The 121896-nt window shown below is 40.9% G+C and overlaps 4 protein-coding genes across 18 annotated transcripts in view; 3 read left to right on the top strand and 1 right to left on the bottom strand.

Moving 5' to 3' along the window:
- Window positions 1–525: 525 nt before the first annotated feature.
- ZFYVE1 (zinc finger FYVE-type containing 1) lies at window positions 526–28124 on the bottom strand. 2 transcript variants are annotated; one of them, XM_055715273.1, is made up of 12 exons: window positions 28007–28124; window positions 26095–26964; window positions 12062–12566; window positions 9933–10147; window positions 7758–7864; window positions 6692–6800; window positions 6012–6109; window positions 5789–5906; window positions 5255–5425; window positions 4324–4504; window positions 3701–3814; window positions 526–2631 (listed from the first exon to the last, which is right to left on the bottom strand). In XM_055715273.1, exons 2-12 carry the CDS (start codon window positions 26587–26589, stop codon window positions 2399–2401), a joined length of 2346 nt encoding a protein of 781 aa, XP_055571248.1. In that variant the 5' UTR covers window positions 26590–26964; window positions 28007–28124; the 3' UTR covers window positions 526–2398. The 2 variants fall into 2 exon arrangements, with proteins under 2 accessions (XP_055571248.1, XP_055571247.1); XM_055715272.1 differs by lacking the exon at window positions 28007–28124 and adding an exon at window positions 27588–27968.
- A 5936-nt stretch (window positions 28125–34060) lies between these two features.
- RBM25 (RNA binding motif protein 25) lies at window positions 34061–68386 on the top strand. Of its 3 annotated transcripts, none has more exons than XM_055717374.1 (19): window positions 34061–34247; window positions 41385–41505; window positions 45262–45311; window positions 46737–46907; window positions 47216–47273; window positions 48434–48594; window positions 51110–51292; window positions 53563–53616; window positions 53870–53953; window positions 57541–57821; window positions 58743–58959; window positions 59268–59357; window positions 60986–61059; window positions 61779–61929; window positions 62281–62605; window positions 63607–63881; window positions 64332–64430; window positions 65696–65743; window positions 66823–68386. In XM_055717374.1, exons 2-19 carry the CDS (start codon window positions 41400–41402, stop codon window positions 66913–66915), a joined length of 2520 nt encoding a protein of 839 aa, XP_055573349.1. In that variant the 5' UTR covers window positions 34061–34247; window positions 41385–41399; the 3' UTR covers window positions 66916–68386. The 3 variants fall into 3 exon arrangements, with proteins under 3 accessions (XP_055573349.1, XP_055573350.1, XP_005441177.2); XM_005441120.4 differs by lacking the exon at window positions 34061–34247 and adding an exon at window positions 34679–34697; XM_055717375.1 differs by lacking the exon at window positions 53563–53616.
- A 3055-nt stretch (window positions 68387–71441) lies between these two features.
- PSEN1 (presenilin 1) lies at window positions 71442–97862 on the top strand. Of its 9 annotated transcripts, none has more exons than XM_055717377.1 (12): window positions 71442–71582; window positions 74325–74468; window positions 76323–76361; window positions 79230–79486; window positions 80808–80949; window positions 84659–84726; window positions 86136–86356; window positions 88664–88762; window positions 90036–90122; window positions 91041–91214; window positions 93278–93396; window positions 93690–97862. In XM_055717377.1, exons 2-12 carry the CDS (start codon window positions 74385–74387, stop codon window positions 93843–93845), a joined length of 1446 nt encoding a protein of 481 aa, XP_055573352.1. In that variant the 5' UTR covers window positions 71442–71582; window positions 74325–74384; the 3' UTR covers window positions 93846–97862. The 9 variants fall into 9 exon arrangements, with proteins under 9 accessions (XP_055573352.1, XP_055573354.1, XP_055573353.1 ...); XM_055717378.1 differs by lacking the exon at window positions 71442–71582 and adding an exon at window positions 71619–71643; XM_014281477.3 differs by lacking the exon at window positions 71442–71582 and adding an exon at window positions 71880–72148.
- A 15019-nt stretch (window positions 97863–112881) lies between these two features.
- Window positions 112882–121896, top strand: part of PAPLN (papilin, proteoglycan like sulfated glycoprotein) — a 57041-nt gene continuing 48026 nt past the window's right edge. The window contains exons 1-2 of one of the 4 annotated variants that reach the window (XM_055715085.1): window positions 112882–113081; window positions 114324–114435. The gene's annotated coding sequence lies outside the window, so the exon portion shown is untranslated. Of the gene's footprint in view, window positions 113082–114303; window positions 114436–117449; window positions 117560–121896 lie in introns of those variants that run through there. The other 3 variants (XM_055715086.1, XM_027808086.2, XM_027808085.2) reach the window with 3 other exon arrangements.

Genomic DNA, 121896 nt, shown 5'->3' with positions numbered 1-121896 from the left:
CATAATTTAGAGCCATTTTGTTTACTGAATCCTAATGTGTAAATACCAAATAGTGTTGGATGCTGCTAAAATATGCATCTGCCCCCTTTAAATAGCGAATCTATTTAATAACCATATTCTGTACTCTGCATACTCAGAGCATCAAATACTATCAGAAAAAAATAAAAGCTCTTGTGTACAGAAAACAGCAGTGAACTTAAACCTTACAGGTTCTTCTTTTTTTTTTTTTTTTTTTTCCATTTTGGAAAACAGTGAACCCAAATAATCCTCTCAATGTTGTCCAGAAAGAGTAACACCAAGCCTGCTGCAGTGTAAGCACCACGTAAGATTTTGCTTTGTTGAGAAACAGCATAAAACATTCAGTTCTAGGATAACCAATCAAGAACGCACCCTGCATATTGACAAGTTGCTGTGTTACGAAGATTGCATATATACTAAAAATGCTTAGACAATATTTTCTCCTTGACTGAGTAGTAATTCTGGATGGGACAAGGGGAGAGGGGGTGGAAAAAAAAGTCAGACAAGTTGTTGAAACAGATACCAAAGATTTTATACAAGGAATGTCATGGCTGCTTTCTCTTTGTGCATTAACATGGTAGTAAAGCTACATGCATAAACAGCACACAGGGCACAGCCTACAAACCAAGAACACGGTGCTCACCCATTAAAAAAATAAAAATACTTTGAAGCACAGAATTATGCTGGATGTGCAGAATGCCTTTTAAGAGAGGATTTCTACCTAACTCATGCCTTCCCTTGGGCAACTGTCAGTTTATGGCAGACTTTGCTTACAAAAAACATTAGACAGTCCCAGTAAACTCAGCCAGTACCAAAGGTATCCCGGAACATCTTCTAAGTCTACTTCCATGTGTAGGCTGGATGTAGTTGTGAAAAGGCCATCACTTTGTATGTTCTTTCAGAGACAAAGTGAGAACCACTTGTTACAAGGAAAAAAGTCAGTACACTTGTTCAGAAGATAAAGTCTTTTATAGCAGTTAATTTAATAATACAGTCCTAAAACAGGGTGTTGGGCACTCATCTACACAAGAGCACATTTAATAAGCTGGGGAAAAAATACCACAGTTCCAGGACATTGCATCAGACTCCAGCCACTCCAAGAGGAGACAGTTCTCATGTGGTGGAAGAATTCTTGTCTATGTAAGCCAAGAAGGGAGAATTTTAGGCAGTTTAATCCACAATGGTCTCTTACTTCTTATAACTGGAACCACAAATCCACAGTACAAGACAGTATTAGTTAGGTTAAGTGCTGCTTTTGAGAATAAAATAGTGAATTCATTGCAGTCCTTCAATAAAAGGATGAAGTCCAGTGAGTGCCAGTTGCTAGGAGCAAAGAAGAAAGGTTCCCATTTTCCCGGTGGATTTGTAAATTTGTATTATTAAAAAAAAGGGAAGTCAAATCTGTGCTGTTTCTATGCAACCGCATCTGAGAACACAGAGGCTCCAGGATCACTCAAACAGTGGGGGAGAAGAAAAGCCATCACACCCCAAACTTCATATTTCAGAATTGCCTATGTCACTTGTCCTCTTGTTCTGCTCTGGACAAAACTTTTAACTGAAACAAGCTAGCAGAGAAACTTGAAGAAAACCTGAGTACATGAGAACATTGTCAGGAAGAGCAACACCCTCCTACCTTTTGATATGATACTGAAGTTGAAATGGCAAAATCAGAATGCTCTGCCTTGTGCCGTATGATTTGCTTTACCTTTCAGAGCTCTACTGGTCTCTACCAGGGGGTCTGCTTCAACTTGGTACCTCTTGCACTGCAAGACCACTGCTCATATCACAGTTCATACAAACTTGCTGATGAATCTGGGTTTAATCTTCCACGGCTAGAAGTATGGCACCTCCAGGTGTAGGGCTGGTTGAATTACCAGGTATAATTCATAAATCAACACTGGAGATTTCCTGGCAGCACAGAGTCCAAACCCTCCTCACAGGACATCGTGATCAGCAAGACGTTCCAAAAGAAGAATCAGAAGGCCCTAAGTCTGATCCAATATACTAAGGAACACCACCATCCATCATGTGAACTAGGAATACTCAAAGCTTCATTAGCCAACTGTATATTCTTAATATACTAAATTATACATAGTTGATATATTTGTTTTTCTTTATTTGGAATAAAATACACTGGATTTTGGTTTGCTCATTTACAAGGGAGCTTTCTCTCTTCCCCATTTAATTTGAAATTAAAACCTAGAGGCTGAACGTAAGCTCATTCCCAGTGTTCCAAGATGGATATAACATGAGAGGAGGCCAGACACTGGAAACATGCACTCTGGCTGCAACAGGTTAAGAGGTGAAAGGGAGACCAGATATTTTCATTTGTAACCCTGAGAACATAAGGAATTGCAAAGATCTGGAGAAAAGCCTGGGGTTAAAGGTCACCAGGCTTTTTATTGCAGTTAAAGCAAACTCGGACTGGGTGATCCCATCCACGAGAGGGAACCGCTCTGCGGTCATGTGAGCATTCGTCACAGAACCCCTGGCCACAGGCCCGACAGTGGTGTTTGGAGAGTTTGATACTGAATTCCTTCCGGCAGTTGTGGCAGTGCAGGATTTCGTGGTCTGGTACCCAGTATGCAGGTCGGGCAGCATCTTTTACCAGACCTACGGAGGAAGCGAGGTGGGGGGAGGAGAAAGAGGGAGAAGAATATAATCTGTGAACATGAGCACATCAGGAATGTACTCCAGTGGAAGCACTCACACACCGCAAGTTATATCACTGCCATTAAGGGGAAGAAGACCTACTGACAGAATACTTCAGTGCAATGGGTAGCCATTTAGGCCATTCTGCCATTCTCCCATGCTCTGCTTCTCTTCAAAGGGATAGACTGTCTCTCCTTAAATGGTGGCATCTTCTCTTAAGCAGACTCTTCTAGAGGTTGAGACAGTTGCCTTTCCCTACGTTGTTTCAGCCACGGCCAAAAAAACAGAATCACCAAACCAAACTTTCAGATATGCATATACTGTCTGCACTGAGAAAAGGGATTTATTCTGCCTTTCATTGAGTCGGACAAGGGTGATGCCAGCACAAGCTGCAGGCAAAGCAGTGGAACGATGATCGCTGCAATGAGTAGGAAGTCAGGTCCATCAACAGAAGATTCAAATACAAAGTATTTGCTGACATACCTGAACTGCCACCCAGCACATGAAAGAGCAGCAAATGTTCACTGTACTAAGCTCACCATTAAAAATCACGTTACTGATTACTTTCCTACCATTACCGACCTGGACAACTTCAGATTCTCAGCCCTCCCTTGCAGAAGTACCGAGTACCAGTAATATCCATGAACACATTTAAAAGGCACTCAGCATCTCTGGAAGAAAACCAAACCTGATAAAATGCTTCCTAATTGGCCAGTCTTTAGGGAACCCCAGGTGGCAGGTCACCGCAGTGATGCATCAGGGGAGCACAAATTACTCACAGCTCGGTGCACACAGATTTGCACAACAGGGAGAAAAGAGGAGGTGTGAACTGCAGAAACAATGTGCTGAAAACCAAGAGGAAACATCAAGCAAGAGAGGTGCAGGGGGCTGCAGAACTCTCAACCAACAGTGGTAACATAGTGGAGGGGTCAGCCTGTCACAGACTCTTGAAGTTTAATCAGAAGTTTTGCTCTGTGAAAACAAAAATGCCTCTAGACAAAAAAATCCATCAGAAGAGATCAGAGCTTACCTAAGGGAATGTCCATGGCTGTCACCACTGCTCCAAGAGTGTTCTGCACAGCTTCCCCCACCTTCCTGGCAATAAGTGTCCCCCCTTCCTCGTCTGAAGGCAGCTCAGCCACATCTGCATGACACAAGAGTAAAGGCCTCAACACCTAGGTCCAGCACGATTTCTGCCAAGTTTCACTTAATTTACACCAGCAAAAACCAGCAGCAAACCCAAAGAGCAGCTCGCAGCCTCTCCTCAGCCTTTATCTTCCACATCCCCAACCTTGGATTACAGAGTTCTCGCTTTCATTTCAGCAATAATGGACAAAATACACACTCTGCTGAAAGAGCAGCATCCCTGCTCTGATGCTAGCTCCACACCATCAGTAGATGCCAAAAAAACAAAGTAAAAATCCAATTAGAAAATAATTTTGTCAGGGGGTCAGGTATCTGGTAGCTTGTTGCAAGGGTCATCTTCCTGCCAAAAGGCATTGAGCTCGTGAGCTTCCCTACTAAAAACTCTGTACCAAAGCCCACTTTGAACACTGTCTACACCCAATGGGAATGGTTGTGACCCAGAAGCCAGGGACAAAGGCTTCAGACTATTGCCCAGAGATAATTCTGTCACAATCAACTCAAAATTACCTAACTGGATGCCCCTGTTTTCATAGCAGTTGTCACACACACGCACTGGTGCTGGTCCCCAGCCTCGCTCAGGCACTGGACGAGTCTTAGAAGAACAGCCATCACAGAAGCCCTCTCCACAGGCCCGGCAGTGATGTTTAGTGTCGTTATCTTTAAAAGGCGTGTTGCACTTATTACAACTCTAATCAGAGCAACATAGAAAGAAAAACTGTTAGCTTGATCTTCCTTAATAGAAAAATAAAAAGCAGAATCCCAGGATGGCAAGACTCAGACTAAAACTGTGAAAAATATAGTTACACTTAAGACTTGGGTGCTATCAGTCGTATAACTTCACCCTAGGGAAGCAATTCAGACAGGTAGACGTACAGCAGTTAAGCCAATAGATTGCTATGATCCCTTCATTCGCGATCACAACTAATTACAGACACATCACGCAGGGCTGAATGATGGATATTTGATCTTTGTGGGGGGTAAGAATTCAGAAGGCAGTTTTCATTAAAGAAGTATCTGTTCCCTGCAAGACGCAGGGAATCCTTTCCTAGTTAAATTGCAGGGGCCAGCTTGTTGCATCTGGCACGAAATCAGTTTAATCTGCACCTATAAAAATAGTACTATCAACTGCAGTAGCGAGTTGATGTCGATTCCTTGCTTTGAAGAGCAAGTTCATGCACACTAGGATTTTCCACAATACTGCTGGGAGAGGAGCTCACAAAAAGTAGGGAGCAACAGTCTCTTTAGCAGGGCTGGGCAGAGACTCTGGCTTAGTCAAGAATGGGAAGAGCTGAAAGCATTTCAGTTCTTAAAATTGTAGAAGGGCTTGCTTGCTGCAATAAAACAAGACGCATCTGGAATCTGCAAAATACTGTATTACTTAAAGGGTAAGGATGGTTTTAGCTACACAAAGTGTTTCTCTACAGCAGCTGCTATTTACCAGGATCTGAGAGTTGGGTCTCCAGTAAGCTGGGGCAATCTGGTCTGTCAACCAGGAGGTCACAGCTTTTGTGGGTCCCAGGCTAAGTTCAGATACTGATTGTGCCATGAAATTCATCCCATCCAACAAACGCTGGGCTGCATTGTTGTTGTCTTTCAGAAATCCATCAGTCTGGAATTAAATGGATATTCATTTGAGAATAAAAACAGGAAAACTTTTTTTTTTAGATGCAGATGTCTGTCACTCACTGCTTCTGTTAACTGGAGGGCAAGCAGGAGCAAAAAATTCACCAGTCCTACTTTGAAACACAGGGGTAGGTTTTCACAGTGTAAACACGTTCATAAACTGTAACTTAGCCATTTCAAGACAGCCAAAAGATGACTGAAGGCCCCTGCAAAGGTTCTTTTAAACAGCAGAGACATGAACCAGCTGTAATGAAAGCAAATCCATTTTCTCCATCAGTGTCCAGAAGAATCAACATAGACACGTGCATGGCTGCACACATACACAAAGACTATTCAGCAACCAGCTTACCCCTGGCCAGACATGCTCAATTTCTGTCCTCACTACAGTGTTCACAGGATCTTGGTTGCCAAACCAGTACTGTCGGCTGCGGTACACCACCCCGCAGTTGGGACACTCGATCACATACCTGCAAAAGAGGAAGACAGGTTACCTCAGTGAGATACTGGAAGTCCAGCACACCAGGCAACGTGGAGGCAACAGACAGCAGAAAGATCTTAGCTGCAGTACTCACCCCGACCAGGCATACTTGGCAAGGCCCAGCCAAGGGGAGTCAGTGGAAGCAGAGGTTTTTGGCACCACGCTGACCTCCATCCCTCGTTCATAACAGGCCTATAACACAAAGGCTCAATTAAAGCTGCGTTCTTCGGAATCCCGGACTCCAGGTCTCACAGCTGTTTGGCCACATAAAGCATATAACTTGGCACACAGTTGTCTCCACAGCAAAGGAGAGCGCTCATCAGAACCGATTTAAAAACAAAACAAAACCCGCTATCAATAACGACATCAGGGAAGCATTTCTACAACAATAAAAACCATTATGGTAGCTGAAAACTTTCCTGTTTCCTGCATGCACCCTTCAGAAAAATTGGCTAATACCAAGCAATGGGCCTAAGCAAATAAGAAGAGTAACCACATCAGGTATGTAGAAGGTCAACATCAGCCAGGCTGAAAGCAGCTGGGTTCACAATTTAGCTATCAAATGACACACAGCACACAGAGCTGATGACCTCTCCAAGCAAAACTGGGGATCAATTTTTCTTGTTAAAGCCACAAGCACCTCTCCCATTTGAAAAACTTGAAGAAAACAGGCACATGCCTGTTTTCCTCATTCCATCATGAAATGTTTCCTCATTTCCTGGGCCATCCTTTCCTTCTCCATCCTTCAGACCTTATCCTTGCGTCACTACTCACCTTGCAAGTGTAGACTCTGTTATCATACTGGTGAGAATATCTGCATCGGCTTTTTGATTCATGAGGGACTCCTTCCTTTGCATGGTTCATGCTTTTCTTGCAGCCACACCTGAGTATGCAAAAGCAAACCATGAACTGATGCTGTTAGATATGGGACAGATGTCACCAAAAGTTAATTCATGTTACTATCTTGCATTTGCATAGACGTTTTAACCCCAAAGCATTTTCACAACCGTACATACAGCAATTACATCCTTTATCATTGAAAGGCAGGCTCTTTGGAAAGAGGCATAGCCACTACTTCACAGTACAAAGCAGTGCCACACAACAATTTAGTGCAGGAAACGATCACTGTAGCCAATTTAAATGTCACAGAGAATTTTAGGAAGGACTAACCAAGTTTGGAAATTGACCAGGACAGAGCTAACACTGCAGCCCTTGCAAGGAGCTGCTAGAAATTCTCTAATGAGTGCAGGAACATAGCACCGTATCACATTTGAAAGAAAATGTTTCCAGAAGCACAATCAGCCATAACATCATGCTGCTATAGCGCCTCACAGACCCAGAGCACTGACTGCCATCTGCTGCTCTTTAAGGCTCAATCTTTGGGCTCTTCACAGAGAGCCAAGCTCTAATCAGACCTGGGGCTCCACTTAGATCTAGTCACCGAACGCAGCCCAGGTCCATGATGCATGCTTTAGGATTGTTTATACTGTTTAGGTAATAAAAATGGCAGGAAAAATCATCATAGGAAATGTCAGGGGATTTCTTCAGACACTCCTTTCTTCCCACCCTGTGTGCACTGGGGAGAAGATATGGGCAGAACAGGTTTATAGCCATACACAAAAATAGAGTAGGCAAAGACCATGCATCCAGCTGGGATGCAGCAATAACAGCTGTGCAATTCATATAAGAGTTCAATTTCTAGCTAATTTTGCCTGGAAGTACTAGCTGATGACAGGTCATGTCAGGTGTCAAGATGTCACAGAAACTTTCTGTTCTCGGGCTGCAGACCAGGGCAGCACTATCTTCTAGAAGGATGAGGGTGCATTTCTCATCTACTTACCCACAGCTGAGGCACACAGAGGAGCATGTGAAATATTCATCTGGAAAGAAAGAGCTGTGAGCCATCTGGTCATCGGGGATCTCCCCACTGAACCGGTCACTTAGAGCCTGTCAAATAGAAAAGAATGAACTGGTAAGGGACTGAGAGCAATGCAGACATTTTAAGAAAGCTTTTGTAAGCAAAAGCATGGGTTCCCTACTGGAGGGAGAGGCAAGAGAGTACACAGCTAACAAATAATTTCTTACTGATGTGGAAATCAAGACGACAATTAGAAACCAAGAAAGACAACAATATTGCACTTATATGGAAGTGACCTGAATGCTTGTAAGATCCTTATTCTTCTCTTCTCTTCCTGCTCCTACTTTGAATTTTATAGTAGAAATGTGTGGTAGAAGATCACATCTACCTCTATGCATACAACCCATGCCCACAATAGCAGGGTTCTTGCTAAGAGGGCTTTGCATTCTGGAAACCTCCAGAAGGAAACTCGGAGAGTAAATTCTCACAATGAGTACATGAGGACACATTCTTGGCCCCTCAGCTCAGAAAGTGCTGCCCTGAGTTTTCCTCTGGTCTCTTGAATAATTGTTCTTCTCTGGTGAAACTGAGACAAAGGGATTTGTTTCCTTTCCTGGGAGCATCTGTTCGCAGATTAAGCCAGTCCTTAGCCCTGACACACTTCACCTTTTTCAGTTCTTTTGGGTGTTATGGTAAAAAAAAAAAAAAAAAGTTAGCACTGGTTAAGGGTTTTCTGGATTGAGATCTCTGAAAATATAAGGTCTAACTGTAACTATTCCTACAGCTGAGGTTACCATAGAGGCTGCCTGCTCTTCTTTTCCTCCCTCTCCCCTCCTCCCAGGGAGTAGGGGGGGAGCATCTCTGCTGTCTAACAAGGGTTGCCCACACAAAAACACAGACACGTGTGTATCTCTCACCACAGTTTCTCTCAAATAAAATCTCTACACAGACATCGGATTTCAGAGAATTTAAAGGAAATTAGCTTTAGGATCTCTTTTCAAGCTTGACTGATACAGGCCAACAGATTCAGAAGTTAAAGGAGGTGGACATAGGTCTCTAGCAAGCCTTGCGTCCTCAAGGCAGTGAAGCAAAAAAAGTTAATTTCTAGTCAGTAGTGATCTGAACACAGCCTCTACTCTACTGGACACGTATTTAAGTATACTAGCAGCTATATCTGAAACTGAATTACTTTATTATTGCAACAAAGTCCTAGAAATCAAACTGGAACTAACCACTCCAGCTGTTTTTGCCTTGCTGCCTGTCTGCTCCCTAATGCAAGGAACTGTGTACATGCCACCCCAATACTTCCCTCTGTGTTTCAGCTACCCCAAATACAGAGCAGATGGAATTATCTGCTCCAACAGCTGCAACTAACATCAGAAAAAACTGCTAACACTACCTTCTTCTGTAGATATGCCCCAGCTCTGCCCACCCCTTCCCAATGACAGCTGTGCTCTTCAGGCCAATGAAAATATCATGCTTCTCAGGTAGTGGTAGCAATGTGCAGAAACCCATAGGACAGACTGCAAATTTGAAGACCCAAAAATCTCTCTGACATCCTAGTGAGTGACCTTTCTAAGAAAATCACCAGCTGCTTTCTCTGTTTTCTTTTTGTCAGCCTTCTGATCTGACGCTGTACCTGTGAAATGATTATTCATTTGGCTTGATCCCACCTTGTTCCCTACCTACCAACACATCTCCTTCCTCCTTTTTGCCTCATAGCCCTTGAGTTACACTACACTCAATGCTAGGTTTTGCCAACCATTAACTCCCTCCAAGCCTTCTGCATTCCCTCCCCATGTGCTGAGGCCATCCTTGGGAATTTCACCAATAACTCCTTCTGGGCCTCCTATCTGTCATCAGTTATTTGTTTCTTTCCCAGTCGGTTTCTTCCTGGCCCAATTTTTTTTGATTTTGCTCTTCAACTTCTCTTGACCTTTCAAGGTCTTTGCCAAAAGTTTTAAAGTTAAAAAAAACCCCAAACTACCCAGCCTATCCGGCTGTTACACAAAAGTCATCATCTTCATGGAAGATCTGCTTTACCTCCAGACATCGGCAACATCACTAGCTCCCATGCTCTACCTTTATTAGCTGCCACTGACAGTTACTAGCAACAGCGATACAAATAAAGATCGTGATGAACTCTTCTCCACTTACTTTTAGTGCTTTGTAGATAACCCCAGGCTGTCGAGGTGACCGAGTGGTGTTGTTCTCCAGCTGCTGCTCCACAGCTCGCCTAAGTCCAGAGAAATCTGTTGGAGGATTGTATGTCCTTGTTCCCTTGTAGTGGATTGAGCTGAAAGCCTCAGGAAAACAGCTTAGCTTCCGAAACCGATCCTGAATGAGCTTCTCAGGAACCTCAGAAGGATGATCTATATATGACAGCATCAGCAAGTATATAAACAACTGACCGTTTAAAATAATATTTAAATTGCACAGTGCTTTCAGCACAGTGCTAGTGTTTTCCTAATTACACCCAAATACATTTGGAATGCAGTTATAATTATATTTTACAAGAAGGAAAAGAAACAAACTATTTCCAAAAGCAGTGTCTGCTTTTGATACACAGCTTTAGATCCTAAAATCAAGTTCCACAGGTAAAACCAGAAACATGTAGGTTTGGAAACACAGATATCCAGAAGCAGCAGCAATTTATGACATAATATAAGGAAAATCCACATCAGCACACTTGTTAGATCTTCACACCAGACCACAACTTGGTATAGCTAGTCGTAGCACCCTGGTAAGCGGAGGACATGAACTTTACATGGGCTGCTTATTCTCCACGCCAATCCTACAGCAAGGAAGGCCAAGCCTCTATCAACCCTTTGTACCTGGCAAAGCACTTCAGAACTTTAGCCATTATCAGGTCAGACTGCAGAGCTGACCACATTCTTCTGCCTGCTTCCACGTACCAGTTGTACACTTCAGAATAAGGCAGGCCCCTTCTTCCCTGCCCTAAAGCTATATAAACACACTTATCTCAACTATCCATTGAGACGGATGGTTACAGCTTGCTGCAAATCCATATGTGAAGAGGTTTCTTTCCTATTCCTACCATGATCAGAAGTTATCATAAAAATATAATTCTACTACACTGACTTTGCACGCAGGTGCAGCTATCATTATGGGTCACTAAATCTGACCTGCTGAAACAGCAATTCAACAACTATATGAAACTTTGCATGGCTAGTCAGCAAACTGCTATGTAAGAAAAGGAACTGCCTTGGCAGGTAAGTTTAAAGCAATTAAGAAGTCACTTTAATAAGAGCCAGAAAGAACGCCAAGTTCTTCTACTAGCTCAAGAACTTACTGGTTAGAAAAGCCAAAATGAGAACGTGGGCCAGCAGAAAGCTGCTGTGGTATTACACAGCCGAAGACTCCTACATGTTCACAGACAGCAGGACTGAGCCTCAGCCGGTGCAGGCCAATTCATTAGGGCTCTTGCTCGTCAAAGTATCAGAAAGGGACAGCATAAAGAAAGGTTTCATTGTGCCATTTGAAGCATGGAAAAAGTGGGGCCAGGAGAAAAAATTTAGATCCCTATACAGTCAAAACCAAAACATGCCGTGACTTCAATAGAACAATGCATTTCACTCAGACACACCAATAAAATAAACAATTTAAATATGCATAATCCAGTATGGCATGAGCCAAGTTAAAAGTACTGGTGAAGAACACTGAAAGTGATGGGAATAATACTGAGCCAGGCCTGCTGCTTTGGCCATATCAGATACTTGCACAGATAAAGGTGGCATCAAACCATCTTCTCTGTGCCACCATAACCTCAGCCCCAACCTCACACCAGCCTCAGAACGACATTAGTCCAAAGAATTTTAAAAAGTAGAGTGAAGTTCACCAGTTTCATTATTCTTCCTCATCCCAGTTTCTACATAGAGATTTGTTAGGTTTTTTGCAACATGATACGCCATATCCCTGCCAAAACCCCAGGGTGTCTCAGTTTTCACCTTCGTCTGCCATATCACACATACTCATGATCTTGTATGATGACCCCTCCTATGGCTGGCAGAACTCCCATCATGACTAGTCAGTGCTGATGTCCAGCTGGCTAAGAGGATTATTCTTAGCTGATATGGGGTAGTCAGATTGCTATCAGGGAATGGTCTGCTATTTCCATAGCCTGGGTCCCAGACTGGAACAAGCCAGACTAAAATGCAAACCGCATCTTTTACATGGTAATAAAGAACACCGAATATTCAATGCAACCTGGCAACTTATAGATAGCACTTAGCACATCGTAATTCAGTTTCTCACTGCCTACTCACCAGAGCCCAGCAGCTTGGTGTACACAGTCTCATGAAAGATGATGACACCTGGACCCAAAGTTGACAGAGGAACATCTAGGCCACAGCGGGCTGTGGTAGCTTTTAGCTCCTTAGTGAAATGTTTTAAATAAGCCTCCGAGGCATCACCAAGGAATTTGAAGAGATCATTGTGGAGCCTGTCAGCACGAGTACGGTAGATGACAAGGTCAGAGATGGCCAGGACCTTCAGCAGCAGCCGTGTTCTCTGGCTCAGGTTCACAGTAGCCCCCAGGAGGCCCTCTGTATCAATTACCACCACTTTGCGGACAGGGTCATAGGCTGCCCAGACTCCAACTGTGCAAGACTCTTGGGCTGGAGACGTCTTGAAGACTTCCCGGCCATAGAAGAAAGTGTGGTTAAGGGTGTGAGACTTGCCATCCCCCGTGTTCCCAAAGATGGACACTACCTTTAGATGCTGGTCAGGACTGCAGTCCAGTTTCTTAATAAAGTCTTCTTCATTCCTTACCTTCAAAAAAAAAAAAAAAATTATAACTATGCAATTGGAATAGACAACACTGGAAACACAGCTGGTTCCAGGATTCATAAGATTAATGAGAATGTTTACTTCCTATTCAGATTCTATCATAAGTTTCTGAAGCACCAAGAAATCCAAAGAAAAATATTAGAAAGCAGTTCTGTAACACACACGCATCAGTGGGATTCAGGCTGCTCCATCATGTAGCTGTTTTGAAACTGATGCCTCACGGTGATTATCTGTCTAGTGAAACCTCTTGTACCTCACCTCATTCCCTAAGGCAGTCCTTTCAGGGCAGGGCGCACAACCCTACTTCCCCGTCTGCCAGAACAACTGCTTGGAGCACGGCAAATGCTCTCAGTAGCACTAGTCTCCTGGCAAGCATCCAAATTCAGGCACAAAACAAGGGAGTGCTTTTGTCACCTTAACTTGCCTCATCCACAGAGGCTGAGCACCTGTCTAGGGAGAACACACTCCTCCATGCAGCTGTGCTGCATCTGTGCACAGCCAGGGCTCTCCAGCTGATAGATCCTTCCGCTAAAAGGAGGGGCAGAGAAAAAGAAAGCAAAGTTGTGCGCTGGAGTCAGCTGGTTGAAGCAGGTCAAACTGGCTTTTACAAAAGTCCCACAACTACCTCAATGATCTGTTTCATAATTTTATGCATTGTGCTTTCATTAAAAAACAAACACACACCACCACACACAAACACAAACCCAAGAAAGTATAGACAGCCTTCAGCAGGTAACTTCTCTTTGGCTTCACATGGATTAAGTGACACAAATCATGCTATTTAGGTTAGAGAATAGGGCATTTTCTGTTCAGGTACTAGAGCAACAGGGAACACATAAACAAGCAATGAAGCAGGTTAGGGGCTCTGTACAAGAGCCTGCCTTGGGTTTGTTGCAGAACACAGCCTTGGCTTTCAAAAGCTTCATGCTTTCGGCTATGGTTGTTTATCACTTGCTTTTTCTTCTTCCAACAGGTTTTATCCATGTGTTACGTGACTGGGAAGAATATGACAGAGGCACTTTTTGAGAAGGGTTAAATTCACCTCCTCCATCACAATTCCCTCCAGGAATTCCCATCCACTGAAAGGATCAGGGCTTCCATCCCTTCTCACTGGCCTCTCAACTTCTGGAAGCTCCTTGGCTATTCCTGGCCCCCCTCCCCCAAGTACATTTGGAAGGTCTCACGATATGCAATCCACAGAAGCCATGAGGTAACAAATGGTTTCTTTCAACAAGTTTATTCTTAGATCAGCAAATTAGTTTAAGACTCAGTCAGCCCCATTTTCTCTGGTCAAATCTATCAGCAGCATCTAGACTTCGAAGGAAAATAAAAAACCGCCAGCGTGCCAAAAAATAAAAAATAACCAGTGTGCCAGACTGTGGTTGGGAACAGCATTCAAAAGAGAAACTGTGGACTGTAAGGCTGCAGTAGCTTCTCCCGGACTCAAAACATTCAGGGCAACCTGACAGTATGGAAGAAAACAGGAAACAAATCAAAATGCTCTAACAGAAACTTTTCTGGTGTCTGTGGGAGACCATCAAGATACACTCCAGTTACAGGTGCAGGAGAAAGGGTCTGCTTTTTTGGTAACTGTGATTATTAGCTTGTCATCAGGAAGATAATTTTAGACAACAGATGCAGTTTCTCTTAATGTCTCTGGAGATGTCTCTGTGGATAAAAGGAAGTTCTTGGTTCATGGGATAGCTCCTATAAACATTCACAGATTTGATAATAATGTTATCTGTATGTAAGCAAAAAGAAATACGAAAATCTTGTTTAATTTAACCCCCACCTCCCAAACTTATTACCATAAGGGTGGCAGACCCTCTTTTTGCTGGAGTCAGTGGTTATGTACTCCCTGGATGTCTCAAAGAAATAGCAGTCTTCAAACAGCTGCTTAAGGATTGGCAGGACAACTAATAACTATGGTCTTTTAGACAGCACTGGTTGTTATTCCAGTATCAGTTTGGGAGAGTTTGTGGAAGGGGCTGAGTTAGTAATGTCAGAAGGCACAAAAGACAAGGACCACAGCAGTCAACTCACACAAACTCTACTGCAGCTGAAATTGTCCCAAGCTGAGCTAATGCAGATGTCCACACCAGCAGCCTTCTTTCACACTCAATGTACGTTAACTTATTGCGGGAAGAAGAGCTGGATTGCTGAGCCAGGCAGAAGAAAAGTTGGTTCCACATCAATAATCCAGGTCACTCCAGCAGAAAAGTTAGACTGAATATCAAATCAGGCACCCAAAGCACTGAGCTGTTACCCCCTTTGAAGGCTCTAGGCTCTTTCAGGCCTCCTTGCAGGACAGAACTCAGGAGTGATTTGGACAAGCAAGTCACCCAGGAGCACAAGAATGCACCAAAGTCTAGCTAGTCCAATGTTGAGTCTCACAGGTCTCAGCAATGGGTGAGAAGACATGAAACAACTAAATGTTTCCTGGCATGCTTTACCAGCTCTCAGTAGTCAGATGTCAAAGGACTTCCCAAGCACTGGTTGCATCTAAAGACTCATGTTCGGTAGAGAAGTAGTAGACATAGCCTCTAGGAGGTTGTCTAACCCCTTTGTGAACCTAGTCATAGTTTTGGATCCTACAACATCTTGTTACAATAAATTCCATGGGGGGGTAGGGGGTGGAAGAAACAAAACCAAAACCCAAACCAATACAACCAAAAAAAAAAATCCCTTCTTTTTGTTGAATACGCTCATATGTCATTGGATGTTCCTTGCTTTTGTGTGCTTGTCTTCTTTAACCACTGTTGAGCACAGGGATGATACTCTCAAAAAAACATCCACAACAATCCCTGTATCAGTAGTCGAATTTTCCTCCCTTGAGGAAGTTCTTTAAAGACATTCAAAGTCAGAGTGGGTGTAATAAGTGTCAAAGTACTAATACTCCTGGGGCTCAAGTCCCACTTCTCAGTTTTGCTTCTCATCTCTAAAGAAATTTGCATGGTACCACCTTCTGCTGCATGTGCAAAGGACTCATGTTTCCATAGCTGTGTCCATTCCCACGTTTCCAGAGTTCCACATCTGACATGAACAGTAGAGAGTAAACATGAAACCTTCCTTAAATTGCACAGCTGTGTCAATCAAGAATGCAAACTTTGTATGTCTAACCTAAGGACAAGAGGCATCTCTCCAGCCCCTTCTCTATTTTGCCATTTCCAGCATCAGAGACTCATTTACACTTTTGTTACAGCTCTTAAAAGAATATTGTCTTCTAGAAAGCACAGTTTTTACTCCATCATGGGTCAGAATCCCAATTAGCCTTCTTTTACAGTGTTAACTACATTTCTGTTAGCAACTGTCATCCAGCCCCCCATGCAGTCATTCCATCCAAGTTAAGCTGAACTGCAGGTGAAGGTCTTCAGCAGGAAAACCAGAAGACTGTACAGCTAAAGTCCTTTTTAAAAAAAGACATAAAAACTCATACCACAGTGCCATGGAACACACTTAGATCTGAAGACTCGTTGCCATCCATACTTGGAAATCTGTTATACCTACCGTAACAAGTTTCCTAGATCCAAGCCATAACAAAAGTCGAACTGTGTAGGAAGAGACAAGAAACAGGTTCTGCTAAAATCACATTCCTGCCTATGAATTTCTTGGAAACAATGTAACTGGAACAACAACATGTTAAAAGCTTAAGAACAAGCCCCATAAAATAGAACAGTTTCCAATGACCTGTACTCATACAACTTTAAATCTGCCTCCGGGAAAAACAAACATATTAAGAGAATCCAACATTTTTACCGGAATTTTCTCCTTTTAAAACTCTTTATGAAGCCTTTAAGTCTTGCTAATATTCATGGAAGCAGTGCACAAAGCCCGAGCTGTGCCACGATGACACAATAGCTCAAAACAAAAATCAAGAGTGCTTAGCATAGTATTTACCACAGCGCCTTCATTTGCTAGTCTTACACCGTCATTTTGACTTACATTGGTACTTGCTTTTGTTGTTGCATTTTGAAATCTTACTCTTTGCTTGACCTGATTTTAACGGAATATTTTCAATAACCAAAATAATTTTCTGCAATCAAGAAAGATACCATCATATAAATCATTAAATTTCTGTGTCATTAGACTTATCTAACAACCAGCACACGACAATATCTTCCAATACACAATCACTAAACAATTAGGAGGATATAAATTTAACACACTTTTCAATGAATGGAAGAATAAGCTACAAGATTTGTAGAAGCACATCCAAATATATACCAGCATAAAATTGCAACCATCTGAAACAAATCAGTCTTCAAGCAGAAGCGGTCAAAACAACCAAGTGGAAAAAAAAACCCCAAACAACAACTATTTCCCTTAAAGTATAATTTAACACTGGCTATACAAGCAATTCTGCTCACAGTTCAGAAAACATTTTAAAAAAATAACGTTTCCAAGAATTCAAACTAACACCTGAAAACAGGATGCGAAATGGCAAAGCAAGCTAAAACAAGATCTGCAACCTTTTAAGGAGACAATTTTAGGTAATTGATCTTAAGGACAGAGTATCATGTCAATCATTAAACCTGGAAACAGAACAGATCTGTCAGATCTGCCCACCTCAACACAGACTACTTTACGACACAGCTTCTAGATTTTGGCCGTTGTGTTTTACTCTAAAAAAACTGAGTTCCTATCCAGAGGTAGGTGCATACAGAAGTCTTATGGGTGCATGCCTAAAGCCCTAGGTTCTACCATTAGGTCATTGCATCAGAATTTCAGTGCACATTGAAAACAAGAGAGAAACCTTTAAAGCAGATTTCTTCAACTACAGCCTGTAAGACTAATCTGAGAAAAATAACCTGCACTACAGTACAGTGCTGCCACCAAAATTCACATCTTTGCAGAGCTCCCTCACAATGACTCCTGGAAAGGTAGTGCATGAATGCAAAGAAGTGCAGCTGGCTTACCCCAGCAACTCAAGTGCAACAGCTATTATACAAGCAGCTGGAAAGTCCCTGCTTTTGCCCCAGGAGAAACTTTTGTTGATATTCCCAAAAGTTTCTTGCTACCAAGTGAGAAAAAGGATTGGGTAGTTCCCTGTGAGGAAAAGAAACTCTCTGCTATGAAACCCATGACATCAGTAGAGCTGTGAGACGGGCTCTAGACTATCATAATTCAAATGTTGTTTCCACTAAGATCATAGACTAATTCAGGCTGAAAGAGACCTCAAGAGGTCATTACTCCCTCCTGGCTTTCAAAGGCCTCCAAACAAGAGAGATATTGATCATAAGCAGGTGCTCATGAAGAATCAAGGCTGACTTAAGTCCAAGCAGCTCTAGTTTCCTACCCTAGTTTGTCTCCTATACCTTTTCTTCTGCATGACTTCCCACAGAAAACATTATTTACGCCATTACTTGAGTGTTCCACATACAACTTAAAATCCATAATCCAATTACATAGCCATATTTGGTAGAAAAATAAGTGCCTCTGAAACTTAAATTTCCTAAAAGCCTGATGAAAATAAACAGCAAAGAAAAGAAAGATGCTAATAACTTTTCTGAGGAAAAAGTTTGTCTCTTGTCCACTCCACACAGCCAAGATACACTAGTAAGCTGAGCAGTCATGCCCATACTTGCTAGCCAGTAAGCATGCTGGCTGGCACGTGACAGCACACACGCTGCTTCTTCCCCAAAAGAGAGAAGATGTGGATAAGCACTGGATAATGGGAAGCAGACATCTCAGAAATTACTTTATTAATTCTACTGCTCGAAGAGTTACTTTTTATGTAACATTTTATGTTACATAAACATTTATTTATGTAAACATTTTATGGTAGCTTGGGAAAGCTTTCCCAAAAGGGCTGCCTCAATGGGTTAGTTTACAAAATTGCATATGTCATACCAGCAGTTACAATCTGTTGTTCAGGAGTAAGTTATTAATCATTGACCCAGCAAACACTTAAATATATTTATCATTATTATGCTCAGTAATAACTTCGACTCCAGCCAAGCTGGCAGCAGACATCAGCATTCTCAGGATCGGAATCCTAGAGAGGCTCAAGCCCAAATTGAGTGAGCTGACACTGGATGCAGGGACAGCAAAATAAAGGAGGAGACAGGCACACCCTGAAGATTTAAGGTTAGATTCCAACACTCCTCAGCTTTAGCTAGTTTTGACCTTATTCCCCATGCTGGGTGCAGGTCTGGCTCAAACAAATGGTTTCATTTGGATTAGGGGTGTTTTCTAACCTCAAGTTTTTTGTACCTGCTATTTGCCTTCACTGCAGTACCACCTACAGGTTCTGTTAAGATTTCTCATCCATGAAAACAATATCCCTGAACTGAAAAACTTTTTCAGACCAAAGTTAACCTGTTCCTCCCCACAGCTCTAGCAAAGGAATTAAAGGACAATATTTTTTATGGGTTTGTACAGCACTTAACAAGATTGAGTCTTAACAGGACCTACAGGTCCCTGCAACGAAGGGTGGAGGCTGCCCATGTCTGGGGCCCATGTCAATCTATTACAGGACTCTTTCCTGAAAGAGGCGAAGAGGTAAGAGTTAAATCCTGCTTAACAACCCTACCCAAAGAGAGAGAGCCTATTTCAAAGGTTTTAAGACAGTGGTAGAAAAAAAACTTAAGGGGATGGAAGGTAATCCAATTTGATTGGACTCCTCCCTAACGCAAGAAGCAATATTGCCTAAAATATTGCTATTACCAGGTCAGTCACCCTTGTAGATGGAGCAGAGTTACATGAAACTGCTGAAAGCAGAAGACTAGACAGCTCACTAACCTGTTTGCTAGCAGAAAAACTAGTTTTGCAACAACTCAAAACTAATAAAGACTTCAAGGTAAATGCAACTGCTGCAGAAGTAATGCTAATTTAAGAGTGTCATCTAACTCTTAAAAAAGAACAGTAAGCAATAAAGCAGAAATAATTATTCTGTATCCTAAGTACTTTTCAAGTTCCCCACAGATGTTAATTTGGCCACACAGCTACCAATTACCACCCCAACATCACAGCTGTAGCAGCAGAGGTCACATTCAAGTGAAGAGAGTTGCCCAGAAGACAGCAAGTCAGCGAGCAAGTTCCTGCTGTACCTATTGGTCTTCCTCAGCACTTGGGGTAAACAGATCACCTGCGTGGACACTACTCCGTAACACTGTCTTTGTTAAGAGTCTTTTAAAAACCTTACTTGTATCACTGTTCCACTCTTCCTAGAAAACAGTTACTTTGGTTATTTTCCCAATTGCAGGGTGTTTTGACAGGTAGGCCAAAGGACTGTGAAACTTCTGGCTTTATGCAATCATACAGCAAGGCATTAACAACCCAGGTAAAAAAGTAAAGGGTAAACTGCAGCAACACCTGCCTCCCAGTGACCCCTGCAGAAGGGACAAAGTGGAGAAGATGGACAGGGCAGAGGGCTGCAGGAGAGCAAGCTGCCAGATGCACCCCACACAAAGCACTCACAGCCTACTCCTGCTGGCAGCACCCAGAAGCCCAAAAGGATTCACTGGATACAAGCAAAGAGAGGTACAGCAGAGGAAGCGCTAGAACACCCTCTTTCTCCCAACAACCCTACTGAGGCTCAGGAACTCCTCGAATGAAACAGTGAGTAATTCCAGAGTGGCTTGCCACCCAGCTTCTTTCACCTGTGACATGCTCTCCCTTGCTTCCACACCTGCACTCATTTCAGCATACGGACAAAAGAGAATGGAAGCAAGCAAGAGATTTTACTTTAATTACAGCCCAAGAGAACCATATCATGAACAAGGTACAAAAGCAGTGCCAGGGAAAAGCAATATTTAAAAGTGGCTGTGTTCAAATTAGCTAGGAGTCAACCTGACACTGGTAAAGGTGCTGTGCCTTTGTTGAATGGATGGCTCCTCTCCCATCTTCTAAAAATACTCTTCAAAATACTGGTATATGTCCAGTGGAAGAAAGAACACTACTAACCAGCAATAGCTAAGCAGTTTTTCTACTACTTTATTCCACGGACTGAAAAACAGTGTGCACTTCAGTGCAGGAGAGAGAACTGCAAAACTGATAACAGACTGCGATGGGAGGAATAATGAAAAACACCAAAGTAATAAGGGGAAAATTCCTAGACTGTAGGACAGCAAACTCCCAAAAATACTTTGGCAAGAAAACCTCTCTGAAGCACAAAGAGAACTCGTTAGTAGTACAGCAACAATGAAGGACAGAAGTTACATATCCTGATCAGACAGATCACACTGACCTAAAAAGCTTGGATTTCTTCTTCCTCCTTTACATCCATAGCACATACACCAGCTGTGACTCTTCACTTTACAGGATATGGACTAAAATTCTCAGAAACTTATAGCTGACTGTGCTACCCTAAAGCACACACACACACACACAAAAATCCCCCAACAGCAGATCAAGCAAGAGTGTCATAAGAACTAGTACTATTTGCTAGACAAAAGCTTTTCTACTAGGAGGCAAGCCATAAGACTTGGCGATTGTGATCTTCTCTTAGAAGACATACATTAGCTTTCATTGACTGACAAAGAACACGAGTAGGAAGAAGCATGCCTAGTAACTCTCCATTCTCTCATCCCTACACTTTTTGCCAGGCTTAAATCCATAGATAATAAGGAAAAAATCACAGTATTTTCATCAGGCTTACAGTGAGAGTGAGAAGAGGAAAGCAGCTACATCCCTAAGGAGTTATCAGTCTGTACGTGTCACTTTTCACAAGGTGGGACAGAGGAGGACACGTGGACTGTTAGAGGCTGGTTATTTAATGATTGTCTAAAATGGTCTGTATTTAAATAAGAGCTACAGGTCACACGGCATCATCTGAACAGACTGCAAAGAATTATATAGATCCTGCTCAGTATTGCTGAGGGGAAGAACTTAATCCTTTAGGTGTCTAACCCTGTTGGCAGGAATAAAAAGAATTCAAAGAATGGTGCTGTATTTAGGAAATGGATCTCTATTGGCAAAACAAAAAAAGTTTATAAACTTCTAACTGCTGCTTATAAACTGCTAACTGAAGAAAGGGAGCTCACAGTCAGTATCTCAGGGGAGACCCAGAAATGAATGTATGCTCCTTCCTCCCCCACAAAATTATACTGCTGGGGATATTTTTTGTGACTAGCTAAAGGAAGAAGTTTTTTTTTCTTCCTGTCTCCTTAGTAAGACAAGCTACAAAGTCAGTACCTTTTATTTTTCTTTGAAACCCAGAGATTGGGTAAATTCTTGTGACAGAGCTAATTTCAGGTCAAAGATCAGTGAACTCTTTAAGGCATGCTAGTAACAATCAAGCACATCCCCTATCTTCTGGGGTCAATGAAAGACTTTTTCTTCTTCTATAAGGTGTATGTGCTGAGTCCTTAATTATGGCTTTGGACAAAGTGTTATCACAGAAGCCACTAGTGACACTACAACCAAGTTCTGATCCTGTGGTAAGAAGTCTCAACATTTGTTCTCCAAATTGTTGTTATGTATTGCTAAGCATTTCTTCTCCCCTACCTCAGAAGTAGTCGTAAGTAGAGTTCGCTGTACAACTGATAGATAACTCCCTGCTTTATGCTAAAAAGCTCTATTGCAAAGGTGTTGTAAAAAGACAAAAACGGGATACTGTTCCAGAAACTGCATAAATGTAAGTACAAAAGACAGATACAGACCAGTAGAAAAGTTCAAGAGACAGTGAAACAGTAGCAGGACTTGAAACAACTATCCTAAGCCAAGTTGTGTTTTTATTGTTGTACATTTCTGTGGTTTTCGTAATAGATCCATGAATACAGGGGAGTTTTAAAACAGATCAATTAATTTTCTAAGTTCTTAAGGGAAGTGCCTCCTGTGAGCAAGGGGCAGCACTAGTGACAGCACAATACCTGCTTGAAAATTCAGCAAGCTAGAGGCAAGAAAGAAAATCTGACATCTTGACAGAGAAGAACAGGAGATTCAGCTGGGGGATTCGCACACAAAAAAGAAGGCGGCATGCAGTTTGAATTTAACACAGCAAAAAGGAGATGTGGAAGATTTAACGAGAGCAGCGTCAAGACCAAAGCAATTGCCTGAGGAAGTAATCCCCACACTATCATTGAGTAGAGATGAGCAAGGAAGACAGACTATGTCAGAGCCAATTAACAAACAGATGCTGCAGTTATCAAGAACAATTTGATTGAAGTCTCTGCTTTAGATATGTAATAGATAAGGCCAAAAGTTTAATACTGTATAAAGAGAAACTGCATAATGCTGCATAAAACTACCACATAAAATACTACATAAAACTGAGAAAAAGGACCTAGAAGGACCTAGAATGGGATCTAAATGGCAGATGATGCCAGTTCACAGAACATGGACAAGATTTATTTTCTGACAGAAGAAATCAATAAGGTCTTATGAGGGGCGATAAGTCCTTGGAAAAAGGAAAGGCAATTTTGTGGTGTAGGTCAAGAAGGCTGGGGACTAACACACAAGTTGCAAAGCATTACGCTGTGTGGTGAGACAGCTGGGGTTGGACTCCACGAGTACCAATCTCTTTCTCTGGTTCTTCTGCAGACTTGTGGTACAAACTTGGATTTAACCCTTAACAGCATTTTCTTAACATGAGATAATCAATCTGTTTCTGAGGTGCTCAGATATAGCACTGTTATGATCAACGTCACAGAGAAGCTTGCATTTCACAGATCTGAACTTCAGCTACTATCAGTTCTCTACAAACAAATGCTTCACAGGTGGTTGTTTAAAATGGGACCTTTCCTAACTAAGTGGGTTTGAAACAAGCACAAGAAGTCCACAGCTTTCTGAGCTTATGGTTATGTCTGCAAAGTGCAAAAAGCTTTGAGCAGGCCAGTACATCTGTGCAACATGGCACAAAAACAGTTACGCAGATCTCGGAATTATCGTAGCCGTATCACTGCAGTGCTGAGCCCAAGCTAAGATTCTCTACTTCTCAGCTAAACTAATTTCCTCAAGCACAGCTCCTTATGGATTAATCTATATTGCTTCTGGATCTTGAACTAGCTCAGTTATCGTTCACATGCCATAAATGTCCTTCAGTTTCAGAGCTACCACCTCCAAGAACCCAACAGGAACAATGAGATGAAACATAACCACTTGAGCTTAACAACTCCAACTTCCAAAGGAAACCAAAAAAGAAATCTCTTTGTGTTCCCATGTCATTGAACCACTTTCCAGTCAGAGGTTTGTAAATACATATACATCAGCGAGTTCCTTGATCCATCATGTTTGATCAGCAGCATAACTAGTTCTTCCTAATTTTGTAGGACTAGCATTTCAACATTTCTATGGCAGAATCTACCACTGATAGCAAATCAGCAGTTTCCTCTCTTATTTCCTAACTAATGCAACAATCTTCAAGTTCCAAAGGTCAAAAACCAGATGGTTAAAGATAGCTGGACACCATAATTCTGATTAATCCTTCTCCTGTCTGCTGAAGCTTAAGAAATCACACACCATCAAACCCTGAATCTCCACATTTCAAGTTATTACTATTTTGGCATTTTGGTTGGTTTAAATAAAGAACATTCTTAGGATTTCTCCCCAGGTAATCAGCAATAATCTTGCTAATGGCAAGCACAAAAACCTGAGGATCACTTTCCTACAGCTAAACTGGCTGTTCAGTATTATCAAGAGCAAAAGATGCTACAGAAGATGTCTTCAGAGCTAGCTAGTCATCTTGCAGCCCTCTCTAAATAAAGGTCCTCATGCTCACTAGCAGACACATCACTATAATAGCAAGCACTCTAAGTTCCAGCTGCCAGAAAATATTTTAATTGAAAACTTCTCAAACTGCTTTGACACTGGCTGCGAGATGTCATGTGAGTATTCAGCTATGAGGAAGAGGTCACTCCAGGTGAAAGAGCTCTGATTTAACATCTTGATAGTGAAGCAAGATCATCTTTGGAGAGCTTTTCCAACCCTGTTCTGATCAAACGGCTATGATGTGATAAAGGACCATTGCTGTCCCAATAAGGAAGTTGGCTTTACTGCCTATGACATTTAAATCTCAATGCACTTGCTTGCAACAGGCAGCCAGAAGTCCATCTCAATAAGGCTTAGAGATGCATGGGTATAAAGATAATTTAAACCAGTACAACTACACACAGCCACAGCTTGTGAGCAGCCTTCCAGGACATCCCTGTTCCAAGACATTTCAGAGCTTGCTCTAGTGGCTACATGAAGATCATTGAAAAGTCTGCATCTTAAAGTAGCAGTTGCATCTGCCACGCATTACAAGGAAATGTGTGTGTGCTTAGGGAAGACACACAAATTCCAGACTGCTACTACACCTGAAACTCACTCACTCACTTTACAGTCACTGGTGTCCTGCATTGTGTGTTTTCTGTATCAGTGCATCTTAAGGCCTGTTATATCCTTTCCTCCCTTGCCCCTTCAAAAGCCATGAGAATTTGTCGATCAGTACACCCGAACTGACCAAAATGCAACCCAAGTATCTTGCATCTATTCTATATTACAGTATAATTACAGCATGCATCTATATAGACACACACACTCTTCTATTGTATGGAATAGATACAAGATACTTCAGTCACGTTTCCTTGCAATGCGTGGCAGACATTGACTGTTACTGTGATGGGTACAAATAGCTAATTGACCAACAACCAGAATATCATCACAATTCTTTTTACCACTGGTAGTATGGATATGTCAAATCAGAGCAACCAGATACTGAGTCTTCAGGTGACCTCACATTTTCTTTCAGTGTTCCCTAAATGAGGTTAAACATGAAAGATGCAAATTGGAAACCAGAAGATGAAGCTGAATTTTTTGTTGTGTAACTAACCTGCTCTGTGACTTTTACACGTTGCTTTTTTCACATTTGTAAAGTATTTTTACATTTGTAAAGTATTTTTACATTGTAAAGTGCCAACACCAAATGTAAGGGCCAACAGAAGAGTTCATTAATGGCATAAATTGAGTGCCAGACTCTCCAAAATGTCTCCTGAGGAGCTGTTCCTGGTCAACTAGTATTTCTATCATTATTACCAGCAGGCATACCCCAAATTGATGGCCGATTTCCTCCTTTTTCAGCAAAAGGCTAACAAGAAATAACATTTGTGACAAGCAATACAGCTTAACCACGGTGTCTGTAGGACTCGGATGACACGCTTTGGATGCTTATTTCTACTTTATCCCATTCCTAAAAATCAGATGGATTTCCTGATGCTACAGGAGAGTAGCAGGGAGCTGTAGTCTTGCATTGCATTAGACTTGGTGCAGTGCCCACTCCTAGTCATACAGTAGGAGATTGGCTGCCAACATTCCCATTTGCAGGATACCTACTGCAATACTCTCAGTTCAATTTTGTTCAGGAATGATCAGCATCCTGCACAGACAGCTCTTATCTTAGTTGTGTGTGTCTCAGTACAGCGTCAATTCTTTCACCAGCTTCGCTTTCCAAGCCTCTAACTGGCTATCCTCATTTTGTTACGGTTGCTGCCAAGTTACACTTCAAGTATTAATCATGCATCACAGCAGCCTGCTAGACTAAGATAGAAACTGAAGGATCTCACCCATGCAAACAAACCACAGCACTGCTTACCTGAATCTCCTCAGTTTCATCCACCAAGAGGAAACTCACAACTTTCTCTGTCATCTTCCTTCTCCTGGTCTCCTCATCCATTCCCTCCTCTTCCTGCTCCTGGACTTTGCCAGCATGGTACACGGTGACAGGGTGCTTCCTTCTGTTCCCCCCAGCATGCGTTCTCTTCTGACACTCCACGCAGAGGTTGATTTTGCACACCTGGCACCTCACTGCTGCTATCTGCCTTGAGCCCGTCATACTGGCGTGCATTATGTTCCCATTGGCACCTTTGCAGGAGTCACAGTATGGGACATGACCGGGTCTTATACGGGTCCGTTCGTGGTTCCGTAACCTTTCTGGCTGATGCAGCTCTTCTTCACAACGCTGGCACTGTAGGCTCCGGCACTCATCACACTCAAAGATTGCTTCATCTGTCCCACTGCAAACATAGCTTTCCTGGCACAGGAGCGTCGTGTTCTGTCCTTTCTCTGCAGTTTGTGTGTGGGCGCTCATTTTCAGACTCCTTTAAAGCAGTGTTTTTCCCTCCTGTTTCTGCTTTGAACAATGAGGTGTATAGAAGGCAGTTGCAAATTTAGTATTTCCACAGGGGAAAGGGACACAACAGGAATGCTGTCTGTACTTAATTTTAAATAATCAGTAGATGTTTCTGTAAGCGTCATACACTGACGTGCCTCCCAGGAAGAGTCTTGGTGACTGCAGCTGAAGTTTTCTTTCTCCAAAATAAACTTAAACGATGTGACTGGTTTCACAGACTGTTATACCCAAATGCTGCCAGACATTCTGTCTCTGCTCAACTGCGTAACATGTTTTCAATGAGGAGAAAAAACCCCAGTGTTGGGTACTTCGGCAGGCAGGGCAAGTGTTCCCCTGAAGGAGAGAGCGGAGGGAGACAGCTGGTGAAGAGGGGCAAAACGAGCTGCAGGGACTCGAAGCGCACACACACGTACACACACACTGTCAATACTAGAAAATTCTCCGCTTTCGCTCCCCAGCTAGGCTCCTCCTTCAGAGTTCACAGCATTTATTTGCTGGGAATTTCCTGATGCGCTTCTCCCGATAAACAGAAATCCGCTCGCTTCTTGTGCGCTCCTCCCCGGAACGCCGGACACCGACGGCTGCCACGGCCGGGCTGGCGGATTCCCCCCTCCCCGCCCCGGGCTGCCAGCGCGGGCCCCCGAGGCCGGCGCCCGCTGAGGGCCGGCTGCGCACCGAGCCGCCTTTGTCTCGACCTGCTGCCGCCCGGCGGCGCGGGGCCCCAACCCGGCCTGCCCGCACCGGCCCGCGGCCGCCCCCCGCCCAGAGCCGGTCACACCGCGGGCCGGCCCCGGCACCCCAGCCGGTTCCACCGCCCCGGCAGCGCTGCCCCGCGGCGCCCGGCACTTGTGGCGCGGCCGCTCCCGGGCGGGGCGGGGCGGGGGCCCCCCGCGAGCCGGCCGTAGTTACGTAAGGCCGGTGCCGGCCGGCGCCGCGCCCCCGCGCCCCGCACCTACCTGGGGCTGCGCCCAGCGCGGCGCCGTCCTGCTGCGAGCAGCGGGCCGGGAGGAAGGGGGAAGCCCCGGCTTCCTCCCGCCGAGCGGCGGCGACGGGGCCGGGAACAAAGGCGGTGCGGCACCGGGCGTCGCGAGCCGGGCTATTGTTTACAAGCCGGCGGCTACCGTTCTTCCCCTTCCTCCCGCCGGCACCCGGTGACTAAGGAGTCGGGTCCCGGCCGCGGCTTCCTCCGCCTCCCCCCACCCCCGCGCCCACCCTGCGCCCGGCGGAGTGTCCCGGTTCCCCTCCCCCAGCGGCCGGCACCCCGACCATACAGGCGAGGAGCCCGGCAGGGCAGGACCCGCGCCCCCTCCGCCCGCTCCCTTCGTTGTCAGCCGGGATCAGCTGATCGCGGGGAACTTCAGGGTTATTTTCTCACGGCGGAGACGGGAAGGCGGCGGGCGGGGCGGCGCTGCACGCCGGGAGATGTAGTCCTGGGGCCCGGCCTCACGGGGCGCCGCCGGCGGGCTGCACCGCGCCGCGGGGCCTGCCGGGAGGGGTGGTGGCCGGGGTGGCCCGGGGCGGTGGGGCCGGACCGGGACGTGTGGCCCCTGGGGCGCGGCGGGGCTGCGGCCGTGGCGGCTCCGGGGACGTTACGGGGCGCAGCGGGGGAAGCGCTGCCCCGGCGGCCGCGCCCTGAGGCGGCGCTCCCGGCCCCGGAGGTGGCGCGGCGGCCCTGGCTCGCTGTTCCCCTTCGCTGTACGTTCGCCCCCTGCCCCGCGGCGGGCGGGCTCTGGGTGGCGCGGGCAGCCGCTGCCGGGCGGCCCTGGGGACGGGCGAGGCTGCGGGCTGCCCTGCGCCGGGGGTGTCTCTGGTCCCCAGCAGGTGTTTGAGGGGTGAAGTTCGCAGGGAAGCTCCCGCCTGCCGCCCGCTGGGAGCGGCCGGGCCTCCGGGCCTGGCAAGGGATGGCGACGCACGCCTGGGAGAGCGCCCGGCTCGCTTCTGCCACACGCGCCTCCAAAGGCAGCCTCCGCAGGGAGTGCCACCCGGTGCTGTAGTTATTGCCCTTTTTCTTTTTCATGGCAGCAGCTGCAGCAAATGGGTGAGCTGCCGCCATTTGTTTAGCTGAAAGAGATTGCAGGTCTGAAGTAGAGGCACATGCCTGCCAAAAAATGGCGGGAAGGGGCGGTGGGCGCAGGCAGAGGTAGTCTGAGAAGCCCCGCGGTGAGGATGTAACCTCGACCGGCAATGGCTCCGGTGAGCTTTTGACTCATGGCACTGGCTGGAAAGGGCAGGGTGTGACAAGAGAAGATGTCACTTTTCGTTGACTGTACATATATATGAAAGTATGTAATTTAGGTAATATCCAAAAATATTTTTGTTGTAGCGTAGCTAGTTGTACTGGCTCTGGCTGAGCCCCACAGCAGCCCTCCCAGTGCTGTGCTTGTACTGGCAGCCAGAAGGGTGCTGCTAACACACCAGTGTTTGGCTGCTGCTGAGCAGCGCTCGCACAGCACCGAGGCTGGCTCTCCAACATCCCCCCATCACCAGCAGGCTGGGGGTGGGCAGGGTCTTGGGAGGGGACAGAGCCAGGACAGCTGACCCAAACTGACCCAAGGGATATTCCATACCATACGACGTCTGCTCAGATACAAAAGCCAAGAGAAAGGAGGAGGAAGGGGCGGGGGGCATTTGTTATTTATGACATTTGTCTTCTGGTGCACCCGCTACACACACTAAAGCCCTGCTTCCTGGGTAGTGGGTGAACATCACCTGCTGATGGGAAGTGGGGAATAACATTTTTTGTTTTCCTTTGCTTCCACACACATGACCTTTGCTATTGCTTTGTTAAACTGCCTTTATCTTGACCCACAAGGATTTTTTCCATCTTATTCCCCACTGCTTCCTCTCTTCTGCTGAGGAGGGGAGTGATAGAGTGGCTTGGTGGGCACCTGGCATCCGGACAAGGTCAACCCACCACACCAGTGCACAAGCAATTTCTCATCTAAAGTAACCAGAGGGTTTGGCTGGATGCTTGATCGAATGCTAACGGTTACCTCACTGAAGGAAGGAGATGCACTGTTTCACTTCAGTGGACTTCTACATGTTGATTACCATAGACAGGCAGCTATAAGGTGCCCTGTTCTTTGGTCTGTTTGTACACAAAAAATTTCAAAAGGGAGCCAAATTACGTAACTGGATATGCATGTAGACAGCAGTGATTGCAAGTTTACTTTTTGTAAGGTGAAGTATCATCATTTCACAAAACTGATTCAGCAGGTCTAGTTACCATGAAAATTGAGGCACCAGTGAAGTTCCTAACAATAGCAGTGGCCAAGGCCCTGTCAGAATTCAAGTGTATTGCTGAAGTACTTCTATTCTACTAGATTCTACTATATATACTTGTGTAACTAGGCATGTACATGGTTTATCTATTTCTCTTCTACACAATTCATTGGTGATGAGTAACTGAAGGCTGGCACAGTAACTCTTCCGTGTTCTCTTTCATACTGTTACGATAATGTATTTTCACTCAGTATTTTGCAGAAAAGATTAATCAAAAAGATTAACTTAAATGGAATGATATCTATAGGAATAAACTTTTGCTGAATCAAGTTTTTTGAGAGTGAAGAAATTGTGGATAGTGTATATATGTAATACATATGAGGTAGAAACTTTTAAATCTCACAGTGCTAATCATGGGGAGCCAAGGAATCAAATCAATGAGTTTGGCATCTAAGGGATCCTCCTCTAAGTGGCAGTATTTAGACTGGTAATGTGATAGAGGGAGGGAGTAAAGGGTATGAGGAAGAAAAGACAAAATGTAATTAATCATTTTATAGTGTTGAAAAAAGTAGACTTGAAGGCTACTTTTATTTAAAATACTACAAAAAGTACAAAGTTGTGCTAGTTATTACTTTCTGCATAAAGCCTAAAATTTCACCGCCCACTGCTTCCTACTTCTCTCTCTTGGAAAAAGTGCAGCAATATTCCTTCTGGAATAGGAAGTGTAGATTTAATTTCTCTTTTAAATGCCCTGCCTATAACTGTAACTTTGGTTTTGTTAGATGTCAAAAATCAAGTGCAGCTGCTCCTTGAAAACAAGTTTTACTGATTTCCATGGGAGTAACATAGCATAAGCTAAAGAGAAACCGACACTGGATAGAGAAAATGGGCAGTAAGGATCCAGGATCCAGTGATTAGTCACAGTTTTATATTGTACTCCTTCACTGCTGCAGTGGATCCTTCTTACCCAGTGATTCTGGAGTTGTCCAGTAGAATTCTGTTCCACCCATGAAACACTTAATATGTTGCATAGTCTAGAAACAATCTGACCCCTGTACCCTGAGTTGCTGCCTAGCATGTTTGGAATGATTTCTCACGCTTGAAATGCAAAACAATCTGCAGATGTAAAAAGCACCTCTTAATTTTGGCCTTAGTATTAAAAGCCTTGTACTGCACTCTTTTTGATTGGCTTGAGCGTGAAACTCTGGAGTCCGCAGTGAAGAACTGAATGAACTGTGATCAGTATCTGGAAAAGGATCTCAGCTTCACAACTGAAGGGTGAAATGATAACATGGATAGGTTTAGGGTAGGTAATTCTAAAATTCAGTAGCAGAAGGAGTAAAGACGTGGAAGTAGCTATTTTTTCTGGATATTTCTGAAGCTATTCTTCCTTGATTAAGAATACTGGAGGCTAGATTTCATTATTTGTACCAGGAGAGTAAATGCAAAAGCATCTATTTCTTTAGCTAAACAAAATACATGAACGTCTGAATTAAGAAAGCCTTTGCACATGTTTCCTGTAAATAAAAGCTTGTTACAGAAGTGCAAGTGAGTTTGTATTTAACATTTATTTTTCAAGCAGGTAACAGTTTCAATTTGAGACAACAGCATAGAAACAGGAAACTCGGAAGATTCTTTTTGTGCCCTTTGTCTTTTCCTTGTTTTTTCTGCAAGCTGCAAAATGAGTACCATTTTTGTTTACCTAGGTATGTTTATAAATTATTTGAAATATTAACAGTAATCAGTACTGCAGTTACTAAATTTGCATTAGTTGAAGGGAGATATGCAGGCTGCATGAAACGAGTTAATTAATTCTAATTCATAGAAAGTAAAAATGCTGTTTGTGGTGGGGGAAGGAATTGCATTCAATCTGGAAGTATTTCCTAAATCTGCTACTGCTATAATATTTACCCTTGCACATCATCTTGTAAAGCAAAGTGATGAACAGCACCTTAGTTCCAGCTCAGTTGTTGACTGTTCCGTAGCATGTGTGACATCAGTCAGATAGATTTAACCTGCTTTGTACTGAAGAAGTCAATAGTGCCTGCTTTGAATGTTTCCCTTGCCATTACAGGTGCAGGGGATTGTTTGCCATTAGACTCTTGGCTTTTGAGCACTTCTCCTTAAATGGTGTATATAAACAGTGGAAAATATAGAGTTAGTTAGATTCCCCTCCCCCCCATCTGATCCAAAATGTTTTAAACAGCTTTTAGCACATATGCCTGTGTTGTGGTCTACCTCATAACGATCTTTAAGACCTCCTTCCTTCCACTCACGGTCACTTCTTTCTGTTTGCAATTGTTTGCCATCATTGTGGTAACTACAGCAATTACTGTCTTGCGTGTAATGTTGGGGGAAATTGTACATTTAAAATTATCTTTTAATGTAGTCTAAATGCTGGAAGTAGGCCAAGGAAACTACCAGTTTTAGACGACAGCTAGGCCCAAGTGCTTTATAGCACAGTGATATCTTTGAGCTGAGCATATGGCTGCCTAAGATACTGGTGTTTGTTCTTTTTGCTCTGTGTTTTGGTTTTGGCTGGGATAGAGTTAACTTTCTTCTTAGCTGGTGCAGTACTGTGTTTTAGATTTGGTGTGAAAATAATATTGATAATGTACCATGTTTTTAGCTGTTGCTAAGTAATGTTTATACTGAGTCGAGGACCTTTCAGTTTCTCAGGCCCTGCCAGCCAGAAGGCTGGAGAGGCACAAGAAATTGGTAGGGGCCACAGCCAGGACAGCTGACCCGAACGAGCCAAAGGGATATTCCATACCATAGAATGTCTCACTCAGCACATAAAGCTGGGGGAAGAAGGAAGGGGGAGATGTTCAGGGTTATGGCGTTTGTCTTCCCAAGTATCTATTACATGTGATGGAGCCCAGCTTTCCTGGAGATGGCTGAACACCTGCCTGCTGATGATAAGTGGTGAAGGAATTCCTTGGTTTGCTTTGCTTGTGTGTGTGGCTTTTGCTTTACCTAACAAACTGTCTTTATCTCAACCCACAAGTTTTCTCACTTTTACTCTTCCAATTGTCTCCTCCATCCCAACGTGGGGGGCGTGAATGAGCTTGTGTGCAGTGCTTAATTGCTGGCTGGGGTTAAACCAGAAGAGTCTGTAAGTCCTTAGTCTTTTCAGCAAAGATACAGCCTTCCAAGAAAGCCAACCATATCCTGGGCTGCATCAAAAGAAGCATGACCAGCAGGTTGAGGGAGGTGGTTGTGCCCCTCTACCCTGTGCTGGTGAGACCCCACCTGCATCCTCAGGTTCTCTCCTCATCTCAGGTGAGTTCTAGGGTCCTCAGCACAGGAAAGACATGGACTTGTTGGAGTGGGTCCAGAGGAGGGCCACAAAAATGATCGGAGGACCCTATGATGAAAGGCTGAGTTGGGGTTGTTCAAGCTGGAGAAGGCTCCAGGGAGACCTTATTGCTGCCTTCCAGTACATAAAGGGGGGCTCTAAGATGGGGTCAAACTTTTTTAGCAGGACCTGTTGCAATAGGACGGGGGTAATGGTTTTGAACTAAAGGAGGGTCGATTCAGACTAGGTATGAGAAAGGAATCTTTTTACAATGAGGGCTGTGAAACACTGGAACAGAGAGGTGGCAGATGCCCCATCCCTGGAAAGATTAAAGATCAGGTTGTACGCAGCTCTGCGAAACCTGATGTAGTTGAAGATGTCGCTGCTGCAGTAGGGGGGTTGGATCAGGTGACCTTTAAGGGTTCCTTCCAACACAAGCCATTCTATGCCTCTCTATCTTTACATCTACTGACAGTAACACTGCTTTTCAGGCCCTTAAAATTTGATAAACTAAGCTAAAACAGGTGTTTACCCCTTACTAATAGCCCCCGCGGGAAGTGCTGAGGGGCACTCGGCAGCGGCCAGGAGAGGGGCCGGTGCTAGCCCACACCGGGAGGCTGTCTAGGGCCCTCAGCCGCCCGCGCCGTTGCCGCCAGGAGCCCCGAGCAACGGTTTTAACCTCAAGATGGCGAAGCCCCGGGCTGCGTGGAGGCGCCGCCCGGCCGCCCGCCCCCAGCACAGGTGGCGGCAGCACGGCCGCCTCTCCTCTCGCTCTCTGCCCTTCTAGCCGCCGCCGCTCTATGGTTGGGCGGGTTATTGTCTGCGCGCGGAGCGGGAGGGCGCTCTGGCACTGCCACCTCTATCGTCGTGCGGCGCGGTGCACGTCGGGCTGCTGACGGAAGGGGCGGCTCACATGACCCCGCGCAGCGCGGTGGCGGCGGCTCGGCGCGGTGTGTTCGCGGCCTAGTGGCGCCCCGGGGCCTCCCAGCCGGGCCTCAGGCGGCCGAGCGGCGTCCTCCCACGCCATCCCCGGCCCGCGCGGCTCGGAGGGGCCGCGGCGGCGCTCCGGACGCGGCTCCTGCTCCGCAGCGAAGGGGTGAGAAGCGAGGGGCTGCGGCGGGATGAGAGGGGGAGGCAGCGCGGCGGTGTTTGCTGAGAGGAGGCGCGGCTGGGGCTGGGCCGAGGCCTTTCTGCCGCGCCCCCGCACCCTGGCCCGTGGCAGGCCGCGGCCGACGCCTCGGACGGGAAGCGGCGTGGGCCTAGCGGCGGGGCGGAACGGGAGAGCGGCCTCGGGGAGGTGCTAGCGGGAGAGTGGCGGCGGCGGCGGCGGGAGCCTTTCGCTTCCTCTCCCGCCCAGGTGGCGTGGGAGTCGTTTCTGCCTGCCGTGGGTGCGGCGCGGAGCCGGCCCGGCCGAGGGCCAGGGGAGCCCATCGTGCGGTTGGGGCGAGGCCCTGCGCCCCCGGCGGGGAGCGGACGAGCCCGCGGCGGAGCTTTGCCAGCGCCCGAAGTTGCTTCCCGGCCTGGACCGGGCCGCCTCCGACTGTGGGTAGGGTTTTAGCTTGCGATACCGGGGAGTCGGGTCATGAGAGGAAACGTTTTCCGGCGCTATCGCGGCAGGGAAGTTGATGTCCGTAACGTGGACGGGAGTAGTCATCTTGAAACACGTGTTAACAGCTTGTGCATAAAAGAATCGGACTGATTCATTAATCAGTAGAGCTGTGATGTGTATATTGGCACGTTTTTCGTATGATGTCTTTTTCCATTATAGAAAAAGACTCTTGTTAGCCTGAAGGAAAAAAGGGGTTTTTGTTTAAATAAGGGGTACATCCCAAACACATCTAACTTTCGTGTGTGTGTGTGTGTAGTAGGTCTTACATGGGCTTACAGGATGTAACATCTTAAAGTTGTATAGTTCTCAGTCTATTCAGATGAAAACGCATGCATGTGGAGTTTTAGTAATTTTTTGTGGGGCAGGAAAGCATTACTTCAGGTGTTGCGTCAGCATTTATGAAAGATGGTCCAGAACAAATTTGAAGGAAGAACAGGTCAGTTTCTTACTTTCCCTGTAAAAGAGTGGTATTGTACATAGTGCCTCGCCTTTCTCTGCTTCTGTTTTTCAAGTGCCCATAAATGCTTTAATGCTGGAAAAGGTGAATAGCAAAGTTAGAGTGGAGAGTCACTTATTTGACTGACTAGTGTTTTATATAGGTGCAGAAGCACAGAATTAGGAGCTAAATCAAATACTTTAACGTTCTGGTGACATGCCTAATGTAGCCCTAGTTAAAAGGCTTTCAGATTGAGGCTTTACTTTGATTAAGGGTGTTGCTTGTGGAGTTGTTTTGTAATAATAATTTGGGATGCAACTACTCCCAGGCAGTCAGTGAACACTTTATAGATCACCTCTGAAAAGCAGGCTAGAGCAAATGCTAGTTTTGTTTGTTCAGAAATAAATACAGTTAAAAAATCTGTAATCTGTTTTATCTCTCTGCATGTTGGTTGTATTTGATATTGATGCCTTGGTTTGCTTGCATATAGTGTTGAAAAAACCATGGGGCTCTCTGAGAAAGTGAACATTTTCACTGAGGGTATCAGTTGGCTTGAAATAAAATACTTTTCTTTTGGGGACTTATTATTTTTTTTGTTGGAAGCAATAATATAAACAGATCTCCAATGGGTGACAAATGAGGAGGTTATTTATTTTTATAACTGAACAGCTTAAAAATCATACATCATGTAGAGCCTTATGTAAAAGCCACATAGATAGTACTGACTTTAGTAGGTTGGTTGAATGCATATGTTTTCTCCAGTTGCTTCTGAAAATGCTTCTGTTGCTTAGCTGCACACATCATATGACATAATATGTATAAAATACTTTGTCATAAATTAGATGAAAATATTATTAGCGCTTTGTTGCTGCCTAGGTATTGACATTAGAATCAAATGCCAAAACATTGTACAATTCTTAATAGGAGTCACTCTAATTCTTTAAAAACATTTTTGTGTGAAAGCTTTTCTATAGGGACATTTCATCAAACATAACAACATGGACATACAATCAAGTGTCTTGGCATAATGTCTCTTTAACCAGAATGTTACTAAGTAACATAGTATTACACACTTACCATAGGTGTGGATTTTGTCACATACTCTTGTAATAATCTAAATGTTAAGATTTTAATCAAAGCTGGATTGTAGTTCATTTATTCCAAATAAGTTTTGTGTTTACTGCTCCTTTATTTGAGAGACTAGCTTGTACAGCTATTTTGCGCAACTTACTCCAGACTAAGTGTACAGATTTTTTTGTGGTCCAGAAGGATTGTATTGGGAAAATGTTGAAGAGAAGTTAAAATCAGACAAAATGAAATCAAGCTAGATCAGCCATACTGTCACTGCTGTTACGACACTACATGTATGCATATTTAAAACTGGTATAAGTTTGCTTATGCATTAAGACTTCAGGATTTTTACAATTAAAATTAACTTTGTTTAGTATAAATAGTTCAACAGTAAGTATTGTAACTGTTTGTTTCCTGGGGGACTTCGCTGTTTTGAAAATGGTTAAAATGTTTTGTAGGTTTTTAAATAAAAGTTACAATGTGTAAACACAGAGGTATTAAGGAGATTAATCCTGTGGCACTGCTAGAATTATGATAGTGCCCTGAGTAGGTAATATAATTGCCAGTTTAAAATACACTAGTTACCAGTGATTTTTATTAAACTTACATTCTGTTTATGACCTATCTCTTCACCCCTTTATTAAAAAAAATTGAGTCAATAAAAGAAGGGCTTAAAGAATACTATGATTTAAGTGGTTAAAAAAAAAATTACATTAACAGTCCAGCCAGACCAGTCAGTCTCCTGTTGTTGGGACTTCTGGGAGTCGGAGATGATAAAGGAGTGTGGGGCAGTAATGTCTGAATGACGGTGACCCTTGTTTCATAGTAATTCTGACTTCTGTGTGATCTCAGACACTTAGGCCCAGCATGCCTTTAGGCCAGCCCTGTGCACTTGTTTAGTTGTATGTCAGCTCTAGCATGTTGCTGCTGGACAGAGCCCTGTCCCAGCAGGGATATCACTAAATCTGAATTAACAAGTCTCAGTGGATTTCACCAGACCTTAGAGCCATATTCCTGTACTCAGGCCAAGTTTCAGAAGGTTGGTGTAGCTGGTTCTCTCTGGTGCTTGGTTCCGCCAGGACTTATTAACTCAGAGAAGCAGTGTGTGAAAGCAACTGAACTCCTTCTAGGCCAAAGTTGAACCTGGAATATTATAGCTGTGGGTTTTGTAGCACTTGCTTTAGTTAATAGCTCAGGCTGGATTTGAGCTGGATCTGCTTAGGGTAAACTTAGATGTTGCCACCTATGACATAATTAATCTGCACTTAAAAAAATGCTTAAGGCTAATGAAGTGTGCACCTACATTGCTGTGCTAACTTGGATCAGGAGTGTGCTTTTGAAGGAAGTCTCCCGGTCATCCTTACTTGGGAAACTTTTCTTTCACATTGGTTTGCACTATTGCAGTGGATGAACTGGATTCCTTTTGCATGAAAATATATTGAAAAATGCACTCTTACCTGCAAATGGGCGTTCGTTTCAGTGGGGTGGACCTCCCCAAAATGTGTAGTGTGGACATCGGGGTCTCAGCTCCATCTGTTTTAACAGACCTGCCTCTGTTGTACTGCCCTGCTTGCTGGCATGGACGTAGCCTAAATTGACTATGCTTTGACACAAATGCATCATTTTGGGGGCTGAAGATGTCATTATTTCAGTATTTTGAATGATGTCAGGCCAGGTGCTCACTGCTTTTCTTACCCCTGTATCTTCATGACCGCTGTAACACTCATACAAATTAATTTCTTGTTTAAAGAGCTGCTAGTTAAAATGCAGCTATCAAGAATGCTGCTTACATCCAATTTCACTTGAGGTAATACTTTCATAAGTCAACTGAGGTTTTAAAAATATCTCAGGACTGTTTAGTTCCTTACTGAAACTTTTGAATATATCAGGGAAATTTGAAGATCACCATATATGATACTAAGACCACAGTAAATGTATCAGACACTGATCACTGACCTGTATTGGCAGAGTAGTAGGGCAGTCTGCAGAGAAGTTCAAGATACTGGTCTTGGGATTTCTACAAATATATTCCACCTAGACCCAGCTTAGCAGCTTTCAATACGTAACCCTTGGTTTGTAGTTGCTTATAAATTTGATGTCAGAGGCCCCTCTGACTGTTGGAAGAGTATGTATGTTTCTTGTGTTCTCTAGCTGCTGACAGGAAAAATGTGCTATGCAGTTCCCTTCATTGTAGCATCTTGGCTGCTGCAAGGAGCTGGATGCATCTTCCTCCCTTGTCCAAATCTCTTACTTCTCCAGTGAGCAGTTTCAGTGTTGGTATCTGTTGATCCTCACAGTTTTCATAACAAACAGAAACTGTTCTCTTGCCAGTTTCACATTGCTAGTTGCATATAGTAGCGAGAGAGACCAAGGCTTTTTTTAATTCTACTGTTGATCTTCAGTGTCACAGACAGCAGAGGTGCTACCATTGGTTTGTGCAAGAAATAATTCTAGGTGCTTTGAAAATAATGTACAAATGTGGAAAAAAATAAGAACTTCAAGTAAAATGGGTTGGTGAAGCCCTACAGATAATGGTGTGTTTCACATCATCTGACTAGAAGATGGAAAGACAGAGTTGGATCTGTTCTTATGAACTGCCTTGTTCCTTTTATGCAGCAACAATTACCTTGTTGACTACTAAATCTTTACTTTTTAAATAGATTAAAAAAACCCAAACCCCAAACAAAACCCTATATTTGACTGTGTGCATAAAGAACAGTTTCACCTTAGTCCCTAGGGGTTTTTTTGTGTGTGTTTTTTTTGTTTGTGTGTTTTGGGGTGGTTTTTTTTTTTTTTTTTTTTAGCTTCTCCAAAATGGTGTGTCTGATGAAGTGCTTGTTAGAGTGAGAGAAAGGACTGTACCTACAGGCAGCCTGGAAAATTACTTCCCCAATTGTTCTTTCTTGTTTAACAGACTACTCCTTAATGTCTTGTGGACCTCAGGTGGTGTGACACTATTATAGCATATTTAGAACCATCTCAGACCCAGTAGCTTATTGCTGTACCACTGTGCCCCGAAACAGCTTAGAATTTTGTCCAGTTGTCTGTCAGCTTGTAATATAAGGACTGAGAGCCTTAAGGATCTTGATTTTTCTGCCTTTCCTGGGACTGCTGGCTGGAGGGTTTTTTTGGTGAAAAAGTTGCAAATAGTGATACCATGCGGACAAGGGGAGTTTTCTTCCCTTCCATACTATGCAAGTTTCAGATTCTAGAGGAACATTGGCTGATGTACACATAGTCTGAAGAGACCATAAACAATGCTCTTCCAAATAAAATGTTTTGGCAGTACACCTTTGCTGCTCTTTGCCCATCCACTTTGAAAAAGTCAAGAATGACATAAAGAAGTGTGTTCCTAGGCACATGGATTCTAAGTTGGGGAGGGAAAGAGGTTTCATGTTTATTATATTGGATGAAATAATCTTTATTGAACTGTTGGAGGAAGGCTTGTGTTTGCTTTCTTGTTTCTTCTACAATCTTAGACCTTGTGTCACAGGAGTGTTTATCTTTTCTCCTGGTGAGCTGTTGATGAATGTCCTTTGGGGCCAATTAATGAATGCCATCATCACAAACCTCTTGTAATCGATGTAGTTGTAAACATGTCTTTGAGTGAATTATGCTATAGGGTCTTATATGTGTTCTTATACCAGAATAAATAAGTTCTGATGTTCAAAGATATTATCAAATACATTTGGGTTTCCCTTTCATCCTCTCCAGTCCACTATGTACATTTATCTCTCATTGTTGTTTCTTCCGTCTGTGGGAATAAAGTTTTTATATATGATTCTCTTATTATAATTTTTAAGCTCTTTCAAATATATCTACTGTTATGGTAGAGTATTGGTACTGGCTCGTCTAGTATTTAAGACTGTCATTGACTGCTTGCTCTTGTTACGTGTGTGGAAGGCACATCTGTCTCCAGCAGATCTTGTTTCTTGTTTCTTGTGTGTTCAGTGTCAGGAAGCTGGAGAAACCATCTTATAATCTACAGGTCTGTTGTATGTATCAGAATTTTGCTTACCGTAAAACTTTTTGTCAAGGCCTCCTGTTTTGGTTTTGACTTGTGGTTGCCTGCTTGAAAAAACAGTTGCAGTGAAGATAGGGTACTGTTGGCTGTAGAACAGTCTGTACAGTCCGTTGAGAAATGCAAATGTTTGTGCAGACAACTAACTGGACTCTTGTCACTTGTGATGTGGTGTCTTTGTCATTTGTATCCACACAATCCAGTGTGTTTGAAGTTCCTCAGCAGTAATATTTGTGAACTGTTTTGGTATTTTTAGAACTGAGGACCAACCTTTTTTGACAATTTGACCATGTAAGGTTGCAGAGATAATATTGGCAGCAAGAATACATGCCTTGTTAGTTGTGTTAAGAGTAATCTTGAATTTTTTATTATTGAGTCGTGTCTGTTACAGGGTCAGTCATGTGCACGTAATAATAACCATCTGAATAGCGAATGATGTTAAAATAATCTTTACTCGCCATGGTAGTGTATTGACTCTCAGCTCATGGGCTATTGTCTAACTTGAGCTGTAGAAGATGTGTGAACCAGGAGGTTAAAAATAGATCAGAAAAGCCTTTTCGAAGCTTTTAACTGTTTCTGTGATGGAATTTGGGGATCTCCCCAATGTAGTCTTAAAATACAATTCCTGTTGGTGCTGAGCATCGGAGTGTCCCAGTTCTTCCTCTCTTCTTGTTCCACAGTCGTATTGTGTGCAGTCACTTCTTGTACAGGAGAACTACTTGCAGTAGTGAAATGTATTACAAGATTACGTCTGTTCAGGTATTGTAGAGTTAGCTTTATTTCAAAGAAACTGTACAAATGGTTAAATGGTGTTTAATTCACAAACCATTGGTATGAGAAGGCAGATACAGTTTTGGTTTTCACTTCATTCTGAGACGCTTTCCTGGAAGTGCTGCTTTTCATTGTGAAAAAAAGACTTCACTACATTTGTAACATAATGAATAGCTGGGAAAAGATTGTTAGAAAGAAGTTTTACTTTGTAGCTGAACAGCCATATAAAGTTTTAAAATCATTATGGACACTTAACGCTTGCATTGCTTTTGTAATTCATGTTTGAGAACTGAGGTACAAGTTTCCTTTCCTCTCTTTTTGGCAGATTGTGACTGGAAGAATGTCTTTTCCACCTCATTTGAATCGCCCTCCTATGGGAATCCCAACACTTCCCCCTGGGATCCCACCTCCACAATTTCCTGGCTTTCCTCCACCTGTACCTCCTGGTAAGTTATGTTAGTATATGGAAGTGTTGTAGAAATAAATTTCCTTTTATTATTCTGAATTGTATTATTTCCAGAAGTTACTGGCTCTTAATGTATTTTATTAACTGCTTCATGTACATTGCAATTGAGTTTCTAGGGTACCCACAGATCATGCCATGTGAACAAGCTCCTTTTGGTCTACTAAAAGCTGCTTACTTCTGGCCAGAAATCAAACCATTAGAAACAATTCTGGACTTCCTTGGACTTTTTTCAAGACTGAAGCTAGGTGGTGATTTTTGTTAACGTTAGGTGTTTTAAGAGCCACAGTTTTGAACAGCAGACTGATTTTCAATTATTTTCGAATAAGCCATTGTAATAGCCTTTGGAAACACTTGGGTACACAGTATCTGTGGCATGAATATACAGGTGTAACTTTCAGAGGTCCAACTTGTTGCGTCGTTTTTCTCCACTTTTTTTATAAAAAAGTCCCACTGCTGTTCTGCTTCTTACATACTTTACTCCACACATCTTGCAAACTTACTGTTATTTTCCTCATTCCTTCTAATCTTCCCAAAAATAATCCCACCTTTTTTTCTTCATTCTTCTGTAAGATCAGCCTCTGTTTTTTGCATTGAGACTTTAATTCATTGATCTGGAACCACCTTCTTTCTGAACATTGCCAGTATAGATGACAGCAACTGGAGCCAGGAGACTGCAGACTGAGTGACAGAAAGGAATACATCAGAGAATTACTCCTTTAAAATTCATCATGAGGGCTGCAGAAAATAACTCCTGTCTGTAGGGTCTTAAGTTTTGTTGTGTACAAGTGTTTTATAGACAATAAAGGCATTCAAAAACCAGGTGGCTGAACTCAGGAATGGCTTGTGCACACCCATTCATCAAGCTAATCCTTACTTGCATAAGTTTTTGTGAACTTTTTTCCCTGAGATTCATGAGGTGTTTCTTGTTTTCTGCTAAAGGTGGAGTTCTTGATTAAGTAGCATTCTGGCATCAAAATTTTCCAGTTAAATTTTAAAACTATACCTCTTATGTTTACTAGCTTCGGTTTATATATACCACTGTGAAAAGTACCAAATATTTTTTAAAAATAAATTCCTGAAGGGTATTTTGAAATGTCTGATAGAAGTTTTTGCTCTGAACATGTGGTTCTTAACATTTGTGACACACGTTTTGTTCTCTTGTTAAGTTTGATTTATATAAATAGTCTTGTTTCAGTATTAGTAATCCAAACAGTATGTAGAGTGGAAGAGCCTGGTATGAGGTGAGAATTAAATTTTTCTCTCCATGCTAGAAACTGGATTTGCTTACCTGTGCAGATAACATATTTTGACATGTAGAGGATTTGGGTCTCTCATTTCTTTTAGCACAAGTGTGTCAATAGAGTTGAAAATGCACAAAATGCCCCAGTGACTTTATGAAAGTCTACACTGAAGCTTTTCCATACTTAAGATCACAGTTTTAATGGCTTACAATATTACATGTTTAGCTAGCTCTTTGGTCAAGATTTTGTGTTCTAGTTATCTTACTCAGCCTATAATTTTTTGAATTTTCAGTTAGAGCACTTTGCTTGTGTAAGAATGAAGTTGGGAAAAGTGTTTTACTTCGCTTAAAAATATGGCTGTTAAAAATAAGAAGTTGTAGCATTTCCATCTCTGAATGTGGAAGATTTGTTAAGGAGGTGATTCTGATGGCTCTTGTCATCTCTGAAGATTGTTGGATACTGTTAAGATGTAAAAAATTATGATTTGTGTGTAAGAAATGCTGTAGTGGGTCAGATCAGCAGTCCATATAGCCTGATGCATTGTCTGGGCATTGGGAATACAAGATGGTATTTAGGGTGGACATGCACCCCTGCCTGCTCTTCTGAGCCTGTTCCCTCATACAGCTGTAGTGTTAGGGATGTTACAGTATGATCTTTCACTTTTCCTTTTTATCTTTTTCTGGACCTGTCATTCATGAATGTTTTGATATTTTTTGAACCTGCTGTTGCTATCAATCTCCATTGTTGCCTCTTGCACCAAGTTGGAGAAGTTCATTAACCACTGTGTAAAGTGGTACTTTCTTATGTCTGTCTTTAAACTCATTGGCTGCTTACTGTCCCCCTCCTGTGCCAGCTCTGATGTGGGAGTCTGCATTGCATTTTGTGGTTTTTGTACGCCTGTCATGTTCCATGCCTTGCAGACCTCTGTGCCTGAAGAGTCTTGTGTAGAGTGTTTCCTAGTAAAGCAGCTGCTTCAACACGAAGTCATGTAGTTGCTTTTCTCTAAGGCTGCATGTTTTTCTTGGGTTGCAGACCAGGTCTGTAGGCAGTAGTCAAAGGTATAGTTGCACCAGGTTTTTTTATAGCAGCTAAATGATGCCTGTGGTCTTGATCATCACTGTGTTTACTGATGATGCCCAAAATTTCAGTCGCTATTTTTGGCTTCTGCTGAGCATTGGGCTGATAGTTTCAGAGAACTGGCAGTGATATAGAAGTATCTTTACTCAGTTGTAACTTTAAAATCCAAGTTCAACATAATGATAATTGCGGTTATATTAGTTACAGAGCAACACAACCAGAGTCTTTGTCTTGGAGTAGTTCCTCCAGTCTATGAAATGCCATGGTGCATTAAAACTGAGAGCATGGGAGAACAATATACTTTTTGATTCTCTGAGCAGTTTGGAGGGATAGGAGGAAATATGACTTTAATATGGAGGAAGAGGATTGAATAATGGAGAGAATAAATCTTGGAATCAAAGCAAAACCAGAGCGGATAAGGAGAAAGCTAGATAAGATGTCTGAGGAGGAGTGTTATTTCAGGACTAAGCACTGGAGAAAGTCGGGCAACAAGTCTAGGAACAGTAGGTTGCAGAGGTTTGGTTAGGATTTTATGAATATAGCAGTAAGAGGGATGCAGAAGGGAAGGATTGTGTGAAAGACAATTTTTTGTAGAATGAAAAGAGAGAGGTCTGAGATCCCTAGAGGGTATTCTCTGAACAACATTAGATTGACTTCATTGTTGAGTCTCCATGTCTTTACTGTCAAGCAAGTAGTTTTGAAAACTATTCGCTTAATAACTTTAACCTCCTATAGCAGCTGGCATGGAAAGATAAACAGCCTTTATTACAATCAAGTATTGGCCCCCATGATATTACTTACTGGCCAATGAATGTGATAGTGAGAAAGAGGGTACTGTATGGTTTTACCTGACTAAGCATTGTTTTAAATTAAGTTTTAGAGACTACTAATTCAAGTATGTAGCAGGTAGGGAGCTTATGGATTGAGGTTTTCTACGCTGCCTTTATTAAGCTATTCCATAAATAGTAGCACGAAGCCTGGTGGTGCGCTCTATAGGACCTCATCCCTAAGCTGTATGTACAATCAATTGTACTATGAGAATTGAACAAGTCAGGAACGAGATTATCATCTGTAGGACTTCAGCTGCTTTTGCTCTCTGTTTATGGAATTCGCTGCCTTGTTCATCACACAGCTGTGTTCTAGAACAGTACTGTGGCTTGAATGTGATTTGAAAATAGATTTGTTTGTGATGAACAAAGTTGAAATGGTAATATGATAAAAAGTGACGAGGGTGCACGTGGTGTGTTAGTGTACTCGGGCTATGTTTGAATGCTTTAGGAATTACTGGTGATCAGTACTGTGAAATTCTTACTTGACTGAAGTTGCAGTCTGGTTTGGAATTCAGATTTGCAGTCGGTTCATTAGTATTCATCAGTAATCTTAACAGGGTAGACTAATCAACGTCTTGTATTTCTCAGGGACCCCAATGATTCCTGTACCAATGGGCATTATGGCTCCTGCTCCAACTGTAAGTATTACTGTGGGAATAAGATGCTATCACAATAAAATGGGAAGTAAAACTTAGTACATGTCAACAGTATTTTTGTTTTGCTCTATTCCATCAGAATTCATACTATGAAAGGAAATGCTTCACTTTAGATGCAAATACTATATGAATTTCTGGCCTAGACAAAGTTTAAAGTAATGTCTGGAGCAGCTAGCTGCAAAGGTGAAGCAATTACTGTTCTTCCAAGAAGATACACTTCTGTCAAATACAGTGATTTAGGCTTTGTTTTCAAGTCATGCATGGTCTTCCTGTGCAGTACAGTTAGATCAGTTAGATTTCAGGTCTCTTGCTTTTGAGTTTGGCCTAACAAGAGTGCTCTGGAGGCATCATCTTATCCAGGTTTATAAGGCCATCATGCAGCACTGCTGAGTTGGCCAGAAAGTTGTGTGCTGATAACAAGCTTTGCCTTTCCCTGTGTTTCGGGGGAGGGAATAGTTGCATGTAATAAGCATCTATGGAAATGCATATAGAGAAAGGTCTCTTCATCTTACTGATTTCTACTTGGAGGGAAGGTTTATGATTTATAGGGTGGAAAAAAGCGCTCCTTAAAATATGAAGGTTACTTCTTGGCTTCCAGATGAATTGCCTTTTTTATGATTTTGCATAAATGAAATCTCCCCAAAATACTGACTTTTTGATGTCTTGTATTATCTCTTACAGGGCGATATGTTCATAGTAATCAGTGTATTTAAGACAAAGATACCAGAACATACACATGACTCAGTTTTCTGATTAAAATAATTTTTATTAGTGACCCTTCTAGAAGGCTGTTTTGAGAAGAGGGACTCCGTGACTATGTACCATTAAATCTTAGGTGGAAGGAGAGAGGTGCAACAGAAAGGAATAGATGATTGCACCTATCTCTGCATGGTTTATTTCACAAATGTTTGCTCCTTAACCTAGAGAGGCTTTGGGTTGTGTATTGATTAAATAAAGCAGTCGTGTTTATTCAGTTTGTGAAAACTGTAAGACCTATCATGTGCCCATTGAAGCCTTTTGAGTCAGTTACTTTTCCATTTGCAGCTTGCCTTTTACACTGTTAGGTAAGGTACTTCAACTTCAGTGTCTCAAGTGTTGCAAATTAGTTATTTGTAGAAGAAATAATACCTAATGTTACTGTATGCTCACCTTGAGATCTTCCGGTAGCCATGTTCAGTTATACCTTTTCTGGCAGAGACAGAAAAAAAGGTAATCCTTTTTGTGTTCTATGAAGTGTTAAAAGGTGAACCACTTCTTGTCTCACTCCATAAGCCTAACTAAGGTTTGGTTGAAAGTTTATTTTTGAAATATATGTGCATCCTCAACTCTTTTTTTGTCTTTTGGATTTAAATATAAAAACCCAAACAACCCAACGCTTTATTTTACACCCTCTCCTCTTCTGTCTAGGTGTTAGTTCCTACCACAGTGTCTATGGTTGGAAAACATTTGGGAGCCAGAAAAGAACATCCTGGCTTAAAGAACAAGGAAAATGATGAAAACAGCGGTCCCACTACCACCGTTTTTGTAGGCAACATTTCCGAGAAGGCTTCAGACATGCTTATACGGCAGCTTCTAGCAGTAAGTACAGTGGAGTGCTTGTCAGATTTCGTCCCTGGCTGATGAATGAAGTAATGACCCACAGGCAGTGCATTGAAACTAAAAGCAGTTAATCCCAGTTACTGAAGTAGCAATTCATTACATCTGAGTTTGAAGTCAGTAAGTGAAGAATACAGCTTTTTAAAGCTGTGGGTGTCAGAGAACATACACACATTTTGTTGTTAGTAGTGCTTACCCTTTTTGTGTCATATTTTTCAAAAGTGGTTTAAGTTTTTTGTAATGTTTTGAACATAAACAATAATAATAATTAATATTTATCTTTAATGCAGAAATGTGGCTTGGTTTTGAGTTGGAAGAGAGTACAAGGGGCATCTGGAAAACTTCAAGGTAATTGTTCATATTTTTCAAACTAGTTAGATTTTGGTTTTAATTACCTGGCAGGTTTTCAAATGTCTTAACACATTGCTGCTGTTAATACTTTTACATTTAAGAATATATATAAAATACTTAACTGCTAAATACTTCCTAGTAAAGGGCTAGTATTTTCTGTCCTTGGAATCAAGACAGAGAGAAAAAAAATGAGGAAGGTTAAGTGAGAAAATGTCTTGGGAGCCCCATTTTGCTCATCTTTCTGTTCTGAGACTGAACCAAGAGTTCATAGACCATCCCTGGGGGAAAGGCTTACCAGTTTGGACTTGGCCTGCAAAGGAGCATATTTGCAACACTGTTAATATTTTTTTCTATTACTATGTATTACTCTTCTCTCTTAAGTAGGTTTTCCTGATGTAAAACTTATTTTCCTTCGCTATTGTCAAATTGAATTGATTTATTTTTTGTGTGACCTTTCTCCAGTGGATATAGGAAACAATTCTGGTTAATATTTTTTGTTAATGTTTTCATACCTTTCCTAGGTTGGTTGAGGTTTCTTTCCCCTTTTTTAAGTTGTAATTCAGTTTCGTCAGCTTTGTTTATTTTGCTCTCATAAGATGTTTTTCTTATTTACAACTTTCTGTAACTGTTGCAAAGAACCTAGTTTGAAACACTCTGCCCTCTAGGTTAACAGTGAGCTGTTGATGCATGTCCGTGATCTTCAGACAGTTGGAAATCCATCTGAGACATGCCTTTGTATAGACTGCATTCCTTAGTTAATAAACGTCAAAAGTTTTACAATCACAATCATAGAATAGTTTGCGTTGGAAGGAACATCTGAAAGGTCATCTGGTCCAGGTCCCCTTGCAGTGAACAAGGGCATCTTCAACTAGGTCACATTGCTGAGAGCCCCATCCAACCTGACCTTGAATGTTTCCAGGGATGGGGCATTTACAATGTATGTATTGCTTTCAATTTATTCACTGGGCCATTAGTTATATAAAAAACTAATGCAGTGAATGATCTTTCTGACTTTTTATGATGTGTACTCCTGTTTTTTTAGAAAAGTGGCTATGTTCCAAATTTATTGATTCAGAACTATTTTATTTTTTTTACGCAGAGTAAATTACCTGAAGAGCTAGAGCTTTAACACTTTTCATTTCAATCATCTGTTTCAGCCTTTGGATTTTGTGAGTACAAAGAACCAGAATCCACACTTCGAGCACTGAGACTGCTGCATGACCTCCAGATTGGAGAGAAGAAACTGCTAGTCAAAGTTGATGCAAAGACAAAGGCTCAGCTAGATGAATGGAAAGCAAAGAAAAAGGCTTCTAATGGGGTACGTATATAACGTGTGACTTGTGTTACTTTGGCAGGAGGGCAATGTCATGTACTTGCTAGATCAGAGTTTGAGTGTCTCTCTTAGTTTCTATTCTTGTCTCTGCCCTTAATTCATTTTAGGGTTTTGCTAGAATCACATTAATGAGTCTGAAGATACGTTGAAAGGCAGTGAAGTGTATAAGCTTTTAATTTACCAGCATTCGAACTTATCTATAAGCTACAACTGAATCTCTAAATTAATTTTGTCATTCATTCTTAAGCGTAGTAATAGGTCTATACTTTCTGAATCAGTTGCTTCATTTTTTTTTTTTTTTAGAAACTCTTGAAGGTATATAAATTTTAGAAGTAATTGTTACTCTGTCAGAGTCTGTAAATCAGCTGTCTGAAGAGAATTGGAGTTTCCACTGATGAACTAGAACAAATTAATGAAAAGGGAAGTAGTAGATCATTCAGTAGATGCTGCAGTTGTCAGACAGTGGGCAGCTTACAGACACTTAGCAGATGGGAAAACCGGGTTTGTATCATTTCTTTCTACAGCTAAGGATCTGTTCTAGAGTAATTGCAGGTATTTGATGTGTTGCATTCTTGTGAGTGTCATTTACATTAAATGACCAATATGTGTTAAAATGAATTTTATTGATTTCTTTGCTAAACTAGTGTATTTCACGTCGCAATCAAATTGTTGGGCTTCTTTAACTATTTTGAAGTTCTGTATATGCCTTAAGGTAGTATCTAACACAATTGTTTTCTGTAAAATGAAAGTGAGAAGATACTCTTGTTCAGAAAACTAAAAATACTAATCACACTATAGCAGGTAAATTTTTAAAATTGCAATTTGGAATTGTTCTTAAAGGTATGTAAAATACAGTGGGAATACAAGTACTTTATTTCATCTTATTTAACCAGGACTAGAGGCATAATGATCACTTGAAGTACTTGACACATTCTTTACTGTGTACCCAGTGTATGGGATTAAATGCAATGGCTCAGTAAAGCAGAGTGCTAACTTCATGGGTTTTGAATGGAGTAATGTACTAGCTGTTAACCTAGGTAAGGGTTTGGTTTGACTACCACTTCTGTTACATGCTTCCTTGTTTCTGTTGGCATCACCGGTAATACTGTGCTTCACAGCTGGTATTATGAACAAGCTTAAAGTATCAGTGGAGTTCTTGTACATCTGTCATGAATTTTGTTTTCTGTGAGCTCCCGTGGGTTACAATCAGTACTGGGTGATTGACTGTAATAAAGCAGAGAGTACTGTTTGTGGCTTTGGTGAAGACAACATTATGTGCCAGTTCCATTGAACTGGAGAGTGAGGTCAGCTCCAAATATTTGTGGTGATGGTGGTGCAAAGAAAGGCTGTGAATTACCAAGGAATGTTGAAGTGTATTCTAATCATACTGCTTGTGATTCCTTTCATACCATCACTGGTGTGCTGGTGCCCCTAAGATCCAGAGGTTGCAACTTTTTGATTTTATCTTTTTAATTAAGAAATCAAACATGTACCCTACAACACAATTTCTTATAGAGGCACATCAAGCAAACCTTTATCTAATTAGCTCCTCTCCCTGATCACCTCTTCTCCCTGGACCTCTTCAATTCCACTCCCTGTCACTGCCTTCTAGCTCTTTTCAGCCTGCTCCTCCTTGGCCTGGCAGCCTCTTCAGCTCCAACTGAATCCTCCCTTCCCCCTCATTCTTAGCTGCTGCTCCATCAGACCCTTCCCTCCCCCTCACTCCACCCACCACCTATCGCTTGACGGGATACCCAGCTGGATTCTCAGGTGAGATTCCATTTTTCTAAAAGATTCAAGGGATCAGGAGGTGGGCTGCCTTGCTCAGTATGCAGACCATTGTTCTACCCTTTCACATAACATTTAGTGAAACTTACTTCCTGTAAGGTGGAAAGGGGGCAAAAAGGTGAGGAACTACAAAGTAATCGATCATCAATAATAAGAAAATGTTTGCTGTGCAAGGAATGTTTTCCCTAACAGTGTTTCTTTAATACAGTTCCCCCATTATAAGTTGCAGCTTGAGAGCTACAGGCAGACATTTCTATTGCATGGCACCTAAGTAGAAAGCTTTGAGGAACTGCTGTTGAAATGATGAAGTTCTGGAGGATGCAAGGCAGAAACTTTTGACTGAGAGCTAGACTATAGTGATTGCCTTTCTGTTAGCGTGTGTGCGCTTTCTCTTTTCCTGTCTACCCACCTTAATCACCATTTATCTATTCTTTTCTATTATGCAACCCTACACTTGCTCTCTGCAGCCATTCCACATGTAAAACTATGTGGTCCCTATGGTGTTGCCAGCGTGAAAAGATCCGACTAAAATACTACTTGTAGGTTGTTTGGTTTTTGTGGGTTTTTTGTTTGTTTGCGTGTGCGCGTTTGGTTTTGTTTTTAGCAAGTGCCTGTAGGGGGCATGAATGTGATGATCAAGGGTGTACTTCTGCAATAAAACTAATCTTACTCTCAATTTGTTGATTCCTGTTACTTTACCTTTTTTCCTTAGAACTCCAGACCAGAGACGACAAATGATGATGATGAAGCACTGGATGAGGAAACAAAGAGAAGAGATCAGATAATTAAAGGGGCCATTGAAGTCTTAATACGAGAATATTCCAGCGAGCTCAATGCCCCCTCCCAGGAGTCTGACTCTCACCCCAGGAAGAAGAAAAAGGAAAAGAAGGAGGACGTATGTGTTTTGATTTTGGACAAAACAGATTTTTTTTCTTCAACTCACCTTTATATAATGGCCAAACCTTGTACAAATACTTTAAACCTAAACTTCTGATGAGAAAACAAATCAACAAGCATTGATGTCAGCAGCAGTCTTATTTTTTTAAGCTGAAAGCTAGTCAGTTACAGACACTATCCATTCAGGATGGTTTAGGCATCTAAAGCACCTAGACTTCTTGGAACAGCAGGTTTGAATCTGGGCAGGATTGAACCGACCTTTCATCCCTCTGAAGGTGGAGATACTGAATTTAGTGCAGTTTAATCTGTATGTGCATGTAGGGTTTTTCAAATGAGAACTTAAAAAAACAACTGCAAAGAATTTCTGCATACCATCTGTTTCCATTGAAAGATGCCAGGGCGTTTTTGTAATGGCAGGAATTTGCTCTGGTAGTTTTTGACAAAATTCTTCTTCTCTCGGCTTATAGTATGCATTCTTGTAGTGTGCCTTGATCCAGCTGGTTGCAACTGTCTCCCCAGATGTGGAAGTGCTTCACTAGGTGTATATACCTCACAAACCTTGAAGGGATCCTTCAGGGATGAAAGGCTATTGTAATCTTCCTGCCTTACAAAATCACTTTTACACGCATGTCTCAATTTGGCTGGATTTGATCAGCTGTTTTTCATATATTGTATAATGCAAAAAAAAAAACCCTGTTAAGCAGGAATGAATGTTCTGGTTTAGACCTACTTCTGTGGATGAAGTTCTATGGATTAAAACAAACTGGAGAAGGGGGAATATGAATAAGCAAACTCACACTTAGCTTTTCCAGCCAAGTTTCTAACCATGGGCAAATGGGCTTTCACACCTACCATTGTGCACCTAATATGAAAGATTGGAAAATTGTTTGACGATTTTTACCCATTTAAGTCTTCTGCAAAGTACCTATTCCAAGGCAATAATACAGTTTCAAATGCTTATGGAGTTTTAAGCGTGATGCAAGAAGCAACATCTCCCTCAGGGAGCAAGTATATCTTGCCCACAACATGGTTAGCCATGGCTGCTGACCTGAGATACAAGCGCTGAGCTGAAATGTGTTTTTCTTTCCCTCCCTTTGGGAGAAGATGCTTTCTTGGATGAGTTTTTACAAATGAGTCACTGTCTAATGCTGTCAGCTGTATTTTTTTTTGTTACAAGCGTTGTTACAATGTGTATTGTCCTGTGGGTACATATATATATATATACACATATATATATATGGCCATAAATAATGCCAGGTAGTTAAACATTGTAAGAGACCATTGCAGTCTTGGAAGAGCTGGGTGCTGAGTATGTGCCTATGACAGAGGGATGTTCTGTTAGCTCTGTATGATGTAGAATTTGACCAGTCTGAGCTAGCAGTAGACAAATGAGCTCTTTTTAAATACGTAGCACTTGTGGGTTGAAATTAACACCCGAACATCCCTCCCATATTGGGAAGGAGGAAAAGAAATGTGGAAGTTGCCATCTTTGGCCTCTGTGGATAGAGGTGGGAGTGAAGAGATGTTCCTAGCTCATTGCTGTCTTGTCCTTAAAGGAGAGGGGAGAGGAGGACTGTGGAGGGGTGGGGGAAGGGAAGATGGATGCAGATGTATTGGGGGGGGGGGGGGGGGGGGGGCGGGGGGGAGGAGGGGAAGGGGTGGGGAAACTCACCAGCTTGTGGGGAAACTCACCAGCTTTGGGGCTGTTGTCCCCTGAAGAGCTTGGTGTGAAGACAACTCCTGCTGGTGTTAGCAGCAGAATCTGTTAGTTCTTCTGGATGAAGGCATGACTGATGTGGGGGAGTTGAAAATGTGTGTGGGGAACTGAGAGTGAGTGGAATCTGGTTTTTACAATTTCAAGCACGGGGGAACCTCGCTAATTCGCACTAACTATTAGTTAGTAGGTGCAATCTACCAAATTTTGCGAATTAGCGAGTAAATAAAATCAAGACATAGTCACTGCAAATATACTGATCATTTATATTGGCAAGTGTAGCTTAGTCTTGTTTATGATGCTACCATAGCATACTGATATCCTGTAGTACATGTGTTATTCAGTGAAGTCTTACTAATACGAGACCTCACTATGTATTTAAGTAGTCCAGAGAAGGGAGAATTAGCGAGGTTCTTCTGTAATTTTGTTGAATCAGAGAAATGAGATCACAGCAATACAGTATTGCTTTATAGTACAAACATACAAAACATTGTTTTTCAGAGTAGTGTGCAATCTATTTTTAAAAAAAAAAATCTCCGTGGATTTTTCCGCAGATTTTCCGCAGATTTCCAGTGGCCCCACTGATACCTTATCCACTCATCACCAAGGTTCGTTTACATTGTAGGCTTTGACAATGACTATGTTTACTGCTAGTTGCCAGATTTGTGACTCTTGTCCATCTGATTATTTTTTTTTTTTTCACTCATTAACATCAGACTGTCAGGTTTGGTACTGCAGAAGGACTTTATTTATCTCTTGCAAGACTGGTTGAAAACTTCTAACCTTCAGCTTTTCTCTTTTTCTCCTGTGTTTGTACAGATGGCTCTTAATGCTTTTCCTCCTGTCCCCCTTGTTTTTTAGGAGGATATAAATGCTATAGAAATGGAGGAAGACAAAAGAGACCTGATATCAAGAGAGATCAGTAAATTCAGAGACACACACAAGGTAGTATTCTTGTTTTTGCACTTGATACAAATTAGGCTTTTTCAAAATCCAAAAAACCACTATTATAAAATTTAGCAGTACATTGCAATATCACTTAAAATGATGTTTATGTTAGGTTTAATCTACATATAGTTCTTTACAAGTCAAAAAAAAAAAGACAGCTACCACGTTAAAGTGGCCCTTGACAACTTTATGCTAAGACTTTGATTGCTACTGAGTATTTTGCAGTCTTCTCACTTTAACATGAATAAAGGCAACTTAAGTTTCTACACATACATTAAGTCAAGATATTTATAACTAAAGGCTAAACGGGGCTGCTGTATAAGACATACACTTGAGTGTGTTTCTGTAGGTAGATTTGTAACATAATCCAAGATTTTATGAAGAGTTGAAACTTGAATTAAATTTAAGTCTTATATTTTAATAGTTCTAAGTTAAGAGTGGGGGAAGATTAAAAGTAGGTCAGTGGTTACCAGACTTGCCAAACTTTAGATGCATGGAAGAACTGTAAATTCCCATAAAGCTAATCTATTCATTGACCCCCACCATTATGATAGAGATCATATGGTGACTAATGCAAGATGAAACTCACAGCTTGGAAAGTAACATGGAATAGGATGTAAGTATGAGCTTCTGTTTTTTATTATACTTATGGATGCCCCCTCAGAAAAATATGCAAAGGGGTAACTGGCTTGGAAATGTTTGTGCCCATCAAGTCCCACCTCGGGGTTCCCATTTACAGAAGTTTCCACTAATGCTAGTGCATCTGTGAATGTTTCTGTTTTGGAAAAATAATACTTGCGGATAATAAAGCACAACTATGCATGTAATGTTCTTATTTTAATGTTTAGCTTCAAGTTGGTATTATTTTTTTCCCCAACAAGACTGGAATGGTCCTTGGCCTAGGGAAGCATCAGCAAGCTCCTCTTCTGAGCACACACTTTTATTTCAAAATACCCCCAAATCAACATTAAAGAAAATGTTGAAGGTACAGCAAGGTGAAGTATGCCCATGTTGTTCAGCTTTACCATATGCAGTCACTGGGGATGGTACTGTGTTTTCATGCAACTGTATCAATGTAAACACAAGTGACTACACATTGTTGTACGTACACATACTCAGTTTTTCTCTTGACTGAAGTTGTTGGAGATAAAAACCGGGGGAAAATTCCAGAAGAAATCATCTGGACAAGCTCAGCAGTTGAACATGAAACTGGTCAGTGGTGAAACTTCAGTAGAATTGTGTTCAATTCCAAGCCCCAAGTCATTACTGGAACTAAGATGCAAACAAGTAATACGCTTTTTAAAAAAAACAACCAACAAAACAAACAAAAAACATGCTTCATTGTTTCAGAAGCTGTTGGGCATTTTACTGCCTTTGATCTGTATTATGGGGGGTGGGGTGGTATATTTTGGGTTTCCTAACATTAAAAATCAACTGGAAGTAGTCATTGTGTATATTGGATATGTTTAAAAGGGGCTGTTGAATCTTTAGCAGCTGGCTAGTGAGCACAGTGAACCTTTGCATGTTTTTGGTATGAGTTTATAAAACAATAACCACAGACTGTCAGGGTATCAGCATTGCAGGGGGCGTCCATTTACAGCACGGACGAGTCTGAAGAGAGCTCAAGGTAAAATTTATAATTCTTCTACCTGTTCATTTCTGTTCATTACTTCAATTTATCTGATACCGTTCCCATCCCATTACCCTTTCAGATCCTCTTATTTAGGCTGATAGAAGTCGATGAGGTCAGATTTTTTATTACAAAACAGACCAATTTAGTTTTTCAATTGGATTTTAAGAAAGCGGACCTACAAAATGGATTTTAATACACCAAGACTTGTGTGTGTATATTTACACTTGTGTGAATATAGTAATAATAATAAAAAAGGAACCCACTCTCTTGAGAAACCTCACCATGAACAAAGTTTTTGAGAGTGGCAAAAAAGCAGGAGTTCAACCAAAGAAATTTCTATTGGAACATCTAAGATAACCTGTAAGTATCAACCATTTCAGTATGTAAACTTTTCTTTAAAAGTATATGAAATTTGAGGTAAGTTCAATTTTTAAAGTTGACAACCTAGTTTAACATCTGACCGTACTGAGGTTTAACACTGTAAAGCTCCTGTAAAACACAGTCCTGTAGAAATAGATTTTCAGCACAGTGTATATTGTAGAATCTAAGTTTTGTTTTTTCATATCAGTTTTCTGCCAATTCCTACCATTTTTAGTCCCTTTTTCCTTTTGTGATTTCAATGTATCCAACATTGGTTTGCCTGTATTGTGCTATCAATGCAGCATATTTTCATTGGATACATTAATCACTAGTGAATTAGCTTTATTTCTGTAATCCTTTGTCGGTTCTCTGGTCCCTGTGCCTCTGGCAGAAGAACACTTACCAGGTAAGATTGCTTTTTAAAGTTGTCTTAAATGCTTTGTTTAAAAGAAAAGAAAAGAAAAAAAAAAAAAACCAAACCAGAGAAAATGCTGTTTCATTGTTCCAGTTTTTAATTTCATTTCAGTGATGGTAAACGTGGAGCCAAAGGGGATAAACCTGTTTATTCTGCTCAATATTTGTTCAAAAAAGTGGTATTCTGGCATCCATCAGGTTGAAATTTGGTATATTTGGTTGTTATTTGGTATATTTGTGAACCGTGTACTTGCTCTTCCTCCCAGAAACATAGCTTATAGGCAAGGTTAATCCAGTGTTGGCGGTCCATGTCCTAGCACAGCATCTGTAAGTTAACACATAACAATTGCTTCCAAGGATGGATTTATCTATCATTCTTTTGATGTATTTTCTATTGTCTTATAGGAATTCATAGGAACTGTTTATAATTGAAAAAAAAAGTGGCAATTTTGTGCAATTTTGTACAATTTTTAGTAAAACTGTAGCAGGTAACCCTTTAGTTTCTGTGTTTCGAAAGAGCTATTTCCAACCTTTGTTTAACTCTCTCCATCTTGCAGTGGTGGAAATTAAGGATTCCATTCTGCAGAGTCCAGTTCTTACCAATGAACTGTTAGAACTTTTTTAGGGAGGGAAAAGGGGAAAAGTTGCAGCTCTCTTCACTGTTTAACCACATGCACCATGTGTAAGTGGATAAATTTCTTTACCCAAGTTTTCATATAGGACAGTTTTGGTCTGCCAAGACTTTTTGGGAAACTCACTGTCCCTGTAAGCATTCCACTGAAATGTATTTTCCTAGTTGAACATAATTAATTTTATCAGCCAGAAGTTTGCTTGTACCCAAGTGACTTACAGGACCAATGGAATTTGTGGCCCACCTGAATCATGACTGTGTATGCGCAATTTAGTCAGCTTATAATACGAGGCCAGCCCTGCTCTGCTAAGGTTGGAGATTGCTGGTCTGTGTAGATCTATGCTTTTGCACGAAACTTAGTCTTGTGATTGCTGCATTTTGATTTCATACTTATGAGTTCCAAAAAATACCCACCAAACCCTATTTAATGTTTTAAAATCAGTGGCGGTTTTGGTATTTCCATTACCAGCCTTCTGTGTTGCGCCGGGAATATCCAGTTCCTATAACTACAAAATTAACTATGAAAGTTCTCTTGTTGGTTTTTAGAAACTGGAGGAGGAAAAAGGCAAAAAGGAGAAAGAAAGACAGGAAATTGAAAAAGAACGCAGAGAAAGAGAAAGGGAACGGGAGCGTGAACGAGAAAGGAGGGAGCGTGAAAGAGAGAGGGAGCGTGAACGAGAGAAGGAGAAGGAACGGGAGCGTGAACGAGAGCGAGATAGGGATCGTGACCGAACTAAAGACCGAGACAGAGATCGTGAACGAGACAGAGATCGTGACAGAGATCGCGAAAGGAGTTCAGATCGCAACAAAGATCGGAGCAGGTCAAGGTAAATGCACTTGAGTTGCTATTTATTTCGGTTTTTCCTAGTGCTGTTTACGAAGTGTGTGTAGTTCCAGCAGATCAGCTGCTATTCAGAAGCGAATGGTCCTTTTGGACGATCAGAGTAAAAACAGGAAGACAGAATTTTAGAAAATATTGTACTTAGCACAGACTGGAAGAATACTTGATTCCTTCCACAGCACATGAATATAAGGACTGTAAACCAGTATGCTTAAGTCATAGTTGGGTGGTTGCTTACTGCATATTAATCTCAGATGTCTTTATTTTTTTTCATGGGTAGCTTTATTCCTACTTAAGCTGAGACATTGCAGACATAAAAGAACCTCAAGTAGGTTTTACCTTTTCCTTTCTTATGTAGCTGTTTTTTTGGTTAGTTTTTTTCTTTTTTATTCATTTGGTTTTGTTTTGGTGTTTTTTTTAAATAAAAGCAAGGGGATTCCGCTTTCAGTCTTAAACTTTGCCTAATCATGTCAGGCTTTAGATGCTGCTTTTTCCTTTCTCCCTTATAGAAAAAATAGCTATTTTGCTTAAAAGCATCTTGTCAGTAGGGTTCAAGTTGTCTGTAAGCCATGTAAACATGAAAGATTTATTAGGCATAGCCTTTATTTGTGGGGTTTTCAGCTGTCACTTAGTCTGGCAAGAATTGCCATGCACTCATGCTTAGTTTCTGTATCACTATTTAATGGTTAGTGCTCAAACTACTACTTTTAGTAAACGGGGTTTTGTATATATTAAAAGTACTGATTTATGCCCACTGTTATATCAGCTATTAATCTTGTACAATTGCAGAAGTAGAATAATAACTTGCAAGATGCTATAAAGAGTGCATTATGATTTCAAGTTAAATCATTTGATTGAGTGGTGAGGAAGGCTCTGTATGTAACTTTGGACATTTTCCTTCCTTCAGAGAAAAAAGCAGAGACAGGGAAAGAGAGCGGGAACGGGAAAGAGAACGCGAGCGGGAACGGGAAAGAGAACGCGAGCGGGAACGGGAAAGAGAACGCGAGCGGGAACGAGAACGGGAGAAGGATAAGAAGAGAGACCGAGAAGAAGATGAAGAAGATGCATATGAACGCCGAAAACTAGAGAGGAAACTGCGGGAAAAAGAAGCTGCGTATCAAGAGGTAGGTTGGAATTTTTGAGGTTCCTTAAGGAGAAAAAAATTGTTTCTGAGGTATGATGAGTCTTCTACTACAAAATACGTCATTCCGTCTCCCTCTCTTTAGTCCTTTGGCTACGTGGATTGGGGCAGAACATATAAGTCACTGTCAGAACAATTTTGGACTACTTATTCCAGCATTTTAAAGTAGAAGTAAATACTTTGCTTAATTTTAATTTAATGAAACCAACAATAATACAAACTAACTTCAAAGTAGTACCACTGTTCTTAATATTCTTGAGATTGTAGCATGTGTTTTTTCTTCTGTTGTAGCGTCTTAAAAACTGGGAAATAAGAGAACGGAAGAAAAGCCGAGAATATGAAAAAGAGGCTGAAAGGGAGGAAGAAAGAAGAAGGGAAATGGTAAGGCTTGTAGTTTTACGTGTAATTTCCCCCTCCCATTTAGAATGGAACATTCTGCTGTTATCTTTATGGATAGTGATACAGCTCTTGTTTTGTATAAATGCTATATATTTTTTTATATATATATATATATATAAAAAGTTAATAGACTTGAAACAGAAAACTTCTGGTGAATGGGAGTACTATTGATAGTCTGGGAAATGAAGGCTAGTGGCTTGGTCTTGTGAAGGCAAAAGAATGAGAAGCAGGCAGCTGCAAAATACTGTGGTTTGATTATCAGTTTTGTAGCAAAACCCACTATGTCATGCACCAGTCTTTTTACTTCCAACCTGAGCATATGCCTGAATCTCCTGTACTATATGATAATAATGTCGTGTATCTAAGCACTTTGTAAATGTCTGTCTTTAGTTCATTAGTTGTGAAATTATCACACTTATCAATGTAACACATGTAAGTTTTGTTTAAAAATACACTTTTGGAAGATAGGTACCTCTGTAATCTCACAGTTTTATACTAAAGCATAAAGAAGTTAATTTGAATTATGGTGGTGCTATTTCACTTCATAGTTCTCCCAGAGAGTAGACATGAGTTAATTCTAAGTAGGAGGTAGATTGGTAATTGCTTCAAAACAAAATGTGCAAAGAGACAAAGGAAAGAAAAAAGGCCTAAGTAGAAAGTTAGAAACACATTATTTTATATGAAATGATGTTTTTCCCCTAAATGATGGGGGGGGGGGGGGGGGGCGGGTAGCAGGGAATGCATGAGAAGGACTCAAGGATGTTTTTTATTCATGATCCCCCGGGATGCTGGCTATGGATGGCAGTTATAGAGAGCAGTGTTAAATTTTATGCTCAATTAACAGAATAATAATTTATTTCTCAGTGTCATTAGCATAGAAATTACTGTTGGTTTAAAGATACTGCTTAGATACAGGTTAGAATGTCCTAGCTTAAAAAAACTTAAAAAAACTGCTTTGCTTTTATTTTGTTTTGTGGGGTTTTTTTTTGTTTTATCAGAGGGGATGAAAAAAGTATCTCCTCTCTGTCCCCCTTGCCTTCTTCAGTTTTAGGCTTGTGCATTAATACAGAGCCACATGGTTTGGATTAGTAACACAACAGGAGTGTGCTTATCCTAGAAGTAGCCATTAGATTTTTTTTTCTGTGCATAACGAAATCTTTCTTTTAAAAAGCACAGCTCTTGAAACAATACAGTACTGGTAACATATTAAACTGGCATGTTAAAATATCCAGTACCAGAATTACGGATTTGAAGAACAGGAACTTTGATAGTTGTCTTTTGTGATGTTAAAAAAAGAAAAGTAAAGTGTGTGTGTATTTAAAAACCCTTTGAAATGCCAATAATGGAACAGTAGTCTGCAAATTAGAGACATGATCCCAGTGGACCAAATGGATGTACTGTTTGCTATTGAACATATGATAGAAAGTTGATGGAACCCTGGAAGATGATGCTATTCCAAAACCTTTCCATTTTCTGTTTGAAAAACTCTGTATTTTTAGTTTGAAGCATAATCAAGATGAAATTAACTTACTAATAATATTGCCAAATTTTTAAACTGTTGGAAAGAAAAACAGAAATTATTTTATTACTTACGTTTCAATCTCTTGTAGGCAAAAGAAGCCAAACGGTTAAAAGAATTCTTAGAAGATTATGATGATGACAGAGATGATCCAAAATACTACAGGTATGTCTTTGTATTGATTCCTAACAATAAAATCTTCATTGTTCATTTTAACACAGTTGTGGGGTTTTTGGCAGATGCTTATGGAGTTTATATTTGACTGAGTATGTGGTGATGTAAGGGTTATATAATTACCTAAATTGTTTTGGTGTCATTTAAGTGCCAGAGGGAGAATGGAAACTCCTTGCTGCTGCTTGTTAGTGCTTGGGAGTAGCTGCCCCTTCCTATCACTTAACTTGTGGGTGAGGCAGAGCAGAGGTCAGTGTAATGCCAAAATAAGGTGGTGGGGGCAGGGAGAAGGGATCAAGCATGCCTTTAAAAAATTAGCTACAAGGAAGCTGTAAATTACACGAAGAACAAGCTTGTTAACTCTGTAAAGGATGGGGAAGATTGTTCAACATGGGATTAACTAAAATTTGCGTCAAACTAACTTAGCAGAACTGGTTCTTGTCAAGAGAAAACCCATAAAATAATGCAATTCTTTTTCTAAGAAGATCGGCAGTCACGTTCTCTATGTCTTTTAATGTGGAGTGAATTCTGTATAGTAGGGTTGGGAACTGGTATCTTAGATTTTTCTGTTACAAAAAATAGAGGGCACCAGATGCTCTTAGGAATCTTATTTTCATTTAGTGGGAAATACATCTGTATTAGACTAGTTCTTGTATTATGGTGCAAGGTTCTCATTGTAATGTTCTTTGAAGTAAAAAATGTATCTTTTGTAGGGGTAGTGCTCTTCAGAAGAGGCTACGAGACAGGGAGAAGGAGATGGAAGCAGATGAACGGGATAGGAAGAGGGAAAAGGAAGAATTGGAAGAAATTAGGCAGCGCCTTCTGGCAGAAGGGCACCCAGATCCAGATGCAGAGCTCCAGAGGGTAAGTAGCTGTTGGTCTGACAGGAAAAAAGAGCCCTTGGTATTCTGGTGGTATTGAGCGAAGTTGTATAAAAGAACTGATAGTTAATATTTGCTCTGTTCACTTTTTCTTAAAAAGAAGTCCAGATAATCAGTAAGAACACTGGAAACAAAAAATAACTTTCCATATCTATGTTTGAATGGAGTTTGAAAACAAATGTGGATTAATCAGTATTTCTGATTATAATGGCAGTAGTTGCATGTATTTGCTCTTGAGTAACAGACTTCTTTAGGCAACAGAGGATCTTTAGAGTCTTTTCAAACAATGCTGTTTTTGAGAAAGCTTCTTTTTTGCTAATTGTTTCAATTGTAGATGGAGCAGGAGGCTGAGCGGCGTAGGCAGCCACAGATAAAACAAGAGCCAGAGTCTGAGGAGGAAGAGGAAGAAAAAGCAGAAAAAGAGGAAAAAAGAGAAGAGCCAGAGGAAGAGGAGGAAGAGCCTGAACAAAAGCCCTGCCTTAAACCAACTTTACGACCCATCAGTTCTGCCCCATCTGTTTCTTCTGCTAGTGGAAATGCAACCCCTAACACACCTGGTGATGAATCTCCCTGTGGCATTATTATCCCTCATGAAAATTCACCTGATCAACAGCAGCCGGAGGAGCATCGGCCCAAAATAGGACTTAGCCTCAAACTGGGCAAGTTTATGTTTTACTTTAATGTTCCATGTGGGATCAGAATGAAAGCAAGCCAAGCTGAGTAGCCACACAGTTTTCCAAATGTATTGTATGTTTTGATGTACTTATATCAAGTTGTTGTTACTCAGATGCTGTGCCTGATTTCTCCTATCCAAAATATATGTTTTATAGATCATTCTGCTTTCAAAACCTGGAGGGGAAAAAGGGAGGGAAGTTTTGGCATCTTCAAGACTTTATTTTTTTAGGAATGATCTGAGTTGGGATTAGTTACTTCTACATGCTTAAGAGATCCCTAAATAGCTCTTTTAAAACTCATTGCTACTTTTCTTTAATAGATTTAAGCCCTAGACAGTTCTTATAGTTATTCACAGAGACCCTTTTAAAATAAGGAAACTTAAAATAAGGTTATTTTTTCTTCCTCTTAGAGTAGCACATTGATGACAGTTGTGAATGGAATGTGACTGTAGAGTTCTTTAGTACTTTAGCCATTTCCTGGTGCGTTTAAAAAAATCTTATTCTGAGCAGCAGAACCAAGGATATTTGTATTTCAGAAGGTTTGTGCATTTATTACTGTTTTGATTAAATTATACTGGGGCTGCAGTTTGAGCTTACACTGTGTTAGATCTTGAATGAAGAGAGAGACTGTATGGTATTAGGATAACTGATTAATGCTTTTCCTACAGCTGGATTCATTGCAAACTTTCACTTCTGTGCTCTGCCTCTGCTAAGGTTTGAACTCATGCTATAGTCCTCCGAAAGTGAGGGTGCTGACTGGTTTCAGGGCAGAGAAAGGAGACCCTATTTTTCAAAAACCCTGAATAGACTCTGAGATCTTTACCTCTTTTGCTGTTTTTATAATGGAGTTTGAGAGATTGACGAATGCTAGACATTCACAGACATTTCTATAGCATACAAACCGATATTCCTCAGCAAATGTGTGAAGAGCAAACTAGCTTCAGGTGCAGTTTTATGAATATATTATTCTGTCTTTTGGGTTGTAGGTGCCTGCAATAGTCCTAATCAACCCAATGCTGTAAAAAGGAAGAAGCTTGCTGTGGATAGTGTTTTCAATAAATTTGATGATGAAGACAGTGATGATGTGCCCCGGAAAAGGAAACTTGTCCCCCTGGATTATGGAGAAGAAGATAAAAGCAATATCAAAGGCAGTGTCAACACAGAAGAAAAACGCAAACATATTAAGAGTCTCATTGAGAAGATTCCCACAGCAAAACCAGAGCTCTTTGCTTATCCTCTTGACTGGTCAATTGTGGATTCAGTAAGTTGATTTCTTCTAACCATTCACCAAAAAAGCATCATTTTACCAAACAAACCTTGAAACTGAATAGAAAAACAATGTTTCTGGGACCCCAGTGCAATGGATCATCATCATCAAATGGAATTGATCTTGAGTACTGTATTTTTTGTCCATATGTAATACTTACTCTGAAGTATGCCTGCTTATTTTCATTTGGTCTCTGCTGAATTGTTGGTACAAATTGTCTAGCCCTTTTATGGAAGGAGGCAGGGAAAAGATCCTGTAAAAACATGTTTGAATGGCTGTCAGAAATACTTGCAGATGCCAAATTACTAAGGGTTATCTCACTGATAGGAAAATGTATCTTCTGCTAAATAGTTGTTTGGGTCTTCTGGCTGCTTATTTTGCAGTATTGTTTCAAGATAGTAAAGTTTATGGAAATCACCATTTTTGTTGGTTTTGTTTTTCCAGACGCTAATGGAACGTCGAATTAGACCATGGATCAACAAGAAAATAATAGAATATATTGGTGAAGAAGAAGCCACGCTAGTTGACTTTGTTTGTTCTAAAGTTAGTATCTTCTACTTCCTTAAGTCTGGGGTTTTCTTCCTATTTAAGCTGCAGCAATGACTGCAGTATCTGTATTTGAAAGCGGATTTTTCTTAGCCTCTCGGTAATCTAAGATATTAGTCAGCAGGGGCAGTTGGTGTACTTGGAATCAATATATACCTTAATGTTTTACAAGTTAATGCCTTAAATGCTTATGCATGGTATATACATGCCTAGATGCTCTCTGTTATGTCAGATAAACATATGGAACTAGATTGACAAGAGCAGCTGTTTGAACTGGTAAGTTTTATCATTGGATTTCAGAGTTAATATCTCATTGTCCATTAATATTTTTAACTTAAAACCAGGATATGTGTGAATTTGGGGGAAAAAAAAGCCAGTAGCCTGATTTTACATATATACATTTTTGGATGAACCAGATTAACTTCTTAAAAGCTTTTTAGATGATGTTGTGTCTTTAGTATTAAGCAACTAAAGTTTTAGAGTTAGCAGTAGAAGTCATTCTGCTATACCTTTTAGCCATTACATGACTTCTTTGAGCTAAACTCTGCATAGCTTCTTCCATCAAATTACGAACTAAATTCTAATAACTTATCTTTTTAAATCTGTCATAACAATTCTATGGGTTTTCAGCTGTCATGATACTTCTATTCAGAGTGGCTTGTCTCAGTTTTTCTTTTAGGGCTGCTGTATGAGAGGCAAAGCAATAGTTTTGTGGCATAGGTGGTTACTAGAAAGTGAAAAGCAAAAGTTGAATATTTGCCAAGCTTAAATTTCATACAGGTGTGTGAATGTGTATATATATACACCATTTTCTGGTATTGAAAGATAACTTATTGGTTCTGAAAAACAATTTGAAATATTTAACAGGCAGGTGGAAAATTCAATTGTGAGGAGTGATATGGGGAGAGTTTTGCCTTTGTCTTCCATTCGGAATTCCTTGTTGAAGGAAGGGGAGCTTATTCTTACGTTAAGAGAGTTTAATTGGAGATGCAAGAGTAGCCAGAAAATACAGGACCTGTTGAATCCCTGAAGCTTCCTGGAACTTGTCCCTCAGTAACTAGCCATAAACCAGCACTTGCTATGATGGAATCTGATGTAGTTTAATACTAATTTTTGTCCTGGCTAATACTGGGAACTAATGAACAGCAAATACTTTTTGCATGTGTGAAGTATTCAGAATCTTTGAGAAGTAACTTTTTTGTCCAAAGATGTTAATATGGTTTACTTTAAGTTTTCAGTCTAAACCCAGTTGTTTCTTTCAGGTTATGGCTCACAGTTCGCCACAGAGCATCCTGGATGATGTTGCCATGGTAGGTGGAAATGTGTAACCTTTTCATTATACTGAAGCTAATAGTCAATTGTGTGAAATAGTAGGAATCCATAACAAATACTTCGTGTTCATGGAACATGCATAGAAAACTTGGATTAAGTGTGAAAGCTTTTTTGATTAAACAGATCATGCTAGCACAGGCATGAATTTGCAGTTACAGCAGCTAGGTAGAAATTACTGATCCCTGTTCAGAATTTCTCAGTATTCAGAAATGTGGAACAAAGATTCTGTCCCTAACAGTAGAGGTAAGAATTAACAATAACAGAACTGTATCAGAAATACAGTCTTTATTCCTTCTCATTCTTGTAAGTAGATTTTTTTATTATTAGTGGTTTAGTGGGTTTATTCCTAGTTAAAGAGCAAAAGGTGATTTTTCTCTAGAAGAGTGAAAGCGCTTTTTTGCCTGGTGTTGGGAGTAGAGAAACTTTATGAAATAATGCTACTCTTTCACCATGTTTTCATACACTGAAAGGTGAATAAAACCTAATTGTTCACTCTCTTCCAGTAAGGGAACTTGGAGGCAAAGTGGGAGCCAGATTCATAGTAGAAGCTAGTAGGTGACCTGGGGAACTTCCTGAGTGAGAGATGTTGTGCATGCTAATTAAATTTGCATGGATTCAAGAAAAGCCTGGGTAGTAGGTTCAAGGAAGAGAAATTCGTTGAGAGATGACTTAATAAATATCCAAGGCAGTTCCAAGCTGAAAATAAGCAGAGACTAGGAAAGAATTAAGGGAAAATGCCACATGTATATGTCCTGTTCTTCCTTTTTTTCCCCAAGTCTGCCATTTCTCTGCCTCTTCCCAAGCCACTTCTGGAGATGAGGATACTGATACTTTTAGTGCTCAACAGCTACATTGTACAAGGATGTAATTAGAGCCTGGTCGAGTCAGGTGGTAAATGCAAAACACCAGTTCACTCAAGTTTTATCCAGTGCCTCCCTCAAGGGCTTAACTTGGATTACACTTCCTCCACTTTGTAGTTCTGATGTGTCTAGAGTTACTCTGTGTAACTGGAATGCCTAACCTAAAAAATAATCTATAAAATATGTGTTTCCTACAGGTACTAGATGAAGAAGCTGAAGTTTTCATAGTCAAAATGTGGAGGTTGTTGATATACGAGACAGAAGCAAAGAAGATTGGTCTAGTGAAATAAAGCACTCTCCTTGCTTCTAGGGTTCCATTTCAATTTTGGGCCTTTTTTTTTTTTCCCCATCATTCAAATAATTTGAATTTTCTCTGTTCTCAGAGACTTGAGACCTGTATTTTTTTTATGTAGAAAATGTGAAAATTTTTTTGTCCTCTGGTCTGAGGCCCCCTTTACCCTTCTCAGTTAGTTATCAGAATCCTGCGTTGGTTCTCTTTATAATTCACAAGGTACAATTACCGGTATGTTTTATAAGCTGCAGCTACTGTACATGCTCTCTGGTAATTTTGTTCTGTTACTCTGATTCTTGTAAATATTGAGGAGAAAAAGCCCCTATTTTGCAAAACATTTGCACTTAATGTGGAACTATATCAATTACAGATGAAGACAAATAATTCTACTGCAAATTTATTAGTGCTTTTTTCTTTTTTGCATATTTTCCCTCTTATTTAATGAATGATCAGAATACAGTTTAAAAATAAGTGGCTTGAGCTGCTTTCACAGAACAGGTCTGTGTGTTCACTTGGTCCCCTCATCTGACTCTGGAAAAGGAGTTCCCTCAGCCTTTTCATTCTCATGTGAACCAGCAGTAGTCTTGGTACTTTGTTGCCCATTTAGAATTACTAATGAAGCTGGGAAATTAATCACGTGCAGATGCTCTGCTTGTTTCCTAGAAAGTGCAAATTGCAGGAAGTTTTTTATTCTTTGCTCAGTTAAAACAAGAGCAGGACTTCAACAAGTGTTATTTAAGGATTTTTTTTTTTTTTTAAACCTAGGATATCTTCTCAGTTTCATAAGTAGCCCTTCCCTATTATCCCTTCTGTCCAGAAAATATTCAGATGGATTTTTTGTTTTAAAGAAATTTTTTAAACCATTTTTTTAGTATTTAAAAAAAAATAAAAATAAACTGTTTGGATGTAACTCGACCATAGCAGTTGACAAAAACTAAACCGTAAGTTTTCAAACAAAGCTGAAGTCTTGTTTTTATCCATACTGTTAAACTAGCTTTGACTTCTGTTTTCTACTGTAAGCAGTCTGTTGTCCACAAAAAGAGGGTGTTATTTTCCTGCCTTGTTTGTATGGGTTTTTATAAATAGGCTGATACGGTATAAATGCTGAGATGTACTGTAAACTGCATTTTTTATCTCATACCTGGGTAAGAAGACAAATCAAAAATGTGCTACAAGCTGTCTTGATTGCAGGAGGACTGTGTTCCAGGGAGCAAACTGTCTCAAAAACATTTTTAATTTTTAAACACAGCTCTTAATAGCAAACAAATTAAGTAAAGGTGTTCCAGTATCTCTATATTGTATTTAACTGAAGGATACAGGCTGACCTGTTCAGAAAACGTAACTGTGACCTCGAGTTACTAGTTCTTTGTATCTGGAGAGGACGCTTGAAAACACTGTTCTTAACAAATGGGATCCTGTAAAGGTTCCACCATGTAAATATTTCAGATATTAAAAATGTATATATTTGATTTAAGGGCTGACATTCTTTTGGAGTCTTGTGGAGCATGCAATTGTATTTAACACTGCTTTCTGAATCAGCAAGTGTTCCCAAATAGGGGGGTGGTTTTTTTTTTTAAACTATCTCCTGCTTTGTCGGGTGACTGGAAGCCTGCGAATTCAGATGTGATCCCTGAACGGATGCAGATATGTTCTTTCTCATCCCTGTAATACTATACACAACAAAATGTGCTTTTTTAACTTGAAGTGTAATGCTCAGATGTTACTTTTATGATGTGCTTGAGTTTGCGTGAGAATGTTTTGGTTTGCATACGTACATGCTGCAACCTTCCTCTCCTTTTTTTTGCAACCTTCCTCTCTCTTTTTTTTTTCTTTCTGCAGCTTGATGTTACCCTAAGAATGTTACGTAAGAAATCACTTCCCCATTGTCCCCACAGTCTTGCATTAGCATTTACAAAAAAACCTCCAAATTCCAAATAAATTCAAAAATTGCCCTTTGTAGTAAATACAGAGAAGAGGGAGAGTGAACTTCATGAGTGCTTTTTGTCCTGCTAATACAGCATTCTGTCTCCATCATTAGTCGTAGTTAAACAAGCCAAACATGACAGATGCATTGTAATGCCACTGTGTGACAGATTGCATAATGTCCTTGTTGAGATTCTTCAGTGGAAGCTCAAGTTGCGAAACTTCAGCTTATTTTCTTCTGCTCTAAAGCCATCTATTCATCTATTATATTATCTATGCATTGGATGTAAGCTCGTACTCTTCCTTTCCCAAGAAGACTGAAGGCATCTGGGTGAGGAAGACATCTAAAATTTAAGCTGGAGTGTTAAATATCCAGGTAAATAAGTATTTAGAAGTAGTTGTGACGCTAAAAAAATTAATTTTGTGGAAGTTCAGGTTTTCTTCAGTAGTGAATGGAGAAAGAGATGTTCATTATAGCATTTCTGGCTTTGCTTATGCAAGCAAGCAAAGTAATTCAATGAATTTTCCTCTGTCAGAATGCAAAATATTGCTTTATAAAGTCACTTCTAGTATTTACATCTTACTCAAATCAGTGTTATTACTTCTCAGCGGTAACTGTATTTTGTGTCCGTGATGCTCAGGGGTGGAACACAAATTATGTACTGCCAAGACGTTCTTAATATAGAAAGTTAACTTTTTCTTTCAACATGCAGTAACAATTATTTCAAGACAAACTTGGGAAATTTGGGGTAGAAAAAGCCTTCTTTTCCAATATTACAGCACTTTACTGTCTGAATATACAACTTAGTACACACTGTGTGTTATGTTGCACAGATTAAGAGTATACTGAGAATGCGATCCATTTGCAAATTACGTATGTTGCCACTGGGTGTTCAGTGCAGCATGCCATAGTATGATCCATTCTGTGATGGAAAAGTACTTCAAAAGTTACATATAGTGCATAGAGGTTAAAAAAAATAATACGTATTTATACAACAGAACTGGATACACTAGTCATTGACCTGGACTTCACTGTTGAACAAGGCTTTACGCCTTAACCTAACACATGCCCTTGGTCTCCTGATAATCATTCTGCGCAAGTGCTGTTTGGTGTTACTTGGCAAATGAGAGTATGAAGTATCATTGTTTTCGTTAGTATGCGCTGAAAAGGGAAGCAATGAACAAGTAAGAGCTGTTAGCAAGAGTGATAAATTTTTATATTACCATTAATTTGGTAAGACACCTTTCTGTTCTTAAGATACGTAACCTGTTCACATGTTGACTTGGTCTTTCTAATGTTGGGTGTTTCCTTCCTCCCTTCTCTTTAAGCAGGAGCCTGCACTAAAAATAACAGTCTAGCCGGATGACTGGCTCTAAATGTAGGCAGGGGGAAGGCCCCAAACAACAAGTTTAGCTTTTAATGAATTCGGATTTCTTACGACTAATGCTTTCCTATTACTGAGAGGGAAGCGTTAGACCTTTCGTGCTTTTACTAAATGGAGTTGCTAGATAGCTGCTTGCAGGAGTATTTTAGAAAGTGGATACTCAGACTGGAAGCTGGTGGCTTTTATATTAACATCTTTTCATATTTTATACATTTTCCTCTGTAGGAACATTGAATGTTGTACACACAGACTTACGAATTAGTGCACAGCCATGCAGTGTGAGCAGCATAAGGTATTGTTAATAGGCATTTCCTCACAGATCAAACTGATATCAATAATATAAACAGAGAATAGCCTGGTACAGCTCTATGTCCATATTTGGTTTTCTGTTGGGTTTTCCCCCCCTCTGACCGTTGTATTTGGTTTATGGTTAAGCATCACTTTTGGTCCAGAAGTGGCCTCTTAAATGTGCTGCATGTGCGTACGACCCACTGAAACTCAGTGTTTGTGTCAAAGTGCTTGTGTAAACCCAGTCTTGTATGTGCCACTTCATTTTCCGATAGGTCTTCCCCTAGTGTAGTTGAGCAGTGGGATGCAACGCCTGTTTTAAATGCCTGGTACCGTGTGGTCTCAGAGACCTCTCTTTGTGGTTAGAATGATTACACGTGATAGTAGTTCCCAGGTTTGTAACCCATGTCGGTTACGCCCTTCTGAAGAGGAACAGCGGATTACTCTTCAAATGTGGTGGATAGCAAGGTAAGTTTCAGGTTTGAAATTGCCGTTGTTTCTTCCACAGGTGAGTCAGCTCTACTAGAGGCTCCTTGGAACGACGCCACACGGACTGACTTTGTACCAAGTGTTACTGCTTCTGTCTCAAAATGCAAAGACGGATCCCTTCAAGCAGTTATCGTAACGCTTTTTTGCGGGACCGTTTGAAGACAGGGTGGCTGCCTTATATGTGGCTGGAATTCAGAACAACCAGGACGTGTTTTCTCCTCCTACCCCTCCGTTTCGTGGCAGCGCCCCTTCCCGGGCTCGCCGGACCACCTGCGCGCCCCTCGCGCGGCTGCCCCCTCTGCACCGGCGACTTGTTCCCGCACCACCCCGTTGCGGGGGGTCCGTGCCGCTGCCTAACGGCACCTTTCAGCTTTTTCTTTCAGAAACGCCGCTTGGTGCCGGTGGGTGCCTGTGCCGCCCCGCGGCCGGGACCCTGCCGGCGCTCTGCGGGCTCGGCCCGGCGCGGCGTCCCCCGGAAGTGAGGTGCGACGGGGGGCGGGGCGCGGGCCGGAAGCGAGCGGGGCGGGGCTGCGGGGCGGCCAGGAGCCGGTGGTGGAGCCCGCGGAGGGGCGCCCTGCAGGTCCGTCTGGCGGCGGGGGGAGCCGGGGCGGTCACGGGCGCGCCGCCGCCGGGCGCGAGGGGTGGGTGCCCGTCGCCCGCCGGCCCGGCCCGGGCAGCGTGTGCGGCGGGCGCGCTGCGCCAGCCGGAGCGGCGGCCGGGGGCGCGCCGCAGGCCGGGCGCCGGCGTTAGGGGCCGCGGGGAGGTGGCTGGGCCGGCGGCTTGGGGGCGGCCGGGGCCGCTGTTCGCGCGAGCCCTGTGCCACACGCCCGCGGGCTGGGGCGGCACCCCTGGCCGCTCTCCTGGCCGAAGCGGGGCCGCGGCCGGTGAGGCTGCACCGGGCCCGGGGGGCTGGTGACACCGAGAGGGGCCTGCCCCACGCGCGGGGGGCCTGCCCGTCCTCGCCGCTCGCCACGGCCGGGGGGGCGCGCGGCCCGGGCGGCGGCGGGGCTGAGGGCGAGCCGAGGGCTCGGGCGCTGCCCGGTGAGGCGGTGGCGGCTGCTCGTCGCTGGCTGAGGAGGCGAAGCGCGGGCTGAGCAGGCGGTGTCTGCTGGGTGGCGGCGGGGCGCTCTGTGAAGTAGAGAGAATGTAAGAGTTTACTTGAGTGTTACTTCCACCTGCTAGGCTAAATGCAAACGCCTGAAAGCTACAGTTGTCGCTACTGTTCTTACTAAGGAAAGTCAAAGGAAGTAAGGGAGAGCTTTTTTAGACAGGCTATTTTAACGTTAGCTTCGTTAGAAAAATGTTTTGGCGAGTTCCTTTTCAGGTAAAAGAAGCAAGCGTTTAATTTGTGTCTGTTTAACGCACAGTTCGTTCCTATATTTTGTTCATTTGCCGTTATATTTCAAACTCGGCAGTGTTCATCTATTGAATAACAGAAAATGAACTTGTCTGGGAGGGTGCCCTGAATTTATTTTCTGAGCTCTTGAGCTTTCAAAAGGAATTGTTCTAACAAACCGTATGTTTTGAGGCCTGTTAGACACTGTCATTCAGGCTTCAGTGCAGCTCTTCTGTCAGTTACTCCTCCCTGTCTTCGGTTTCTCTCTGCTCTCCAGTAGCTGCTTGTTGTTTGATGACTTTGTGGTGGTTTTCTTTATCAGTCTTTAAATACAATTTTACAGGTTAGTGTTTTGTTTAGGGTTCCTCCCCCAGTCATTTAATTAAAATTTTGATATGTTGCTACACGAAAAATCTCATCTCAGATGAGAAAAAAGGTGAGTATGCTCCACATTTGGATAAAAATACTCAACTTTTTCCTCTGTCATGACCCTGTCTGTAATTGAGAATTTTTACCAGTAGCGGTCTTAAAATAACATTGTTTATATTCTGTAGCCCAACTAAAGAATTAGAGCAAAAACTTTAAAAGTAAAAGCAGCATAATGACCATTTTGTCCTTTAATCTTACATTTTGTTATATTTTAAGTTAGATGTGCTTTATTTTTAATTACAAATGTGGAAGAGAGCCATTGTAGTGCATACTATGTTGTCTTTTTTTTTTCCCCAAAATTTTGCATGCTTCCACTGGACTTGCTGAATTGACGTTGCTTGCGAATGGCTTTTTAGTGTAAGCTATATCCCTGATTAAGTTAGTAAGCATTATGTACTAGTCTTGTAAGATATGCATTTATCTATGAGTAGAGAAACAGCTTCTGCATCTTAGTATTTATGAAAGTGGGCTTAATTCCTTCTTTAAGTAAGATGCAGTCTTGCAGCACTTGAGGCTTGCTGCTGCCAAAAGTGAGAGGCCATGGTTTGTGATGTCGTCCTTTGTGGGAGCTTTTTGAGATCCCTCCATACATTGGTTGAGTATATGAAAACAGCAGGAAAATACTCGTATTTTTTTTTCCTGGATTTGTTTTCTTCCATTTTAGTGGGTAAAATCTGCAAAGAGGACTGATGAGTGCTGGAGTTGGCACAAAGTAGGAGCAGGAACCACTTGGGATGGAAGTCGGGGCTGGCACTCCACCCTTCTTGGTGCAGTGGTTTATTCACTTCCTTATGGTTTGTGTAACCAAGCCAGTAATTTATTGAAGCCTATTCATTGTTTCTTAAAATTATTATTTTTTTAAAACTTTATGTATTTACATCACCCTTCTTCCTCTTTCCTATGTATTGCTTTATCCTCCTCTGTTACGGAGCACATGGTTTAATCGTGTTTGCATAGGAAAATGTTAGCATGTGACTTTCTTGTGGAAGAATGTATAAAGCTGTTACAAGCCTACAGCACGTTTATTCACATTTAGCTGATATATAAACCCTAACACTAGTTCTTGAGGCTCAGCTGAAATACTGTTTTGTGTAGCTCTAGGTCCCCTTTAGGGCGTTACAGTATTAAAGATATATCCAGATGCTAAATGATCAAGTGTCACTCAGTCATCCTTGCTTGAAGATTCCCCGTGAGCTTATCAGCAATTCAGAACCAAGCAACTTGAAGCAAGTGTACTCTGCTGAGATAAAAACAAATTGCGCTCTAAGCAAGCATGCAGTGCTTCTCATTGCACAAGAAGGAATGGAGAATTGTTTTGATTTAATTGTTTCTGGCTTCTGTAGCTGATGAACTAATTTGATAATGCCTTGATGCTCTTATTTTTATGCTGGGAAATCCCTATTATGATCTCTTAGTCACAGATACAGTTCAGCAGTACATTATAGATAGAAAATGGTTGGTTTTGGTCTGTGTGAACTTAAAAAATTGGGGTAGGGAGGGGATGGAGAACCTGGTCATGTAAGAACAGAGGCTTTTTACACATCTTTTTCCTTTCAGCATCTCAAGAAGAAAGATCCATTTTGTGTAGAAATAAGTGATTTCCAGAGGACAGCCTCAATGACAGAACTGTCTGCGCATTTACCCCAGTTTCAGCATGGGCAGCTGACAGAAAACTTCCCTGATAACCACCTCAGCAACACTGTACGTAACAAACAATTTTACAGCATGGTAGCAGTTAAATCAGGAGGAATAATGAATGTAGATGAAAATACAGTTCAGAACTCTATTCAGAAATTTGTTTGTGAGGGTTAATTTTTCTCTATCTGGACTATTGTGGTGATATGCAGAGCAGAAAGAAATATTCTGTAAAATATCTGATGTTCTAAACTCGTTTTTATATAGAAATAAGATTTCCCCTAGTTTAAAGTGGTGTTGGAGTGACAAAGCCCTTCAGAAAAATAAGAAAATGGGGTGGGACCCTCCAATGTCAAACATTGGCCTTTAGAGGATTTGGTGACTTCTCTTGATCTAGCCTGGCAGTGGTCTGCTTGATCCACAGGTTTCTTGGTCACAGTGTTAATTTTAGCCTAGGTAGAGCCAGAAGCCTCAGTTTTGTTGTTGCTACTGCTGGTGGGCTGTATCTATGCAGGAGGGGCAGCACTGTGTTGTCTTACTTGTGAATAATTGTCAAGGTGCTGTCAGGTTGGGTGGTTTTTTTTTTTTGGGGTGGGGTGGGGCAGAATTCAAACCGTAGAAGTTTTATATGATGGCTTTGAAAGACCTAAGTGCATACTTGTGGCTAAAACTGTACTAATTGTACTGCACATATTTTGGTAAAACCAAGTTTAGATTATCTACTTGGGTGTGGTGCTCAGGCTCCTGGATTTGTCATGCTCAGTTCTTTGTTCCTGCTCTGCTATAGCTCTTGAATATCAGGTTTCCTTGTAACATGGAAATGCTCCTGTGAGGCTGGGCCACTTGTAGCCATGTTTATGGCAGCGATTCAAGAGAATATTTTATTCACTGCTCTGTTTTATACAATCCAGCGGTTTTAAGTAGAATTTTGAAAAATCCTTGTCTTTATCTCAGATCAGCATCCTGCTATATCAGTAAAAATATAAAACGTTTGAAAATTTATTTTTAAATTAAGAAGGTCAATCTGACCTAAGACCCTACTGATTATAGAAACTGGTAATAAAAATAGAAAAGTGGAAACTTTTGTACTGCATCCTTTGTGCATTTACTTCAGAGGGAATTAAAAGGGTTTCTTTTAATCTTGGACAGGTAAGAGATAAACTTCTGTTGAACGCTTTTGCCAGGTTAAAAAGGCAGAGCTCAGCAGTAAGCTGTGTGCTCACCATCCTTACAGATAACTTGCTGATGCTCCTGCCCAGCGATGGTATGAATGGATGGTTCTATTTTCTTCTCACTAACAGACTATATTGATGAGTAACTACTACTTTTGCTTTTTCTTTCCATGTGTAAGTGTAACTCTACGTGTAGTTTCAATACTTAGTTGTAATGTTTTTTCTCCCCTACACACATCCACACAAAAATCCTTTCCTGCTTAAGTATATCTTGCTTCTGTGGCCAACAGCCTGTGAAATCACAAAGCATTATAATTTGTCATCTCTTCTTCCAGTCACACGCCAAGAGCTCAGCTCAGTCTTCAATATCTGTCACTGTATAATGACCTTTAAACATAAAGGGTGTATGTGAGAGCTAATAAAGTCTGTGCCCACTGTCAGGCAAGGCAGTTTATTCCTGATATATTAATACGGGTTTAATAAATAAAAACTTCTTATCAAATATGCTGGGTTTTCATTTCTTGGTTCAGGGGCATTGCTCTGGGTTTGCTATTAACTGTTTTCCTGATAGGAAAAAAACCAACCCCTATCATTTGTTTTGATATTGTTTATTCATCTGAGAGTGGGTGCGTAACTTACATTTGCTTACGGTGTTACAACAGGTGTTACTGACTTTTTAGCTTCAGAATTTTCACTTTTAACTATGTCTGAGGAAAGTGAAGAGTCTGTTCCTTTGCTTCCACTTCAGCAAGAGTCCATGGCCTCTGCTCTGTTTAATACTCATCAGGTAGGATATGAGTGCACTTTGTTCTTTTAAGCAGTGGGGCACATGTGTGTCACATTGAGCTAACTTTAGTAGCCTGAAAGGACGATTTTTTTTCTGGTTATAACAACAAATGAGAGAATAACTCATTCTGATCTGGTTTTAATGTGCTGTGTTTTAGTATGTAAAGGCATTTTGTGGTTGTGTCTGTGTTCCTAACTGATGAAGGGAATAAAATGGCACAGTTGTCTAATTCCTTCAGTTTTTTCTTTGTTTGATTTTCCAGTTTTTTGTAGGGGTGTGCTAGTTAGTCAGGCTTTCCTTTGGCTGTTTTTGTGTTTGCTTTGCAAAGCTGTAGCTTTTTGGTTTACTTTTTATATTTCTGTGCCTAAGATAGGGTAAGTGGTCTCTCATGCAGGTTTGCTGTTACAAGAGAGAAAGAGCAGTTATTCCCCAATATGTGCAAATATTCTGTGAATAAGTATTCTACAATTGTGCAGAAACCTAAATACTAGGTCTACTTAACTTGTGAAGCGTTCCAAGGCTCTGATCATCTCCAATGTAGTGTTACTTATGATCATCTTAGGCAGTTTATTTAGAAAGGTAAGCATATTGTTGTCCTGTTTAGACTGAGAGAAATGGAGTCAAAGTGAAAAATGTTACATTTGAGCCATAATCTGTACAGAAAGAGGTTCAGTTGCAGCCAGCATTTCAGAATGATTCAATGTGATCTCTATTTGCATTCTCCCATATTCATGTTTCTGTCTTTCAATAATTATATGTGAGCACTTTATGCAAAATGCCAAATGATTTATAATGAATCTTCTATTTTTTAAGAAATAATATTGAATTTAAATTTTTTTTCAGGACATACTTTAAGTTGTCAGGACATACTAAATTCAAATTAAGGTTAAAACCTTAATTCTAAATATCTGGTTGCCTGCTAGTTTTAGTTGTTTGATTAAGACAATTTTAGATTATTTTTTTCTCCCCTTATATTCAGATTTCTTTTTGAAAAATAAATCAAATTTTCTCAGAGTGCAGTTCCTGATATCCTGCTTGAGCTTGCTCCTAAGGATACCACAAAAAAGGAGTAAATAGGCAAAGCATTAAGTGTATGTTGTTACTTTGTAATATTTTGTAAAAGCAAGTTTTTCATGAGTTGGGGAAGTTGTAAAGCTTCAACCAAGGTTTTAGCAGTGTCAGTGTTTGCAGTTCGAAGTCCAGGATCTTGTACTCCTTAATCACTCAAGTGCTTTTGAAAACCCCGCTATGAGTTCCTGAGTGTATACTTAACATCTTTTCTGAGGGTGGGGCTGGGAAAATTCTGTGTAAAGGATCTCCAAAATTACTGTTGATTTATCAAAAAACTGCAGTGCGTTAATGAGATACAGGTCAGCAGTTATGTTTGGAAATGCTGTTAAGAACGGGTAATGAGACTTCAGCACTGCGTGTTTAAGGAAAAAAATTACATGCACAAGAGTACTTAGGCAGAATTTCATTAGGTTATTTTCAATGTCCTATCTTATGTCTAGAGTAATTTTACTAAAACTGAGTAATATTTTAAACATATTGCAAAAGGCATTTTCCTTCAGTTTATTGTACATTTTAATCTAAAAATGCTTTAGCACACTTACTCAAACAGAACTGTTTGTAAATGAGATAAACCTGAAGAAATGGGATAAATCTTCTAAGGAATCAAAAAATCTTTGTGTTACTTCTCTGTTAAACATCTTGAGTGGAGGGAATGGGAACAGAACAGCATTGACTTTGGACACAGTAATACAGTAAAAAAAGTAGTCTGTATAAACTGTTGCATTTTAGGCCTTGTTTAGAGTGACTTGTAGACATAAAATGGTTTTGTTTCTCTGTAGTCCAGAACAAGTAAAACGTAGCTCACTCTCCTGTTGTTTTCTCTGTGTGTGCACACAACATAGAAAAGGCTGAATGCCCCATGCTGACGGGGCTTCTTGGAGAGAGGGCAAAAGGAGTAGTGACACCAGGAGTAGTGCAGGCCTGACCAGTTACTTGTAAGTGCTGTTCCCAGGTTTTGCTTTTGCTTTTGCTTGTGGTTGGTTAATCTTAATTCCCATTGAAAGTTTACTTCTGTCCTTGTGTTTAAATTAAACCTTTGATGTTTTGTGTAGCAGTATCAGGAAGGCTAGGAGGCTTTTCATATTTGTTGACAAGAGTGGTGGAATTTCTTCCATGTCAGTGAAAAGATGTGGCAGGGGTATCCTTGGGAAAGGAGGAAAAGAATCTGCACACTTAGCTCATCAAGCTAAAACTTTGGGATCAAATCTCAGTATAAAGACTGAGAATTACCTGAGTTTTATCACTATTTCTGTGTTCTTCTCACTAAAAAAGTGGGAACACAATACCTCACAAAACTCCATTTTAATATACAATAATTATGTACTGTGGTGGGAGTAACATAATAAAGAAAATAGAATTTTTCTTGGAATTTTCGTGGAGTTAGGATCATAAATGTCTGTTTGGCATTATTTCTAGGAACAGCTATAACTCATTGTCTAGCTATGAGTAATCTACTGTCATGCACCCTTGTATTGGACCAAGGGAAAAAGCCGTCTGTCTTTATTCAGCTTTTAAAATTCTGTTTAAAGGAAAGGCAGCATAGGCAGTTAGATATAACCAGCCTACTTTCAGTTGCTGCTGTTTTTAATATAAATGCTTCTAACATAACCCTGCATTCCCAATCTTCTGATAACTACATGATGCAATTAATTACTACTGTTTAAGTCCTTGCTGTGGCAAGTGTTCTTGACAGTAAATACTACCTTACACATTTACCCCTCAAGATCATCTTTAGCTAAGTGTACAAGGATATGATTGTGGATAATTGCTGAGGAAACTATTTTTTATGTATTACAGAATGACAACAGCGAAAGACGTCGCCATGATAATAGTGAGCGCAGAAGAAATGACAATCCCGAGTCTGAGACCAACGGGCAGCCACAAAACAACGTTCAGCAAGTGGTGGAACAAGATGAAGAAGAAGATGAAGAGCTGACACTGAAATATGGAGCAAAACATGTGATTATGTTGTTTGTACCTGTCACACTTTGCATGGTGGTCGTTGTTGCAACCATCAAGTCTGTCAGCTTTTATACACGCAAGGATGGACAGCTGTATGTATTAATTTTTTCCCCTATCTTTTCAATGGCCTTACTTAGATAATTTTCTTTAATTTCCATTTCTTCAGGAGTCTAATTCTAGCAGTGAACTCCCTCTTGCCTCCCCTCCACCAGCTCAAAGGTGGTTTTGTTTTATTCCTCCCAGAAACCAGAATCTGTATTTGTGGTACTGTTGGCATTTGTTGTCTGTCTGGTGACCAGTTGGGATAATATCTCAGTGGTTACTACTTGATTCAAATCCTAGTCCTCATTTTAATTCTTAGTCTTGCCCTGTGGTATTTATAAAATAAACTCAATCCTGAGCCACAGCCATTTCAGTTGTAATCTACTAGAATACAAAGATTTTGGAAAAGGAAAAAAACCTACTCATTTAAATGAGGTAACATACGTGCCAAGTTCTGGTTTGCCTATGCTGTTTGGTAAAGGAATAAAAATGCAGGAAGAAGATAGCTCTATGAGGTTCACTTCTGTTGCAGTTTCAAACTTTCCTGGCAGATTTCCTGCATAGACTTCCCCCCCACCCCCACCCCCCCTAAAATATTAATGTTTCTGAAAAACAGCTATCTCAGTGAAAGCTGGTTTGAGAGAAAGGAGGCAAAGGAAGAACACTGGGCCTGTCAGGACCTGCAGCAGATCAGTCTAAATGTTCCACTGTGAAAACGTTTAGACAAAATTATTCACAATGTGTTTGGCTTTGAAATGTTTGTATGATATAAGCATGTCATAAAATGTTTCAATAAAACACAAAGTTCTTTTTCACTGTCAAAGTTGTTGATCAAACAATTATTTTTCTCGAGATTTTATTTATGGTGTTTTCTTCCCCCTTCCTCCCTCTTCTCCTTAATGAATGGGTTTTTTCCTCAAGTTTTTGGTTTTGTTTTTTTTTTGAAAGGTTGTTTCTTTAAGAAAAAGAGAGTTGAGCCCATACATTGTTTTGTTGAAAACACCGCGGAACCTTTCGCTGTGATTCCACTAGATGGTGTGCTTATAAAGGTCTAGTGGTGGTAATAGTCTCATGATCAATAGCATGTGAGTAATTGTATCAGACAGTTCTGGTTTTTGTTTGTTTTACAAAGTAGAAAATAGCAGTGATCTGAGAATGTAGGAAAGGCAAGTCTTCTAAAGAATTTTTTTAACTAATTAAAGTTTACCTAATACAATACTATGCTGCCTTTCAAATTTTGCCTAAGTAGGAAATAGCTGTTGCTTTTACAGCTCTGAATTGAAAGATTACTGCAATTTCATTTGATGTTGGCCTCATATCAGCAACATCTGTGCATTCAGTGGCATTTCAGTTGATTCTTTGTTGTTGTAGCATCTACACTCCTTTCACAGAAGAGACAGAGACAGTAGGACAGAGAGCCCTGAATTCAATTCTCAACGCAGCTATCATGATCAGCGTTATCATTGTCATGACCATACTCCTGGTTGTGCTTTACAAATACAGGTGCTACAAGGTGAGTATAAATATAATTGACTTGAGTGATTGTGCTAGTTTTATTTATTAGTACAGATTCTCAAGAATGGAACAAAATGAAGGGTTATGAAGGATGATTGAGAAAAAAATAACAGAATTGGTGATTCAGTTCACTGTTCCAGTATTGTGGCTTCCCTTCCTTTGACACAGTGGGGAGGCAAAGGGCTAGTGCTAACACTGCTGGCTGTTTTGTCAATTAGAATTAGGGTGGCATTGCTTCCTGTTGCTGTGAAGTGTCCATGTACTGAAATCTTCCTGTGGTCAAGAACTACAAAGGACAGACCTGGTCCTACAATTTGAAATCTGTTCAGGACTTCAGGGACTTTTCAAGGGCTCCCCTGTCCCCACCCTCCCTCCAGTATAGAAGTCTCCCAACAGCGTGATGTGTGTATGGCTATACACGCCAGGCAATATCCTTACAAAGAACACAAAGACTCTAAGGTTCTTCTCTAAAAGACTTCAATTGTATAATGATTTAATCTAGCCAAGTCCAGGTTTAGCATAAATAATTGCAATGTCACCTGTCTGGGAGGAATTTTTCATTGAAATTCCTGGTTGTCTTTTGGTCTTAATGAACCATTAGGCTCGGCCTAATAGAAGTTCCCAGTGTGCAGCTGGAACCTTGAATCTGTTTCATAGTTGTAAAACAGGCAGTGGTATCCATGCACTGGTCCAAAGCTTTGCTCCGCTTTATTTTGTTTTCAAGAGGGAAAAATGGTTTTGGACTTATGGCTGTGGGTGAAACCCCTTTACAAATTATCTGTGGAGCAACTGAGGAAATGATTTTTGCCTGAATCTGCATACAGCTTGGAATAGTGTTTTTTAAAGTATGGACCTTCTCTTTTATCTCAGTGTGGTGTTAAATCTGAACTGACAAACTTCTGAAATTGGCAATTCTGTTCATTATAATGAAGTCAAATAACTGGTGTACTTCAGCTACGTTCCTTGGCAGCCAGTTGGTTTTCTTCAGATGCTGAAGGCATTGACTAGTTTTTACTAAGCTTTTCACATTTCTGGCTTCCTTCTTGACCTTACAAAGCAGGGCATGTTCTTTAGTACAAAAATAATTGTACTAAAAAATGAGAATGATTAGACAACAGAAATTCACTGTAATGATATTTTTGTCCTAATTAAAATAAATAACTTAGAATCGCTAAGAGTATTTCTATGCTCTTATACCAGAATGCTGTACAATGTAGTTACCTGTTCATTGATTTCTATTTTACATGCAGTTCTATGTGTAGAATGTAGTGTAGATTACTGGGAATGGAACTTACAATTAAAGAATGTTAGGCCTCCAGCTAGTAGTGGTAATTTTCATATCTTCACAAGACTTGTCTGAAAACTCCTTTGAAGAAAGGAAATACTGTTTCAACTTTACTGCTGTTAGTTTCCTTTGTTTCTCCTGTATGTGATGAGTTAAGCATGGTCCTCCTTTTACCTCTTCAATCTAACCAGAAACAGTATCTTCAAAGGTGATTATATCTGACTAGCTTTTCTTTTTAACGTATTTTATTATTCTCTACTTTCTTCATTGTTTTAGTCTGCCTAACCAAATCTGGCTGCTGTAGCTCATTTTAATTATCTGAATTCTGCAGTCATTAGTTTTTATTCAAGTTGTAGCAGGCAAAGCCAACTCTGTACCAGCAGTCGATTAGTGTTGAAGCTGTTGTCAAATGAAGAATGAAAATTCTTTAATTAGAAGGCAACAAATCTGTCATGGTATCCTGCTAGGAAAACACTGGCCAAAACTTATGTGCTTTGGAAAATATGAAAGAGAGGCAAGTGATGTGGAAAATTATATAGCAAATGAGATACATACTGAGAATTGAAAAAATATTAATAATCTGTGTGTCAAATGCCAACTTAGGTCAACTCTTGAAACTACCTCCCTTAGGACTGTCGACAGTAGTTATGCAAAGTGTGTGTAAACATTTACTGAACTGTGACCTTGGTGTTTGAAATTGTTAGCATTTTACTCTTCACTAGAATGAAACATTAGAATTCACATTACTTTCTGAAGTGGTAAGAAAGTTTAAGAGGTTATACGACAAATACAACTACAGATAGAAGTCATGTTATTAAAAGAAATGACACAGCTTGCTTTGCCATTTTCTTAAAATGGTTTCAACTAGTTTTACAGAGAAGTAAAATTACTCTTGCTAAGTCACTTCTTAGATATATAGGTAGCTTTAAAAGTTGTTTGAAATTTAGATTCTGTTTCGGGTACCTGTCAGTTTTCAGCTTTAGTATGTTTTTTTCCCCCCACTTGCTATGAGTAGTGACAGTTTGACCAACTGGGATACTTCGGTAGTTTTCCTGCAGCATCTTCACAGGCACCATGCTTATTGCATGTGGGAAATTCTTAAGTCTTTTTGAGAATACACTAGCAAATATGGAAAGCCGATCTGTTAGATTAACAAGTTAAATGACAAGTTTTATTAGGTTTTTAGGTCAAATTTGAACTTGTTTTGAAAGACAGACATTATGAAGGAGGAGAATAAATGTTTCAAAAAATTGGTGAGAGTTTTAAAACTGCTGATGAAAAATTTAGTGTTAGACTAAATATACTAAATTACTGACTGTAATAGCTAGATTCTCAATTTGCTGGCAAATCCTAGTTGCCTCATGTAAATGTGATTCCTTTAGTCTGTGCATATGGGCTTTACTTGTATATTAAATTTCAAAATAATTTTAAAACTGTAATGTCAGATGCATTCCGCTACACATCTTTCAGAAGAAGAGAAATGGATAACACAGTTTCTAAAAGGTTTCTGAACATGTTGATCTGGTGTACGTATATAGCTAATTTAACCAGTTAATTTTCCACTCAACTTGTCTACTCGAAGCAGGATTTTTTTTATGCAGTTTGAATGTCTAGATTATTGCTTCTGACTGGTTATCTACTTGCAATATTCGGTCTGGTTTTCTATATAAGATTCTCTGCTGGGAATTTGACAAATATGTATTTCATTCTTAGAGACTACCAAAGTTACAGGCGTCTTCAATCTTAATTTTTAATTTTGCACAGTAATATACAAGAGTGGTACGCACTTTTGTCAGTATAAAGTCTGAGCACCTGTCATTTCCAAGTTTAAGTCTATGCGTGTCCCACTGAGTATAACCCTGAACTGTTGCTTGTTAAATTGTTGGGCATGTATATCTGCTCTGGTGTCAAAATTAGGGATTATGTCTATAGATGGTTGATAGACAATATAGAAGTTTTATATAGTCATTCATCAATGACACGCTAATTCTGAGTTTTAGCAGATAAGCACTGAAGGTATTTCTGTATTCCATCATTCTATAACTATTCTGAAAATGATTTGGAATTGGAGCAGGCTTTTTAATTGCGTAGAAATGAATCATGTTTTCTGTCTGTGTTAATGCTGGATGCTTGTGGCTGTGTTGTAGTGCCACTGTTACCAGAATGGCCTAAAAATAGACAAACAGTAGCTTTCATTGTATAGAACCTTTACTGAAAGACCACAAATCACTTAAAATTCATAAGTGTAAATTGAAATACAGTAACGTGTGTAGACTAGTTATGAATTTAGCAACAACCAAAGAGATATCTGAATATAATTTTCTTGCTTTAATCAAAAAGGAAAATAACCTTAAAGGCATTAAGTGGATACTAACTTTAAAGTAACAAAAAAAATAATCTGTATTGATATCTTCTTTTCTAGGTGATCCACGGCTGGCTTATAATTTCTTCTCTTTTGCTGCTTTTCTTTTTCTCATTCATCTACCTGGGGTAAGTGAACCAAAGCATTAATATGCTGCTTTTCATGTATCACTTTGTGTATGTATTTATTTTAGAGCTAGCCTTTGAATCTTAAGAGGAATAATAATGAGTAAGCTATTGCAACGAAGCTTTTTAGTTTTTTATAGGCTTGTAGAGTACACATAAAATACATTTATGGGTTTATAGTGTATCTGATATTGTACAGAAGTTAATGCATCACTAGAACAAGCTATTTTCTACAGGGTAGTTTATTCTGCTAATATATCTTATGGTAACTTTCATAGCCGTATGACTCAAGGGCAGTTGTTTATGTCATGGCTTTGGTGGTGTTCTCTATATGCAAAGATGGCTTGCATGGGAGTGGCAGAAAGGAATCAGCTGAGAAGAATCTACTTTCTCACCAAAATAAATTCAGTGGTTTTCTTTTCAGATTTGGAAACAGGCTTTTATCCATATATCAAGAAAAGGTATACATAATACTCAGTATTGTCTAAAGCAGGGGTCCTCAAACTTTTTAAGCAGGGGGCCGGCGTGCAGATGAAGTGGCAGGCAGCCATCTGCGGGTGCTTGGTTTCCCTCCCGCAACCCCCGGCGGGGGAGGGGCGGGGGGTGTTCTGTAAATACCGGGGGCCGGATTGAGGACCCTGGGGGGCTGTATCCGGCCCGCGGGCCGTAGTTTCAGGACCCCTGGTCTAAGAGCAACCTGATCAGGGTTTGTAACTGGAGTTATGCCATGAAATTACTATACTGTATATTTTTGTACCACTTAAGGTTCTTCAAAGAAGTGTATCTATTTCATTTGGTCTCCAGGGGGAGAAAATAGTGTTCCCTCAGTCACTAATTTTGGCAAAAGTGATCTGTGGTGCCTTTTTTGGTCAGTATTTTCTCTAACCTTAATAGTGACTTTTGAAATGCAAGGCAACGTGTGCTGCACAACTGCAAAACAGGCTACATGGAGACGGGTTGTTGGGCTCAATTCGTTTGGGTTTAGATTGGAGTTGGCAGTCTTCCATGAGCATGTGTAGATAGAGGGAACGAAGGCTTTCCTGACACTCTGCTTTCCTTCATCTGTCCCTGCTGCCTCACAGCAGTGCTGGCTTCCTTTAGCAGAGGTCCAATGAGAAGAAGGTTTGTAACCAATTATACATTGTGTATATAATAGAAGGAAATAGAATGGTAATGAAAATTTTCAGGAAAGTGGAAAAGTTGGTGTGAATCAAACAATGGTAAAATTATCTCCTTTGTGAAGAATAGTGAAGTACTAATTGGGGATGGAATTTTACATTTGTGCCAATACATTGAATGTGAAAATAAAAAAAAATATATATATATATATACTGAAGCCTTCATCTGTAACTTGTTTCCATTGTTTTAAGCAAATTCAGCCCATATTCTTTTCTTTTCTTTTTTTTTTTTAGTGAGGTTTTTAAGACATACAACGTTGCCATGGACTACATTACAGTGGCACTCATGATCTGGAACTTTGGTGTTGTGGGAATGATTTGTATTCATTGGAAGGGTCCACTTCGGCTCCAGCAGGCATATCTCATTATGATAAGTGCTCTCATGGCCTTGGTGTTCATCAAGTACCTTCCGGAATGGACTGCATGGCTTATCCTGGCTGTCATTTCAGTGTATGGTAAGGTCTGCAGCAAGGCATGGTGACAGGTATTATGGTGTGAATTTCTTCTATTCCCTGACTTTTCTGTTTGTCTGACTAGACGTCAAAAGAATAAAAAGTATGTGTGTGTAGGGGTATCATCCAAAGTAGTACATAAGGTGATTACAGACTTCAGAAATAAGATCATGATTTAAACCAAGATTGGCCTCCTGCAGTTGAGGGCCTTGTGTGACTGTGACGCCTATCTTCCTTCAAGTTTTCTGGACTTCATAGATTCTTTGGGGAGGAGAACTGAAGTTATTCAAGACAGTAGGAGATAAGAGACTTTTTTGTTGTTTTGATCTCTTCTATGAACGTGGAGAGCTTCTGGCTTTTCATTTTCCCCAGGAATCCTTGGAAATTATTGTATGTTCAGAATTTAGGAGTTTGTCATTTGGGTACAGTCCTGTGTAGGTATAGATCTGGTCAACTTGTGAATTGCTCAAATTTGTGGACATCGCAACAACACCCTGATCCATGCCTAATAATATAATGGGAAGGGAGCAAAAAAGGATAAGAGGCAGTTTTCATTGCTCAAAGTCATTTTACATTTAGAAGGATATAGTTGTGAGATTTATTTCCTTAATTTCTTTTTTTTTAATAAAAAGAAAATTCATTTGAATTATTGCATATTACACTTTTTCAGAATGATGACTGAGATGCCTAGATGTAGTTTTTCCATAAAGCTTTAGAGGGCACTGCACACTTTTGGCAAAAGAATCACTCTCTATCCCAAATACTGATTTAGTTCCCAGCCAAGACTAAAATCCAGTTACTCAAACATAATTAAAACGTTACAGTCAAGTGTATCCGTGAAGATGTGCTCATAACTTGAATTTTTTTCGAAGCATGTCAGTGTAATGTTTGTATACTCTGAATGTCACTGATAATGATAAAGAGTGAGAATCTGTCCAGTTGTAGAAGTTCGGGGGTTAATAAGATCTGATTAGTTCTGGTAGGTCGGTGTACTACTTAGGTGCCCTTTTCCTTCAGACGGAGGAAAAATGTCCCTCGTGTATGCTCATAGATTGTAAGGCACGTGAAGAAAACTTTCCCACCCCCTCTCCCATTTCCACCCTTGGTATGACTGGAACAAACCCAAGTATTCCAAGCATTCAGCCTTCATTCAGTGATTGCAAAACAAAGTTACTTTTCCAGTCATATTCCAGGACCATAACGTGGTTGTTTTGAGTAAAGGGGAAGTAAGCTTCAAAGCCTGTGACCCCACACTAAGAATTCTTTGAGTGGGAGCAGCAATGGTGCTAGGGCAGTTAGCTCAGGTGCAGAAGGTCTGCTCTGTTGCAACATACAGCTCCTGACAAGTAAGTTGTTTCTTTTGGTGTCAGATTTTCTTTCAAATTAATTTAAAGGCATACAGTGGGTGGACAACTGCAAAATGTAGTAGCAGGGTTAATATGTAAACGTTACAGCTTTTTGTCCAAATATGCAAGACAAGGGAAAAGTAGTGGAGGTTGGTTGTGGAGTTGCAAATTTTATTAACAAACCATCAACATTCAGGTGAGAACACAAATGGAGCATCTGACGGTTCAGTTTTTCTTAATGTTGTGCTTTGATCTGTATAAGTAACTTGTACAGTCATCCTATTTTGTAAATGATTGCTTTTCAGTTAACTTTTACTTATTCATCCAGTTTCATATATTGGTCATCCGCAAGAATTGAGGGAAGCAACAAAAAGCTGCTGTTCTGTTCTTATGCTAAATATGCTTTGAGCACCTCTCAAATCTATGCAAACACAGCATTTTTCTGCAGTGCTTAATAAACCTGTTTTTCCTCTTCATGTGCACATTCACTTTTTTCTTCTTTAAGTGGGAATAGATTGGCAGTCATGCATACTTCATAGAAGTTATGTAAGCCTCACTTACCTGTTATTTTAAAATTTGTTTTAGCATTAAACTTGGGTTAAGAAAAGCTTTGATAATAGAAAGCAAGCTTGGGTATTTCCAAGATGTTAGTTGAATAGTATCTGTCATGAATTATTTGCTTTCAACTTGCAAATCAACATACACAAATACATTTGCAGTTGCATAATACCTTAGGTGAGGCACATCACGTTTTTGAAATTTGTATACATGTTACAGTAATGTGTGAAATAGGTTGCGTAACTGAGAGTATTAAAAAGTATTCCTGTAGGATACTGACTTACGGACAACAGCTCGCTCAGAAGTCTGTGTTCAGGGTAACATTTTGTCTTAACCAGTCTCTGCAAGTGTTACAGGAAAAAAAATTGTCTGCAGTGCTGTAAGATCTGTTTGCTCTTCCTTTCAGATTTGGTTGCGGTCCTGTGTCCTAAAGGTCCTCTTCGTATGCTAGTTGAAACGGCTCAAGAGAGAAATGAAACTCTCTTCCCAGCACTTATTTACTCATGTAAGTACATTTTATGAAATACTTTAAACTTACAGTCACACACTCAGCTGAAGTGTTTTTTCATTTTTCTGTGTTTTAACATAATGCTTGTCAGCTGGAATTCTTAGTCTGCTCACTTGGGCTTCAGTTTTCATTTTGCTGTTGACTCAAAAATGTGGAACATCTTCTGTCTAAGATCTTTTGAGATAAAACCCAGCATGTTTTGTTACAAAGTATGAACAGGAAAAATGGTAATATACCTTCTTTTGGCTGAAGAAGTATACCATTAGGCTGTGAATTAAGCCTGTTCAAAGGCTTGTTTCCAATAAGAAATAAAGAAAATATTTATCAACTATCAGTGCTTAAATAGCTTAAATGTGTGTTAGTGGAAGGAAAGAGAGAAATTGCCAGGAAGACTCATTTATAGAACTATTTTCTCCAGGGCTCGTCTCTTTTGATATGTTGTTTCTCCCTGTAGTTGTGAAAAATAACCTAATGAATGGAAATTGCTGTTACGACCTGTGTATCAATTAGTACATAATTCCAGTTTCTGAAGTTCCATGTTGCTAGTTGTAATCATATGGGTAATCAGTGCAATAGGTTATTTGTAAGCAGTTATGCTACTGGTGCTCAAGAAAGGCCTGTATTTGGAAGCAGGAAGTGTGCTGTAGGCTGGATGCTTTTACAGTGGAGAAAGGGGAAGGGTTTCTTCTGTCACCTGCTGTGTTTTACTGATACTGCTTATCGTTGCCTGTTTTGTGGGAGGAGAAGTTAAAGCTGAGAAACCACAAACTTGGTTTAAAATACACCATTGTAAGTGTGACAACAGATTAGAGAGGTTTTTTGTGACTGTGGAGGCAGAGAACAATTAATTTTGATGCAGATACTACCTCTGAATTGAAGTACCTCAGTACCAGCCTGAATAGACCTTTTTATGTGCAGATAACATAATGATTAGTGGAAAAAAGTAAAGAAATAATTGAATCAGATTTTCAGAGTCATCCTTGTATAGAAGCAATTTCTCTGTCAACTGCCATTGCCGTTTTTTTCAGCTTCTAGTAGGGATAAAACTTTTATTCACCAAATTCTGTAAACGTGTGTCGTAGCTGGTACTGGCTGTGTTCCAGATACTACTGTGCTTTAATGACAAGCCTGTTGGGAAAGATAGTTGTATCAAATAACTTATTTAAAAAAAAAAAAAAAGAACGGATTGATGCCAACACTATCTCAGAATTGCACACATCTAAAGGTATGATTAGCTATGCGGTTTCTGTTTGGTTTTGTTTTTGAATAGCAACAATGATATGGCTAGTGAACATGGCTGAGGAAGACCCAGAAGCCCAACGGAAAGCTTCCAAAAGCTCCGCTTATGATAAACAAGGTGAGTTTTTCTTTGACAGGCCTTTATAGCTGTTATTTTTTTAGAGGGTGTGTTTATAGATACTTGGGTTTTAGCGTTTTAAGTGTCCTGGTTCCTGTAGAAGAGCGAAAGCATGGAGGCCTTATTAGGAATGATGAGTCTGTCAAGACTTCAAAAATTGCTTGCTTACTGTGGAGTCAATGGTCTTGCATTCATTTTTCTGGGATCCAGGATGTTGGTGGTGAAATGACTGTCAATAGATAACTATTGACTGAGCTCAATTGCTTGTCAAATATCAGCATGATATAGTATAATGTTAATGATATAATTTATCATCAACATATATATATATGAACATATATATACATATGTAATGTTGGTGATTTATATCACTCATATTTGTATTAAACAGAAATGTCTCTGGCCCTCTTGGCTATGCAGCTAGTGTTTAAAAACATAGGGTTTGTTTGTTTAACTGTATTATTCAAGCAGAGCACAGTTTCAGATTTTAACATGCTTGAAAGGGTGTACGTATACGTAATGTTCGGTAAAGCTTTCTATTTTACTGGAAAATTAGACTGCCATTGTTGACTAAAGAAGCTAATGAAATACTAGATGAGAGTTTATTCCTTAAACTGTGATCTTTAAATTCTGCCACAAAACTTCCACTGTTCAAAGTCCTCCAGAATACTGCCACTTGAGTGCAACATGTAGATGCTGTGACTGCAGAGTGCACCTTGACTCCTGCTTGTTTAAATAAGTATTAAAAACCTAAGTGAGAATGTGTTGTAATAGTGTGTGCCAATGTTAGATGCTGCTAAGTATTATGGAATACCTCTTTTTTTTCCTCACTCTTCTATGATCTGACATGTGGGGAGATTGTCATGTTTTCGAAGGCGCATTTTTGAAGGAGGTCTTAAATGCTTTTCTTCTTTTGAGCTCCAGCAAACCAGACTCAGAATGAAGATGCTGAAGCAGATGATGGTGGCTTTAGTCAGGAATGGCAACAGCAAAGGGATAATAGAATAGGACCCATTGAATCAACGCCTGAATCGCGTGCTGCTGTTCAGGCTCTACCCAGTAACTCTCAAACAAGTGAAGACCCTGAAGAACGTGAGTATGGAGTACTGTGTCTGAAAGACTTAGTAAATCTGAAGCTAGATAGTCTGGTCATCCTAACTGCACAGATATAGTATGCCGTGAGCTAATAGCAATCTGAAGAGCTGCTCTTGCTCATGATCGATACTGACATGCCTCGTCAAAAATAGGTGGTTACTTTTTGGTCACTTTTGGTTTTGCTGCAGGAGTGAGTAACATTGGCCAAATTCCCTTCAGTTTGATATACAGACTCAAAGCTTCAATAGCACAAGCTGCTTTCAGACCATTATCCAGTCAGTTGCATTCGCTTCTGTCTTTTAGAAGGCTTTTAGGGCTTTTAGGCCCTATAAGTGCAGTCATTGTCGTTTTTTGCCTTAAGATTAAACTACTGTAATCCATTCTGTAGAAAGCAATGTTTAAAACCTAATTGGAGACTGAAATGAATGCAGAATGCCATGGGTTTGCTTGTTTTTCTCCAGCATCTTGCTGAAGTACAGTATCATTGGAGAGCATATGACATCAATACTCAGATACCTGTTTTAACAGACTCACGATTTCCAGTTGGAGTTTAAGCTGCTATTAATTAGATTTGCAAAGCTCTAAATAAATTAAGGTCTGCCTGTCTAATAAACTGCTCTCCCCATGTGATGCTTCCATATTTAGCAGGTGCAACTGCTTCCTCTGATTCTCAGGTGTTCCTCTGTTAAAGCAGAAGTCTCTGTATTTTTAAGGAACAATTTTAGAATTTACTTTGTCCTGAAAATTCCAAATCCAGAGTTTGTTGCAAATCCATTTTCATTTCTACAGCTTAGGAAAATAACATTAAGGTGCAAAAATGTTAGGAATTGGGCTATTTTAGTTAGTTAACTGGTCAACTAAAACTCTTGTCTGGCCAGACTAAATAATTTTTTCCCTTCTGTATTCCTGAAGTGAACAGTAACAACAGATGTGCAGTGATCCAGTTGGACTTGTCAGCCAGTGTTAGCTTACTAGAAGTTTGGAGTGGCTTAGTGGAAATTTGGAGTGTGCACTTGTGCGGAAGGAGTTATCGGGCAGTTGCCTTTGCTTATTGTTCTGTCATGCTGAAAGCAAGCATCCAAGTTTTGTTTCAGCAGTTCAGGGTGGTTCAGTGCTCAAGAGCTTTTCATGAAGGCACTGTTCTAGATCATAGATTGGGAGGTCTGCTGAAAAAGGCTTTTTCCCCTCCCTCCCCTTTTTTCCCCTTCTCAGTGATCAACCAGGTATACACCTCTGTTTTGATGCTCCGAGTTCCTCTTAAAACTCTGAAGTGAGTTTGGGGCTGGACTGTAATCAGATGACAAAGTAAACAGTAGGACAAATGAAAACAGCTGGTGACCTGATGTTGGCCTCTGCCAATATCTCAGACTAAAAGCTCAGAAAGTGAACTGGTGTTCTGGAAATCTCATTATTTTGTTTGCAGAAATAATTGAATTTTGTGCTCCCAGAGTTGTTGCTAAGGTAGTAATTACTATTTAAAAGAATAAGATTTACTCATGTGCTTTCCTAAACCTCACATTTTGGGCTAAGTATGTTGGGATTTTGGCTCTGTGATATGCTTTTTAGACCTACCTTAGTAAGAATTCTGTTGGAAAATTGGAAGAGCAGTGGAATATTTTGCTGGGTATAGGTTCTAACTGGTAAATAAAACATAATCTGCAAGGGCCTTTACTTGTTTTCCCCCTCCCCTGGCCAGTTTAATGGCATTATACTTCAGTATTCTGTTGAATATGACATGGCAACCAACAGTGGACACCTCCCAACAAATAGAATGACAAATATCTGAGTTTTATATATTGCATGCGTATGTACAGGAGACTAGGAATATAGAAAAATTCTAATTATAGGATGAATTGAGTGGTGTAATGTTCCTAAGCCATCTTGTTTCACAAGAGTTTATCACTTGATTCAGGAACAGTACTATTTATTTTTTTTTAAATAATGTTCTTATTAACAAGTCTTGTTGATACTTAACATCTGTATTATTTTCTGACAATTACTGATAGATAATGTTACTAGACTGCCTGATACTTAATGCTGCCATGTATTCACTTTTGCAGGAGGAGTAAAGCTAGGTTTAGGAGACTTCATTTTCTACAGTGTCCTTGTTGGCAAAGCCTCTGCAACAGCAAGTGGGGACTGGAATACAACTTTAGCATGTTTTGTAGCCATATTAATTGTGAGTATAATATTATAATAAGGACAGTTTCTGTTTTTCATCAGGGACAAAGTCATAACTGCTACACTTTTTTCCTTTGGAATTTGTTTTATTTGGTGGCCAGACTGAAAACTGGTGAGAGCTTTAGCTGGGGTCTTCATTGGCTGTATAGTTTTAAGCCTTTAGTTTAGGAAGGCATGAACTGTATCTTGTATTTCTGTGGGATTATTGTTTTTGTATATAATCTTTTGCTTGTCAGAGTTCCCTAATTTCTCCTTATGTTTTTTGGTTTTTTTTCTTTTTCTTCCCCTCAGGGTCTGTGCCTTACACTTCTGCTTCTTGCCATCTTCAAGAAGGCCTTACCAGCTCTTCCAATCTCCATAACGTTTGGGCTAGTTTTTTACTTTGCTACAGATAACTTGGTGCAACCTTTTATGGACCAGCTAGCATTCCATCAGTTTTATATCTAGCACACTTGATGCTGGTATGAATATTTGTAGCAAATCTGGGAGGAGGAAAGATGTTTTTCCCTCAGTTCTCAACTGAGACTGAAGTTTAATACTCAAGATTCCAAGCCTGAATGATTACAACTTCCTCTGATGATGGTTGGTTGTTTTTTTCCTGAGACAACTGCTGCACTGGGCACCATATGAATTTTCCTGTGTGAAAGTGGCTTCTTTCCTGATGGCGCGTCTAAACCAGGTGCTATTATATCAGAGGTAATCTGATATACATATCTCTGGTAAGGACCACCTGTGAAAATTGCTAATGCTTCCACCAGCAATGTGATCTCTTACCACAGGCTGATTACTTTCACAGCACTAAGGGTGCTCGGGACTTCCTTGATGCTAACAGAGGAAGCTGACAAATCACATGGAACTTGTCCCTGTAACCGCTTGAAGAGAGAGAACCCAAGTCAGACTTCTTCAGCAGTGGTTTTTTTGACAGTGGAGTCCTGACTCTGCTCTGTGTAATGAGAAAGGACTTTGTAGCAATTCGACAAAGGGAGAAAGTACTGTCACTCTAAGAGTGTTCCACCACTTCGTAGACTCTGTGCCTGAGTGTGCTTGGTTTAGTAAATTTAAAAGCTTTTTTTTCCCCCCCACACTGGAACTAGAACCTCTTCTCCGTTTTAATACTTTGTATCCTCAAGCATGGAGTGCATCTTCTGTACACCTGCTCCAGTTTATGTAGCTACTTGGACTGAATTATTTGGCATTAGTGGATCATAAGGTTCTAATTTGGATCTTAGATTCTGAAAGGTTAATAAACTACATTAAAAAGCAATTTCAGATTTCACAAACTCTTTGTGCTCTTGCAAATCATTTTGCTAGAACACCATTTAAAACTCTGTGTTTGAGAGTAGTCACTAACAGCATGGACTGCATTGCTGGTGTGTGTTCCTTCTATTGAAATAAATAGGCATTTGCAGCAATCCCAGATGGAATTTAGCTTGTCAGATCTAGAAGCCAAAGTGCTACTGGTAGCACTTCCGATGCATCACTGAAATTTTTCATCTTGAAAAATCTGGTTTACAGTTCTGTTGACCTGAAGTATTGGTCACTTGACCATCTAACACCTCAGGTTGGGCAGGGATATTTTATTTTTTTTTCTGTATGTGTCCAGTGTCTTTGCTGGTAAGGATACTTAAGTGAGATATTACTTAATGTTACCAAGGAGCAAAATTGGTGGTCCTCTTCACTTAAATTACCTCCCCCATGAGGAACTGAAGACTGGAGAAATGAAAGATAACTCAAAATCACTGAAGAGATGGGATTTTTAACTTCTTACAGGAGAAAGAATCAATTCAAACCTTAAAACTGCTACACTCAGTTTTCTTCTTCATTTGAAAGAACTAATTTATGAATAATTACTTGGAAATGAGACTTGTGTGAGATGAAGTTGTTTTTGCCTTAGGCTCTTACTCTGTACAAATAATATTTTTTTTGAGGGAAGCAGAGGGAGTGGATACTATTGACGGGCATTCCATTTTACTTGCATCTTGATACTGGAGTCCTTGCCAAGTAGAACAACTGTCAAAATCCTGACACAAGCTCCTTTCACCTTTTTTTCTGGGGCTTTGTTTTGGTGCCTATAGATTCAGAGGACTGAGACATCACAGATGCTCACCAACCATCAGCCCAAATAAAGGAAGAAAGGCTGTGATGTATGCATCTGTTTTAAAACCAAGAAAGGCTCACATTGATTGTCCTTAGAAACATCTGTCTCTCTTCCAGTATGACTTGCTAACTGTATGTTAGCGTTTACATTTTCATAAAATATATTGTCTTATCTTCTCTAAAGTACTTTTATTCATCTCATTCATGTGCTGATTTGTGATGGATAGCATTAATAAACTAACCATACCAAAATTGCTTACACTGACTTTTCAAGTCAAACTTGCTCATGTTTTCTAGCTTAAATCACCGTTCCCTATTTTGCTGCAATGAAGCCTGACTTAAAAGAGATTAGTTGGTTGGGTTTTTTTACAAGACTTTGAGTTGGTTTTATACTAATGTAACTTGTTCCTTTCATGAGCATTGTATCTAAGAAAATTTCCTTGTGTGTTTTATTGGGTATCGTAACTATTGTTTCATTATATAGAAAAGGTTTGCTAAGAGTTGGCATCACTAGCATGTGTTTGCTCATCTGACTCTCAGTTAAGAGTTGTTATTCAAATGCAGCCGTCATCTTTATTGTTGGGTTTTTTGGCTCAAATATGCACCATGGGAGCAGTAGCTCCACTAAGATTTGCTTTAGTATCTTATAGAAATGCACAAAAACCTTTCCACAAACTTGAATGGGTGTTGGATATACAACGCAAGGAAGAGCTCAGAATCTTCGAACACTAAATTGCTGGTCTTCCACTCCCCAGAGCTGCTTCTGCTATCCTGAAGTTTTAATTTCTGAGCTAGTGTGGAGTTACGGTGGTGGAGACTATGAAATGTATAATCACAGAAACTAATTTTATGTATTTGAATCTCAAAATAAATTCAGAAGGGAAATTGCTTTTCAAGCCCAGGCCAATATATATTAAATTACACTGCTTATTACCAAGTCTTACCTACACCTTCAAAAACCAGATGAGGTTTTATAATTTCCCTTCTTATGCCAAGTCATGGTAGCTTATGTTCCAAATGAGATCTTGCAACTAAAGATCGTCTCAGTACTTGGGTCCATATGGTTCAGTTGAAAATAGTTTTTGTTTGCATTTGGGTTGTTGCTACATAAGTGTGAAGGTTGCGTCACTTTTCTCTCCTTTGTCTTGAAACACTGATCTAATTTGAGATCATGAACCATTTCATCTTGGTTAGCTTGGTATAACTGAAAGACTTCTGATATGTAGTCTGTATTTTTGAGAGATTTCATTATTATTAAATTAGTATGTTAATGACAACACGTTAGACTGTAGCTCGGAAAGAACTATTGTGTAACCCTAGCACTAGATTCATCTCTTTTGGGCCCAGACAGACTCACTGGTCATTGTTGTGTGGCTGTTTCAGTATTCATACTTTGAAACTGTGTTTCGTGATAGCTTTCTCTTCCCTTTCAACTTACATCAATGATCAGTCTCCTTTTTTGGCTAAGCTTCAAATAAATAAGAAAATATAATGCCAAGTCAGAGATTTGCCTAAAAACCAGCCACTTTCATTTCTCTCTGGGGTTTTTTTTTTTTTTTTTCTTTTTTTTTTTTTTTTTTTTTTTCCCCTGTTGAGGGATTTAATCCAGAGCAAAGAGGAGAGATTCCTGGAAGCCGGTCTTATAGCAGAGGGGTATGATGCTGTCATATCAATGTATGGCTATTTGAGTGGCACTCAAATTCAGACATCATCTTTGTGAGGTGAGTCTTGAAGGTGCACATGTGATACTGCAACATGTTCAGAATTGTTCTGACTGGGTAGATGATGACTTCGAGCCAAATAATCAAGGGCTGTGCTCCACTAAAAATGGCTGATATCAACGTACAAAGCAGACCCTGACTATTTCAGGCTTAGGAGACTGGTGCTTCTTGGATATATAGATATCTTTCTTACCTATAGAACTGCAGATTTACTCTGGCCCTGTAGATGCCAACTGTTCTGCCACTAGTGCAGCCAAGAATTAAATATGCAGGAGTACATTTTGGCTGGATGGTACTGTATGACAAAACTTCTCAAAATGCTTTATTAAAAAAAACCAACAACAAAACATTTGGCAACGATGCTGTTGAAATGAGTCTAATAGACTGTGGAACGTGTCTGCACTGTGATTGCATCTCAGTGGTAACTTGCTCATTGGGAATGCTGAAACATGAACTAGAACGGAATCTTTTACATCAAAGCATTTGCTGTTTCCTTTTTTACAAACACTGGTTTGTACATAACCTGAATTGAATGTGAATGTTTTTTAAATACCTTTCCAGTTCTTGATAAGATACTTTTTTGATAATTATTGCAAACTTTCCTGTATTTGTCTAATTATTAAAATAAAAGTTGCATGGATCCTGATTTACCTTGCTTTTACTATATTATTTTAAAGCCATCACTTAAAGCTGTTGGAGGCCTAAACACTGTAGCTATTTTTGTTCAACATTTGATGAGTAAGATTCCTGTCTTAAGACACGTAAAGTAGCTGCTTTATTTCCCAGCAGCGGAGTGCCTGGCTGATTTCTGTAAAGCACTTTCCTCTAATGGCTACTTTTTGTAGCTACTTCATTTAAACAGTGGGTCAAAGCCAGTTGCAAAGGCACCTGTAAGGTATAATTAAGCTGTGAAAAAACAATAATGAGCTTATAACAAAACACCAGCAAGCACAATGTAGATCCGTGTTACCCAGGAAAACTATATAGGATGCTCAGAAAGAAAATGCTTCATGAACAGTAATGTGTATTGTTACTTTGGTGTTGATTTCATATCAATATGATTGAAAAAGCTTTTCCCTAGCAGAGTTTTTTTGTTGTTGTTTTGGAAAAGTGTTCACTGCAAAGTTCAAATAGATGTGAGCTGACTGACTGCTATTGAAGGTGTTTCTCTGGGGGATTGCCTTGTCTCTGCATGGAAGGCCTGCATGGAAGACCTAGAGAAAGGTACATCCTGACAAGTAGAAAGTCAAGCACAGGTGCTAGGAGACCTGCATGGATGAGCAAGGAGCTGCTAACTGAGCCCAAGCAGGAAGTGTAGAAGAGGTGGAAGCAGGGACAGATGACCCAAAAGGAGCATAGAGTTGCTTTCTGATCTTGCAGGGATAGGATTATGAAAGCCAGAGCATGTCTGGAGTTGAATGTGGCGAGGGATGTGAAGGGCAAGAAGAAAGGATTCTACAACTATGTAACAGCAAAAGGAAGAGTAGGGGAAAAAGGTGGTGGTGTTCCCCCTGCCCTGCTGAATGGGGCTGGGGGGAACTTTAGACAAATGCCATGGAAAAGGCTGACGTTCTTGTCTTCCTTGTCTTGGTCTTTATTGATAAGACTGGCCTTAAGGAATCCCATACCCCTGAGACCAAAGGGAAATTCTGGAAAAAGCTAGACAACCTTGGTGAAAGAGGCCGGGTTAGGAAGCGTGTAAACAAACTGGATGTACTTAAGTCTGTGAGGCCTGACAGGTAGTACCCGTGAGTGCTGAGGTTGCTGGTTGATATTGTAAGGCCGCTCTCATTTGTCTTTGAATGGTCATGACAGTTGGGAGAGCTTTCTGAAGACTGGAAGAGAGCAAACTTCACTCCTGTCCTCAAAAAGAGCAGGAAAGAAGAGTTGGGGAGCTACAGGCTAGTCAGCCTCACCTCAGTCTGTGGGAAGCTGACACAGAAAATCATCCTGGAAAGCATTTCCAAATATATGAATGGCAAGAGCATGACTGGGAGTGATTAGCATGGATTTATGAAGGGGAAATTGTGCTTGACCAACCTTGTTGCCTTCTGTGATGAGGTGACTGGGTTGCTGGAGGAGCGGAGAGCTGTTGATGTTGTTTACTTTGACTTCTGTAAAGCTTTTTGCACCATCTCCCATATCATCATAGAGAAACAAAGTGTGGGCTGGATAAGTGAACAATGAGATGGACTGAAAATGGCACGATGCTGTGGCCCAGAGGGTCGTGACCGGCAGCACAAAGTTCAGTTGAAGGCAGGTCACTTACGGTATACCACAGGGCTCAGTACTGGGGTCAATACTGTTTGATTTCTTCATTTATGATCCGGATGACAGAATAGAGTACACCCTCAGCAAGTTTGCAGATTGCAAACATGGAAGGAGTGGCTGATACATACAGTGGCTCCATAAAAAAAATGGAAGGAGTGGCTGATAGACCAGATGACTACGCAGCCATTTAAAGGAACCTCAACAGACTGGAGAACAGAGCAGAAAGGAACCTTACGAAGTTTAACAGGGGGAAATGCAAAGCCCTGCATCTGGGAAGGAGTAACTCCAGGCACCAGTACATGCTGGGGTCTGACCAGCTGGAAGGCAGGTCTGCAGAGAAGGAACCTGGGGTCCTGGTGGACAGCAAGCTGAGCTCGAGCCAGCAGTGCACCCTTACAGCAATGTTCAGCAGCATCCTAGGCTGCACCAGGAGGAGTGTTGCTGGCAGGCCAAGGCGGGGTGATCCTTCTCTGTTCAGCGCTGGTTAGGCCACATCTGGAGTGCTGTCTCCAATTCTGGTCTTCCCAGTACAAGAAAGATGACACTTAGCAAGTCCAGTGCAGGGCCACAAAACTGCCCGAAGATGCGGCTTTCTTAATTCTGGTCTAGTTCTGAGATGTGATACGATGAAATGTTTTGGGAATAAAATAGGTTTTGGAACTAGGAGCTAAAACTTCTAAAAGCGAGACTTAGGACCTAACTGTTCTTCCATCTTAGCAGTGTTTTATCCTACTGAGGTTGATAAATGCTGAACTTGGAGATATGATTCTGATATGCTAATTTAATTACCTGTTTGTTTTCTTAGTTCATTCTGGTTTTACTGTAATCTTTTGGGGATAGGTAAATAAGTTTATTTTATTGACAACATCAGTTCTCATGGAGAATTCAGCTTGGGTCTGTAGCAGTCACTGCTAGGTATTTTTAAATTACCCAGAAATCTCAGTCAGAATACATTTAAGGACAAATTCTGGTCTGTAAATGTCAGGAATTTGTGAACTCTGGAGAAAAGAACCAGCCTTCATTGACAAGAGCTGACAGAACTGGGGTTTGCATAAGGAAACAGACGCTTCCTGAGTTTTACAACCTGAATTTGGTTCTCTTCAATGCCCAATTTGATGCTGGAAGGTGATTTCAGCTTGGCATCAAGTGACGCTGATGGATAGTACTAATGTAATTTGATTATATTTGCTTTTTCTTTGTTTTGAAATATGCTTTTAATCTAAACTCACTGGAATAACGAACAGACTTCTGTGTTCATATTAATTTTCTGATTTCAGTACTTTTAGGTGAGGGTTACCCACTTTGATAAGGGTAACGTTGCTGTCAAAATTAAGCATTGTACTACTTACTGCTTTTGTTGTATAAGTCAGCATGAATGTACTTGGAGAATGCCTCTGAGCACAGCTGGGTGTTCATTGAATATAGTAGCTGCATATTCAATTGAATCAATGGTTTATTTAGTAATCTTCAACAAAAAAATACCTCTCCGATACGATAGCATACTCAAATGAAGAGCGTCCTGCTACAGTTTCGTTACTGGCGGACTTAAGCCTTGGGCACAAACTTAACTGATACTGTTTGGTAATGAACTGTGTGACAAATTCTACTTCCAGTTGTTACCTGCAAGGAAGGCATTAATTCCCACTTAGATGCAATGGAATACCTGTGGTGTCAAGAGGAAGAAGATTTGTAAAATAAAAATGGCTGGCGTTGTGCAGCAGGGAGCAGCTGGGGGCTGGTTAGTCCCCAGGGTCCCTGTTTCAGCGGGGGGGGGGGGGGCTGGTGACTGTCTGGAGGCAAGGGACAAGCACTGCCTTGGAGCAGGAGTGAGAGAGCAGTGCCTGCCCTGGTGTCTGCAGCCAGCTCCCAGCAATAATCACGTCTAAAGCTGTAATCACAGCCACATGGCAGCGTTGTGCCTTTTTTACTGCTTTCTATTCTTAGTGCTTGTAACAAGGGATTAAAGAGAGCACTAAAAATATACGCTTAAAAAAAAAGTAGACTGTTATAAAATGTGATTTCCTTTTGAAGGACTGTATTTAGTACATGATGAACCCCGTAGTGGAGGCATGTATGCATTTCCAGTTGCTGCTAAGGTTTCGAAACTATTTTAAGAGCAGCAGAACCTGGCTGTTGTCATAGTAGCAATAAACCTTTTAATCCCACTTCCTCTGGAGGTGAAGCTGTTCTGTACCTAATCTTCTTAAGATCATCAAGGCTGTTTATGTGACAGGGAATGAGGGATACAGCACTGAGATGATGTGACTTCTTGCCCCCAGACAGTTTAGCTCTTTTTGTCTGCTTTGATAGTGTTTGACTGGGATTTGCTGAGGGACAGGTCTTATGACAAGCTAGCGGGAGGGCAGCCACCAGGGAAGCTAGCCTTCATTTATACCAGTGTTCTGGCATTGTCAACTTGTTGTTATGGTTAAATTAAACCATTCCTAGGTAGTTCTGGGCAAAAGCTTGCCACTACCATGGATCTCCCATAGTTTAAAAGCATCCTTTTTGAAGAAGTCCTTTCATCCTCAGTGCTTCCATTCATCAGTGTCTCTGAAGCGTCCCAGACCACATTGGGTTGTATTTATATATTGTCATAAAGTCTGTAGTACCTCCTAAGTTAACACAATTAAAAATGCCTTGAAGTATTTGCATAATGTAGGGTGACTTAAATGTATAATAGGTAGTCAAGAGAAATCCACAGAAGACTGGTAGGTTCTTCAACTGGTTTTTTTGAGATCAGTTTAGCTAGCTAGGGAGAATTTTAAATGTCATGTCAAAATAATCCTTGTAAATAGAATTTGGCTTCCTGAACCAAAAACTTTACAAATGTTTGCACATGTGTATCTAGAAAAGAGACCTTCCTTCTCACCAGATCAAATGTCTCAATACTTACAGACATCTGTACCATCGCTAATTTATTTGGTATAGTCTGGTTACAGTACTGGATTACATAACCTGATGTCCTGCAAATAAGCAATATGCATCTTTGCTTTGAATTAGTATTTTGGTTCATATATACTGAAAAATAGCAACAGTTTGGGGATTTTTATTTGTTTGTTTTCCTGAAGTCTGTGTGTTCTGGCTAGATGGACACTCAGTCTTTAGGAAAAATGACATGACAAAGTAAATGAACAAATGGTTTCAAGGTTAGTTGGTTATTTGCAAATTTAAAATAAATATATATTTGATTGCCCCTCTATAGAGTTTTGATCATGTATAATTGGTTTTTTGCTCCTTCCCCTCCTTTCCAGTAGCCCTTAGTTCAACATGACATAGAAAGATGTGGTAGAGAAACCATTATTCCCATGTCTCTGCCTGTGGATGAGCTCCTGGTATGAGAGGGAAGCTGGCTAGTTACTGCAAAAAGGTCTGCAACACTCTTGACTGAAGTGCTGTAGTTTTGAATAACCAACTACCCCTTTGGTGACTTTTGTTTAATGCCTGGTGCTACCACTAAACCTTTTCATCAGATCTAGTTACACCTCAGGCTGCCTTGCTCACTGAGCTACCTGGACTGCCATGTGCATTTGACCTGCCCTTGCAAGGTCTGGAGGTGTGGGCTGGCCGCTGTCCACACTTAAGGGATGGGGAAGGTGTTTCCTTAAGGTGTTTCCTTCCTCTTTCCCCTTCCTTTTCACAGTATTGGCTTCAAGCACCGTGGGGAGGGAGCAGCAAACACTCCCCAGTGGGACACAGGCCAAGGAGCCTGGTGTGGGGGTGAAAGCCCCTTGTACAATCCCATGTCGTCCCCGGGAGGTGTCCTGTATCGTGTCCTTACCAGAAGAAGGGTTAGGTGAGGTGAAGGATGTCTTCCCAGAAGAATTGTTGGTGTTACTTTGGAGGGGCTTTGGAAACTTTCCAATTTGACACTGAACAAACCAAAGTTCTTATTTTAAAACAACTTCTCTTTTGAAACAGTCTTAACAGTTAAAAATAGTAAATATTTTTCACTGTTTTGTTTAATCTGAAGAGTTCAACACTTTGTACCACTTTGGAAACTTTTTCACCACAAATATTAAATAATTTTATGGCATGAGGGAACTGTTTCTTCTTCATAGATGATAAAAATGCTAGGGGGTGTGTGTGTTCAGTTTATATAAGCAACCTGTCACTGTTTGATATTTATGCTACTCAGTTGACTTCTTAAGAAGAAATCAATCCAGATTGGGGAGAACTCTGTTAAAGGTATCAGTTTTTCTTTACTGGCTTATATAATGATGAATTAATTCTTAAGCTTTTTGATCTGGGTGGTGGATAGGTGGAGGAAGAATGGAAAAAAGTACCCCTGTATTCATTAATACCTCTCTAGACACATACAATATTTAGGTGTATTATTCTAATTTATGTCAAGGATTTTGATCATAATTTCAGGTGGGTGTCCTTTTGGTGCAGCATTTTGGATCAAAACCTGTACATCATGTAATTTTATGTCCGGTTCAACTCAAGTTCTGCCAAATTGCATGAGATATGATTAATACAATAGTAGCTAAAATTAAATCTCATGTTTTAGTAAGAAAGCAGATTTTATCAATAATCTCTAAGCTCTGTGGGATGACATCATCATTATGTCAATGTCTTTACACAGTGCTGAGTATTCTGACAAACATAGCAATGGTGTTTGTCTTCTATTAGAAACAAATTGAACAGCTGGGTACAAATGTCTCCCACTCTGTTACAGGAATGGTCAGTGCCTCCAGGTGCTGCTTGGTCTTTAGTGTGTTGGGTTTTTTCCACATGGTTTTACTGTAATTATAGAGATGAGAGCTCTTTATGCTAAATCTTGTAATGAGTGAGTTTGTATAATGCATTTACCCAAGTGGACTTCCTAGATGGTGAAGCACAGAGCTTGCGCGTGCTGCACTGGCTGCTAGACATGCCACTGGGGATAAACCAGGGACAAGTGAAAGGCTGCAGAGAAAAAAGTGTGGAGATCTCTTAACACTGTCATTAGAGTTAAGTGACACACTGTATGCATTAAAAAAATGATCAGTTGTTAAAATAGTGACCATTGCTAGCTGGGGTTGATAACCTTAAACTAGCTACTATGAGACAGTAAAGTGCTGTCTCCCACCAGAGTCCTATGAGTGTTGCATTTGACGTTAGTGTCTGTGGCTGATAAGACTAGAAATAGATACAGCAATGTGTGTGCCTGAGAAGATGAGGTATGTGGTCTGTAGCTTTACTTCTTGTTCCGCAGGGTTTATACCAAATGGTTTGCTTTGTCAGCCTGAGTCGTTATGTAAAAGCCATTCTTGTTGGGGTTTGCAGGTTTTTTCTTCCACTGTAAAAATGTAGGCTAGTGAATTGTCCCCCTTGTGTTGCTGAGAAAACCCCAGAGAGAGAGTGAGGTAACTTACTGATTTATTCCACAAATGTTTCCGGCACTCCTTTGAAATAAGCTAAAAACTGGAATGCTTGTGGTCTGCTTTCATATGGATACTTAAAGGGTATGATTTTTGCATCTCCTTCTCAGACTCTCAGAGGTATGCACCTGATAGGAAATGTGCATTTCTGGCTTCTGTGTGCCTCTGGGTGAGAGGAACAGTTGATTCTCCTTGGCTTGCAGACCTGTGAAGAAGACACAAGTATGTCTGATGTGAACCATCCTCAGCTTGGCAACCTCATAGTGTCATTTCCTTCTCATGCTGAGACCAGCATAGCTGAGTATGGCATTGCAGTCTGATGTGGTAGCTCCCAGCCATTATGGGAAAGCAGCAAAAGTGTCACTTCCACCTGTGCCACTTTCTACAATTTTCCTGCCATCCACAAAAGCAAAGGTGGGTGTTCCCAGTGGTTGCTCCCCTGTTTTGTTCTCAATTAGCTCTACCTTTCCTTCTTTCATGTATCTCAAATCCATGTGCATAAGGGAAAGGCAAAGTAGAGGAAGAACATGCAGGAGAGGCCTGATAGATTTAGCAATGGCGTTTCAGTGTAGTGTGCACTTACTGAGAGGATTAACACCAAGTTTTCTTGATTTAATACGGCTATGAAATGCCCAGACAGGCACCATTTGGGTGAGCGCATGGAAATCCACTGGTGTTTTCAAAATGATGATTGCAGAGTCAGGCTGTTAATAATTACAGAAGCATTCTTCCAGCTGAGCTGTTGCCCCTAGAATGTGCAGAGGGCCTTGACGTGACTGCAAAACAGTCCTAGAAATACCTTGCCATGCAGTTTTCAATCCTTTCTAAACCTAGAGTCCACATTTTTTGAAATCAGCATCTTTTCTGGACACTTGTCTAAGTTGCAGGCTTTTTTTGGGCCCATTTATAACAAGATATCCAGAAAAAAACATTACATTTTCCCTTCAGCCGGGTGAAGGGAAGGGAGAGAGGGAGAAGCTGGAGGTACTTCATCCCCCTATAGTACATGCCGCTATGCAATACAGCCTAGCAGTGCTTTGTTATTCTCCCTGCTATGTTGTGTCACAAATTTCTGTCTTAACATGCTATTTCCCCAACACTCCTAACCTTGCTGTTTGCTGTATGTCCTTGTACACTGAATTCTTGTGGTTTGAATTGGTTTTCTCAGGTATGCTGTTCTGCGTTTTTCCCAGATGAATTCACTTTTGTTGGTGTTTTCTTCTGCCACAGTGGAGTCCAGCATTGACTAAAGGTAAGAAACTGCAGTTCACATTAGAGTTTCATTGCTATATTTGCTGTATTTCTTGACTTCTAGTGATTTTTGCATTGTTCTACTACTGCAGTTTTCATGAGCTTGTTTTTAATTCCTAGTTCTTACTTCATCAAAGAGTATTTTGAATCAAACCAAGCCCAGTAATGATTCCCATCTTGCTTTGTTAGAAACTCCTCTCATGCTACTCCTTGTTTTCATTTTACATTGTTATTTCAGTAGTGTCTCTTACTCAGTTTCTGTTGCCAAGATTCTGTCTGTATCCAAGGCAACTTAAATAATTTTGAGAGTAAGATGGTGAGAGGTGATGTATCAATTACTGATATGCAAGTAAATGACCTTGCGGCACTCCCTTTATGCATCATTGTAATTCTGCTTGATTTAAAATGTTTGGGTGCAGTGTGTACAGTTGTGGAGACGGGAGAGATTCCTAAATAATGAAAACCTGCTGTTTTGTAATGCTGCAATGTGTTCCAGCCTACTCCAGTGCCATGTGCATCACATGGGATCTGGGCTGAGAGCCAGTGCAAATGTTTCTTCAAGGACTTTAGGACATATTCTAATTATGTTTAGATTCTCCCACTCTCTTTTCATCTGAAGGATGTCACTCTTTCTGCTCATTTCAAAGTGTGGTGCAAAGCACTCCATCTGCCAGCATGAGAGGGGTCCACTGGTACACTTGTGTGAGAGGCAGTAGGATGGCTGGCTTTGTGAGGAACTCTGCAGCCTCCAGCTGTGAGAAGTCCCAGGCCTTTGAACACTGTCAGAGCTTGGCCAGTGTCCAGCAGTGTTTATATCCAGTGCTGGAGGAGATATAAAATTCCCTGGAGGAAAGAAGTTCATTTCTCTGAGCCTAGCAGGGGAAAAGAGGGAGTGAGTTGTGGGATGAAGTGTCTGAAATTCTCCGTAGCTGAAAAAAGCACAACGTTTTGTGGAGGAAAAATGTATTTTTGGGAGCTATGCATGTGAACACGTGTATTTTCTCTCAATCTGGTATTGAACGTGTGTGATGAGACTACAAGATCTTACCTAGGGGTCTTTTTTACAGTAACTGGAATTGCAAAACAGCATGCAAGATTAAAGGCCGTTACACAATACTGCACGCTGGGACGCAATTCTGCAAGGTGAATACAGTGAGGACAGATCCATGCCTCTGTGTGATACATGGCAAATCAGACTGTGCATTTCTGTGGGTGTGTAAAACTGGCTGAGGGCTGTAAGACACAGACGCAGCCTGGAGGTTATGTTCCTGATGTGGGGAGGAAGGAGAGAGACACTTTTCTGTCCGTCCTTCACAAGTTATCCGAAGGCAAGCCTGTATTCTTGTCTCTGCTGTGGTCTACACCCTCTGACCAGGCAATCAGTGCTAAATTGCCTGGGTTCTTTTCTGGGGAGCCACATGCAATAACACCTGCTTTTCAGCCAGACTAATTTCTCAAGGGTGATATTGTTATATCCGCTCCCTGGCTAATTAATGATTCTTATTGTCTAGGCAAGTGCATTGATTAACTGGACACATAAGAAAGACTGGGTCAAACTTCAGAAAGTCGGCCAGATTCTCTCAATCCTTTGTGCCTGCTGGGATCATCCTGCTGCCTGGTGTGACCTGAGTAATCAGTGTACTGTCAGACTGGCATGTCTCAGTCCTGATTCTCACAGGTTCAGCAGCAGCTTGAGACTCTGTTGTGGGTGGTTTGTGTGCCCAGCAAGAAGATTTTATGTAAGTTCTGGGGCTAACGTTACTGATGGAGCTGAAGCAAGGGGAGGGGGCCAGGGTTAAAATCTCTAACCTGTGTGTCCCTAAAAGGACACAAGCCACCTTCAGGTGGTACATGGCCCAATAACTGTGGTTGCCACTGATTGTGATAACCATTGTGAACTCTTTCAGCAGAAGATGGAATACAGGCTGTTTGTGGAGTTAGTTGCTGGATAGAGCTTCTCCTGAAAAAAATGAAGTTTATATTTTGTTCCATCCATCTTGGCCAAACATAAGATTAGGAGAGAGGAAGAGAAACTGAGGCTAATTCTCTTCTTTGCCTATACTTGGCTTATATTGCTGTAAGCTTGCTTACCTCAGTATATGTAAGATGAAAGGCTGTGCTCTTGGGACTGGGTGCATAAGACCAGAGTTGGGCGTCTGGCCTGAAGAGTTTTCTTTGTACTTTAATGGGCACTGCAGGGGGTTCCCAAGAGGATCTTCAGATGAAAGCTGTTTTTCTATGGGCAGGCTGCACGGAGTCTCATTATTGCTCCGGCTTTTGCTGCACAGCCCATATGTTACTGCAGGGTTGTCAGCCCTTCGGTAGATTTCTACAGAGCAATAAAAATAAGTAGATTAACGAAGCAAAGAAGATTAGAGACACTTTGGGGAAGGAAAGGGAAGGGAGGAGGATGAGCAGGAGGGAGTATAAAAAGAGACCACAAGACTGTGAGTGCCACGCTTCCCGGTGCATGTTACACAGGGTGGCTTTCTTTGTCCCTTTCGGGTTTGGGTTAGGCAGACTAAACAGAACCGATCCTGACGCCATGTCCAAAGAGAAACTGGAGTCACTGGTCAAGAACATGGAGATCATGCTCTCTGAGGTGGAGCAGCTGAAGATCCACTGCACCAAGCAGACGGAGGAGGTGAACCAAGTGGTACAGGAACTGCGCCGAGAGAACAGGGAGCTGACAGAGAAATACGAGCACATCTGTCAAGACCTGAAGGAGGCCAAGGAGGCCATTGCCCAGCTGCAGGACACCAAGTTTGCCTTTGAGGCAAAGGAGCGGCAAGCACAGAAGCTCAACCGGCAGCTGTGAAGCAGCAGGAAAGAGAAGCGAGAGATTTCTTAACCTGATCTAAGAGTAAACAGAAACCTTCAGCCACTCCAACTGAAAATCCCTGGACCAGTATTTTGAAGACCCTTTCCTTTCCTCCTCAGACTAAAACTGTGTGCTGGAAAAAAAGTATCTCTGTGGAGGCAAGATCTCAGGCGCAGCTGGAATTCTGCCCCAGAAGGCTCCTTTTTAATGAACTAAATACCTCATTATGCTGGGAGGAAAATCTCATTCCAGAATCCCTTATCAGACATCTAAGCCATAGACATACAGCAACAGCTGCCAGGATCTGGGCACCTTCTCATGCCCCTTGAGGGTTGCACAAGGACATAGCCCGGGAAAAGAACTGTCTCTGCCCAGAGCCACTGGAGAGACCTGTGCCACGAGAGTCTGCTGAGATGAACAGAAGGATCATCATCTTGACAGCCCCTGTTGCTCTGTGTTGTTCCTAATTTTTTTCTCTGTTGCACAGTGAGGCTGTGATGCTGTTCTTAGCAGGGCGTCAGCTTCCTTGCTGCCTGGCACTGGAAGACATCAGCAAGAGCTTAAGTCGTGCCTCATGCTTCCAAGTACTTGCTATCAAGGGCATGTTGGTCCAGAGGATCTTTTAATGCTATTATAGTCTGTGTTGTCCTCTTTCAATTCCAAAGTGACGTATAAGAACTGGAAAGGTTTCTATCTCAATTTTCTTTTCAGTAGCATTAAATCCTGATGACTCCATGTTTAGTATGTTAGAGTTAAAATTCTGCTGAATGTAACACTTTTTTAACCAAAGAGCTATGTTTTGGCACTGGATTTACTTTTCCTAAGCAGAAGTAACATGTATAAATAGACTGGGAATTAGGAGGGATAAATGTATGTGAGGCATGGAGGTGAGGATTGCTTGTCAGAGGTTTTGCTTTCAACTTTTCTCTCTTCTCCTGTCTCTCATAAGCAGCATTTGGGATCGTCAGTGCCAAGCCTAGCTAAGAGCAGGTGACTTTTAACTCCACGGTGAATAGTGGAAGATCTTTGGGGGAGGTGTGGAGAGAGTGCAGAGAGAAAAATTCTGAATGTTTAAATGGAGAATAGCTGGAATAGTTCCAGGAGGATCTTTCTTCATGTTGGTTGTGATGTAGCCAGCTTCCTTCTTCCCCTCCAAAGCTTTGCTGTATTGTTATCTCTGCCTGGCAAGCTCCCCCTTCCCGGTGAGGGCTGACATGTGAGAGAAGCAGAGACGCCATTTCCCTTCCTGAGAGAGTCAGGGTCTGTCTGGCATCAGGAGCCTGGGCACACTGTGTGGGGCAGAGGGGACCAACCACACTTGAGAGCAGGGAGTCAGGCTGGGGGGAAAAGGAAACCTGGCTGCTTTGGTTTCCCTGCAGAGAAAGGCAGAGGGAAGAACAGTTCAGCAAGACCTTCTTTTACGACTTCGTCCAGCATTGGTGAAAATAATTGTAGTTTTGTCATGGATTATAAACATACTGAGATCAGGCCCAGAATTAGCTAGCTATTGTTCCTTCTCTGACGTCTCCTCTGTCACATCATCTAGGCGTGATGCAAAAGCCTTTGGAAATTACAATCTTCCCACTGGTTTGACTGAGTGCTGGGCCAGACCTTCTGAGCAGAGGGCTGCTGTTCATGCGGCAAACAAAGCACTAGGACATCCATGTGGAACAGCTTTTTCTGTGAATCACTGGGAGCTGTGGCAACGTGTTTTGTTAAATTTGTGTGATCTAGACTTTTTTTACTATTTTGGGTGGAGCAGATTGGAATATCTGGATAACATTTGGGAGGTCAGAGACTGTCCTTTATGTTTTCAAATGTAATCTGGATACAAATGACCAGCCTTGACCCTTTGCTCCTTGCTCACCAGTGGCAGCTTGGGAAGCACAAGAAATCAACATTAATCACAGTATCTGTTTGTATAAGAACTAAAAATGTTTTGTCTTGAAATCAACTCTCTAGCTCAAATCTGCTTACTGCCTGTGATTTCTTCTACTTTTTATATATCATTGAAATGTAAAACCAACAATAAAAGGAAAACAAGCAGCTGAGGGACCATCTGTTGTGGATAAGGCATTGCCTCAGTGCATGTATATGTTATTTTGGGGTGTGTGTGGGGGGTGTATGCTTGCTAAATATAATTTTTCCTGTTTAAATCCAGTGCAGCAAGGAGTGGACTAAGGAAGACCCTCCAGATCTCTCTGTGTTCCCAGGTTAATCACTCTAAACAAGATTCTCTGTGTGGCTGCCAAGTTCACCCTACGCAATATGTAAATCCATGATACAGAAAAAGAAAATGGGATTGCAGTGTCCTTATGGTCAGTTTCTTAATAATTAGCAGGATTCAAGGTGTCAAATTTTAAGGAAAGCTGTGAGAATGATTTCATGTAAATATACTGAGACTGGGGTGGGATATTTGAAAAACTGGATGTATTATCCAATGCCAGAAAAAAATTAATACGACACCCCTTCCCTTCCAATAGAATCAGTTGTGTCCTGGTTTTGCTTACACGGGTTAAACTTGGGAGTAGTTGGGATGGTTTAAAATCAATATACATTCCATTATATGTAGGTCCTGTGGTTTTTATATGCAAATCCTTGTGTATCCAAGTAGAGTCTTAGCAATGGATTGGTGCATTCACTTGTACCCTGAGGTGCAGTGTATTGGTGCGCCTTTCACAACAAAGTTTGCATAGAATTAGTCACAGCACTTTGAAGTTGATTTTGCTTTTGGAACATCAACATTATCAGTGCATGCTGCTTTTCTTCTTTAAATGGCCTAAGGATAAAGAGCTGAAACTTGTGTGTAGCATCATCAGCTTGTTCGGAAAGTTGGCCTGAATAAAAGTCTTGCCTAATTTGGGTGAGAATTAAAATAAATATGAAGTGACAGGCTTACCATTTTCCTCATCTTGGCAAGGGATGAAGAGAGTTATCTGATTCTTTGAATTCAAAAAGCCAGTTTATCTGAAGGCTCTCTTGGAGAGCACAGCACAGGAATTGACTCAGTTGTCAAGAGAGGGGTAAGAGGGGAGGACCCAGTCAGACCTTGCATTGCGGGCTTCAGTGGCTGCACGCTGGCAAAGCGCAATGAAATTGTCTCTACTGGTAGCAGGATCGGTACGAAAGTTGTACAGGGTCAACTCCTCTGCAACAGTCATCAGCACTTGAAAGAGTTCATGGGGGACCAGGTCTCTGGAGCAGATACAGACCAGTGTTAAGAGTTACTGCAAGAAGATTGCAGGCTTTTATGCAGTCAAGTTGTACAGTAGAGCTCATTGGTGTATAATACCCTTTCCACCTTTCCTCTAAGGACTTTGCAATGTCTCCTGGACATGAAACTGAGATTTTTTTTTTCCTGAAGGATTAGCAAGGGTTCATTCTATATACTGAGATGCTGTGATTCAGAGGGCTAAACGACATAGCTGTCTTGCAATAGCGAATGAGTCTAGGAAGAATGGAGTTATTGGTGTGTTAATCAGGTTTGGTAAAATCTCCGTTCAGGTTGAATCAGATTTTACTTTTCTGCCTTTTCTAAAGAAAGTAATAATAAAAAAAATCAGTATGTCAAAAGATGCATTCTTTTCAGAGTGAGCTGAATCCTTCTGTTTTCAGACCCTTGTGCAGCCAATGGAAGGAGTGATAAGCTCTAGTGTCCCTGGTAGCAGTGGACTTGGTTTGACGTTCCAGAGACTCTTATTTCTTTACTTTGTCATTCAGTCATCAGCATGCTTACCTGGGATGTCAGATTACTCTTCAGTGTTATCTTGTGCTCAGAAGAATTTGAGCATATCCCCTGAATAAAATGCCCCAAGTAGCAGGCTAAAGCATGTGAATGGCTCTCCATTTCCCCTGATTAGGCTACAGCACTTATCTAAGAAACTAGATGTTAATTTGAAAACAAAACAAGGCAACCATCCCATTTTTAAGCATGTGACCCAACCATAACTATAACATCACAGATCCTTGCTCTTTGACTAAATGAGTTAAGGGAGTGTTCAAGAGCACCAGTTTGTAACGTGTCTGTATACCATGATTTCCTGAACACAGTAGTCTTCTGGGAAGTTCAGAACTCCTAAAGAAGCTGAATACAGATCCTTCACTTCCTTGGGTGAATGCTCAAGCTGCTGAGACCAGCTTCTCTTCTGGAGGTTTTGTGAGTCTTGTCTGAATTTCTTGGATGCTGTTTGAGGTGGGGGGAGAGGAAGTAGAAGAGTTAGGAGTAAATTTCCCCCCTGGAAAGAAGGAAGGGTGGGGAGAAAGTGGATTTAGTTTCGTTCTTATTTCTCACTAATTAATTCCCCCTGAGTGATCTCCCTGTCTTTATTGCGACTGATGAGCTTTTCCATCATATTTTCTTCCCCTGTCCTGTTGAGGACAAGGAGTGTGGTGGGCATCTGGCGACCAGTCAGGGGCAACCCACCACAATGCTTAAAGTGTTTGACAGCCATAAGTAGTTAGACTGGAGCTGGGTCCAGTAAAGCATGCAAATCTTTAGATAGACCTTGAAAGCAGCCCCTGACAGTAAGGAAACCGGGTGGTTTGTCTCCATGAAAGGTACTTCTGGAGTATAACAAAAGAGAAAGCAGAAGTCTTGCTACTGACCTCTGGCCATATAACTGTTGAAGTCCGTGTATCACAGCTCCTGTAGAAGTTGCTTCCTGCCAAAAGCACTTCACTGATGGGATTAGAAGGGGTATCTTGTTCAGCAGTATCCATTTACCATGCATTCTCATGCATAGTATGAGAAGTATGAGAAGAAATCTTGACTCTTTCTTCTTGATACATCACATCTGTGACACCCAGATGCTGGATGGAGCTAGTGGCAAGAGGTAAATGCCTGTGGTCCTGACTGTGTTCACTCCATAGTGTGTGTCTTATCCAGAAACAAGAATGGTCTTGAATCAGTATATTAACTTTCACTAAATGGTAGGTGTTGAAAACAATTTCAACACAGGAATCATGTCCTTTCTCCCAGAGGAAAGGTACACACACAAAACTTTCTGTGGAACTACAGCGCAAAGGTTTACTTCATATTTGCATTGCCTTTTTCCTGGTAAGGACTGGCCTCAAGTTCAAATCCCACACTAATAGGTTCTGATTTTGTCATGTCTCTGCTGGAACCAGGAAGAATGAGCAGATTTTTCTTTCCTTTTGTTAATAAAAGGAGTTTCATCAATGTTTCATGTTGCTTAGTTGTGGTAAAAGTCTGGTCAATTCTTGTTTTATTTCAGCGTCTCAGGAGGTTGTCTATTAAGTCTTTATGGGGTTAAAAATGAATCCAGATGTGTTTACACAGTACTGCTTTAATGAAGTAGGCACAGCTGTTTTTGGATGTATCCTGGCTTGATTCCAATATGAGCAGTCACATTTTCCCCATCTCTGTACTCCCTTGTAGTTTTAACTATCAACAAGTACACAAGAACCACAAGAACATTATTAAGCTCAGTATTTCCAAAAAAAAATTCACTGAGGATCCTGCTGCTGTGAGAAGAAATCTTTAAAATCAGGTATTTATAAATTCATACGGAGTGGTGGGGTTTTTGTCTACTAGGTTTTGAACTTTTGGGATTGGATTTCAAGCCTTTTTTTCCTGATGATACAGGCTAGAAGTTTTAAACTGATCTGAAAATGTGGTTTATTCATATAAGGTGAAGGGCTCAGGTTTTGGTTTGATCAAATATTGTGAGGCTTAGGGTATAATGTGGCAGCTGGCAGGATGGCAGTAGCCAGTGGCCAGCTGAAGTGTGGGTGGATAAAGAAAAAGCACGCTCTGATGTAACTCCTTTCTGATTGAAGTGGAAGGCCTGCAGCTTGGCTGAAGGCCGGGATTTATTTTCTTAAAGGAAAATTTCCATTTAAAAGGTAAGACAGTAATTTCTATATTCTTAATTAGGCATTAACAATGTCCAATTTTTGTCTCTCCTGACAAGGGGAACATAGGTAGCCATAAGTCAGCACCACTATTAGACATTCTTCTGGGGTGTGTTGACTCTTTCAACCTTTTGGGGTTTTCCTGCTTCTTGGTGGAGGTGTTGCCATTTTGTGTTGGTTTCCCTGTTAGGGTTTATCCTTGTTTGTTGTGGCAGAGTTAGCCTGGGCACAAAAGTACAGGATTGCTTTTGCATGTGGAAGAGATGTGACTTTTATTTGAGCTCTGTCCCCTGTGGGATGTGTAATGGTAGGATTTGAGTACTGTATAACTTCCGTGGCTAGTTGCCAGACAGGGATCGATCAGCAAAGATTGATGAAAAAGAGCTGTAGCCCTAGAATAAAACTACTTCTGTGTCACCTGGTGCATTTATGAGGCTGCTAGAAACTCTCCTTTCCATTTGGAGCTCTGTGTGTTTAGGCTTGTCAACAGTTGCCAAGGGTAGTTTCTTTTTATCCTCTAAAGCAGTAGTGTGGTTAAGCAGAGAGTAGTGATACCAGTTCTGGAGATTTCATTGCGCATCTTGATGTCTTCCTTGGAAGATCCAACACGTGGAGTTACCTGAAAGTAGAAGCTTCATCTTCTCTTTTGAAAGCAAGTTTCTATTTCTTATGGTTTCAAATGAACTACTGATGAAAAAGGATTCTAAAATTGGAAGGCAAATAAAAAGACAAACCCAAACTTAAGACTTTAAAGGTATTCTCATAATCTTGGAGATCTCAGTTGTAATAGGGTTGAAATGCTGGTAGCTGTTATAATTGTTGGACCAGAACCTATTTATATAGATCAGTGGTCTCTGTATTTCAGTATTTATTTGTTTTATACTAAGCAGAGGACAAAATCAAGGGGGGTGGTGATTGTCTGTTTTCAAGATAAAACAGTAACAGCAACACATAAGTTGTTACACAACAATTTCTCGTATCCACATGATTAAGAGCAGAAATTTTTCCTTGTAATGCATCCAGCTAGATTCCTTTTCCCTTAACAGTTTTCTGTTCCTGAATCGTTCCTTTGTGGGATTTTTCAGAGGGTTTCTGAGTTGCATGGCATTTTTTAGAGGAAAAAATAGAGAAACCTGAGCTGCCATTGTCTTTGGTTAAATTCAGATCTGTATCCAAAGCAGTGGTATTTTCAGACCTTAGGGATCTCATTAACTCTGCCTAGGGCCAGATCTAGCTGTGAATTGTATTTAAGTTCAAACTTTCTTTGGTCAAAAGCATATCCATGAACTGTGATCTGAGTTTTAGGTTTAAAGTAAATGTTAATTATTATTTTATTTATTTATTTATTTATTTATTTATATATTTACGGTTCAGAATGATGCGAGGGGTCCCTGTGAGTGAGGCCTGGCCCAGCCCCTCGGCCGCGGCACCCTGAGGAAAACCTTGTTAAGGGAGGGTGAAACACCGCTAAGACAACGAGATGTGAGGGAATGAAATGTGAGGAAGGGCCCTGGGAGCACAGAGGGCAGGGAAGGAGGGAGCTGCAGGCATGGGATTGCCCTGCAGCCCCCAGAGAGGAGGCCTGTTCATCCTGAGGGGCCGCAGCCCACAGCAGGGACTTGTGCTGGCGCAGAGGAGAAGCATGAGCGGGAAGGAGCGGCAGAGGAGCCGCCATGGGCTGAGCAGAACGCCCCCCCCACCCCATCCCCGGTGCCACCCAGAAGAGGCAGAGGAGGTGTGTGATGCAAGAAAATGTAGTGAAAACCGTAAAACTCTACAGGCAGGAGTTGCATAGATAACAGGAACCATCAACAGGCAGGCAGGAGCCTCACTGGCTGCAAGAAAAGGTCTGGAGCTCGGCCCACTCAGCACTTCACAAGGGACCGTTAGTACAGATGTAGGTGAGCTCCACAAGAATGTACATCAGTAGCCTTCTGACAAGGATGTACTAATTGCTAAAAGAAAAACTACTGCAGTGATAAGGCTCAAGGACACTAGGATAAAATAATTGTGGTAGTGGGAGATCACGACCTTCTACTCAAATGCCCCCCCCCCGGCCCCGAAAAGAGTGAATCCCCGGCTCGGGGAGCATGCCCAGTAAATTTAAAATGAACTGTACATTTAAATTGAAGTGAGAAAGCAACTAACCAATAATTAGTTAGTAGGTGTAGACTTTGGGCAGAACTAACCCACTTCACTGTATAAGTATGTATTGTGAGTACAACTAGGTGTGCAAGTTACGAGGAGCGATCCCCCTTGCACCCGGTGCTGCAGTAAACATACCTGCTTTGTAACTTAGGATCCTGAGTTATAGAGTTCAATTCTGCATGACAGGAACTTACTGAAAATGAATACAGAGGGGATCTGTAACTGTCTTCTAATGTGCTGCCCACAGCTAAAATAAAATAGTTACAAAGGGCCCCACCCCTGCAATAACTTAAGGCACAATTTAAAGTTAATGTGTATGCTTACACACAGGCTACAGGAGCTAGAAACAATTCCAAAGCATGCACACACGCATGCATGCCTACAACTGACTTTCCCAACCAAAAGCAAAAACTCCTGTGAAGAAACTTAGAGGCTGAAGGGGTTAAATGAAATACAACTCTCCTTTTCCTGTGCAGTAAGGATCAGTAACCAAATAGAAGCTGGAGAGCAGAGAGCTTAATAGCCACTGTTGGAAAGTGAGTTTGGGGGCTTGGCTGCAGAGTGGTGTAAGTGTAATCTTTTGCATTCACCTTTCACAGGTACACACAGAAGGTAAGAGTTGGTTTTGTGTTCTGGGTTGTCTCCTGATCCCTCTGCCTGGATATCTATTTTCTATTAGTCTTTACAGTGCTGTTTGTGCTTTTTTAACTGTTTTTTATTTCCCACCTTTTTTTCTTTCAGTTAAAAGAGTACAGGGGAGAGGAGAGACCAGAGTCCTTATGACTGCATAATTTTATTTCCTAGGTGGGAGGGAAGAAGCCACTCTATGTATTTGGTGAACATTAATCCCTTTCACCTGCAGTGAATTACACTGAGACTTAATATAGTAAAACTGCTGTTTCTGATGTTGTGTTTGGGGGGAGCAGGGGAGCAGAAGGTACCAGTTTCATAGGACGCTGGACGAGCCCACTTGGGTCAGACATACCTGCTCTGCCAGAAAGAATGCGGAAACAAGACAAATGTTAGCAGAGAGATTGACTGGAGAAACATTATTTTTGCTGGTAGGAATAAGAGCCTGTCCAGGTGCTAAGACTCTTGTAGTCACTAACTGTCACCCCTGGAGTGCTCAGCTGCTTCTGTTCATGTGCTAGCAGGTGCTAAGGGGAGGGACTGTCTCCTGATCAGTCTCCCATTGCTTTCAGGTGTGTGAGCATCCATCTGGGAGGCCCGGCCAAACGATGCTGTTAGTGTCAACAGATGTGTTTGTGAAAGGGTTGGTTTGCAGGACTGGACCTCTCATCCCTGAGGAAGTCCAATGCGTGAGACAGGCCAGGAAGGCAGTGTCAGGGACCTGTCCTGGCATGGAGATGGTAGTGGGCTAGTAGCAATGTTTCCGAGCAGATTTTTCTGATGCCCTGGCGTTCCTTGTTGTGGTCACGTGGAGATAGAAGAGCACTTGATTTAAAACCTGAGTTTCAAAGCTTTGATGAAGGTAACATTTTTTAATAGAGTTCCTAGGACTAGGAATAACTGCTGTTAGCACAGGAGCTGAGGGAGGTGGTGTGTTTCTTTAGCTCTCTCTGTAGAGACTCTAAAGAGGGTTTGTAAATACCTTTGCTTATTACTTTTGAAAATGTCTTCGCATCACTTTCAGTTAGTTTTATCCCTTCTGCAGTGTACTGATGAGGGCCCTTCAACAGCTTCTCTGTAAAAGTTGGCTTGCAACTTGCATGTTTTCCTCCTGGCTTCTTAGAGATATACCACCCCCTGCAATGCCAGAGCATTTCCCAGTCTGTAGATAGAGCAGCCATGAAAACCCATTCTTTCTGAGGTGCAGCATGTTGATGAGCCAATGTGCTAAGCAGCTGTGTGTGTTGGAAAACCTCATTCTGGAATTTTAGGACAAATGCTCTGCTGTTAGAGGGAGCAAAGGGAGATGTTTGTGATGTACAACAAAGTTAGATAGGACCATGTACCTTTGGCATGGCACTGGCTTAAACTAATATTTGTTCATGTTGGTAAATGGGATGATTAATGAAATGCAAAAAATATAAAACAAAGCAAACTTGCTGTCTCTGGAAGTTTTGCTTTCAGCATATTTTTCTGTCCGGTGTGAGACAGTTAAGACTTCTTTTTCAAGCATATTTTCAGGTTCTCGCACACTGTGGAACATCCTGACACCTCAGAGGTTTTTGTTTTTAAAATATTGTGCTTTGTGAGTGTTAATGCTTGATGGCTTCACAGAAGTGCTGGAGTTGGGATAGTTTCTTTGTAGCATTTGCATATTCCAAATCTGTTCACTAGTAAACAGTCCACTCTGGGTGTAGCATTTGAGAAGAGCTGTGTGATGAATGATTTGAGGTGTTTTTCAAGCAAGGATGTAGGTTTTTGTTTTCTAGTCTCTCTATGTATATATATTAAAAATACTAAGTATAAAACTAAATTGTCTTATTTTTAAGGGAAAGTAGCAATGATTATGCTATAGAGAAGTTAGAGAATGGATGATCTCAAATGTTGCTGATGTTGTGTAGTAACTTCTGGTACAGATCGTGTATCTTTGTTTTGGGGATGAGCTCTTTCTCAGATCCAGCTATTTACCAGCTTGGTAAAAGAGAACGCTGGTAGAGCTCATCTAATCTAGTTGCTTCAGGGATTATTTGCCTCACAAATTAGGCACCAAGATTCAGTTGGGGTCTCTGTGAATGGCAATGCCCTAATTTGTGAAAGGGTTTAGGAAACAGGAAAGGAGTTATGTTATTGCTACTGGTTTTCTTGGTAGTACTTGAATTTGAGTTAAAAGAGCAATATATTGTTCTAAAGTAACACAGATGTTCTGTTAAAATAAAGAAGCTCGGGGACAGAGCCTCTCATCTTGATTGAGGGCCTCGTCTTCTGAAGTGCGGTGTAAATATGGTGGAATTCTGTTCTGTGCCTCAGAACAGGTACGGCTTGGGCTGCCAGAAGGCTTTCTCTTTGTTCAGAGGGAACCTTTAAATGTTAATAAAATGCTAACCGTTTTATTAGTTGATGTATGTACCTTGTGACTTACCAATACACAGCAAACAGATAGCTTTTTTATAAGAGGATGAGGGCTGCTGTTTTGTATAAGAGCAGCACCTAGAATACATAGGATGCAATTACAGTAGTTCTCACAATTCATGTTATAGGCTCACCATTAGCTAAGTGAAGGGGCGTATGTTCTAGTCGTATATTGATGCTCAGTAAACTCTGGAGAAAATAAGTTGCTTTGCTGTTAGGTCTGTGGGAAGGATTATACAAAACTGATGATAAACCGCTCAGTGTACCTAGCATAGCTACTAAGCCTAGACAGTGATGGATGATTGCTCTGATCCAGTACAGTGATTTGCAGCTATGTCCATGATACGATGGACTTGTCAGAAGAACTTACTTCACTGGAAATGATACTCTGCTGGATACAGTTTCGCTGTCTCATTTTTTAACACTCTTGGATCTGAAATGTGATTTGTTATAGTCCCATCTTGTCTTGGACAATGAATAATAATGAGGTTTAGATGTTTGAGAAGGGACTTTCATATAAAAGGATTTGAGTGGGTATTTACTCATATTGAACAAACCACTTGTTTATGCTTTCTCATGTGGTAACAAGCTCCCCTTCTTGACATGCAGACATGATGTGCAGAAAACAAGTACCATCCACAAATTGCTTATTTCTCTGCCTAGCCCTTAAAGCAGTAATTGGAAGCTCAGGTTTGGGCATCTGTGGGAGAAACCAGCTTCAGAGCAAAGAACTAATTTATTTTTAGATCACACTCTTGTCATTTTGCTGTGATCACACAGATGAGCATGTGCTTCCTTTGAGATCTCTCCAGGCACTGCATTGTGATCACACCCTCCTAAGATCATTTTTTGAGAAGTTAATTTGTAGCGACAGATGAAAGGTGCTAGGGCTGTATCTTTAGAGACTGCAGCCCTAGTTCCACTTAGCACACATTCTGCCTCTTAAATTTGATAGTCAAAAGTTACGGGGTTGGGTTGTTACTTCACACACACACATGCACACAGACATACACACACTTTTAATTTCTTTTAGTTCTCCTCACGTTGGTCGTCTTTCCCTTGTAACGTAAGTAAGCCCACTGACTTCTCTCAGGGAATTCCTGCTTCATACCACTGAAGGTATGTCTGCGTGCCTTCATGATACCTACCTGCAAACCTACATGACAGTCAGTAAGGGTGATTCCTTAGGGAAGAGGTGTAACCATACAAGTGTGGCATGCTTGGCATGTTTACAGACATATATATATATAGTTAAAACTGAGTTACTGTTTGTTTGTTTTAAAGCTATCTTAAGTTCCAGAAACAATGTAGAGACAGCAGCAATCAAAACCCACATGAGGCTCAGGGTAAATACTCATGTTTTCCTGTCTGTGTTATTAGTGCACAAGCAAATTTAATTAAAGGTAACACGGGTGTTTCCTATATATACCACAAGCATGCTGTTGAACGTGGTGCTAACGTCCTGTCAGTGAAGAGAGACGTAGATCTTGCAGAGGCAGAAAATAATTTCCTTTTGAGATAATGCTCATTTTTTATTTTTATTTTTTTAACCCCTTGCACAGAGCAGAAGATTGCCATATTTATATTTAGGATGGAATGAAGTTAAATAAAATTGGAAGTAATTTTCCAGCATGGAAATGATTTATTGTCCTAAAGATTCTCCAAAATTTTAATTGGAAGGGATTAGTCTCAGCTGGCTAACATGTTTGTAAACAGCAGCAGTGTTCAGTGTTGGGTAATATTTCAGCTCGGGCTAAATAACTCATGTAAGTGAAGCTTGAGCTGTGACAGGATAGTAGTAGATGTAAAGGGTTGTTAGCCATTCCTCTTCAATTATGTTAGTGTTTGGGATGTTATATCCTTGTCATGTATTTTCTATAGGCAGTGTGCGGCTTCTTGTTGCAATGTTA

Source organism: Falco cherrug, chromosome 7 (genome assembly GCF_023634085.1).
Source record: "Falco cherrug isolate bFalChe1 chromosome 7, bFalChe1.pri, whole genome shotgun sequence".
NCBI classification, from domain to species: Eukaryota; Metazoa; Chordata; class Aves; order Falconiformes; family Falconidae; genus Falco; species Falco cherrug.
This window is presented reverse-complemented; position numbering and strand designations above follow the sequence as displayed.

Excerpts from the sequence above, each read along its gene's own strand:
- RBM25 (XM_055717374.1), top strand. The coding sequence starts at position 41,400 with ATGTCTTTTCCACCTCATTTGAATCGCCCTCCTATGGGAATCCCAACA. Across the intron at positions 48,595-51,109 it reads AGAAAAAGGCTTCTAATGGG|AACTCCAGACCAGAGACGAC; the intron begins GTACGTATATAA and ends TTTTTTCCTTAG. Across the intron at positions 61,060-61,778 it reads GATGATCCAAAATACTACAG|GGGTAGTGCTCTTCAGAAGA; the intron begins GTATGTCTTTGT and ends TATCTTTTGTAG.
- ZFYVE1 (XM_055715273.1), bottom strand. The coding sequence starts at position 26,589 with ATGAGCGCCCACACACAAACTGCAGAGAAAGGACAGAACACGACGCTC. Across the intron at positions 3,815-4,323 it reads AAACAGGGGCATCCAGTTAG|ATGTGGCTGAGCTGCCTTCA; the intron begins GTAATTTTGAGT and ends TGTGTCATGCAG. Across the intron at positions 2,632-3,700 it reads AGCCATGGACATTCCCTTAG|GTCTGGTAAAAGATGCTGCC; the intron begins GTAAGCTCTGAT and ends CTTCCTCCGTAG.
- PSEN1 (XM_055717376.1), top strand. The coding sequence starts at position 73,502 with ATGGAAGTCGGGGCTGGCACTCCACCCTTCTTG. Across the intron at positions 88,763-90,035 it reads CCCAGCACTTATTTACTCAT|CAACAATGATATGGCTAGTG; the intron begins GTAAGTACATTT and ends GTTTTTGAATAG. Across the intron at positions 93,397-93,689 it reads GTTTTGTAGCCATATTAATT|GGTCTGTGCCTTACACTTCT; the intron begins GTGAGTATAATA and ends TCTTCCCCTCAG.